Source organism: Salmo trutta, chromosome 1 (genome assembly GCF_901001165.1).
Source record: "Salmo trutta chromosome 1, fSalTru1.1, whole genome shotgun sequence".
In the NCBI taxonomy this organism is placed as follows: Eukaryota; Metazoa; Chordata; class Actinopteri; order Salmoniformes; family Salmonidae; genus Salmo; species Salmo trutta.
In genome coordinates this window covers 38,551,967-38,696,145 of record NC_042957.1, presented here as the reverse complement: position 1 = coordinate 38,696,145, position 144,179 = coordinate 38,551,967, and the positions used below count along the sequence as shown (strand labels likewise).

Genomic DNA, 144,179 nt, shown 5'->3' with positions numbered 1-144,179 from the left:
GACAGAGTCATAAACTGGATGGTCAACATGAAAGAGAGAAGGATGGCATTGGTGTTTTGTGAGTCAACATGTTTTTCTACTTGCACACACGCACACACAGAAATTAGAATAAAACCACATATTTAGCTTAAGTTGATTCGACTAAATTGTTTTTGGCATATTTGAGTTGTTACTGAATTAGACTAAGCATAGGTGATTTAATCAAATAGAATTTTATTTGTCACATGCGCCGAATACAACATGTGTAGTAGAACTTACAGTGAAATGCTTACTTACAAGCCCTTAACCAACAATGCATTTTTAGTAAAATAATTGTAAAATAAAAATAGATAAGTAAAAAATAAGATAAAAATAAAAAAGTATTAAAGAGCAGCAGTAAAATAACAGTAGCGAGGCTATATACAAGGGTTACCGGTACAGAGTCAATATGCGGGGGCACAGGTTAGTCGAGGTAATTGAGGTAATACGTACATGTAGGTAGAGTTAAAGTGACTATGCATAGATAATAAACAGAGAGTAGCAGCAGTGTAAAAGAGGGGGTGGGGCCGGGACCATTTGATTAACTGTTCGGGAGTCTTATGGCTTAGGGTTAGAAGCTGTTAAGGAGCCTTTTGGACCTAGACTTGGCACTCCGGTACCGCTTGCCGTGCGGTAGCAGAGAGAACAGTCTATAACTAGGGTGGCTGGAGTCTTAGACCATTTTTAGGGCCTTCCTCTGACACCGCCTGGTATAGAGGACCTGGATGGCAGGAAGCTTGGCACCAGTGATGTACTTGGCCGTACGCATTACCCTCTGTAGTTGCCATACCAGGCAGTGATGCAACCAGTCAGGATGCTCTCGATGTTGCAGCTGAGGAACCTTTTGAGGATCTGAGGACCCATGCCAAATCTTTTCAGTCTCCTGAGGGGGAATAGGCTTTGTTGTGCCCTCTTCACGACTGTCATGGTGTGTTTGGACCATTCTAGTTTGTTGGTGATGTGGACACCAAGGAACTTGAAGCTTTCAACCTGCTCCACTACAGCCCCGTCGATGAGAATGGGGCGTGCTCGGTCCTCTTTTTCCTGTAGTCCACTATCGTCTCCTTTGTTTTGCTGACATTGAAGGATAGGTTGTTTTCCTGGCACCACACGGCCAGGTCTCTGATCTCCTCCCCATAGACTGTCTTGTCGTTGTCGGTAATCAGGCCTATCACCATCATCGCAAACTTAATGATGGTGTTGGAGTCATGCCTGGCTGTGCAGTAGCGGAGTACAGGAGGGGACTGAGCACACACCCCTGAGGGGCCCCCGTGTTGAGGATCAGCGTGGCAGACGTGTTGTTACCTACCCTTACCACCTGGGTACGGCCCGTCAGGAAGTCCAGGATCCAGTTGCAGAGGGAGGTGTTTAGTCCCAGGGTCCTTAGCTTAGTGATGAGCTTTGAGGGCACTATGGCGTTGAACGCTGAGCTGTAGTCAATGAATAGCATTCTCATGTAGGTATTCCTTTTGTCCAGGTGGGAAAGGGCAGTGTGGAGTGCAATAGAGATTGCATCATCTGTGGATCTGTTGGGGCGGTATGCAAATTGGTGTGGGTCTAGGGCATCTGGAATAATGGTGTTGATGTGAGCCATAACCAGCCTTTCAAAGCATTTCATGGCTACAGATGTTGAGTGCTACGAGTCAGTAGTCAGTTAGGCAGGTTACCTTAGTGTTCTTGGGCACAGGAACTATGGTGGTCTGTTTAAAACATGTTGGTTTTACAGAGAGGTTGAAAATGTCAGTGAAGACACTTGCCAATTGGTCAGTGCATGCTCGCAGTACACGTCCTTGTAATCTGTCTGGCCCTGCGGCCTTGTGAATGAACAGCTGGTGCTCTCATGCATGTTTCAGTGTTATTTGCCTTAAAGCGAGCATAGAAGTAGTTTAGCTCGTCTGGTAGGCTCGTGTCACTGAGCATCTCTCGGCTGTGCTTCCCTTTGTAGTCTGTAATGGTTCGCAAGCCCTGACACATCCGACAAGCTTCAGAGCCGGTGTAGTACGATTCAATCTTAGTCCTGTATTAACGCTTTGCCTGTTTGATGGTTTGTCGGAGGGCATAGCAGGATGTCTTATAAGCTTCCGGGTTAAGAAGAGTCTCGCTCCTTGAAAGCGGCATCTCTAACATTTAGCTCAGTGTGGATGTTGCCTATAATCCATGGCTTTTCATTGGGGTATGTACATATGGTCACTGTGGGACGACGTCATCGATGAACTTACTGATGAAGCCAGTGACTGATGTGATGTACTCCTCAGTGCCATCGGAAGAATCCCGGAACATATTCTAGTCTGTGCTAGCAAAACAGTCCTGTAGCTTAGCATCTGTGTCATTTGACCACTTCTTTATTGACCGAGTCATTTGATTATGATGAAATGGTGCTGGAATAATGGAGGCAGCTCCTGTTTTCATAGTGACTTGTGGTAACTCTCCGTGGTTCTAAATCAACAGTTGTTTAGTAGTCCAAAAATGTCAGAAACTTTAGCTTGCTTGAACATGCTGTAGGTCATGTAACTGTTTTTTACATGCAAAATGCTTTGTGCACTTCACTGGACAGAGTTTGCTCATTGTGATGAAACAAAGGTGTGGTTTAATTTATTCTGCCACTGTGTCTTCTTGTCTCTGCCTTAGACCTATATATCAAGGTCGCAAGGCATGTGAACTAACAGGTTATAGAGAAAACAATGCAATTATCACAATACATTTTCTTGGCTTATCCAGTGATTTTTCCCACGCACTGCTACAGAAGCTAAGAAAGTTGTGGTGTAGCATAGGCTGTATTGTAAATCACTTACAAAAAAGATAACAGTTTTGAAACTGCAGTGATTGCAGAATTGTTTTATTTAACTAGGAAAGTCAGTTAAGAACAAATTCTTATTTACAATGATGGCCTAGGAACAGTGGGTTAACTGCCTTGTTCAGGGGCAGAATGACAGATATTTACTTTATCAGTTTGGGCATTCGATCTAGCAACCTTTCGGTTATGGGCCCAACACTCTAACCACTAGGCTGCCTGCCGCCCAAGTTGGAGTTACACTGCAAAATTAATTAATTTAAAAAAGTGTTATTTTGGACACAGTATTTGCAGAATACTGTAGTTATACTGCATTCTAACTATAGTTATACTACAGTGTACTGCAGTTATACTGCACTCTGACTGCAATATTTTTTCATAAGGAAGGCCTAGAGTAATTTCTTTGCAAGCTGTTTTTAGTCCTATATAGACAGTTTTCCATCTAGTCCATATGGTGACATGCTTTTCTAAGTTTGTTTTTAAGATTATTTCCCCTGTTCAATTAAGTCTCGAAAAATTGCAGCCTCTCCTATAGCTGACAAGTTCAATGTTCACTTGTCGGTGACAAACACAATGCATTATTTACATGTTTGTCATAGGTTCTTGGGTGGTGTGCCTTGTCTTACCTTTTGTACTCGATTGATTGATACATTGTTCCATTTCTTGATATCAGAACCCTCCTTTGTTTTAGATACAACAAAGGACCGGGTGAATTTAATATTTTATTTTTAAATTGCTTCATACGAACCTCTCACTCGTCTCAAATTGCACTATGCTTTACCATCACCACCTCTCTCCACACAGGTTGAACGCTGTTGAACACCGAAAGCTGAACGAGAGACCTCGGTTTATTGTTTTTGTAAAGCTAACATTGTTTCTATATACTTTTATTTTATTTTGGATTCTGTGTCTCTGTTGGGCTTAGTTGCGTTGAGCATTGCTGTCTGTCCCAGGATCCCTCCAGATTCCGCAGAGAGACACCGAAGCCCAGCTAGCCTAGCTGGCTCGGCGGTCTCAAATGGAGGACGCTATTGAATGTTTCCAGCCCTGCAGGAGCTGTGTTTAATTTTGCTTTGTTCTGGGACAATGTGGACCGTGCTATCTTTCAATGTAGCAACTACTTGCTTGCGGAGGACTACAGGGGCGAAGTGGCTACTCTTAGCAAGCACGTAGCAAACCTTCACAAGCTACTGGGGAATCCACGCCGCCTACTTTTTCTTTTTCTTCCACCCCAGTAGCCGGATGCTGCTCTGGTCTGGTGGAAGTGTCGCCGCTGTGTCGGCTCTCCACAGCCGACTGGCAGGTGCTCAGTAGGGTTCCATCCCTGAAGGGGTCTCCCCCTACCCTGGAGAACGGAGCTGTTCTCAACCCAACCAACCAGCCATGGAGATACGTCACTCGCTGTGGAAGTCAAAGACAGCGTCCTCTGACAATGGGAGTCTCCTTGGAGATGTTGAGCCCGGACCTGACAGAGACCAGAAACAGCTTTGCCACCCTGGATTCAGAGGTTCCAGCGCTGCCTTCCTTGCGGGCTTCCCATTCAAGATCGGATCCGGAGGTACCTGCGTCTTCGTCCTCTGTTCTGTCTCCCTCTCTGGTGGCTTCTATCTCAGGTTCAGATCCTCGGAGCTCCCACCCTCATCAGACCATGAGGCTGCCTGAGAGACCGGCCCATTTAACATCACCAGCTGTCATCATAGGCAGCTCTATGGTGAGAAACATCTCAGTTCCCGAGGCAAAAACCCTGTGCTACCCAGGAGCACGAGTACAAGACATCACAAAGCAGCTTCCGACTTTTCTACAACAGATGCCGTGAGTTGGCACTGTCGTAGTCCATTTGGGGTCAAACGACATCAGGAGGGCTAGCTCGTAACATCTGAAAATTGATTTTAAAGAACTGATTTTTGTATTACCATCGTACCATCGTTGGTACACATCTGGCACATCTGTACACATCTGGCTGAAATATTATTGTATCTCTGCTGGAGTCACTTTTATAGATAACGTTGACACCTACTGGAAACAGGAGATACTCTTGGCTCCAAGACTGCCTCAGCTAATCCCTACCATTGTGACAATGTGTCATCATAATGATGCAGCTAATGTACATTATCCTAGGGGAGTTGGCAGACACAATGTAAGTAACTTAATTTATGTCCCTCTAACTGCCCTGAATACCTTTGTTAATCCTACAGTTATTGGATGCAGTAATCATGATCCTATGAATCAGAGTCACACTGTTAGCACTGAGGTGGTGTGCCCTAGTAGGAAGACCACTTTGTGCAGCTCACCCTGAACTATCAAGTCTACTTCTGATAAGCTTCCCAGTAAAGCATTAAAAACAATCAAGCAACCCAGAAAAGTGCTAAAAATAGCCCATATTAACATATGCAGCCTGAGAAACATTCATATTCTGGCTATCTCTGAAACTCATTTAAATAATATATTTGATGATACAGTGGTAGTAATATGGGGAGAAGTCTATCCATAATAAAGCGTTGACCTGCCTTCTTAACAACACTATCAACAAGGCAGGTCCTACAGGCCCTGGTTTTGTCACACCTGAACTACTGTTCAGTCGTGTGGTCAGGTGCCACGAAGACGGACTTGGGAAAATTGCAGTTGGCTCAGAACAGGGCAGCACGGCTGACCCTTAAAAGTACACGGAGAGCTAACATTAATGACATGCATGTGATTCTCTCATGGCTCAAAGTGGAAGAGAGATTGACTTCCTCATTACTTGTTTTTGTAAGAGGTGTTGACAAGCTGCAGGTACCGAGCTGTCTGTTTAAAATACTAGCACACAGCTCGAACACCCATGCATATCCCACAAGACATGCCACCAGATGTCTCTTCACAGTCCTCAAGTCCAGAACAGACTATGGGAGGCACATAGTACTACATAGATCCATGACTACATGGAACTCTATTCCACATCAAATCAAATTTTATTGGTCACATACAGTTGGTTAGCAGATGCTAATGCGAGTGTAGCGAAATGCTTGTGTTTCTAGTCCGACCGTGCAGTAATATCTAACAAGTAATCTAACAATTTCACAACAACTACCTTATACACACAAGTGTAAAGGAATGAATAAGAATATGTACATATAAATATATGGATGAGCGATGGCCGTGCGGCATAGGTAAGCTGCAGTAGATGGTATAGAGTACAGTATATACATATGAGATGATTAATGTAGGGTATGTAAACATTATATAAAGTGTCATTGTTTAAAGTGACTAGTGATACATTTATTACATCCAATTTTTATTATTAAAATGGCTAGAGATTTGAGTCAGTATGTTGGCATCAGCAACTCAATGTTAGTGATGACTGTTTAACAGTCTGATGGTCTTGAGATGGAAGCTGATTTTCAGTCTCTCGGTCCCAGCTTTGATGCACCTGTACTGACCTCGCCTTCTGGATGTTAGCGTGGGGAACAGGCAGTGGCTCGGGTGGTTGTTGTCCTTGATGATCTTTTTGGCCTTCCTGTGACATTGGGTGGTGTAGGTGTCCTGGAGGGCAGGTAGTTTGCCCCCGGTGATGCGTGGTGCAGACCTCACTACCCTCTGGAGAGCCTTGCGGTTGTGGGCGGAGCAGTTGCCGTACCAGGCGGTGATACAGCCTGACAGGATGCACTCGATTGTGCATCTGTAAAAGTTTGTGAGTGTTTTTGGTGACAAGCCACATTTCTTCAGCCTCCTGAGGTTGAGGAGGTGCTGTTGCGCCTTCTTCACCACGCTGCCTGTGTGGGTGGACCGTTTCAGTTTGTCCGTGATGTGTATGCCGAGGAACTTAAAACTTTCCACCTTCTCCACTACTGTCCCGTCGATGTGGATAGCGGGGTGCTCCCTCTGCTGTTTCCTGAAGTCCACGATCATCTCCTTTGTTTTCTTGATGTTGTGTGTGAGGTTATGTTTCTGACACCATACTCCGAGAGCCCTCACCTCCTCCCTGTAGGCCATCTCGTCGTTGTTGGTAATCAAGCCTACCACTGTAGTGTTGTCTGCAAACTTGATGATTGAGTTGGAGGCATGCATGGCCATGCAGTCGTGGGTGAACAGGGAGTACAGGAGAGGGCTGAGAACGCACCCTTGTGGGGCCTCAGTGTTGAGGATTAGCGGAGTGGAGATGTTGTTTCCTACCCTCACCACCTGGGGGCGGCCCGTCAGAAAGTCCAGGACCCAGTTGCACAGGGCGGGGTCGAGACCCAGGGTCTCGAGTTTAATGACAATTTTGGAGGGTACTATGGTGTTAAATGCTGAGCTGTAATCGATGACTAGCATTCTTACATAGGTATTCCTCTTGTTCAGATGGGTTAGGGCAATGTGTGGTGTTATTGCGATTGCGTCGTCTATGGACCTCTTGGGGCGGTAAGCAAATTGGAGTGGGTCTAGGGTGTCAGGTAGGGTGGAGGTGATATGATCCTTGACTAGTCTCTCAAAGCACTTCATGATAACGGAAGTGAGTGCTACGGGGCGATAGACGTTTAGCTCAGTTACCTTAGCTTTCTTGGGAACAGGAACAATGCTGGCCCTCTTAAAGCATGTGGGAACAGCTGACTGGGATAGGGATTGATTGAACATGACTGTAAACACACCACCCAGCTGGTCTGCGCATGCTCTGAGGACGCGGTTAGGGATGCCGTCTGGTCCGGCAGCCTTGCGAGGGTTAACACGTTTAAAAGTTTTACTCATGTTGGCTGCGGTGAAGGAGAGCCCGCAGGTTTTGGTAGCGGGCCGTGTCAGTGGCACTGTATTGTCCTCAAAGCGAGCAAAGAAGTTGTTTAGTTTGTCTGGGAGCAAGACATTGGTGTCTGCGACGGGGCTGGTTTTCTTTTTGTAGTCCGTGATTGACTGTAGACCCTGCCACATACGTCTTGTGTCTGAGCCATTGAATTGCAACTCTACTTTGTCTCTATACTGACGCTTAGCTTGTTTGATTGCCTTGCGGAGGGAATAGCTACACTGTTTGTATTCGGTCATGTTTCCGGTCACCTTGCCATGATTAAAAGCAGTGGTTCGCGCTTTCAGTTTTGCGCGAATGTTGTCATCAATCCAAAGTTTCTGGTTGGGGAAGGTTTTAATAGTCACTGTGGGTACAACATCATCGATGCACTTGCTAATAAACTCGCTCACCGAATCAGCGTATACATCAATGTTGTTGTCTGAGGCTATCCAGAACATATCCCAGTCCACGTGATCGAAGCAATCTTGAAGCGTGGAATCAAATTGGTCGGACCAGCGTTGAACAGACCTGAGCACGGGTGTTTCCTGTTTTAGCTGTCTATAGGCTGGGAGCAACAAAATGGAGTCGTGGTCAGATTTCCCGAAAGGAGGGCAAGGGAGGGCTTTGTATGCGTCACGGAAGTTAGAGTAGTAATGGTCCAGAATTTTGGGTCGCGCATTCGATATGCTGATAAAATTTAGGGAGCCTTGTTTTCAGATTAGCCTTGTTAAAATCCCCAGCTACAATAAATGCAGCCTCAGGATATGTGTTTTCCAGTTTACATAGAATCCAATGAAGTTCTTTCAGGGTGCCTGCGTGTGGGGCGGGGGGATATACACGGCTGTGATTATAATCGAAGAGAATTCTCTTGGTAGATAATGCGGTCGGCATTTGATTGTAAGGAATTCTAGGTCAGGTGAACAAAAGGACTTGAGTTTCTGTATGTTGTTATGATCACACCACGATTCGTTAATCATAAGGCATACACCCCCGCCCTTCTTCTTACCAGAGAGATGTTTGTTTCTGTCGGCGCGATGTGTGAAGAAACCGGGTGGCTGTACCGACTCTGATAAAGTATCCCGAGTGAGCCATGTTTCCGTGAAACAGAGAATGGTAACTAATGGAAGCAGTAGAATCAGATTTAAAAAGCAGGTAAAAATACACCTTATGGAACAGCGGGGACTGTGAAGTAATACAAACACAGGCACAGACGCATTCATGCAAACACATGATAACATACACACAATTGTTTTTGTTACCAATTTTTATATTAAGAAGTTTTATATTTTAGATTCTTTAAAGTGGACACCCTTTGCCTTGATGACGGCTTTGCACACTCTTGGCATTCTCTCAAACAGCTTCACCTGGAATGCTTTTCCAACAGTCTTGAAGGAGTTTTCACATATGCTGAGCACTTGTTGGCTTCTTTTCCTTCACTCTGTGGTCCAACTCATCCCAAACCATCTCAATTTGATTGAGGTCGGGGGATTGTGGAGGCCAGGTCATCTGATGCAGCACTCCATCACTCTCCTTGGTCAAATAGCCAAATCAAATCAAATTGTATTTGTCACATACACATGTTTAGCAGATGTTATTGTGGGTGTAGTGAAATGATTGTGTTTCTAGCTCCAATAGTGCAGTAATAACTAACAATTCAATGCCCTTTCACAGCCTGGAGGTGTGTTTTGGGTCATTGTCCTGTTGAAAAACAAATGATAGTCCCACTAAGCGCAAACCAGATGGGATGGCATATCGCTGTAGAATGCTAAGGTAGCCATGCCGGTTAACTTCTATGGGCTACGTGGGACCTGCAGGACACAGCCAGTGAAATATCAGGGCAGCAAATTCAAAAACAACAAAATGTCATAATTCAACTTTCTCAAACATACAACTATTTTACACCATTTTAAAGATACACTTCTCCTTGATGTAACCACATTGTCCGATTTCAAAAAGGCTTTACAGCGAAAGCAAAATATTAGATTATGTTAGGAGAGTACATAGACAAAAATAATCACACAGCCACTTTCCAAGCAAGGACATGTGTCAATAAAACCCAAAACACAGCTAAATGAAGCACTAACCTTTGACGATCTTCATCAGATGACACTCCTAGGACATTATGTTACACAATACATGTATGTTTTGTTCGATAAAGTTCATATTTTTATCCAAAAACAGCATTTTACATTGGCGCGTGATGTTCAGAAAATGGATTCCCACCAAAACTTCCGGTGAATGTGCACATCAATTTACAAAAATACTCATCATAAACGTTGATAAAATATATAACAATTATTTAAAGAATTATAGATAGACTACTCCTGGATGCAACCGCTTTGTCAGATTTTAAAATAGCTTTACGGAGAAAGCACATTTTTCAATATTCTGAGTACATAGCTCAGCCATCACAGAGAGCTATACAGACACCCGCCAAGTTCGGGGCAACCTAAACTCAGAATTAGTATTAGAAATATTCTATTATCTTTGCTGATCTTCGTCAGAATGCACTCCCAGGACTGCTACTTCCACAAGAAATGTTGTTTTTGTTCTAAATAATCCAAATAATCCATATTTATGTACAAATATTGTTCGTGCGTTCAGATCACTTATCCAAAGGCATAGCGCGGAACCAGAGACGAAAAGTCAAAATGTTCCATTACCATACTTAGAAGCATATGAAACGCTGTTTAAAATCAATCTTTATGGTATTTTTAACGTAAAATTGCGATAATATTCCAACCGGACAATAGCATATTCATTCAAGAAGAAAAAGAAGGAACGGCGCGCTCGCGTGACTGCAAATATCCAATCCCTTTGTTGCCAGGCAGACCACTCAATAACTGAGCTCCTATTATCTGCCCAGTAACAGGAGAATGCTCAAACCACGTTCTGAAGGCTTTTGACAGCCAATGGAAGCCTTAGGAAGTGCAACGTAACCCCACAGATACTGTAGTTTCGAAAGGGACTAGAAAGAAGAACTACAATTCTCAGATCCTCCACTTCCTGGTTGACTTTTTCTCAGGTATTTGCCTGCCATATGAGTTCTGTTATACTCACAGACACCATTCAAACAGTTTTAGAAACTTCAGAGTGTTTCCTATCCAAATCTACTAATAATATGCATATTCTCGTTTCTGGGCCAGAGTAGTAACCTGTTTAAATTGGGTACGTTTTTCATCCGGCCGTGAAAATACTGCCCCCTAGCCCAGACAGGTTAAGTGTGCCTTGAATTCTAAATAAATAACAGACAGTGTCACCTGCAAAGCACCCCACATCATCACACCTCCACCTCCATGCTTCACGGTCGGAACCACACATGCTGAGATCGTCCATTCACCTACTCTGCGTCTCACAAAGACACGTCGGTTGTAAACAAAAATCTCAAATTTGGACTCATCAGACCAAAGGACAGATTTCCACTGGTCTAATGATCATTGCTCGTGTTTCTTGGCCGAATCAAGTCTTTTCTTATTATTGGTGTCCTTTAGTAGTGGTTTCTTTGCAGCAATTCGACCATGAAGGCCTGATTCACGCAGTCTCCTCTGAACAGTTGATGCTGAGATGTGTCTGTTACTTGAACTCTGTGAAGCATTTATTTGGGCTGCAGTTTGAGGTGTAGTTAACTTATCCTCTGCAGCAGACGTAACTCTGGGTCTTCCTTTCCTGTGGCGGTCCTCATGAGAGCCAGTTTCATCATAGCGCTTGATAGTTTTTGCGACTGCAAAGTTATTGAAATTTTCTGCAGTGACTGACCTTCATGTCTTAAAGTAATAATGGACTGTCATTTCTCTTTGCTTATTTGAGCTGTTCTTGGCATAATATGGACTTGGTCTTTTGCCAAATAGGGCTATATTCTGTATGTTACAGCACAACTGACTGGCTCACAACACAACTGATTGGCTTAAATGCATTACGAAGAAAATAAATTCCACAAATTAACTTTTAACAAGGCACACCCTTTAATTGAAATGCATTCCAGGTGACTACCTCATGAAGCTTGTTGAGAGAATGCCAAGAGATTGCAAAGCTGTCATTAAGGCAAAGGGTGGCTACTTTGAAGAATCTCAAATATACAATATATTTGTATTTGTTTAACACTTTTTTTCGTTACTGCAAAATTCCATATGTGTTTTTCATTCTTCACTATTATCCTACAATGTAGAACATAGTAAAAAATAAAGAAAAACCCTTGCATGTGGTGTGTCCAAACTTTTGATTCTTGGTATTTCCTAATACATTTTGGGCTATTTCTCATTTAGATCTTCTGATCTGGCATGCATCTCCCACAACAATACATTCTATTATTTTCTCACTATTCTGTAATGGGAGTAAAATATTCATGACAGAGAAAATATATGGGTGTAAAATATAGAACGGTGAGTGAAACATTATATCCCATCTCTTTGGTCAGTCCACAATTTCATGACCATCCAGGGTTGTGACGTTGATGGTGTTTTGACTAAGACGTTGTTGATATAGATGCAGTGACCATCATCCATGACTAATAGAAAATGTACTTTAAAAAACTGTAGTGTGCACTGCTAGTGCATTTCCAGGTGAATGGAGAAAAACATCTGTTTGAAAAGAAAGAAACTCCAGCACACTTGTAATCTGGCATAGTCGTCAAAAAAACTCAAGTAATCTCAGAAGAACACAAAAGGGTAGTTTTGATGTATTTGCTCTCAAAAGTTTACAGTTTCAATCACTGTAGCTTTTTCATCATTTACATAATGTTTTGCAAATTTTACATTTGAAAAGAAGTAAACGCCAAGCAACAATTCAGTCAACAGGGGTGTAATCATTAGTCCAAAAAGTTGCGTTTGCAATAAAAAATACATTTTCTATAGGACAAATTCAGGTAGATCCCTCCCCGTTTTGTTTTGTTTGCTTCCATTTAAGAAACATTTTGCAACTGAATCGGCGTAATGAACACACCGCAGATCTTCTTCAGGCTTTAAATGAATGAAGGGTCAATTGACCAAAATATTGATTGGAATTTCTTAATTTTCAAACACAAAATGTAAAAAATGTACATGTACAGATAATACTGGAAGAGCATAAACTAATTGAAACTTGGAAAGTTTTGAAGCCAAATATATGAGAACTAATCTTTGTCAGACAGAAGTCATAATAGATTGCTCCCTATCGGCCATTTTCCAAAATGGCTCCCTTCCTCTCTCCTCATCTCCTCCATCTGCCCTGATGTGAAAACAGACTAGGTAAAATCATTACAGTAGAGTTCTACTAGGCATTTGCTTCCACTTGTCCAGTTTTTTCACATCAGATTCAGTGTACATGAGATTAACAGATGAAGGCACTTTAGAATATGGCAATGCAGCCCATATCTCACGTACAGACAGTCACTTTCTATTCGTAGTGGAGGCTGCCCCCTTGTGAATGATCAGGAACAGTGACATTTTTAACTCCAAATACACCAGAGGCTGTATGTATCAAGGGTCTCAGAGTAGGAGTGCTGCTCTAGGACCCTTGATACATCTGGCCCAGACTAATAACCCTGGGTAGTGTTCATTATGCACCAAACATAAGAAAACATACTGAAACAGGGAGGGAATGTGAACTTCTCCAATAAGAAACTCTTGTTTTCCTTAGCAAAATATTTGTCTACTGTCGACCCTAATGAATATGACCCTGGTTTTACCTGGGTCTGCCTTCGGTTTATTTTGGTATTCCCCAGTTATTTTGGTATTCCCCAAATAACAAATCCACATTGTTCTACAATGATTAGTAAATATTCCAATATTATTGATAATATGATAAGGTTGTAGACCTCTTGGGTGAGGCTGGTGCTGTACTGTTTGTAAAAACTACCATTAGGTGAGCTGTGTTGTGTTTGTCCCAATCATTTTACAGTTCATACTGTAATGAATAACCAGTAGTTGCAAATGAATTACTTTTTATTAAAATGATATCATCTATCTTATCATCTTCTTTATATTTTATATTTATCAATATTATGTAGCGTACTAAAAGTCCTCAACTTCTATCCTCAAGAGGCATCTTGGTAAGAGCGTGCAGTACTGAGTTGCTCCCGGTTCCTGAGCTATGCCAGCTTGATCCTTTCATAGTGGTCTGGAGTTACCAGAGGAGAGTGAGGAGGACTCCCTGGTAAACAGTGGCAAGTATTTTCCTGAGTGGACTATCCTGGCTAAATAATTACAATGAAATTAATTAGGAGGGGACAAGGACTCACCCTGTGTCTCAGCTGCAACCAGAGCCATTGCTGTTGAGGGTGGAGGAGTCGAGGGCCTCACCGGGGCTGGAGCCCTATTAGCAGGTGGCGAGATGTTCTCCACGTGAGCCGCTGGGATGGAATAGTGGTGGGATGGCGTGGCCGCGGCAAGACTGCACACCTGGAGAAACCTGTGACGGGAGAGATGGTTGAAGTGGTCCAGAATCCAAGTAAGGCAGCAGTGCAGGAGAGGACCTCAGGTTGGATACATGCACATGGATCAACCTCTGCTCTCCATGCAGACCTGCTGGAGTGACAAGAGAGGAGAAAGAGGAAAAGGAGAAAGAGGAACGGGAGGAAAAAGGGGAAAGGAGAGGAAAAAGAGGAAAGTAGAGGAAAAATAAGAGAGGGGGGGAAAGATCAGATCAAGACCTACAGCAAACAGAAGTGGAGTAACACTTGAAAGAATCTATGATATTGTTTGCTCGCCCTTATTCTCACAAATACCTACTCGATCTCTGTCAGACTCAGAGCAGACCACGAGGTTCAGGACATATCTCTTGATACCCTCCACCCTACACTATAGTGCACTACTTTTGCCCAAAGCACGTACCATAACACCAAACATTGTAGAATACCATTATGCATTAGCAAGTTGACAAAAGTGTTGAAGTATTTGAGCAAAGTAACAAGTAGAAAGTGCCACATGATAACAGTCAGTAAGACATAATGTCTCATAAATGGTAAAAACCATGCAGCGTACTATTTTGTATTTTCCAGCTTATCTGCTATGTCCCTGTGATCAGTGTGTGTCTACTGCCCTCTGGAGTAAACTTGAAGTCAGTGTGACAAGGCCCTGATTCTCATATAGTCCATGCCAGTAACCTACAGCAGATGCCACAATCGAAGAGGAAAACACTGAAAGAAGCTATGGCATCAGTAACCTACTTCCTCATAAGCTAACTCAAGAAAAGCATTAAGTTATAAATTATTCATGTTCAGATTCCCTTCCATCTACTTTAAGATTCTACTAGAATAACACAACAAGTTGATGGTATAAGCTACGTCCCTAACTACATTTGATTTTCTTCTTTCCAGTTTTTCCCACAGATGAGCAACTTTATAGCTAAACCCTTCTCAATTGTGATCTGCATACATCTAATCATAAGTATTATTTTGGTCTTCTCAAATCGGTCTTCTCACGAAAATGTCTGTAAGAGCCCGAACGGTTTCGGTACACACTAATGGAAAGATGAGAGACTCACGAATGCTATGATGTTCTCCGTTTTGCTCTACGACCCAACTGTCACGGTTACCCGGTACCTGGCCGAAAAAGCAATGGACGTGAATAGGGCATTTCCACGTCAAAGGCACAGTATACGGGTCATTTCATGATAAAAAATGTAATACAAAATGTAGCTTTCCTATCAACTCAAATCGGGGGGGGGGGGGGGGGGGGGGGGTCAATGTAAATAGTCTGGCTGGCCATTTGATTAATTGTTCAGCAGTCTTATGGCTTGGGGGGATAGAAGCTGTTAAGGAGCCTTTTGGACCTAGACTTTGCACTCCGGTACCGCTTGCCGTGCAATAGCAGAAAGAACAGTCTATGACTTGGGTGACTAGAGTCTTTGACAATACCTCTCAGATAAAGGACACACTTCAAAACTACTTCCTTGCTTTTCCATGTATGAATATGTTATTCAATGCATTTCAATGCATTTCTATAGGCTAATAGCAGGCAAATGTTTCATCAAATAATTGTTTATATATATATATATATATACACACTACCGTTCAAAAGTTTGGGTTCACTTAGAAATGTCCTTGTTTTTTAAAAAAAGCCATTTTTGTGTCCATTGAAATAACATCAAATTGATCGGAAATACAGTGTAGGCATTGCTAAAGTTGTAAATGATTATTGTAGCTGGAAACGGCAGATTTTTAATGGAATATCTACATAGGCGTACAGAGGCCCATTATCAGCAACCATCACTCCTGTGTTCCAATGGCATGTTGTGTTAGCTAATCCAAGTTTATAATTTAAAAGGCTAATTGATAATTAGAAAACCCTTAGGCAATTATGTTAGCACAGCTGAAAACTGTTGTCCTGTTTAAAGAAGAAATAAAACTGGCCTTCTTTAGACTAGTTGAGTATCTGGAGCATCAGCATTTGTGGGTTCGATTACAGGCTCAAAATGGCCAGAAAGAAAGCACTTTCTTCTGAAACTCGTCAGTCTATTCTTGTTGGGAGAAATTAAGGCTATTCCATGCGAGAAATTGCCAAGAAACTGAAGATTTCGTACAACGCTGTGTACTACTCTCTTCACAGAACAGAGCCAGTTCACAAACTGGCTCTAACCAGAATAGAAAGAGGAGTGTGAGGCCCCAGTACACAACTGAACAAGAGGACAAACAGACGCCTCAGAAGTCCTCAACTGGCAGCTTCATTAAATAGTACCCGGAAAACACCAGTCTCAACGTCAACAGTGAAGAGGCGACTCCGGGATGCTGGCCTTCTAAACAGAGTTCCTCTGTCCAACGTCTGTGTTCTTTTGCCCATCTTAATCTTTTATTTTTATTGGCCAGCCTGAGATATGACTTTTTTTGCAACAAGGCCAGCATCTCGGAGTCGCCTCTTCATTGTTGACGTTGAGACTGTGAAATAACACATTTGGAATCATGTAGTAACCAAAAAAGTGATACGCCATCCCATCTGGTTCACACTTAGTGGGAATATCAATTGTTTTTTAACATGACAATGACCCAATACACACCTCCAGGCTGTGTAAGGGCTATTTGACCAAGGAGAGTGATGGAGCGCTGCATCAGATGACCTGGCCTCCACAATCCCTTGACCTCAACCCAATTGAGATGGTTTGGGATTAGTTAGACCGCAGAGTGAAGGAAAAGCAGCCAAAAAGTGCACAGCATATGTGGGAACTCCTTCAAGACTGTTGTAAAAGCATTCCAGGTGAAGCTAGTTGAGAAAATGCCAAGGTTACTTTTTAAGAATCTCAAATACAAAAAATATTTTTATTTGTTCAGATTTTTGATTACTACATGATTCCATGTGTGTTATTTCATAGTTTTTATGTCTTCACTACTATTCTACAATGTAGAAAACCATTGAATGAGTAGGTATTAGAATACTTTTGACCGGTAGTGTATACACTATATATACAAAAGTATGTGGACACACCTTCAAATTAGTGGATTCGGCAATTTCAGCCACAGCTGTTGTTGACAGGTGTATGAAATCGAGCACATAGACATTCAATCTCCATAGACAAACATTGGCAGTAGAATGGCCTTAGTGAAGAGCTCAGTGACTTTCAACGTGGCACCGTCATAGGATGCCACCTTTCCAACAAGTCAGTTCGTCAAATTTCTGCCCTGCTAGAACTTCCCCAGTCAACTGTAAGTGCTGTTATTGTGAAGTGGAATCATCTAGGAGAAACAATGGCTCAGCCACGAAATGGTAGTCCACATAAACTCACAGAAAGAGACCGCCGAGTGCTGAAGCGTGTAGCACGTTAAAATTGTCTGTCCTCGGAAGCAACGTCAGCACAAGAACTGTTTGTCGGGAGCTTCAAGAAATGGGTTTCTAGAATCACAGTTCACATAGTACAACGGACAAATCTGGGTTTGACGGATGCCAGGAGAACGCTACCTGCCCAAATGCATAGTGCCAACTGTAACATTTGGTGGAGGAGGAATAATGTTTGTGGCTGATTTTCATGTTTCGGGCTAGGCCCCTTAGTTTCAGTGAAGGGAAATCTTAACGCTACTGCATACAATGATATTCCAGACGATACCGCGCTTCCAACTTTGTGGCAACAGTTTGGGGAAGGCTCTTTCCTGTTTCAGCATGACAATGCCCTCGTGCACAAAGTGAGGTCCATACAGAAATGGTTTGTCTGCCTCCCAAGTGGCACAGTGGTCTAAGGCACTGCCTTGCAATGTGCCACTAGAGATCCTGGTTCGAGTCCAGTTTCTGTTGCGACTGGAAGACATATGGGGTGGTGCACAATTGGCCCAGCATCGTCTGGGTTAGTGGAGGGTTTGGCCGGCAGGGATGTCATTGCGATCTAGTGACTCCTGTGGTGGGCCAGGCCATTTTGGCAAATCTGACCACATTTTGCTTCTCCCGTCCTATAGGCAGAAACTCAAACAGGATGTGCACATGCTTTGTACTTTTCAACGCTGGTATGACCAATCGCAATTCAGGATTGTTTTGATCACGTGAACTGGGATATGTTCCGGGTAGCTTGCGGAAATAATCTAGACACATTCACGGATACGGTGACTGAGTTCATAAGTAAGTGTATAGGAGATGTAGTACCCACTGTGACTACTAAAACCTACCCTAACCAGAAACTGTGGATAGCTGGTAGCATTCGCTCAAAACTGAAAGTGCGAACAACCGCATTTAACCAGGGAAAGGCGACTGGTAATATGGCAGAATATAAACAATGTAGTTATTCACTCATCAAGGCATTTAAACAAGCTAAACGTCAGTATAGAGATAAATTGGAGTTGCAATTCAACGGATCAGACATAAGACAAATGTGGCAGGGATTACACACAATCACGGACTACAAAAGGAAAACAAGCCACGTCGCTTAAACCAATATCTTGCTTCCAGACAGGCTAAACACATTCTTCTCACGCTTTGAGGATAACACAGTGCCACCAATGCAGCCCGCTACCAAGGACTGTGGGCTCTCCTTCGCCCCATGTGGCCGACGTGAGTAAAACATTTAAACGTGTTAACCCTCACAAGGCTGCCGGCCCAGACGGCATCCCTAGCCGCGTCCTCAGAGCATGCGCAGACCAGCTGGCTGGTGTGATTACAGGCATATTAAATCTCTCCCTATCACAGTCTGCTGTCCCCACAGGTTTCAAGATGGCCACCATTGTTCTTGTACCCAAGAAGGTTAAGGTAACTGAAATTAATGACTATCGCCTTGTAGCACTAACCTCTGTCATCATGAAGTGCTGGTCAAGGATTATATCACCTCTACCTTAACTGCCACCCTAGACCCACTTCAATTTCCTTACCACCCCAATTGTTCCACATCACTGTGCACACTGCCCTATCCCATCTGGACAAGAGGAATACCTATGCAAGAATGCTGTTTATTGACTATAGCTTAGCATTCAACACCATAGTACCCTCCAAGCTCATCATTAAGCTTGAGGCCCTGGGTCTGAACCCCACCCTGTGCATCTGAGTCCTGGACTTCCTGACAGGCCACCCCCTGGTGGTGAAGGTAGGAAACATCACCTCCATTCCGCTGATCCTCAACATTGGGGCCCCACAAGGGTGCGTGCTCAGCCCCTTCCTGTACTCTCTGTTCACCCCTGATTGCGTGGCCAAGCATGCCTCCAACTCAATCATCAAGTTTCAGATGAACCAACAGTAGTAGGCTTGATTTCCAACGATGACGAGACAGCCTACAGGGAGGAGAAGAGGGCTCTGGGAGTGTGGTGCCAGGAAAACAACCTCTTACTCAACGTTAACAAAACAAAGGAGATGATTGTGGACTTCAGGAAACAGCAGAGGGTGCACCCCCCTATCTACATTGATGGGACCGCAGTGGAGAAGGTGGAAAGCTTCAAGTTCCTTGGCGTACACATCAGTGACAAACTGAAATGGACCACCCACACAGAAGGCGCAACAGAGTCTCTTCAACCTCAGGAGACTTGGCTTGTAATCTAATCTCTTCAACCTCAGGAGAAATTTGGCTTGTCATCTAAAACCCTCACTCACTTGTACATATGCACAATTGAAAGCATCCTGTCGGGCTGTAGCACCACCTGGTACGGCAACTGCACCGCCCACAACTGCAAGGCTCTCCAGAGGGTGGTGCGGTCTGCCCAACGCATTACCGGGGGCAAACTATCCGCCCTCCAGGACACCTACAGCACCGATGTCACAGGAAGGCCAAAAAGATCATCAAGAACATCAACCACCCGAGCCACTGCCTGTTCACCCCGTTATCATCTAGAAGGCGAGGTCAGTACAGATCCATCAAAGCTGGGACCAAGAGACTGAAAAACAGCTTCTATCTCAAGGCCATCAGACTGTCAAACAGCCATCACCAGCACATTAGAGGCTGCTGCCTATAGGCATAGACTAGAAATCACTGGCCTCTTTAAGGAATGGAACACTATTCACTTTAATAATGATTACATATCTGGCTTTACTCATTTCATATGTACAGTATATACTGTATTCAATACTATTCTACGGTATCTTAGTCACTTAATAATGTTTACATATCTTGCATTACTCATCTCATATGTATATACTGTATTCTATACTATTCTACACCTACAGTCTGTTCCGCTCTGACATCGCTAGTCCGTATGTATATAGTCTTAATTCACTCCTACTTAGATTTGTGTGTATTGGGTATATGTTGTGTCATTTGTTAGATATAACTTGTTAGATATTACTATACTGTCGGAGCTAGAAGCACAAGCATTTCGCTACACCCGCAATAACATCTGCTAATCGAGTATTTGTGACCAATAAAATTTGATTTGATTTGATTTGAACCCTGAATACTATATTGAAATACCTGGGTAAACGCATGGGAGTGTATCATTTTGAGTCAGTGTATTTTAATTCCAAGTGTATTTCCAAATACATTAACATTTTCAACTACTCATGTCTTTTCAAATAAAAATATATATGAATACTTACTTCAAATGTTTGTGAAAGTAATTGATATTTGAAATAGTATTTTGAACCCAGGTCTGACATGTAAAATGCTTTTTGTTAAGCTTGCCCCTCCCTTTTATTTTTGATTTAACTAGGCAAGTCAAATGTTTATTTACAATGACGGCCTACTCCGGCCAGATCTGGGCCAATTGTGCGCCACCCTATGGGACTCCCAATCACGGCCAGATGTGATACAGCCTGGATTCAAACCAGGTACTATAGTGACACCTCTGATACTGAGATGCAGTGCCTTAGACCGCTGCGCCACTCAGGAGCACTATCGCACACACAAGGGGAGTTATGGCTGATTTTAAGATTAAATCGTCCATACTATCACTTTAATTGTCACTTTTATAGTCATTTTTCTTAATTTAACCTCGAGATAGGAAAACATGTTTGTTATGAAGTTGAATGTGTGCTCCTTATAACAAAATGTTACAATTAAACTAGCCAAAAGGCACTCTATTTGTGGAATGACACATATTTATCTGTTCAGTTTTTCGATCTCTGGATATGCCGCTAATATTTTCGCCTCCGGAGAATTTAACAAACTCCCATATTTCCCGTGAGATCATTTGCATTTGTGTTTATTAGGGATCCCCATTAGCTGCTATCAAGGTCTTCATGGGGTCCAAACACATTAACGCACTTACATTACATATACAACGAAGATAAAACACTACATCATTTAACATTATTACACCACTACATATCTACAATAGAAAATGTATAATACCACCATACAACAATATTACAATGTATGTGTGTGTAGCGCTTGTGTGTGTATGCGTGTGTCTGTACTTTTTGTGTGTCTCTCTTCATAGTCCCCGCTGTTCCATTAGGTGTATTTTTATCTGTTTTTTAAATCTGATTCTACTGCTTACATCAGTTACCTGATGTGGAATAGAGTTCCATATAGTCATGGCTCTATATAGTTTGGGCACCTCCCATAGTCTGTTCTGGACTTGGGGATTGTGAAGAGACCTCTGGTGGCATCTTGTGGGGTATACATGGGTGTCTGAGCTAGTAATTTGACCACACATGACCACGTGACTGAACAGTAGTCTAGGTGCGACCAAACCAGGGCCTGTAGATCCTGCCTTGTTGGCAGTGTTGTTAAGAAGGCAGAGCAGCGCTTTATTATGGACAGACTTCTCCCTATCTTAGCTAATGTTGTATCAATATGTTTTGACCATGACAGTTTACAATCCAGGGTTACTCCAAGCAGTTTAGTCACCACAACTTTCTCAATTTCCACATTATTGATTACACAATTTAGATGAGGTTTAGGGTTTAGTGAATGCTTTGTCCCAAATCCAATGCTTTTAGTTTTTAAAATATTTAGGACTAACCTATTCCTTGCCACCCATTCTGAAGCTAACTGCAGCTCTTTGTTAAGTGTTGCAGTCATTTCAGTCACTGTAGTAGCTGACGTGTATAGTGTTGAGTCATCCGCATACATAGACACAGGCTCTACTCAAAGCCAGTGGCATGTCGTTAGGCCTGAACCAAAAGCATTTTTACTGAAGTTTGTTTATTTATAAAAAGCTAAATATCATAAATATTATCATATCATTAATCACAATGGCTAGGGAAATTGATAGGAAAACATTAAAACTTCCTTAATACATTTGATTGGAAACATTGGGCGTTTGGGAGAAGTCAGAGGATCCTAGAAGTTATTTAAGGCCATTGTTATGTCAAATGTATAATAAATCCAGGCCTTTATGTAGGCTTCATTCTAAAGCTAGAGGACTTATGATATCTCCAGGAATGATAAGTATACTTTTTGGGGACTTTATTGTTGTCTAGTACTGTATTTTTGCTACAGTAGCGAGGGCCATCAACTTTAAGTGCTGCCTGTTTTCCCTTTGGCCTGCAAACTGCTGACTGGTCACAATTTGCAGATAGTTGTTGACACATCAACCAGGATCAAGGGGCAGGGGAATTTGTGACTTGTTTTGGTAATCAGTGGCTGTATTGGAGGGGAGTTGTTTTACCTCTCCAAGGCAATCAGCAATTAGTACAGGGAGGTGTGCTCTCCACCTCTGCTAGGCATGAAAACTTTGGTCTAATTTGGTGACGAGTGAGTTCAGCGTTGGATTTTTCTGCAGACATTGAAAAAAGAGAAAGGTCAAACGCTTTCTGAGATTTAGGGAAATTAAGGACAGAGCTAAATTCCTACATGGCTGCGGGAAGTAAGGGTGCTTGGGGGGGGGTATTATTTCACAAAAGTAGTGCACTGGGCCTTTACTAACGGACTAATATAGCCCTCTGTAATGCGGCAACAACAAAAAATGTCAGTGTTGCCTTGGACTATCTACAGGTAGCCTAGTGGTTAAAGCATTGGACTAATAACCAAAAGGTTGCAAGATCAAATCCCTGAGAAGGTAAAAATCTGTTGTTCTTCCCCTGAACAAGGCAGTTAATGGTTCCTAGGCTGTCTTTGAAAATAAGAATTTGTTCTTAACTGACTTGCCTAGTCAAATAATGGTAAAGTTACAATGTGCCGTTAATTCTCTAGTGCTGCTCTGCACACACAAGCTTGTTAGCTAGCTAATTTGCTCTGGTTCAACATTAAACCAACTTGGATGTTCAAAGACAGAAGCTGATCCTCCGTGGGCCTAATTCAGATAATGCATGTCATAACAAGATGCCCAGGACTTCAAGGCCAGCTTCCTCCATTGCAGCTTCCTTCAAGGCCAGCTTCCTCCAATAGCACACTCTTGGCATTCTCTCAACCAGCTTCACCTGGAATGCTTTTCTAACAGTCTTGAAGGAGTTCCCACATATGCTGAGCACTTGTTGGCTGCTTTTCCTTCACTATATGGTCTGACTCATCCCAAACCATCTCAATTTGGTTGAGGTCGGGGGATTGTGGAGGCCAGGTCATCTGATGCAGCACTCCATCACTCTCCTTCTTTGTAAAAATATCCCTTACACAGCCTGGAGGTGTGTTGGGTTATTGACCTGTTGAAAAACAAATGATAGTCCCACTAAGCCCAAACCAGATGGGATGGCATATCGCTGCAGAATGCTGTGGTAGCCATGCTGGTTAAGTGTGCCTTGAATTCTAAATAAATCACAGATAGTGTCAACAGTGAAGCACCCCCATATTCATAACACCTCCTCCTCCATGCTTTACGGTGGGAAAATACACATGCGGAGATCATCTGTTCACCTACAACGCGTCTCACAAAGACACAGCAGTTGGAACCAAAAATCTCAAATTTGGACTCCAGACCAAAGAACACATTTCCACCTCTCTAATGTCCATTGCTCGTGTTATCCTTTAGTAGTGGTTTCTTTGCAGCAATTCGACCATGAAGGCCTGATTCACACTGTCTCCTCTGAACAGTTTATGTTGAGATGTGTCTGTTACTTGAACTCTGTGAAGCATTTACTTGGGCTACAATATCTGAGGCTGGTAACTCTAATGAACTTACCCTCTGCAGCAGAGGTAACTCTGGGTGTTCCATTCCTGTGGTGGTGCTCATGAGAGCCAGCTTCATCATAGCGTTTGATGGTTTTTGCGATTGCACTTGAAGAAACTTTCAAAGTTATTGAAATGTTCCGTATTGACTGACTTTCATGTCTTAAAGTAACTTTCTCTTGCTTATTTGAGCTGTTATTTCCATAATATGGAATTGGTCTTTTACCAAATAGGGCTAGCTTCTGTCCCCCCTGCCACAATGGATATCAGATATTTGCTTCGCCAAAGTACCCAAACAAAGGAGAAGCAGGGCGATGAGAAGCAGCCGCATCAAACCACAGAGGCCGCCGCCAAGCCCAGCAGTGACGATGCTGCCTAACTCCAGCTAGCTCCGTGTGCAGAGCCCACCCACCCTTCCAAAATGCCGCCAGGATAATGACTCAACAGCCGCTTCCACCTACGACTGTTCCTGATGATCTTGGAACAGAGGAGCCAGCCCAGACTAGCCTAGAATCGTACCCTAGCCACAAGTTTTCTGTCCAAAAATGTGAATTTGATAGCAACTGGTTCATAGGAAGAGAGTGGCTGGAATACACGTTTACTGCAGATTCTATATTTTGTTTCCCATGTCGAAAGTTCTTGTAACGGCCGTCGTAGGAAGTGGACCAAGGCGCAGCGGGTTGAGTGTTAATTTTTAACATTTATTGAACACTTAAACAAAAACATGACCGGACGACAAACAGTAATGCACGCTGACAAACAGCAATGCAAAATCAACCTCCCGCAATAACCATAACAAACACACCCCTATATATAGGACCTTCAATCAGAGGCAACGAGAAACAGCTGTCTCCAATTGAAGGCCCAATCCCAATTAACTAAATATAGAACTAAACACCCTAGATCAGACATAGAAATACACAACATAGAACCTAACCAAAAACCCCGGACTAATCTAAACAAACACCCCTCTACAAAACACATAAACCAACAAACCCTGAACCACATAAAACAAACACCCCCTGCCACGTCCTGACCAAACTATAATAACAAATAACCCCTTTACTGGTCAGGACATGACAGTTCTGTGTTGAGTTCAATGCTAACGCAGACAAGGCCTTCCCCCAAGCTGGGTATTCTAACTGGAAAAATGCTATTGATAGCACCAGATGATTTGTTCATTGTTTCAACCACCAGCTTCACTTAGTGTTGCTCGACAGTTTTTGCAGACTGAAATCACCCGTTCTGGCTCAAATGAGGACAAATGGACCCCACTTGAAATCCTGCACTGATTCTCTGGGCCTGTCTCAGCTTTGCCGACCATGCTTACTGCACTGTAACATGGACTGACTTTTGGTGCGTCCACAGCTACATGCGAGAACTCATTTTCCACTTTGACAAACGTGTTCAGTCAGCACAGGAGAAGATCTTACTAGAAGATTTCGTGGAGAATGGAATGATCGATTACCCAGGAAGTTCCACAAAGCATCAAGGAAGCTGCAACTCTTTTGAAAAGGTAAGATTGAAACAATCTGGCTTGTTGGTTTTGATCAGAATCTTGCTTTAGTGTGTAGGGCGCTGTCCACGGTGCTGATAGAGCACATCAAGATTTCCTGCCATTGCGTCTGTCAGTTCTTGGTCAAAAGCATTTTTTTTACTTTTATGTTTATTGTGGTATATTATGATATAAGCAGAATTCAATATAAATCCAATGCAAGAACCCAAATGACGCCCCTGGTTATAGCTACATATCAGTATTTTTCATCATAGAGATAGATCCATTCTAGTATGGTTTTCTTAGTAACCTAGTGGTTTTTGTTGCTGTAAATGGAACAGTACATTTTGGAAATGTGTTTATGTTAGGCTGGCATTGCTTAATTAATTACGTGGGTCGAATTTGATTCACAGAAGTGTATTGTGCCATATCACAACATTTTGCTTAACTCACGAGCGAGCAGCATTATTTTCCATGTTTGTAGCGGGCCTGTTTAGGCCACAGGAGATTGGCGGCACCTTAATTGGGGAGGACATACTCGTGGTAATGGCTGGAGCGGAGTAAGTGGAATGGTATCAAATAAATCAAACACATGGTTTGTACCACTGCATTGTGCTGTTCGCATTAGTTCGCATTCACAGTTGCTTCGTTATTATAAGCCAAACTGCTATTCAGTATTTTTGTTTGCATGCATGAATAACTAGGCTACTACTTTCAGTATTTAGTGTGCATTATTTTGGTAAGACAGCTGTGTTCATCGCTGCATTGACATAGGCTGCTTGTAATAGGTGAATTGCCCTATCTATCTTGTAGCCTATATTCATTACAGAAATGGCCTAGCTGTAGGATCCATTGTGCTGATACAGCGCAGCAGATAGGCTACAGATTTCAAAAGCAGTCTCAGCATTTGAACTTTATGTTTATTGTGGTGTAGTGTGATTATATAAGCAGAATTCAACATAATTCCAATGCAAGAACACTTAAAGGTGTAGCCCACTTGCCGATTTCAACTTCCTCCTTAGTCACTTCATCCTGGCGCCACACCACAGATCCCTCTAAGTTTCGGGCTGAACTCATCTATCCCAAGTCCCAAGGGAACACTGCAACAAAGCATGGGAGAGAAAATGAGCCACTTGCTCTTCAGCACATGCAACAGGTGAGGGGGACATGCCATTGAAAGCAAAAGGCTAGTGTTGTGCACTGGGGATCCATGGCTGGCAGAAAGCCCTGGTGGCATTTTAAACTAAACAGGACTGTTCATTTTACTTGCTTGGGAAGTGTAGCAAGCTAGTATAACAACAACACGTTTTCGGGGGAAATAGTCAGGGTTCCCGCAATTATTTAGAATGCATGTGTGCGTTCCATTATAATGGTCTATTATCTACAGGGAAGACTATAGACCTCTGCATCTGAGGCCAAACACAGTATGCAATACTAAGTATACTTAGTATTACTTGCTGTGTTAGGCATCTGAGACACAATGGCCCATGGATAAATCATCAGTATCACCACAAATTCTATTTCATCATTTTGCCCTCTTAAGCCACATCTTGGGTCCGAGCCTATATCATCATCTGATCTAGGAAGGAATTTTCTGAATGACAATCAATTGAAGAACAGCTGTTGTGATAGCACATGCAATGCAACAACAGCCCAAGTGCTGGAGAAAAGGTGTTTGTGAGGAATATCCAGAATATTTTGGTGTCTCATTCGTTACGGTGAAGACAGTTGAGTCTGTTGATTATCTGTTGTTGTCTGCTTGATTTACAGCAGGGTATCGTTAGATTTACTGGGAAAGAATCAAGGTATTGAGTTCATGCTTTCATATGTTTTTGTTCCTCGTTACGCGAGAAACAATGCAAATAGTCTGGGTAGCCATTTGATTAGGTGTTCAGGAGTTTTATGCCTTGGGGTTAGAAGTTGTTTAGAAGCCTCTTGGATCTAGACTTGGCGCTCCGGTACCGCTTGCCGTGCAGTAGCAGAGAGAACAGTCCATGACTAGGGTGGCTAGAGTATTTGACAATTTTTGGGGCTTTCCTCTGACACTGCCTGGTATAGAGGTCCTGGATGGCATGAAGCTTGGCCCCAGTGATGTACTGGGCTGCTCACACTACCCTCTGTATTGCCTTGCGGTCGGAGGCCGAGCAGTTTACATAGCAGGCAGTGATGCAACCAGTCAGGATACTCTCAATGGTGCGTTAGGGACACGTAAAGCGTCTGCCTTCTTCTCCGGCGCCATTTTATGAAAAATAACATGACAAATACATTTTGTTTACAAGGGGCTTGAAGTACTGGAAACAGGCCTTTCCTCGATTTGGTGTTTGAAAAGGCCTTGTAATTATTGTAGCCAATTTATAAGTTCTCCTGCTCCCTTAATATTATCCTTTTGATCAGTTTTTGCGAGAGACGTGAACACGCCGCTTCAATTGAAGGGTGTTGCGCTACTCTGTTGCGGTAAAACCACATGCGGTTATTATAAGGACGACAACATCTAATTTGACACACAATACCCCATAACGACAAAGTGAAAACATGTTTTTAGACAGTTTTGAAAGTGAAATACAGAAATATCTAATTTTCTTAAGTATTCACAACCCTGAGTCAATACATGTTAGAATCACCTTTGGCAGCGAAGAATCAACTTTGGCAGTGATTACAGCTTTCAGTCTTTCTGCGTAAATCTCTAAAAGCTTTGCACACCTGGATTGTACAATATTTGCACATTATTCTTTAAATAATTCTTCAAGCTTTGTGAAGTTGGCTGTTGATCGTTGCTAGACACACATTTTCAAGTCTTGCCATAGATTTTTAAGCCAAAACGGTAACTAGACCATTCAGGAACAATCAATGTTGTCTTGGAAAACAACTCCAGTGTGTATTAGGCCTTGTGTTTTCGATTATTGTCCTGCTGAAAGGTGAATTTGTCTCCCGGTGTCTGTTGGAAGCAGACTGAACAAGGTTTTTGTTTTTGCCTGTGTTTAGCTCTATTCTGTTTATTTGTATTATAAAAAAACTGTAGTCCTTGCCGATGACAAGCATACCCATAACATGATGTAGCCACCACTATGCTTGAAAATATGAAGGAGTAACTACAATGTTGTAACTGTTTTAAAGTCACCATTGACCTCATGGAGAAATCCCTGACCAGTTTCCTTCCTCTCTGGCAACTGAGTTATGAAGGACACGTATCTTTGTAGTGACTGGGTGTATTGATATATCATTTAAAGTGTAATTAATAACTTCACCATTCTCAAAGGCATATTTAATATCTGCTTTTTAAAAAGAAATCCCCATCTAACAATAGGTGCCCTTCTTTGCAAGACATTGGAAAGCCTTGCTGGTCTTTATGGTTGAATCTGTGTTTGAAATTCACTGCTCGACTGAGGGACCTTACAGATAATTTTATTTGTTGGGGGTACAGAGATGAGGTAGTCATTTAGAAATCACGTTAACTATTATTGCACACAGAGTGAGTCCATGTTACTTAAGTGACTTGTTAAGCACATTTTTACACCTGAACTTTAGGCTTCCCATAACAAAAGGGAGTGAATACTTATTGACTCAAGATATTTCAGCTTTTCATTTTGTATTAATTTGTAAAAATGTCTAAAAACATGATTCCACTTTGACAAACTGAAATGGTCCACCCACACAGACAGTGTGGTGAAGAAGGCGCAACAGTGCCTCTTCAACCTCAGGAGGCTAAAGAAATTTGGCTTAACACCTAAAACCCTCACAAACTTTTACAGATGCACAATTGAGAGCATCCTGTCGGGCTGTATCACCGCCTGGTACTGCAACTGCACCGCCCACAACCGCAAAGCTCTCCAGTGGGTTGTGCGGTCTGCCCAACGCATTACCGGGGGCAAACTTCTCACCCTCCTGGACACCTTACAGCACCCGATGCCATAGGAAGACCAAAAAGATCATCAAGGACATCAACCACCCGAGCCACTGCCTGTCCACCTCACTACCATCCAGAAGGCGAGGTCTGTACAGGTGCATCAAAGCTGGGACCGAGAGACTGGTTCTATCTCAAGGCCATCAGACTGTTAAACAGCCATCACTAACACAGAAAGGCTGCTGCCTACATACAGACTTGAAATCATTGGCCACATTAATAAATGGATCACTAGTCACTTTAATAATGCCACTTTAATGTTCACATATCTTGCATCACTTATCTCATATGTATATAATGTATTTTATAACATCTATTGCATCTTGCCTATGCCGCTCTGCTCATCCATATATCTATATGTACAGTTGAAGTCGGAAGTTTACATACACCTTAGCCAAATACATTTAAACTCAGTTTTTCACAATCCTGACATTTAATCCTACAAAAAATTCCCTGTCTTAGGTCAGTTAGGATCACCACTTTATTTTAAGAATGTGAAATGTCAGAATAATAGTAGAGAGAATGATTTATTTCAGCTTTTATTTCTTTCATCACATTCCCAGTGGGTCAGAAGTTTACATACACTCAATTAGTATTTGGTAGCTATCACCCAAAAAGTTGGGTGATAGCCTTCCCTGTGGCTCAGTTGGTAGAGCATGGTGTTTGCAATGCCAGCATGTTGTGTGCGACGCCTTGGTTGTGGGTTCAATTCCCACGGGGGGCCAGTACAAAAAAAGAATGCATGAAATAAAATGAAATGTATGCATTCACTACTGTATAGTTGCTCTGGATAAGAGTGTCTGCTAAAATGTAAAAAATGTCAAATGAATTATGGCCCATTCCTTATGACAGAGCTGGTGTAACTGAGTCAGGTTTGCAGGCCTCCTTGCTTGCCAACATGTTTTCAGTTCTGCCCACAAATTTTCTATGGGATTGAGGTCAGGGCTTTGTGATGGCCACTCCAATACCTTGGCTTTGTTGTCCATTAGCCATTTTGCCACAACTTTGGAAGAATGCTTGGGGAAATTGTCCATTTGGAAGACCCATTTGCGACCAAGCTTTAACTTCCTGACTGATGTCTTGAGATGTTGCTTCAATATATCCACATCATTTTCCGTCCTCATGATGCCATCTATTTTGTGAAGTGCACCAGTCCCTCCTGCAGCAAAGCACCCCACAACATCATGCTGCCAGCCCCGTGCTTCACGGTTGGGATGGTGTTCTTTGGCTTGCAAACCTTCCCCCTTTTTCCTCCAAACATAACGACGGTCATTATGACCAAACAGATCTATTTTTGTTTCATCAGACCAGAGGACATTTCTCCAAAAAGTACAATCTTTGTCCCCATGTGCAGTTGCAAACCATAGTCTGTTTTTTTATGGCGGTTTTGGAGCAGTGGCTTCTTCCTTGCTGAGCGGCCTTTCAGGTTATGTCGATAAGGACTCGTTTTACTGTGGATATGGATACTTTTGTACCTGTTTCCTCCAGCATCTTCACAAGGTCCTTTGCTTTTGTTCTGGGATTCATTCTCACATTTCACACCAAAGTACGTTCATCTCTAGGAGACAGAACGCGTCTCCTTCCTGAGCGGTATGACGGCTGCATGGTCCCATGGTGTTTATACTTGCGTACTATTGTTTGTACAGATGAACGTGGTACCTTTAGGAATTTGGAAATTGCTCCCAAGGATGAACCAGACTTGTGGAGGTCTACAATTTTTTTTCTGAGGTCTTGGCTTATTTCTTTTGATTTTCCCATGATGTCAAGGAGAGGCACTGAGTTTGAAGGTAGGCCTTGAAATACATCCACAGGTACACCTCAAATTGACTCAAATGATGTCAATTAGCCTATCAGAAGCTTCTAAAGTGATTACATCATTTTCTGGAATTTTCCAAGCTGCTAAATGGCACAGTCAACTTGTGTATGTAAACTTCTGACCCACTGGAATTGTGATACAGTGAATTATAAGTGAAATAATCTGTCTGTAAACAATTGTTGGAAAAATTACATGTGTCATGCACAAAGTAGATGTCCTAACCGACTTGCCAACACTATAGTTTGTTATACAAGAAATGTGTGGAGTGGTTGAAAAATTAGTTTTAATGACTCCAACCTATGTGCATGTAAACTTCCGACTTCAACTGTATATATTCTTATTCCATTCCTTTATTTAGATTTGTGTGTATTAGGTAGTTGTTGTGGAATTGTTAGATTACATGTTAGATATTGCTGCACTGTTAGAACTAGAAGCACAAGCATTTCGCTACACTGGCAATAACATCTGCTAACCATATGTATGTGACCAATAAAATTTGATTTGACATTATGGGGTATTGTGTTTAGGCCAGTGACACAAAATCTCTATTTAATCCATTTAAAATTCAAGCACACAACACAACAAAATCTGGAAAAAGTCAAGGGGTGTGAATACTTTCTGTAGGCACCAAAACAAATTACAGAAAGCATTGAGTCTTACATATGATAAGGAAAGACATACACAACTAATATAACATTATTAAAACAATACTTTTATTGAAAGATTAAGGTTAGGGGAATACATTGTCTCATTGAAACTGAAAACAAAGTGCAAGTTACATCACTGTCATAACCACAACATTATACACAACCTGTTGCCCTTGCATTTGGGTGCCAAACAAGCAAACCACATCATATTCTCTTTTCTATATTTCCTGTAACAAAGCCAAGAATTTCTACAGTAGTTCTCAAGTACATTGAGGCTTCACTCTTTCTGTTCTGACAATCAGCCAAATCTTATCTTGGACTTTCATCTGTTTGTGCTATACAAAGTACCCAATTTGCATACTTGAGTAAAAGTATATACCTTAATAGAAAGTTACTCATGTAATAGTGAAAGTCAGCCTACTTGAGTAAAAGTTTTTAAGTATTTGGTTTTAAAAATACTTAGGTATCAAAAGTAAATGTAATTGCTAAAATATACTTATGTATCAAAAGTAAAAGTATAAATCATAAAAGAATCCTTATATTAAGCAAAGCAGACAGCACCATTTTCTTGTTTTTAAAATGTACGGATAGCCAGGGGCATACTCCAACACACATTATTTACAAAATATGAATTTGTGTTTAGTGAGTCCGCCAGCCCAGAGGCAATAGGGATGACCACGTGTTCTCTTGATAAGTGCGGGAATTTTATAATTTTCCTGTCCTGCTAAGCATTCAAAATGAAATGAGTACTTTTGGTTGTCAGGGAAAATTTATGGAGGAAAAAGTACAATATTTTCTTTAGGAATGTAGTGAAGTAAAAGTTGTCAAAAATATAAATAGTAAAGTACAGATACCCCCCAAAACTACTTAAGTAGTACTTCAAAGTATTTTTATTTAAGTACTTTACACCACTGTATACAGCCAAGTCCTATGTATAGCCAAGCCAACTGCTACTATGGTAACATGGCCTGACAACTATCATACATTAGGAGTTAGCAAGACCATGTAAACAGGTCTAGGACCAGGCTATAGAATTTATACGATCTGCACCACCAGCTCGGTATGTACAGCAGCCACCACCAACATCAACCTAGGAGGTTTAGGTGGAAAACCAGTTCATCTGTCTGTGTGTCTCATACTCTTCACCAAGTATCTCCTCCAAGAAGTCCATGACCTCATGGTCCTCCTCATCCTTTAGCACATAATGGGATCATGAATGGAAGGACTGTGTAGCTAGCTACAAGTTGTCAACCTGTTGGCAAGGTGACAAAGTTACATTTTATGATTCTAAAGTTTTCCCTCGGACATTTGAGAAACATAATTTCATATCTCATAGATAAGGGTTATACATGAATTATTGCGTTCTCGGGCAGAAGGCTTACTATTTATTAGGAGTCATTACACAGATAAACATACAACTAATGAGATATCTGGCTAGCTAGGTAGCGAAAAATCATAATAGCTACCCTCTCTCTTCTGGCTGGTAGGCTAGTAGCTACAAATCCAATCACAAGCCAGTTTATTTCAGCACTAATACCTAATGACAAATACACTTCAAATTGTAAATTTGAGCAATTGATTTTGTACAGTCATCAAAGAAAACACAAACATAAAAAAGACGACAAGTTAAATCAAGTTGCAGGGTTCTCCCCAGGATTTTTTTAACACGGTGTGGGGGGGACCCTAAGTAGGCTACCTTGGTCCGTTTTGGGTGAATGACTGCAGCTTGAACAACAGTCAACAGGCTAGCTACCATTAATTAGCTCACAGACTGGTAGCTAGCAATCTAGTTAACATTATCTGAGGAGACACTATAGTGGACTGGAAATGCGATGACATTGCTGAAGCAGGCAAGCAATTAGTAGAAAACAACTTTGCCATTATTTATAATATTGTCAAATTTACTTGAGAGAAATGGCAATATCCATAGCTAGAAAAGTTTGTAAAATATTGCTAGCTAGCAATGCTAACGTTAGCTAGCTAAAATTCGGTCCTGTCCCTCAATCTTAACTAGCTAGCTAAAGTTATATTTCATCTAAAGTCAATCTTGCGACATCACAGTGATGGCAAAAGGTTGTCCTACTAATGATTTGCATCATCAGCACATGGCAGCTCAGACAATGCCATTAAGTAACTAGTAGAACGTTCATTCGGGCATCAGTCCTCAAGAGAACATTCAAAACAATATTGTGACAAAGCATGCAACCCATAGCATGTCCTTTACTTATAATAGAAAAATGACTATATTAATGTAGCAGTGTGACGTTGTTCCCCTCGATTATGCACCAAGGACCAGTTCGAATAGGCCAGGTCAACAGGGGATGTTAATAATTTGATAATAATAATAATAATTCAGTGTTTTTAAAAATGTAATTACAGCTGCATAGCTAATGTTATTTTTGTTGGTGTACAAACACTTTTTCATATCTATATTGTAAATACACTTGATTGTAAAAGTTTTGTATATTTTGGTTTGGTCCATCGCGGGTTATCTGTATTTCTATGCCCCCTTATTGTTCTCTTTTGCCTGACCTTCAGCTGGCGAGGTATTACATTTACGTCATTTAGCAGACGCTCTTATCCAGAGCGACTTACAAATTGGTGCATTCACCTTATGATATCCAGTGGAACAACTACTTTACAATAGTACATCTATATATATATATTTTTTTTGGGGGGGGGGGTTAGAAGGATTACTATATCCTATCCCAGGTATTCCTTAAAGAGGTGGTTGTGTTTCAGGTGTCTACGGAAGGTGGTGATTGACTCCGCTGTTCTGGCGTCGTGAGGGAGCTTGTTCCACTATTGGGGTGCCAGAGCAGCGAACAGTTTTGACTGGGCTGAACGGGTACTGTGCTTCCGCAGAGGTAGGGGGGCCAGCAGGCCAGAGGTGGATGAACGCAGTGCCCTTGTTTGGGTGTAGGGCCTGATCAGAGCCTGAAGGTACGGAGGTGCCGTTCCCCTCACAGCTCCGTAGGCAAGCACCATGGTCTTGTATGTTGTCGGCTCTGCAATTTTTCAATATAAAACCGTGGTAATGTTACACAATGTGCTACACAACCCGCTACACAACCATGAGTTTTGTTACAATGTGGACACTGTAAAGATTTCTGTTAACAAGTTTCACCGAGCTCGCTAACTAGGGTACCTATTGTAACTTGTGGGCACTTGGGACAGTGTTTGAGTGAGTTTCCATGTGCTCGCGCAGGTGCACAGAAAAAAAAAAAAACATGTATGAAATGTATGAAATTGTATGAAATGTATGCATTCACTACTGTAAGTCGCTCTGGATAAGAGCGTCTGCTAAATGACTAAAATGTAAAAAAATAAAAAATGTAAAAAATGTGCCTGAAAGCTGTGACTGCGCCAAGGGCTAAAATATTGTGTGTTGTCTCTTCGTGTGCAGGTATGTCTTCTTTTTTGTCCGAATTATGTTGTATATGTGGGAGATAAGCAGTTGTGCTGAAGGGGAAATAACATAAATATTTTGGCTATAGGAGGAGAAGAAGACATCTGGTTCTGATAGAGCAACAGGCCATGGTGGGAGGCATAGCGACAGACAAAGAAGTACAGAGGAAAGGATGAGCATACACTGCATGCATTATTTTTGTACCACATGAGGAGGCCCTGCTAGCATTATAATCTATACAGCTGTCAGATGTGGGCGTTAACAAGCAACAACTGATATGGAGAGATAATGGTAAAGAACGGTCAAGGGAAGCTATTTTCATATAGAGGGAGGGGACTCTATACGTTATGCAAAGACAGAATCATATAAAAAAAAGGACTCTGTAATATGAGAATTTAGTCTTTTTCATGGAGGGGCTCGGCTCTGTTGCGTGTGTGGTAGGGTCCTTCCATGGAAGGGCTCGGCTTTGCTACTCTGTATTAAAGTCTATATTGAATTCACAAGTTCTTGTAAGAGTATTATGTTCTTCAGACAATTTTCCACAACATATATAATTTTACTTGTATTGTGTGCTGTTGTGCACTGAATGTGTGCACGCAGCACCTGTTATTTCTTTTTGGTTCACTCTTTTGCCTAACCTTCAGCTAGTGAGCTGCCTGAGAGCTGTGACAGCGCCAAGGGCTAACATATTGTGTTGTCTCTTCGTGTGCAGGGCAAATAAAAATCCAATAAGCAGACCTCCAGTTGTAGCAGTGTCCTAATTAAATCACACAATGCAGAACGAACCACGCAACATTAACACTTCATGAATGGTTGCTGCTGCTGCTGCCGATTTCACGATCCATGCGATGCCTGATGGAGCTGCTGGGAAATCCCCGTGTACCTAGCCTGATTTGCAAAGTGTGCTGTACATGAGGTTCGACTGGACTTCTCTGACAGTTGATTATGATATAAAAAAAAAAAATTGCAGCCTAATCAGACAGTGATTGTTCGGAAAACACTGCAAAGGTAGCCATACTGCACAGTCTCTCCTGCACCAAAACTAGGAGGGAATATTCAAATAAACAAACATTAATTGGTCTATTATAATCAGATCGCAGGGGGACGTTATGCGGTGGGACACAATTACATCCCACCAGAAAAGGCTGAAATTCCCAGTGATTTAAAAAAAAAAACAGCTCTTACACAAAATGGGCATTAATCATAATTTTCACAATTTCTGTTTAAAAAAACAGGACGAATGCGTTTTTACCTGCACTGCACCTTAAGAGTTTATCGGCTATGTATTAGGTAACGAGAGATGCACAATGGACAAAAAAAGCACTGTTCAAAATGTTTTTTATTGAAGTTGTGGCATTTTAGTTAGTTGTTTATATCCCTTTAATTGATAAACAATCAGCACATGTCAAGAGGTAGAAATTAACATCAGTCTGAGAGGATATGTGGACACACACGGACATACACTTTCTTTCTGCATTACCCTCCTCCTGGCCACAGAACAACAAAATAACCTAAATCTAAACCCATTCACGCCAACACTGTGAAGAGTTAAAATCCTAAATGCTAAAATAATTTACCTAGTGATTTTACTGAGCAACAGCCTTCCAAATGCACTCCAAATGATAAATACATACAATTGTGTATAGGGGGTTGCACCAATTGGGGGCTGTTTCATTTTATGACCCCCTACTGATGACATTTGCAGCCTTAACCTTTGACCTTTAGGCTGATAACTAAGTGTTTTAAGTCCTACCCTGTATCACCTATCTCTCGACATTGAACAAACAAGGGTTATCCGATCAGAACCAAAATACACATGGAGTATAATACAGAGGAGGATGACAAGAGCTATGAGGGGGGTTATGTGCCGGGGCTGGAGACTGCGGGGTAGGGTACTGGGGACAGAAGGATGAGGGATGGAGACAGGGTGGTAACTATACTTCTGCTGTCCTGGTGGGCATGCCCAAAACAAGCACACGCGGGGAGAGGGGGAAAGGGAGGGGAGAGACCAGAGAAAGAGGACATAGAAAATGAGCATGTATGAAATGAGGGGTGGTTAATACATATTTGGGAAACAGAGAGCAGGAGAGAAACAGACCAGAAACACAGGTTAAAGTGTGTTGACATTGATTACTGCTCAAGTCAGAGATATACAAAGAAAGAGGATGAGAGGAGGGAAAGAGGGGACAGCTGAATAAAAACTTTGTGAAGACAACCAGTGAAATAAGAAAGATACTTTCAGAAAGAGTTCCACAAAGAAAGAGAGAAGGGGGAACTAGAACCACAGCACTCCATGGACTTAGGTCTTTCACCACCTCATTTGACCCTGGAGATGTTGAGGCAGTGGGCGATGAAGGCGTATGTGTCGGAGGTCTTCCACCACCTCATTTGACCCAGGAGATGTTGAGGCAGCGGGCGATGAATGCATATGTGTCGGCCACCTCCTGGATGACCTTGCTGGTGGGCTTGCCGGCACCGTGGCCAGACTTGGTGTCCACGTGGATGAACAGCGGGTTACTCTGGCCCACCCAGCGGCCCACCACGTGCTGCAGTGTGGCGATATACTTGAGTGAGTGCAGGGGGACAACGCGGTCATCATGGTCACCTGTGAGGAGGAGGACTGAGGGGTACTGGACACCCTCGCCCTCGGGAACGTGGATGTTGTGCAGCGGTGAGTATCTGGCGGGAGTGGAGAGAGGAGGGGGATATTAGGAGACAGAAAAAAGGATTGCGGCATTGGTCAAAGTCAATGCACATCTACATGTGGGTGAGTCACCATCATTAACAGGCAAAAAATAGGGATGTGAACAGAACAACAAATCTGAACAAAAATAAGATTGGTTTGGCTAAAGGTACATTTCAATGATGTATCATGTATGATTAGAAGGTTATGTCAGAAAAGGAGGAGTTCCAGATTAATGAGGAAAAATCATACACATAAAAAATTGTGTGCTTGATTCTATTTTTTAGCTAAAATACACCCAGATAAACTTTAACATCGAACACAAAATAACTGAGACTGCACAAACATTTTCACACTAACAAAGGACAACCCCTATTGTGAGACTATACACTGAGTATACAAAACATTAAGAACACCTGCTCTTTCCCTGACAGACTGGTGAAAACAGGTCAAACCAGTTTAAAGCTATTAAAACTTGTTAAATCCACTTCAATCAGTTTAGATGAAGGGGAGGAGACAGGTTAAAGAAGGATTTTTAAGCCGTTAGACAATTGAGACATGGATTGTGTGTGTGCCATTCAGAGGGTGAATGGGCAAGACAAAATATTTAAGTGCCTTGGAACGGGGTATGGCAGCCGGTTTGTGTCAATAACTGCAACGCTGCCAGGTTTTTCACGCTCAACAGTTTCCCGTTTGTATCAAGAACGGTCCACCACCCAAAGGACATCCAGCCAACTTGACACAACTGTGGGAATCATTGGAGTCAACATGGGACCGCATCCCTGTGGAACAATTTCGACATCTTGTAGAGTCCATGCCTAGACAAACTGAGGCTGTTCTGAGGGGGAGGGGAGGTGCAGCTCAATATTACAAAGGTGTTCCTAATGTTTGGTACACTCAGTGTATATCTGACCAATTTCTGAATGGTATAATTGCATGATATGATAGCATTTTGCAAACCTGCTTTCCCTGTCGCCCCAAGATGAATGGTTTTGAACAAGGAGGAGCACTCACTTGATGAGCCAGTCAAACTGTTCCTTGACATCGCAGCAGCCGAAGTCGGTGGTCCAGGCGTGACCAATAGTGAACTTGTGGAACTTGAGCATGTCCATGACGCCCACCTGGGCCACGGCACAGCCAAACAGCTCCGGCCTCTGGTTCACACACGCCGCTGGGGGACAGAAAGGGATTGACAGACATACACACACACACAGGTGAGAAGTTTGACATGCACCAAAAAGGTTAGCAGGCATCGACACACACACACACACACACACACACACACACACACACACACACACACACACAGAGACAGACAGACAGACAGACAGACAGACAGACAGACAGACAGACAGACAGACAGACAGACAGACAGACAGACAGACAGACAGACAGACAGGTGAGGAGGATCTCAACAGGTTAGGGCAGTGCCAGGGTTAGTCTTCAGACTGGGCATGAGCTCACTGTCTAAAAGCATCAACAACAAACAATAGTGATGACATCATTGCGGGCCCTACCTACGAGCAGGCCCCCGTTGGACCCTCCGTTGATGGTGAGTTTGGAGGGGGATGAGTAGCCCTCCTTGATGAGGTACTCTGCTGCACACTGGAAGTCTGTGAAGCAGTTCTGCTTGTTGGCCAGCATGCCCGCTGAAGAAACACACACACACACACACACACACACACACACACACACACACACACACACACACACACACACAGAGAGACAGAACGTGTGAGTGTGTTTGTGTGTAAAGTTCAGGAATCAGAATTTCAGACCTGCCAACCCTGTCCAACTTTTTAGAGTTTCAGACGCGCATGGCAAATTAGAGATTTAGCACACGGCGAATTTGGGTTTTCTTCCCCCCCGCACGCTTGTGCAGCGCTGTTTGTGAGTCTGATCGCAATTATAGAATTGTACTAAATCAAGTCTATAAAAGGTTGGAATACTTTCTTTCTTGACAGCATTCCATTTACACATATGGTAAAAGTCACTGACAAGATGTAATTAGAAAGAACACACAAAGGGCCTTTATTCTTGGAGTTTTTTAATTTTATTAAACAAACAAGTTATTTGTTTAGGCACAAAATGTACAAACGTCTTATCCACGATAACTTTTTTAAATCTCTGATATGATAAGAACAAATGTTTGAAGCAGAGCATCAGTATCAAATAAACATGTTCTCCATAATAAAAAACAAAAAAGCTATGACAGGAAACAGTGGGTGAGAAGTAATCTTCTGGACCCCTTCAAATGTTCAGGAAATCATTTCCTAGACAGATTTGCCTGGTAGTTAGCAGATTGAGCCTTACGCAGCAGGGCATCAGGGTAGACTTCTCTGTGGCAAAGTTCCTCTGGCAATCATTGAAACCTTCTTGGTAACGAGGGCACTCAGCATGTCTGTACTGAGGGAGGCTATGCACTGGGTTTTGTTCTTGGAAACGAGACTGAATATTCGTTGGCAGTCTGCATTGCAGTGGAATATGACCAATATCCCCAGAATCACAGCCAGAAGGTGGAAGTAGACCAGGCTGCCCCCCCCCTTATCATTGTGCCAATTTCTCTGCAGGCCTGATCCGTGCACATGTTGACCAGACTCTGCTCAAAGGTTGTTGCCTGATAGAGTCTAAACTCATCTTCCACCAGATCAACAGAGGTTCCCTCAGGAATAATGCAGGGAAAGCGTGCCATGAACAAGTTGAGGGATGAGAACTTAGCAGTCTGCCTGTTGGCAATGTCAGCGACCACTGCATGCTGGAGGAGCACATCTCCAAATGGAAATTTCAGCAACACGTAGTCTACTGCAGAAGAAAATAAGTTTGACATCTGCATAGAAGGTCTGCAGATCCAGCTTGCCTTTGCTTCCTATGTAGGTGCGGGTGTCCTGGCCAATGGACAGCTCCTTGTCAGGAAGCTGGTTTTGTCTCTCCAGTTAGAGTGTAGGCTTGACACCACTACTCGTTTCTGCCATCATGGTAGTGACAGTGTCTGGCTTGCAGAAGGACAACATTAGTTTCTGCAGTTGCATCTCTAAAGTTGACTTTGCTTCCAGAGGAGCCAGGTGAGGGCTTGGAGGATCCAGGTGAGGGCTCGGAGGATCCAGGTGAGGGCTCGGGGGAGCCAGGTGGGGGCTTGGGGGAGCCAGATGGGGGCTCGGAGGAGCCAAGTGGGGGCTTGGGGGAGCCAGATGGGGGCTTTGTAGAGCCAGCTGGTATTGGCAATGTGGTGGTGGAGGAGGAGGAGGAAAAACTCTTGGGCTGCCTAGCAGAGGGCTCAAGTGAGGACAAGGAGGAGGATCTGGCTGTTGTGGTGGAGCTTGGGGGCACAGTGGTCTTCTTTCCCGATACCTCAACGGCAAAGAACAGTGAGAGGATCCCATTGCTGCAGAAGGCGGTTGATACACTGGACAAGGGACAACCATCTTGTAGATACCAGCTTCAAAATCTTACTGACATCAGTAGGTCACGCAGAGAAGCCTTCCTCTTGCTACTCTTGTCAAGATAGTAAAAGATGGTTTACAAGAGAGTCTTCAGTATTAACACTGAGCTGCCTCGACGCCCTCTCTGCAGCTATGTGTATCAAATGGCAGGCACAACCAACCAAGTACACATTTCCATTTCTTGTCTTTAGAAATGCTGCCACTCCTTTTCCCAGACCTTGCATGACATTATCCACTGCAAAGCTCGCACAATTGAACCACGGAATGCTCCTCTTCTTCATTTAAGTGTCAATTATGTCAAATATAGCTCTTCCTGTAGACTCTCTCGATTCACATAGCTTAAGCAATAACACTACTATCTTGCCAATACTTGCATCGAAGAGCCGTACTACAATCGGATACATTTTGACATCCTCCATGTCGGTATTGCCATCGGTAGCCAGGCTGAAAGGACACCTCTTCACTGCCTCTGTGATTCATTGCTCAGTTTGGATTAGAGGTCAACGGATTAATCGGCATGGCCGATGCATTATATTAAGATAAAATAAAAGTGTTCATTGTTCATTCAGTATAGTTATAATTATCATTACTACAAATATATATATATATATATATATACACATAAACAAAATCTGCAGATTAATCGGCATCGGCTTTTTTTGGTCCTCCAATAATCGGTATCAGTGTTGAAAAATCATAATCGGTCGACTTCTAGTTTGGATTTCTGAACTTTAAAATCTTATTAATCATTAGTTGTAATAGAGACCTGAGGGGTGCCATAGCTGAGGTGCTACACCAGAAGTTAATGGTTAAGCTTGGAATGTACTGAGTGTAGAGAAAGCGGTCACATGTGGCAGGCATTGATAAGGGGAGAGAGCCATGGGGTTGAGGTCAGGTCACGTTAAGGCAGAAAGAAAAGTTTATGATCCGTTTCACTTAGTTTCCTGCCTAGCAATAAAGATACAATGTTTGTTCAGATGTGTAGGAGGAGACTCAGCATAGGAGAAAGGGTTAAATATCAGTGCTTGTGTGAATATGTCTTTGTCTAATGCAGCTGTATTGATCCTCTGGGAAGAATAAACTTGGTTTGAGCTTTCATATTGTCCGTTGAGTTTTTACTCTAACAGTCGGCGCTGCGAGCAGGGTTCACCGCGATTTGCAGTCAAACCAGAGAGTCCAGATCAGTGGAACAGGAGCTGGCACAACAAACAACGTAGGCATAGTTCCTACACCTGTTTCCATTCATTTTGACATCTTGGGGAGATGAGAATCGTAGGCTGAACAATTATAGGATACGGACCTAGAAAGCCTGAGTTTATTCAGTAGGAACAATAAGTAATGACAGGTCATAGCTTTGTGGTATATGGTAAGTCCCGGAAGGTAAACCCAAACAGGTTGGTACCTGTAGAGGGTAAGTCCTAGGGGGTTAATCCCGAGTGAGTTGGTTCCAGCTAGTACCATAAAGTATAGAGTAAGTCCCAAGCAGGATAGTTCCTGTAGAGGGTAAGACTCATAAAGTCCCGAGCAGGATAGTTTCTGTAGAGGGTAAGACTCATAGATAAAGTCCCGAGCAGGACAGTTCCTGTAGAGGGTAAATCTCATAGAGAGAGGGGATGTCAAAACAGGATGGTCCTGTGGAGGGTAAAACCCTACTGTAGTAATGTATTGGCCAGACACGTAAGGAGGGTGGTAGCCCAGTTGCAATGAGGCCGCAGGTTGTGTGTCTGTGTGGGTGTGTATGAAAGTTTGAACAAGATATGTCTGTAGTAACGGTAGCAAGAAGAGAAAGGTTGGTTTATGATCTCTGGGGAGGGGGAACCATGACAGATTATTTTCATTTTGGTAATGTGTATTATCAACAGCAGCGATATTTGAGGCGCAACACTGGAATGAGACATTCGGTCATCCGTATTCTCCAGTAATACATTTGCAGACAGTATTGATTCTAATACAAGGTATTAAGTGCCGGGACCTATTAATAGGCACAAATACAATAACGATTTTCTGGGGAAGTGGGTAGCGATACCTTGGAAAATAGTTATTAGAGACGGAAGTAAAGAAATCTAAACACCCTGGACACCGTCACGAGAGGTTTCGGAATAATAACTATTGAAATGTTGACAGACTGCCCCGTTTCTCTCTGTAAAGTGGAGCAAGAGAATTTTAATAAAGCTATGGAGGCGCTGAAAGAAGCGCACAATCAATCTACCAATTCAGCTCGAAAATGGGGAATTGGTAGACGTACTCAGCTACAGAAAGACTGGGTACGGGAGTGCATTGATAGAATTTGCACTGCAGGTTTGAAACCTGTGATCAAAACGGCAAATGCGGGGGTTGTGGATGAAATAGAGCAGGATGCTTCGAGAGTGGAATATAACTCCGCTCACTTCGCAGACGTGCGAGGAGTTAATACGGCCACAGTGAAAGGCACTAAGAGTGGTTTCAATGGCCAAGGTAAGACAAAGAAACGTAGTGGAAAAACATAAAAGCGTAGGGAGACAGAGTCCTATTTTAGGTGTGGGGCTATTGGTCATTGGAAAAGGGATTGTAAAGTAGGAATGGAGCCTGCTGCATTCGGAGGAAATGTTGCCATGCAAGCATTTGATTTATTTTTCTCAAAAGAGCAGCAACAAATCCTCCCAACTTTATAATAAATGCCAGGGAACAAATATTGCGGATTTCTTATAATGACATATTGGCTAAATTTGCCACAAGAAATTTTGGGTTGAAGAATCTAGGTGAAATGTCAGGGGGATGGATTCTACAGAGGTAACGAATTAAAATGATGTGGCCAAACACTCCTTGCAAACTCAGAACACCTTGGGAGGTTTTTATCTCATGAGACATTTTATGTTGTTTTATGAAATAGATTTCTAGAATAGACGAAAGGGTGGAGGGGTCACGAGGAATTAGCATAGGGGTTACCAAACCTAAAATAAACTTGACATTTTTCTTTGATCATGAACATGGTGGTGCGGTGGTTATGGAGAATCATGGGGAAAAGAGACCAGTGAATCATTGGACTCGGTGGCGAGATAAAGTCGGCGTGTCTAAGGGTAGTACAGGCTAAATAAAAGATACATAAAACAATGGGGTGGATTAAAACAAACGTTTAATGATTGGAGTAAGGACAGGGGATTTACCATTATCATGTTTGGTTTATAATTAATGCTTTTGGATTGCTGATTAAGATGTAGCATAGTGAATGCTAAAGAAATGTACACTTTCTTTTCCAGAAGAGGGGGTTTCATTATCTCACTTTGGAATGTCCCTGAAACTGTGGTATTGGGGAGAGCAGTTAGTGATATTCGGCAGTTTTAAGTATAAAAGTATCTGGATTAGGCCATAAACGGAGTTCCCAGATAAGTAAGGCATGTGTTTTTGACCTACGTTTTACCACACACACACCAGCACGCACACACAATTTACCGGTTCTGAATATGCATTAGTGGTGTTGATACTGTGGGATTTATTTTTTGGGGGTCTTTTCAAAAAGTTTTAAATTGGGTATGCAGAAGGATGGAAAAGTTTGAACGTTTTTAAAATTGTTTCTGAAGGAAAGGAAAAGAAAAGGGAGAGAAAATATTTTCCCTGTATCCAGACTTTCTGGTGAGACCTGATCAAGCTCACTAGAAATGATCGAAACAGATGGGATTTAATTATAAAATGAATGATAAACACCAGTTTCTGTTGTATTTTACCATTACTTTATGAGATACTATTATTTCCTGATAGAGTTAGCCTCTTGATAACTCCAAGTTGATTGGTTATTAAAATTAGTTTATTTTTGATTTAACATTTTGTTTTTGAATCACGATGTGAATCATGTGTTCAAAGGGAAAATGACCAGTTCCCTGGAGTCCTGGTCTTTGGGAAATGTACAAAATGTACTTTGTTCAGTCTGCATATAGAAGGAAAAATATATGTTAAGGAGGGTTGACAGTTACTCCAAATGGACTGTGATATGTGTATTGCTGATAAATATGTTGGTCTTTGTTTCGATACAAATTTCACCAGATTGGGTCTGCTGGATTGTTGGGATCCCCGATAGGTTAGAGTGCCAACTCCCTGATCTGATAACTCTTCAGATAGATCGCCAGTAAAATAAGGGAGTATGAACTAATTTTGAAAATGGTTTCAATAGTAACCGTATGTTGTTCTGCCCTTTGACATTTGTCGTAGAGATAGTGTTATTAAGAAAATTGGGAATGTAATAATTTGTCATAGTCAATGCTTGTCTGGATTTCCTGAAACAGAAATGAATTGAACTAAACTGTTGTTCTGATCTGTCCTCTCTTGAGGTTATCATGGAATGTGACGTCAGATGGTGTCTTAATGCAAGTAGGAATAATTTGGCCACAAACAGTGTGTGTGAATCACAAAACCCTCCCTAACCGGCTGAAGAAAGAGTGACAAAGGCGTTCAATGCGACAGTGACTTTTAACACTCCTATCTGAGTCCAAGCCATTAACCTGGGTACCGGCAGCAGGAGTGCACCAGAGTCCTGAGACCGCGCATGTGGAGTGAGCTTGGAGAGATAACATGCAAACTTCTCTCATGCTCCTGGGAGAAAATGGACCAGACAGATTGGTGTACGTAGATAAAATGGATGTATCTATTTGGATATTGAAATCGGGACATTATCAAGGGCCATCAAATCAAGGTAAGAGTTACATGTGCAGTTGGGAAGATTAAATCTAACGCAATCTGAAGAAGACACGGTAGAATGATAAGTGCCGGGAGAAGGGGGGGGGGTGTCTACAATTTAGACTGAGAATGCATTGAGATACCGATCTTTCATTACCATGCCACTCGAGACAGGAAAACAGGGACAAATGGGGGTTGTAAATGAGAATAATTATTACCGGCAATAAAAGGTCCCGTTTATAAATGTACATTCTAACTGTGATGATGTGTGCTAGGTTGAGAAGCTTGAATTCGAGTCATAGACTCAAAGTAAGCACTAAGGACTGTCATTCTGAATTTGGGATGGGTAATTTATAAAATGTTTTAGTTATGATTTGGATACAGCGAGAGAGAGTTGCTCTCAAACTGTGGGGGGTGGGGGGCACTGCTCGAATTCATTTGTCCTAGGGAGGCTCTAGAAACCTTATCTTTAAGTGTCCTCCGACAGGGGGGTTGTTAGAGAACTCACTGGATGATAGCTTGGGTCAACCATGACGGTTTTTCTCTTTTTCTTTTGTTTTACCATGTCAGAATTTTTGTGTTAAATCGCATCAATACATAGAGATTGCTGGATGATATGGTACAATGAGTTACATACAAGGCTCATAGTCTGTTTTGCGTTAACACTCAAGGATGAAAATGAAGGAGACGGCATGGAGACCAGCATCACGTGGGCATGGAACGTAACGGATGGACGGTTCTGTCTCCAGTCTTACTCCCATCAAGGGTGGTGTGAAATTATTAAACATACTTTTTCTCTAACCTTTTTAAGTCAATATGTTTTTAGGTGTTGTGGAACATAAGAGTGATCATTGTTCCAGATGAGGGACTGATGTATATTGACTAATTGATTTAAGAATATTTTAGTATGTTTATACCTTTAGAAGTGCATTAGGAGTAGTGACTATTGTGTTATGGGTTAGATGGAATGATATATGTACAAATGTATCTGTAGCAGGAGGTGAGGTAAACATGAAGCCTGTAGTTGAGACAGAAGGTTTACATAAGGCTGTAAAGTGGGAAGGAATGTGAATGGGGTGGACATCGGTGAGGGCTCATAAATGAAGGTCGTGGGGAAAGAGTGGTTTCATTCCCAGAGACTATGTACAGTTGAAGTCGGAAGTTTACATACACCTCAGCCAAATACATTTAAACTCAGTTTTTCACAATCCTGACATTTAATCCTTGTAAATATTTCCGGTCTTAGGTCAGTTAGGATCACCACTTTATTTTAAGACTGAAATTTCAGAATAATAGTAGAGAGTGATTTATTTCAGCTTTTATTTCTTTCATCACATTCCCAGTGGGTCAGAAGTTTACATACACTCAATTAGTATTTGGTAACATTGCCTTGCAATTGTTCCTAACGTTTCAGGTAGTCTTCCACAAGCTTCCCACAATAAGTTGGGTGAATTTTGGCCCATTCCTCCTGACAGAGCTGGTGTAACCGAGTCAAGTTTGTAGGCCTCCTTGCTCGCACACGCTTTTCCAGTTCTGCCCACAAATGTTCTATAGGATTGAGGACAGGACTTTGTTGTCCTTAAGTCATTTTGCCACAACTTCGGAAGTATGCTTGGGGTCATTGTCCATTTGGACCCATTTGCGACCAAGCTTTAACTTCCTGACTGATGTCCTGAGATGTTGCTTCAATATATCCACATAATTTTCCTGCCTCATGAAGCCATCTATTTTGTGAAGTGCATCAGACTCTAATTGCAGCAAAGCACCCCCACAACATGATGCTGCCACCCCCATACTTCACGGTTGGGATGGTATTCTTCGGCTTGCAAGCCTCCCCCTTTTTTCTCGAAACATAACGATGGACATTATGGCCAAACAGCTCTATTTTTGTTTCATCAGACCAGAGGACATTTCTCCAAAAAGTATGATCTTTGTCCCCATGTGCAGTTGCAAACCGTAGTCTGGCTTTTTTATGGCGCTTATGGAGCAGTGGCTTCTTCCTTGCTGAGCGGCCTTACAGGTTATGTCGATATAGGACTCGTTTTAAGGTGGATATAGATACTTTTGTACCCGTTTCCTCCAGCATCTTCACAAGGTCATTTTCTGTTGTTCTGGGATTGATTTGCACTTTTCGCACCAAAGTACGTTCATCTCTAGGAGACAGAACGCGTCTCCTTCCTGAGCGGTATGACGGCTGCGTGGTCCCATGGTGTTTATACTTGCTTACTATTGTTTGTACAGATGAACGTGGTACCTTCAAGCGTTTGGAAATTGCTCCCAAGGATGAACCAGACTTGTGGAGGTCTACAATTTTTTTTTCTGAGGTTTTGGCTGATTTCCCCATGATGTCAAGCAAAGAGGCACTGAGTTTGAAGGTAGGCCTTGAAATACGTCCACAGGTACACCTCCAATTGACTCAAATTATGTCAATTAGCCTATCAGAAGCTTCTAAAGCCATGACATCATTTTCCAGAATTTTCCAAGCTGTTTAAAGGCACAGTCAACTTAGTGTATGTTAACTTCTGACCCACTGAAATTGTGATACAGTGAATTATAAGTGAAATAATCTGTCTGTAAACAATTGTTGGAAAAATTACTTGTGTCATGCACAAAGTAGATGTCCTAACAGACTTGACAAAACTATAGTTTGTCAACAAGAAATTTGTGGAGTGGTTGAAAAATGATTTTTAATGACTCCACCCTAATTGTATGTAAACTTCAGACTTCAACTGTATACCTTAGGATCAAATAATTTAGCATCCTTATATGTAAGCACTTACCTGAGCTTCCTTGATGACTGATGTCAACATCATACTTGCACAAAGTACAAAATTCATGATATGATAGCATCAAGCATAACCACTTCTCCTGGTATCGAGGAAGGAACTTTGAGGCACATGCACCCTACTTTGTTGGGTTCATGGTTACTGCTGCTGCTGCTCTGTCTGTTTCTCTCAGTTCCCTCACTCTCATCGTCTGACATCGATTTACTGACTGGCTTCAATAACAATGATTTGCTAAATTAGCTGCTCATTTTGTTATTGCATGGGACCTATGCTTACTTGTTTTTCATCAGCACACGTGCTTAGACAAACATTATGGATCACACCTGGTTCAGTCCTCTGAAAAGGTATTTACAAAACATAAATAAAAGACTACAGAACATATCAAATAAATATGTTTTGTGGAATTAGCACAGATTGCCTATATGTTTATTCTATTACATGTACAGTGTAGAATGGAGATAATTATCTATAACGTTTTTCTTAGCACATGCCCCCAAGTTTAGTCTCTATAGTGTCACCTCTCAAACAGGGCCAATCACTAGGGTTAGCTCACAAGTATGGTCTTTTTAGACATGGTTCCTAATCAACACTAAAACAAAATCCTTTTGAAAACATAAAAAACAAAAAAAATGATTGCATCGACAGACAGCAAACTGGCTAAACAGAGCTTAAGTAGGCTACCGCAAAGGGAATCTGAACACTGTTCAGTTGGATACCGCAAAGGGAATCTGAACGCTGTTCACTGGAAGAGTCCGGTGTTTCAGCTTATGTAAAGGTGCCTACTGGATTTCTTTGCAGCGCATACATCATTTCAGATTTTTGAAATTGATAAAATCTCAAATCTAGTGCAAAGGTATTTTAGTGGCATTGCTTCTATAGCTAATACCGGACACTCATTCATTCTTCACCGCGCAGTCTTCTAAACTCCCAACTTATTTTTTATTATACTTTTGTAATGCTTTTTGTGACGTGGATCATAATTACAGTTACAGTCTATCAGGTTGCGTGATCCTCGTAATGTAACATGGAAAATACAACTAATGGGACGCAGAATTAAATGTATATCACACTCACACAAATGCGACCAGTTACTTTTCGTATTTGCATTTAATTTCTTTCACACGCAAATGCGAGTGAACTGCTGGCACTTTAGAGCCCACTGCATGTCCATCTTATGTTCGCTAACATTAGCTTGAAACAATTAAACAACAACCTTTCCACAACACACAAAGTCGAAAAGGGATTTGTCCATGTGTTTACGTACAGCTGACAGTCGGCAAACTCAACATCACATCAAACATGAGGCGGGGCAGACGGGGTACCTACGTCGAATAATGATGTACTAATCTCCATGTCCGTTGACACAAACTCCGTACATGTCTGTGTGTTGCAGCTCGAGAATCGGGATGTTAGATTTACTCAGTGGATTTATTTTTTATAAAAATTTAAAATAAATAAAAAAAATCAGGCCCTATTAATGTCTGCGTACTTTTAACTGGGATCTCGTACCTGCGTACATGGACAGAGAATTGCGTAGTTGGTAGGCAAAATGAGTGCATGTTGGCAGGTCTGGAATTTATAACCGGAGTCCTCTCAAGTGATTGGCAACCTGTGTCGGTGTTACCTTTGTGCCAGGTCTCTCCATACTCCCCTCCTCCTCTGATGTTGGCTACCGCCAGGACTCCTCCCATGTGTCGGACAAAGATCAGCCGTGATACACTGGAAAAAACAACATTTAACATCCTGTTACTTAATTTACACTGTCTAAACAAGTCAAGGTAGATAGAAAGCATCATGTAGAAGGGCCAAGATATGATAGTCCTTCAAAAAAGACGCTAAATGTAAACATTGCTTGCAAATAATGTTACCTCAAACAATACATCTGTAGTAGTCCGGTGCTGAACGATTAACCAAAATGTTGTATGTGGACACCCCTTCAAACTAGTGGATTCAGCTATTTCTGGTAGGCCACAGAAAGGGACCACCGAGTGATGAAGTGCGTAGCACAGATAAAATCATCTGTCATCAGTTGCAGCACTCCCTACCGAGTTTCAAACTGCCTCTGGGAGCAACGTCAGCACAAGAACTGTTCGTCGGGAGCTTCATGAAATGTGTGGCTAGCAGTGTGACTTGTGGTTGTACCTGTAGCTACCAGTATGCCAGCCAAATAGAAAAAGTAGCCAACCAGTGAGTTCTAGGGAAAAAGTTTGCAGAACAAGCTCTAATTTGGTGGCCTCTGGTTCATTCTAATGCCTTGATTCCATCCGAAATACACAGCTAAATTATTGAATTACTTTCACAACTTTAGCTCCCAGATTGGTAAAATGAGTTGCGGTATTGAACAGAAAAACATGACTTTCCAATTCAAATTACTGAACATTTATGTTTTCAGTGTGTTAGTTGTTTTGGATATCGCCTAGGCCTATACGATCAGGACTATTTTCTAAGTAAGATAACCTTTTTTTAACATTAAACCTGTTCTCTTGAGATGCAGTAAACTGTAAATATGACTTGTAAGGTATGAATTGCAACAATGTTTGTTCTTCAAATTATGTATTTTATTGGCTCTGCTGCTGTGGACACAAAGCCTGTTTATGCTTGATCTGAAAATGTGGTCGGAGGCTCACAATTGTGGAGCCTCCAGAGGCCAAATTGAGCTCTGCCACTTTCCATCTGCCGTGGAAAGTGGCAGAGCTACAGCTCTGTTTGTCAGACCACAGGAATCCCAAAAATCGGTCTTCTCACAAAAACATCTGTAATGAAGAGCGTTTTGGCCACTAAGGAAAGATGAGACTCTCACAAACAAAATGGTGTACTCTGTTTTGCTCTACAACCCTCACAACAGCCACAGAACTCGTCTGAAGGTAACCCGGTACTGGTTTTAAAAATGAATGGAAGTATGGAAGTAGTTTTCTGCCAACAACAACCAAATATTTCCTGAGCTTTATTATATGTGACCCGTTTCAAGAACCTAGGTGTATGTCGCACGTTACTACTTCACAGGAGAGGCATTTCAACTTAAACATTTTTTTATCAAAATGTGCTTTTGGACAAAAATGCCTTCTGGAACATGTGCGAATAAAATTGTTAAATTACATACCTAGTTGGTTTAGCCAACGAAAAAGTCAGGAACCTTCCCGCTAGCCATGATTGGCTGAGAGAATGGGTGGGCTGGACATGCTGAGAGATGAGTTTGGCTTGGTCTGCCATGTAGCATCTTCTGTCTTTAACATGAGCTTCTCATATGTGTAGATAATCCTTGCTAACGTGGCTTTTTTGAAAGATATGGAGAACTGCAAGTGTTGCTACTGCTCTCAACAACATTGCTGCCCTGAATTTAGCAGACGCTGTCGACAAAGGTCAGTGGGAAAAAGTTGTGATGGACTACTTTCTGGAGGACGATCGTGCCATGCTGACACTCTCTGAAAATGAATGAGACGATGAGGAAATCCCAGATTTAGGTAAAAAATATATATATTTGAACCAGACATTGTAGTCTTCTGATGACAGTAATGGGGAATAAACAATGATCAACAGTGTTGTTCTCATGGAAGAAGTAGACTGAGTTTTGAAATCTGTGGAATTTCCTACTTTCGTCAGAAACTCTTTTTCATTGCAAAGTTATCCTGTTTAGGATAGGGGGCAATATTTTCACGGCCGGATAAAAAACGTACCCGATTTAATCTGGTTATTACTCCTGCCCAGAAACTAGAATATGCATATAATTGTTTGATTTTGATAGAAAACACCCTAAAGTTTCTAAAACTGTTTGAATTGTGTCTGTGAGTATAACAGAACTCATATGGCAGGCCAAAACCTGAGAAGATTCTAAACAGGAAGTTCCCTCTCTGACCATTTATTGGCCTTCTATAGCCTCTTTATCGAAAACAGAGGATCTCTGCTGTAACGTGACATTTTCTAAGACTCCCATAGGCTCTCAGAAGGCGCCAGAACGGGGAATGATGACTCTGGGCGAAAAACAGTAGCGCATTTGGATAGTGGTTGATCTGAGAACAATGAAACGGGTTCAGTCTTTGAACGAAAACGACGTCTCCCGGTCGGAATATTATCGCTATGTTACGAGAAAAATCGCATTAAAAATTGATTTTAAACAGCGTTTGACATGCTTCGAAGTACGGTAATGGAATATTTTGACATTTTTTGTCACGATACGCGCCGGTGCGTCACCCTTCGGAGTCCTTCGGAGTCAATCACCACCTTCCGGAGACACCTGAAACCCCACATCTTTAAGGAATACCTAGGATAGGATAAAGTAATCCTTCTACCCCCCCCCTAAAAGATTTAGATGCACCATTGTAAAGTGGTTGTTCCACTGGATATCATAAGGTGAATGCACCAATTTGTAAGTCGCTCTGGATAAGAGCGTCTGCTAAATGACTTAAATGTAAATGTAAATGTGTCTTGAACGCAAGAACAAAACGCAGCTATTTGGATATAACTATGGATTATTTGGAACCAAAACAACATTGGGTGTAAACTAGAAGTCCTGGGAGTGCATTCTGACGAAGAACAGCAAAGGTAATCCAATTTTTCTTGTAGTAAATCTGAGTTTGGTGAGTGCCAAACTTGGTGGGTGTCAAAATAGCTAGCCAGGATGGCCGAGCTATCTACTCAGAATATTGCAAAATGTGCTTTCACCGAAAAGCTATTTTAAAATCGGACATAGCGATTGCATAAATGAGTTCTGTATCTATAATTCTTAAAATAATTATGTTTTTTGTGAACGTTTATCGTGAGTAATTTAGTAAATTCACCGGAAGTTTCGGTGGGTATGCTAGTTCTGAACGTCACATACTAATGTAAAAAGCTGGTTTTTGATATAAATATGAACTTGATTGAACGAAACATGTATGTATTGTATAACATAATGTCCTAGGAGTGTCATCTGATGAAGATCATCAAAGGTTAGTGCTGCATTTAGCTGTGGTTTTTGTTTTTGTGACATTATATGCTAGCTTGAAAAATGGGTGTGTGATTATTTCTGGCTGGGTACTCTCCTGACATAATCTAATGTTTTGCTTTCGTTGTAAAGCCTTTTTGAAATCGGACAATGTGGTTAGATAAAGGAGAGTCTTGTCTTTAAAATGGTGTAAAATAGTCATATGTTTTAAAAATGGAAATCTTTGGATTTTTGAGGAGTTTGTAATTCGCGCCACGCGCTATCATTGGATATTGGAGTGGTGTTCCGCTAGCGGAACATCTAGATGTGAGAGGTTAAAGCGTACTGTTAGCTGGCTAGCTAACGTTAGCTGGCTAGTTCGCTAGCTAATGTTACATGTATGACCTGTGAAATAATATTATTCGTATTGCAGAAATCCATTTGCATTGTTATTTATAGCCTAATATTAGCTAGCTAGCTAACATCGAACATAGTTGGTTAGCGTTAGCTACCTGCAGATTCATACAGCATTTCATGCATGGTGGCTGGCTATGACAATCAGTTTGTATTGCTAGTTTGTATTTATTTATTTATTTTGACCTTTATCTAGTACCGTATGGGTTGGGATTTATGGTTCATTGTTTAGCTAGCTTGCTAACTTACATGTCTAAACAAAAGACTCCATTTGAGCAGATGATTACATGGCCCATCATGTTAGCCAGGTATGTCTGGGGGTGATGACGGCCATCTATTGTATTTCATGAACATGTGAACAGGTCTAAACAACAGAGACCCATCTACTAGCTAGATGTGGCTAAGGGGTGGTTATAGCATTTCTTTCACATGACCCATCAATTTACAATGGGTCACATATCACTCCTTGATATAGGATAGAGACTCTGTTTTTACATTTATGAATGTGTTATTCAACGCATTTCTTTGGGCTATAGTAATAAAGCCCAAATTCAAAATTGTATCAAATAATTTTTTACATATTTTGGTATGACCATCTTAATGAAGTGGAAAAAGTAGCCAGCAGAGCAATGAGTCTGTTATCGTCTATTTAGCCGACGGACGGCGCTTATGGGAAACACAGGTATTACTTGTGGTTGTACCTGTAGATATCAGTGTGACTTGTGGTTTTACCTGTGGCTAACAGTATGACTTCTGGTTTCACCTGTAGCTAGCAGTGTGACTTGTGGTTGTACCTGTAGCTGGGAGTGATGGAGATGTTGAACCCTCCGTAGCCGTAGAGGAAGGCTGGGTGAGAGCCGTCCAGCTTCAGGCCCTTCTTATGGACAATAAACATGGGGATCTCTGTGCCATCCTTACTGGGGTAGAATACCTGGAGACAGATACACACTGAGTGCAGAAAACCTCCTCTTTCCATGACAGACTGACCAGGTAAATCCAGGAGAACGCTATGATCCCTTATTGGATCCCGTGAATCCACTTCAATCAGTGTAGAAGGGTAGGAGAAAGGTTAAAGAAGGATTTTAAGCTATGAAACAATTGAGACATGGATTGTGTATGTGTACCATCCAGAGGGTGAATGGGTAAGACAAAATATTTAAGTGCCTTTGAATGGGGTATGGTAGTAGGTGCCAGGCGCACCAGTTTGAGTGTGTCAAGAACTGCAACGCTGCTGGATTTTTCACACTCAACAGTTTCCCGTGCGTATCAAGAATGGTCAACCACCCAAAGGACATCTAGCTAACTTGAACGCTTTCAACACCTTGTAGTCCATGCCTTGACGAATTGAGGCTGTTCTGAGGGGGAAACGGGGTGCAATGCAATATTAGGTGTTCCTAATGTTTTGTACACTCCGTGTATACACAGAGGTTTGTTGAAGTGACAAACCACACACATCCAATCAGTCAATTCTGGTGATTTGTGTTAGTAAAGAAAAGCACAAAGTAATTAAAATAAAGAACACACCCTTTAGGTGAGGTGCTGACTAACAGAAGATACACTATACATAGGAAAAAGCTGCACACTCATCTCTCCTTCGGGTGGATATATTTGACCAACGCTTAATCTTTAGCCGAAATGTTGGTCAATTAAATCCACTTTCTTCTTCACTGGTACAGTATGTAAAGGGATACCATCCTTTGAAGGGTCATCATGTACATGTAATATGGTAGGTATCTCACCTGAGTGGTCTGGTAGTCAGAGGGGTCAAAGCCCTTGACGGTGACTTCCCGGAACACGTGGGGATGCAGGGGCTCCTTCGTCAGGTCACAGTGATAGATAACGGCTGGACGGAACAGAGTGGAGGGACAGGTCATTTTATATTTTTCAGATTCAGTTTATTTGTAGAAAAATCACATCTGAATTACATTTGTACATTACAAGAGACAAGAGAGAGGAAGGGGGTGAAATAGTAGAAAGTGTGTTTGTGTGTGTGGGGGGGGGGGTATCTGGCAAGAGGAATGAGGTGAAGTAGTAGAACATCTGTGCGCGTGTATGCATGTGTATCAGTCTCTAACTCAGAATGTGTGTAATATGATAACCTACGTGGCAGGAGGTGAAGCAGCATTTTATTTATTTATTTTATTTAACGATGCAAGGCAGTGAAGAACAAATTCTTATTTACAATGACGGCCTACCTCGGCCAAACCCTAACAACGCTGGGCCAATTGTGCGCCGCCCTATGGGACTCCCAATCACGGCCGGTTGTGATACAGTCTGGTATCGAACCAGGGTCTGTAGTGACGCCTTTAGCACTGAGATGCAGTGCCTTAGACCGCTGCGCCACTCTGTAGTAGAAGATCTCAGAGTCCTTATTGCATCCGCTGAAGCCCACCACAGTGTGTGTGTGTTTTTGTCTGTCTGTGTCTGATTCACTGGTGGCACCAACTTTTTCAGTTGACGGCACCAGCATATGATTTGGTCGCACCAATTTTGTGCCGCTGCGCAGCGATAATGTCCTGATCTGTGTCCCATAATGTGCCTGGATTCCTTCCGAACCAGGCTAAACATGACAAACCATTATTTTTTTAATTTTTTATAAAAAGGGTGTTATTGTTAGCAATTTTGAAGTCACTCTACAGTTATAGTACACTATGAAAGCAATTTTATCTTTTGGTAAATTCCGGTTTCCTGGTTTTGTTTTTCAAGGTTTCAGAGTTTTTATTCGGGGTGGGGGGGGTCTAAGCTAACATATGGAATTGTTTTAAGATGGTCATACCAAGCATCATTTAGATATTTGATTTTGAATTTTAAAAACTCTTAAGGTATCAAAACAATAGATCCAAAAAATTTGGAATGGAAATATTGAATTTGGCATTACTGGTATTAGCCAATAGAAATGCATTGAATAACAGTTTCACTACATGGAACAACATACAGTCCCCCCAAAAATCTAACGGAAGTTTGTTCTTAAGTGTCTGTCCTATATCTGAGAGATATGAAAGATCAGGAAAAGTTTACGTTTCATTTTTTTTTTTTTTACATGCATTTATCCCCTTATTTTAGCTACTAAACTATCTCCATATATATAGTGCATTCAGACCCCGTTACTTTATCCACATTTTGTTAAGTCACAGCCTTATTTTAAAATGGATTCAATTATTTCCCCCCCACATCAATCTACATGAAATTCACCATAATGACAAAGTGATAACAGGTTTTTAGAAATGTTTGCTAATTTATTAAATGTAAAAAACAGAAATAGTATTCAGACCTTTTGCCATGAGACTCAAAATCGAGAGCTCAGGTGCATCCTGTTTCCAGTGATCATCCTTGATATGAGATGACAACTTGATTGGAGTCCACCTGTGGTAAATTCAATTGATTGGACATGATTTGGAAAGGCGAACACCTGTCTATTTAAGGTCCCACAGTTGACAGTGCACGTCAGAGCAAAAACCAAACCATGATGTTGAAGGAATTGTCCGTACAGCTCCGAGACGGGATTGTGTCGAGGAAAAGAACTGGGGAAGGGTACCACAACATTTCTGCTGCATTGAAGGTTCCAAAGCATACAGTGGCCTCCATCATTCTTAAATGGAAGAAGTTTAGAAACACCAAGACTTCCTAGAGCTGGCCGCCCGTCCAAACTGAGCAATCGGGGTAGAAGGGCCTTGGTCAGGGAGGTGACCAAGAACCGGATAGTCCCTCTGACAGAGGTCCAGAGTTCCTCTGTAGAGATGGGAGAACCATCCAAAAGGACAACCATCTCTGCAGCACTCCACCAAATCAGGCCTTTATGGTAGAGTGGCCAGAGGGAAGCCACTCCTCAGTTAAAGGCACATAACAGCCTGCTTGGAGTTTGCCAAAAGGCACCTAAAGGACAATCAGACCATGAGAAACAAGATTCTCTGGTCTGATGAATCTAATATTGAACTATTTGGCCTGAATGCCAAGCGTCACGCCTGGAGTAAACCTGGCACCATCCTTACGGTGAAGCATGGTGGTGGCACCATCGTGCTGTGGGGATGTTTTTCAGTGGCAGGGACTGGGACACTAGTCAGGATCGAGGGAAAGATGATGAAAACCTGCTACAGAGCATTCATGACCTCAGACTGGGACGAAGGTTCACCTTCCAACAGGAAAACGACCCTAAGCACACAGTCAAGACAACACAGGAGTGGCTTCGGGACAAGTCTTTGAATGTCTTTGAGTGTCCCAGCCAGAGCACGGACTTGAACCCGATCTAACATCTCTGGAGAGACCTGTAAACAGCTGTGCTGCGACACTCCCCATCCAACCTGACAGAGCTTGAGAGGATCTGCAGAGAAGAATGGGAGAAACTCCCCAAATACAGGTGTGCCAAGCTTGTAGCATCATACCCAAGAAGATTCGAGACTGTAGTCGCTGCCAAAGGTCCTTCAACAAAGTACTGAGTAAAGGATCTGAATACTTATGTAAATGTAATTTCACTATTCTAAAAACCTATTTTTGCTATGCCATTATGGGGTACTGTGTGTAGATTGAGGGGGAAAAAACGATTTAATACATTTTAGAATAAGGCTGTAACGTAAAATGTGGAAAAGTCAAGGGGTCTGAATACTGTCCGAATGCACTGTAGTTCCATTCATTTTTTTAACTGGCCAGGGGACCTTCAGATGAGTCTTGTGGGCAAATGGAAAACCATTGTGTTCGTGAGTCTCAGCTTTCAATAGAGTGGTCATAATAGTTTGTCGGCCAAACCTTTCGGATGCTACTGATGTTTTTGTGAGAAGACTGATTTTCAGGATGTCTTATGGTCTGACAAAAACTACTCTAGCTCTGCCACCTTGCACTGCAGATTCGGAAGGATGATATCGGCGGATGTGGTGGATTGAGACGCAGCTCAGGTTAAACCACATCAGGAGAGCACATTTGAGGTTTGGGAACAATCAAAAGATTTTTTGGCGGGAGCGTCCAAGAACACGTTGTGTTTGGCTAGCAGTGTTTTTGTACTGTACAGTGTAGGCTACATGTGATGGCAGCGTTTCCAAAACAAATGCCCTGTCATTGAAACAAATCATCATATCATTCTGCCAGGTAGGCCTACTCTTTAGTCAACATTTAACTGAGAAGGTTTTTTAGGATGCCTTTAGAAATGTATATTCAAACAGTGCATGATGACAATTGCGCATCGCAAAGATTCAACCAAGACTTCAGATTATTTTTTTTATTTTTACATTTTTTAAATAGGCTACCTGGTCTGCATATCCATTGTGTTTGAATACATCTTGATAAGAAAAGCACATTGTGAACCAAAAACGAGCGACCAATTAAGAATAGGTGTTGCACTGCCAAGTCAAAAGGTCACAAATGTGAGTGCTTGGGTCGCAGTTTTGAGCCCTGGTTTATGATAGCCTACCTGGCGAGAGGAAGGAGGTGAAGTAGTAGAAGATCTCAGAGTCCCTCTTGCGTCCGGTGAAGCCCACCACAGAGCCCACGTCCAGGGCGAAGGTCCTGAGCTCCTCCCCCGAGCTCAGACGGTACATCTTAAGGACGTTCTTTACATCGTGCAGGAAACACACGAACAGGAGGCTGGAGTAGGTACAGGTGGCAAACACTGGGAGAGGGAGTGAATGAGAGAGCACGCAAGAAGAAGGGTTAGTCAAACAATCTAAATGTTTAAAAACCATGATCATGTAGATAACAGAATACTCCTAGACAGTTTATGGTATTTGTTATTTACTGAGGACCTGATCAAAACCAATGAAATGAAGGCTATTCCATGCGAGAAATTGCCAACAAACGGAACATCTCGTACAACGCTGTGTACTACTCCCTTCACAGAACAGCGCAAACTGGCTTTAACCAGAATAGAAAGAGTGGGAGGCCCCGGTGCACAACTGAGCAAGAGGAAAAGTACATTAGAATGTCTAGTTTGAGAAACAGACGCCTCACAAGTCCTCAACTGGCAGCTTCAATAAATAGTACCCGCAAAACACCAGTCTCAACATCAACAGTAAAGAGGTAACTCCGGGATGCTGGCCTTCTAGGCAGTTGCAAAGAAAAAGCCAGATCTCATACTGGCCAATAAAAAGAAAAGATTAAGATGGGCAAAAGAACACAGACACTGGACAGAGGAAGAAAGGAAAAAAGTTATGGACAGACAAGTCTAAGTTTGAGGTGTTCGGATCACAAAGAAGAACATTGGTGAGACGCAGAAAAAAATGAAAATATGCTGGAGGAGTGCTTGACGCCATCTGTCAAGCATGGTGGAGGCAATGTGATGGTCTGGGGGTTCTTTGGTGGTGGTAAAGTGGGAGATTTCAAATCTAATTTTATTGGTCACATACACATGGTTAATGCATATGTTAATGCGAGTGTAGTGAAATGCTCGTGCTTCTAGTTCCAACCATGCAACCGTATCAATTAATCTAACAATTTCACAACAACTACCTTATGCACACAAGCGTAAAGGAATTAATAAGAATATGTACATATAAATATATGGATGAGCGATGGCCGTGCGGCATAGGCAAGATGCAGTAGATGGTGTAGTATATACACATATGAGATGAGTAATGTAGGGTATGTAAACATATAAAGTGGCATTGTTTAAAGTGACTAGTGATAAATTGGATGTAATAAATGTTCCAGCTTGGAGGAAAATTGGAGGAAAATGTGCAGTAAAATTTGGAAAAAGCCAAGGGATCTGAATACTTTCCGAATGCACTGTATAATAGGCGCAAAACGGAGACAAGGAAGATGCCCGCTACAGGTTCACAATGGTGTATGTAGGTGCATACAGCCGAGAGAGCTATGGTGGAGTGTTAAGAGTTATTTTGGATCCAAACTGTTGCAAAGACCCTTTATTTACCACAGCCAGCTGTCCTGCTACAAACCACAATGCCAAGTCCTCAAACTTTCCTCAGGGATTAAACTTTTCCCCCTACATGAGAACCTCACTCACGAACCCTTATCCAGGTATGTTGATAATAGAATGTTGAAATAAATTTCCCTTTTCTAATTTCCTTTATTACTACATACACCTCTTTATAACAAGTGCAATTTTATCAAGGCTTTTGGTTCCGGGAAAATGGTATATTGTTTTTGTTTACCTAATACGACATTCTCTTGGACACCTCCTGAATGACAGGTAATATCTCAATAAACCTGGGCGTATCTGGAACTACCCCCTCTCTCGTTGTCGGAGAGTTAGAGTATGCATTCGGCATCATCGCTGCAAGAATGAAGATCCTTGATGGATGCACACTAAGTTCTTTGTGTGCACTGTGAACATGTAGTTTTAAATCTTGTTAATAAAATTAAACCTGATTCTGGGACGCCTCAGTGTGCAGTAATTTAGATTAGACCGAACTACACCACAAGCCTGTAAAGTCGTTGTCAGCGATTGATGTTCAAATATAATCCAATGAAACACCTTGCATTGAAATAAAAGTCAGTGCTTTTTCAGCACACAAATAAACCTTTATTCTTGCATCTGAAAATATACCACAATACTAAAGTGTCTGCTGAGAACAGACATGTAAAACAAGTGTCTATGGTATAAAATGTGTCGTTACAAATATTTCTGAACAATAGTTCAACGTCTGCTATGAACAGACATGTAAACAACAAAAGGTTCAAATATAGTGCCAAGAGTGTAGATACAAATATTTAAGAGCAATATAAATATTTCAGAACAATAGTAAAACAGACACATTTAAATAACAAAAGTGTGTATGGAATTAAATGAAAGTGTCTGACTTCTGAGATATCTGAACAACAGAACAAGTTGTTAATTTCACTGTGGTCCCAGTCGTCGTGGTCTGTATTCGTCACGCACGAACTGATGCAGCTGGTGATCGAATTCCTCCCAGAGTTTTGGCGAGAGTTCATCCATAGGTGCCAGGACCCTGTGGGGAGGATGAGAAGAGGGGGAAAATTAGGAGTGTCTGGAGAGTGTGCATGGTGAAGAGGAAAAAAGAAGAGAGGAAAGGGGATCAGAGTAAAGTCTGACATTTTTATTTATTTACCTCTGTGACAAGCTGGTGGCATGATGTTGTCCAGATGCTTGGTGCATGATGTTGTCCAGATCTTGAGATATGTTTTCAATCATTTGCAATGCCTTTGCAAGTGATGTGTCAAGGACGGAGTCTGCAGCTCTTTTCTCCCTTCTCACACCACTGCTACTACTGCTGCTCTGTGGCGTCGGTGAGGAGCAAGCCAGTGGAGTAGTTCTCGGGGGTGGGCCCAGGATAGAGCTGCCCAAGTCCTGCATGGAGATTGTTCCTAATTCTGCACTGCAACTCAGTGCAGGAGATGGGCTGGGGGCCGATCACCAGTCAGTACTGGGGACAGAGGTAGTGCTTGGGGCCGGTCATAATAATGTCATAATAATATGCAAACTGTACCGAACTGTTTCGGGTGGGAAGCATGAGGCTGCCTTAACAGTGACATGCTTGCATCACCTGATCTCTGCAAACTGTTTTTACAATTCTTTACAGAAAAGATAGAAAATATTAGAACCCCGATTGACAGTACCTGACACCATACCAGCATTTCTGGTCAGGAAGCACACAACTCCATGTACGTGAGCCCTACTAGACTACTAAAAAAAAGAGGTTATGCCTACTGTTGGCTCCAACATTCTGTTTATTGTAAATACACTGCTCAAAAAAATAAAGGGAACACTTAAACAACACAATGTAACTCCAAGTCAATCACACTTCTGTGAAATCAAACTGTCCACTTAGGAAGCAACACTGATTGACAATAAATTTCACATGCTGTTGTGCAAATGGAATAGACAACAGGTGGAAATTATAGGCAATTAGCAAGACACCCCCAATAAAGGAGTGGTTCTGCAGGTGGTGACCACAGACCACTTCTCAGTTCCTATGCTTCCTGGCTGATGTTTTGGTCACTTTTGAATGCTGGCGGTGCTTTCACTCTAGTGGTAGCATGAGACGTAGTCTACAACCCACACAATTGGCTCAGGTAGTGCAGCTCATCCAGGATGGCACATCAATGCGAGCTGTGGCAAGAAGGTTTGCTGTGTCTGTCAGCGTAGTGTCCAGAGCATGGAGGCGCTACCAGGAGACAGGCCAGTACATCAGGAGACGTGGAGGAGGCCGTAGGAGGGCAACAACCCAGCAGCAGGACCGCTACCTCCGTCTTTGTGCAAGGAGGAACAATAGGAGCACTGCCAGAGCCCTGCAAAATTACCTCCAGCAGGCCACAAATGTGCATGTGTCTGCTCAAACGGTCAGAAACAGACTCCATGAGGGTGGTATGAGGGCCCGACGTCCACAGGTGGGGGTTGTGCTTACAGCCCAACACCGTGCAGAACGTTTGGCATTTGCCAGAGAACACCAAGATTGGCAAATTCGCCACTGGCGCCCTGTGCTCTTCACAGATGAAAGCAGGTTCACACTGAGCCCGTGTGACAGAGTCTGGAGACGCCGTGGAGAACGTTCTGCTGCCTGCAACATCCTCCAGCATGACCGGTTTGGCGGTGGGTCAGTCATGGTGTGGGGTGGCATTTCTTTGGGGGGGGGCCGCACAGCCCTCCATGTGCTCGCCAGAGGTAGCCTGACTGCCATTAGGTACCGAGATGAGATCCTCAGACCCCTTGTGAGACCATATGCAGGTGCGGTTGGCCCTGGGTTCCTCCTAATGCAAGACAATGCTAGATCTCATGTGGCTGGAGTGTCAGCAGTTCCTGCAAGAGGAAGGCATTGATGCTATGGACTGGCCCGCCCGTTCCCCAGACCTGAATCCAATTGAGCACATCTGGGACATCATGTCTCGCTCCATCCACCAACGCCACGTTGCACCACAGACTGTCCAGGAGTTGGTGGATGCTTTAGTCCAGGTCTGGGAGGAGATCCCTCAGGAGACCATCCGCCACCTCATCAGGAGCATGCCCAGGCGTTGTAGGGAGGTCATACAGGCACGTGGAGGCCACACACACTACTGAGCCTCATTTTGACTTGTTTTAAGGACATTACATCAAAGTTGGATCAGCCTGTAGTGTGGTTTTCCACTTTAATTTTGAGTGTGACTCCAAATCCAGACCTCCATGGGTTGATAAATTGGATTTCCATTGATTCTTTTTGTGTGATTTTGTTGTCAGCACATTCAACTATATAAAGAAAAAAGTATTTAATAAGATTATTTCATTCATTCAGATCTAGGATGTGTTATTTTAGTGTTCCCTTTATTTTTTGAGCAGTGTAGCTTCCTGACCTCTGGCTCCTTTCCAGCCTATTTCAGCATGGCGCCGTATTGGATGGCCACCGTTTTGCAAGCTCTGACCCATCTTTGCTATTTTGTGAAAATCTTGTTTATTTTTTGTCTACTTACACGTAATGTATCCGCTATTATTTCTTACAACTGGCAAGAACTCTTTGAACATCAGATCGTTAGTTACTTACCCCAATCCTGGCTTCTACTTCGGCTAATCTGCCCTGGGCTCTCTCTGCAATTCCAATCCAATTTTCAGGCTACCGAAGAGGAAACGCTGGCATTACAGAGGCAAGAGAGGAGGGATCTTGGTGAGATCAAGGCGAAGGGAAACCCTCCATTCTACTGGCGAAAGTACAGTCACTTGATAATAAAATGGATTTGCTACCGATGAGACTCTCGGAATTACAATATTCTTTGCTTTTCAGAAACATGGCTCTAAGACAAGATACACCCCACAGCTATTCAACTCGATAAATTCTCAATTCACATGGGCCGCACTGAACAGTGGAGTTGGGGAAATCGAGGGAGGAGGGGTTTGCCTCATCAACTTCAACTGGTGTGGTAATTCCAACACGATGGAAGTGTCAACCCACTGTTCACCCGTCTTGGAAAACCTTATGGTCAAATGCCGACCCTTCTACCTCCCGAGGGAGTTTTCAGCTGTTATCGTGACTGCTGTAAACATTTCACCACAGGACAATAAAAATAATAAGCTGGCGCTTAAACTGTGCAAAGCTATCAACAAGCAGGAAACCCTACAGCCAGAGGCTGCCTGCAATTTTAATTCGGCACCAGTAAGACACTTGATGCCCAACTTTCATCAACACGTCTCCAAACTACTAGGGGCGATTAAGTCCTAGACCACTGCTATTCTACCCACAAGCAAGCATACAAGGCCCTCCCTCGTCCTGCATTCGGCAAATCATATCACGACTCCATACTTTTGCTTCCTGTGTACAAGCAAAAGCTGAAACAGGAAGTACCCCAGATTCGCTCCGTTGAGAAATGGTCACCAGAATCAGAGGGTAGGCTTCAGGACTGCTTTGCTAGCGCTGATTGGAATATGTTTAGAGACTCCACCGATAACGTCAACGAACGAACCACCTCAGTCACCGGCTTCAATAGAAAATGCATCGGCAGTGCAAGGGTCATAACACTGCATCGCAGTGCTTGAGGCGAAACTACAGACCCGGGTTTGAGCCCAGGTTGTGTCAAAGCCAGCTGTGACCGGGAGACCCATGAGGCGGCGCACAATTGTCTCAGCTTTGTACGGGTTAGGGGAGGGTTTGGCCGGCCGGGAACTCCTTATTCCATGGCGCTCGAGCGACTCGTGGCGGGCCGGGCGATTGTGGAGGCCATGTCATCTGATGCAGCACTCCATCACTCTCCTTCTTGGTCAAATAGCCCTTACACAGCCTGGAGGTGTGTAATGACCTGAGTGTGGTGCAGGAGCAAAAACTTCAAAGTCAGGAAGACAATATATTTCATCCTCCGAATTTTGGTAATGATGAGAGATGGAATGTGGAAGATTAATGTCTACTTTGTCATGTCATTTAACATTAAATGAAGACGTTACAATGAAAACATTGTAACTTGAGTTTTCATACGGTGTATATCATGTTTACATACTTGTCGTTGTGTGGAAAATATCCAGGATAAAGAGAATATTTCTGTGACGATAAAATTGTGATTTTAGTTCTCTAAATGAGGTCATAGTAAATTCTGATACCTTGCCTCGTAACTAGCTACGCCCCAGGGAACCCAAAGAGGGTGTCAGCAAGACGGAAATGCCTCCTTTTTACTCGAGGGTATAAAGCATTGGAGTTAATAATTAATATATCAGACTAGGATGACCACAAGCTGCAACTGAGGTCTACGATTAGTCTCGACCCTGAAAACGCAACACGAGGTTGAAGACAAACGAACCTCTTAACAATCAATGCTACGGTTGAGTACTGTATCTAAGAAGGTGAATTCAAGCAGGACCATCTGGTTATTCTCTTCAAGTCATCGTTTGTCTACACTGCTTTCATCCCCACGCTGGGATCATCTACGCCGCTGATTAGCCGTACTCAGAAGACCACTCTTCCAGAACGAGTACAAGGAAACTACAACTAAGAGAAAGGACATTGTGACATCTTGTGGACAATCAGATACTTTCACCTGAGAACGAAGGACACGGCCAGCCAAAGAACAAGGCCTCTGTCGAACCTTTCTCACTAAGCGAAACTCAGCCCACGAAGGCCTGGGCCCAACAAAAATACCCAACAAAGACCTTCAACACGTAAATACATGCATTACACTTCTTACCCATAAGAGCGGCAGATCGGGGCAAGGTATTAGGGCTATTATAAGTATAGCTTCCAAATGTATCCAAGTGTTGCTTTTCTCTCTTGCCCTCTCTAAATCTCCATCTTGTGTAACACGTGTCACGTTGTGTTGGTCCGCTAGGGACCTGTTGTCATTGTATTAAGTTCTAATCAATAACCTATACCGTGTGTGTGTGTGAGATTATATATAAATAATAATTTATCTTGTTAGTAAATAAATAATCAAATCAATGTGTGTGGTATGGAATGATTAGTGAGTCCCAGATTTGTGCAGAGTCTACGATGTTCAGAATGAGACTGATATGAGGAAATTGATGACTAGTATATCTATATTCTGGAGTTAATTCGGGAAATGGTGACTCATTAAACAAACTTCTCCCGTGGTGCCCCAAATTCCTAATGAGTTTATTGTATCAAGTAATAATTAAACGTAGTAGGAACTTAATTGATTAACCAGTTGGGGCTAGGGGGCAGTATTTTCACGGCTGGATAAAAAAACGTACCCGATTTAATCTGGTTACTAATCCTACCCAGTAACTAGAATATGCATATACTTATTATATATGGATAGAAAACACCCTAAAGTTTCTAAAACTGTTTGAATGGTGTCTGTGTATAACAGAACTCATTTGGCAGGCAAAACCCTGAGACAGATTCTGACAGGAAGTGGATACCTGATGTGTTGAATTACCTTTAAGCCTATGCCATTGAAACACACAGGGGCTTATTAATGTTTTGGCACTTCCCATTGCTTCCACTAGATGTCACCAGCCTTTACAAAGTGTTTTGAGTCTTCTACTGTGAGATCTGACCGAACAAGAGCCATGGAACGGTGATGGCCGATTAGACTCTGGCGCGCGAGTTCATGTTGGGTACTCTCGTTCCAATACGTTTTAAAAGAGAACGCAATCGTCCGCCTTGAATTTTATTCATGTTCTGGTTAAAAAAGGCACTAATGATTTATGCTATACAACGTTTGACATGTTTGAACGAACGTAAATATATTTTCCCCCCTCGTTCATGAAGTGAAGTCCGGCGGGCTTAGATCATGTGCTAACAACACGGAGCTTTTTGGACATAAATTATGAGCTTTTTTGAACAAAACTACATTCGTTATGGACCTGGGATTCCTGGAAGTGACATCTGATGAAGAGAATCAAAGGTAATGGATTATTTAAATAGTATTTTCGATTTTAGATCTCTCCAACATGGCGGTTAGTCTGTATCGCAAAGCGTATTTTTCTGGGCGCAGTGCTCAGATTATTGCAAAGTGTGATTTCCCAGTAAGGTTATTTTTAAATCTGGCAAGTCGATTGCGTTCAAGAGATGTAAATCTATAATTCTTTGAATGACAATATAATATTTTACCAATGTTTTCTAATATTAATTATTTAATTTGTTGTGCTGACTTGACTGCCGGTTATTGGAGGGAAACGATTTCCTGAACATCAAAACCATAGTAAAACGCTGTTTTTGGATATAAATATGAACTTGATAGAACTAAAAATGCATGTATTGTCTAACATAATGTCCTAGGAGTGTCATCTGATGGAGATTGTTAAAGGTTAGTGCATAATTTTAGCTGATTTTATGGTTTTGGTGACGCCTGTCTTTGAATTGACAAAACATTACACACAGCTATTGTCAATGTACTCTCCTAACATAATCTAACTTTATGCTTTTGCCGTAAAACCTTTTTGAAATCGGACAACGTGGTTAGATTAAGGAGATGTTTATCTGTCAAAGGGTGTAAGATAGTTGTATGTTTGAAAAATTTGAATTTTGACATTTATTTGGTTTCAAATTTGCCGCTCTTGAAATGCACCTGCTGTTGATAGGGTGCACCACGGGTGGCACGCTAGCGTCCCACATAGCCCCAAGAGGTTAAAAAGCAGTGATCACATTAATGATAGTCACATAACGACAGCACTATTGTAGTTATTTTGGATCTCAGTGCCGCGTTTGATACAATTGATCATAACATCTTTGTTGACCGGCTGGGTAGGAATCTCTCACGTTGCCCACCAGTGGTTTAGGTCATATCTATGTGGTAGATGTTGCCCAGCATGGGTGGTTCAGTACTGTCCGCAACACCTATTCACTACGGTGTCCCTCAGGGGTCAATTCTGGGCCCCATCCATTTCTCTGTACATGCTTCCCCGTATCATTCGCAATCATAACATTTAGTTTCTCTGCTATGCAGATGACTGTTACGTTCCCCAGTTTCTGTGTTGTAGTTTGTATATTAGTGAGTGTGTTTCAGGTAATGGCTTCCTGAAATTCTCCAAGCAGCTGATTGGTCGGCCCCATTGCTGATTGGAGAGCTGACCCCGCCCCCTCGTCAGGACGCAGCTGTCTCAATTAACAACCCCAATATAAGCCAGTGTGCTGTTGCTCAGGGAAAGAGAGAGACAGAGATTTTTGCTGAGAGAGGAGGTTGCTGGCAGAGGGTTATACATGTTGGTTGTTTCTCAGAAAGAGAAATTGGGTATGTACTTAGTTGTTGCCGAGTAAGCTTATTGTTCTGTGTTTAGTGCTCAGAGAGTTTTCTTTAATGTCCTGGGTTAGTGTTTTCTCAGGTTTTGTTGTAAAGTAGTTTGTACATTTGTGTTACTCTGTTTCATTTGTTCCCAGGGGGGAAGGGGAAGGCACCTAGGGAGTGCTTAGGCAAGAGGCCCGCGGGCATACATATACCCGTAGTAATTTATGCACACTAGGAAAGACCTGGGCGGACCATCCCCTGTATTTTGGTTAGTGCACCAGGTGGTGCTAGTTAGGTAAGTAGTGGGTAGGCAGGTAAGGTAGGAGAGGGGGCTTTGATATTTAGTTTCTTTGCTTTGGTTCCGTCCAGCCCCTTTTCCCCAACCTTACCGCGTGAAGGAATAAATTCCCTGTTAACGGTATTCTCTGCCTATTTATCATCCTTGCTCACACCTACACTTCCCTACCTTTTTCACAACACGGAGAGTTAAAGTGTAGCAGGGTGTTGCGTTCCCTCTTTCTAGAGGCGTGCGTAACAATGACACACAGCTGTATTTACCAATCAGACCCAATGACCAAGCTAGCGTAGCTACCCTTAAGTGTCTTGCTGACATCAAATGTTGTTTGTCTCACCATTTTCTCAAGTTCAATGATATTTGTCCCACACCTTGCTAAAACCCAGATTGTAAGTAACCTTGGTCATCAGTCAACCAATGTAAAGCCTGCGGCCAGAAACCTTGGTCTCTTCTTTGAACCTGACCTAAACCTCGAGCTGCATGTAAAGAAGTTTGTCCAGTCCTGCTTTTATCATCTAAGAGACAGCTGAAGTCAAGTATTTATTTTAGTCACTGATCTGGGGAAAGTTAAACATACAGTAATCTAGGCTTGAGGAAATAAAATGAACTCTGTATAAATGTCTGCCAGAAATCACTGCATCATTTAGTTAAGGGGTGTCAAACATTAGGCCCAAAAGGGTGTTCAATCCAGCCCGTATTGGTTTGAGTAAACATTTTTAACTGTGAGGACTACTTTTTGCACATTTTGACAGCAAGGAAATATAACCAACTTTCAGCGCGGACCTCGTTAAAGACAGAATGCGGCCACCGGGGCAAAATTCGTTTGACAACCCTGGTCTAGTTAGTTCAAAATGCTGCAGCTCAGCTTTTAACAGGCAAAAGAAAATGTACCCATATCACACCTATTTTAGCTTCTCTACACTGGCTACCAGTCACTTTGAGAATAGATTTCAATGTTTTATTAAATTATCCTATATCTCTGATCTTGAATATCCATATGAGCCAGGATGCAGCCTGAGATCCTCTGACAGGGCTCTGTAGACCACTCCAAAGTCTAGGTTGAAAACTAAAGGAGACTGGGCATTTGCCATTAGGACCCCTAGACTTTGGAATGATCTGCCAGAGGAGATCAGACTTGTAGATTCAGTGCCTCTTTAAAACCCTGCTGAAGACACACTTAAAGATGCTTTTAATGCATTATTGTAAATTCTCCTTCATCCTGACTTTGTTAGTACTTTTATTTTAATATTTTATGATGCAAAGCACTGTTACTTGTATTGAAAAGCGCTATACAAATATTTATTATTTAAAAAAAGTTATCACTGCTGGCTGCAGCCAAAGTGTTATTTTGGTAAAAACCTACAGTGCATTCGATAAGTATTCAGACCCCTTGACTTTTTCAACATTGTTACGTTAAAGCTTTATGCGACATTGGATTAATCCCCCCCCCATCCCCATCGATCCATACACAATACCCCATAATGACAAAGCAAAAACAGGTTCAGAAAAAGTTGTAAATGTATTACAAATAAAAAAACTGAAATATTTACAAAAGTATTCAGACCCTTTACTCAGTACTTTGTTGAAGCACCTTTGGCAGCGATTACAGTGTCTTCTTGGTCATGATGCTACAAGCTTGGCACATCTGTATTCGGGGAGTTTCTCCCATTCGTCTTCTCAGATCCTCTCAAGCGCTGTCAGGTTGTATGGGGAGCATTGCTGCACAGTTATTTTCAGGTCTCTCCAGAGGTGTTCGATTGGGTTCAAGTCCAGGCTGTGGTTGGGCCACTCAAGGAGACGTATCCCGAAGCCACTCCTGCGTTGTCTAGGCTGTGTGGTTAGGGTTGTTGTCCTGTTGGAAGGTGAACCGTCGCCCCAGTCTGAGGTCTTGAGCACTCTGTAGCATGTTTTCATCAAGGATCTCTTTACTTTGCTCCGTTAACAATTCCCTCGATCCTGACTAGTCTCCCATTCCCTGCAGTTGAAAAACATCCCCACAGCATTATGCTGCCACCACCATGCATCACTGTTGGGATGGTGCCAGGTTCCTCCAGACATGATGCTTGGCATTCAGGCCAAAGAGTTCAATATTAGTTTCATCAGACCAGAGAATATTGTTTCTCTTTAGTTGCCTTTTGGCAAACTCCAAGTGGGCGGTCATGTGCCTTTTACTATTCTGGCCCACGCTTGGATTGCGTCCTACCTGACAGGTCGCTCCTACCAGGTGGCGTGGCGAGAATCTGTCTCCGCACCACGCGCTCTCACCACTGGTGTCCCCCAGGGCTCTGTTCTAGGCCCTCTCCTATTCTCGCTATACACCAAGTCACTTGGCTCTGTCATATCCTCACATGGTCTCTCCTATCATTGCTATGCAGACGACACACAATTAATCTTCTCCTTTCCCCCTTCTGATAACCAGGCGGCGAATCGCATCTCTGCATGTCTGGCAGACATATCAGTGTGGATGACGGATCACCACCTCAAGCTGAACCTCGGCAAGACGGAGCTGCTCTTCCTCCCAGGGAAGGACTGCCCGTTCCATGATCTCGCCATCACGGTTGACAACTCCCTTGTGTCCTCCTCCCAGAGTGCTAAGAACCTTGGCGTGATCCTGGACAACACCCTGTCGTTCTCCACTAACATCAAGGCGGTGACCCGATCCTGTAGGTTCATGCTCTACAACATTCGCAGAGTACGACCCTGCCTCACACAGGAAGCGACGCAGGTCCTAATCCAGGCACTTGTCATCTCCCGTCTGGATTACTGCAACTCGCTGTTGGCTGGGCTCCCTGCCTGTGCCATTAAACCCCTACAACTCATCCAGAACGCCGCAGCCCGTCTGGTGTTCAACCTTCCCAAGTTCTCTCACGTCACCCCGCTCCTCCGCTCTCTCCACTGGCTTCCAGTTGAAGCTCGCATCCGCTACAAGACCATGGTGCTTGCCTACGGAGCTGTGAGGGGAACGGCACCTCCATACCTTCAGGCTCTGATCAGGCCCTACACCCAAACAAGGGCACTGCGTTCATCCACCTCTGGCCTGCTGGCCCCCCTACCTCTGAGGAAGCACAGTTCCCGCTCAGCCCAGTCCAAACTGTTCGCTGCTCTGGCACCCCAATGGTGGAACAAGCTCCCTCACGACGCCAGGACAGCGGAGTCAATCACCACCTTCCGGAGACACCTGAAACCCCACCTCTTTAAGGAATACCTGGGATAGGATAAAGTAATCCTAACCCCCCCCCCCCTTAAAAGATTTAGATGCACTATTGTAAAGTGGTTGTTCCACTGGATATCATAAGGTGAATGCACCAATTTGTAAGTCGCTCTGGATAAGAGCATCTGCTAAATGACTTAAATGTAAATGTAATGGAAGGTTCTCCCATCTCCACATTGGAACTCTAGAGCTCTGTCAGAGTGACCATCGGGTTCTTGGTCACCTCTCTGACCAAGTCCCTTCTCCCCCGATTGCTCAGTTTGGCCGGGCAGCCAGCTCTAGGATGAGTCTTGGTGGTTCCAAACTTCTTCCTTTCAAGAATGATGGAGGCCACTGTGACCTTGGGGACCTTCAATACTGCAGAAATGTTTTGGTACCCTTCACCAGATCTGTGCCACAACACAATCCTGTCTCGGAGCTCTACGGACAATTCCTTCGACCTAATCAAAATATCTTGATTAGGCTTCCTTTTAAAGATCACTTGTTGGTAGTAGCAAGCAGTGGGTGGAAATTATTTTTTCCTCTTTAGTTTATATTTTGGTCTAGCTTCTGTATAAAGTATATTATTTGCATAAAACCCTCTCTTTTCATTGTCTGTGACCTACCGATGACGTCCTTGTCGTGCTGGGGGATAAGCTCCTTCCAGTTGGCCTGGGCAGGCTGGGCAAAGTTTATGTTGATGAGGCGGTAGCGCGGGGCCTCCAGGTTGGTCTTGAAGGTGAACACCGTGCCTTCGTTGGTCACGTACTCGTACTCCGCATCAAAGTTGTCTATCAGCTTCACCCACGGCAAGAGGCCTGGAGAAGAAAAAAGATACAATGAGTGATCTAATGCGATGCACACAGAGGGCCAATGAAAATATCTACTTATGGATGGATTTTACCCATTTAACCAGGTTTTCCCATTGAGCTCAAATGAAGAAAAAAAAAATCTAAGGAGATTTGGCCAAGTGATTTTATGTCTATAGCTAAGATGGCAAAAAAAATGTAAAGATTAGGGCCAGGCCTTTATTTTTTTTTAGCATGTCGATCATCACACCACGTGTGAATTAATTGTCACGTGTCCATACCATGATGCAGGCCTGGGCAACTCTAGTCCTCGGGGGGCCTGATTAGTGTCACACTTTTGCCCTGCACCAGAAGCTAACACACCTGACTCCAATAATCAACTACACATATTCAGTTAAAAATGCAATTAGTTTAAAATCAGGTGTGTTTGCTAGGGATGGGGGAAAAGTGCGACACCAAATAAAATTAGGAATGGAATTGTCCAGGCCTGAATCTAACGTAATTAATCAATTAGTCCAAAATAAAAATTCCCAACAATGTAGATTGACAATTATTCACATCAGCAGCCTACACTTTAGCCTAATGCTCTTTTTTTTAACCAGAAAATGATCATGATCCATTGGGTAATTTGTCACTTTCAATGATAAGTAATGTTTTGAGGGTAGTCTGTATTAAAATAAACACAGTATGTCCATTTTATATGATATAATAACAGATTGCATTTTACACCGCCTCCACCCGTCGCCTCAAGATTAATGTTTTGGTTCATAGCACTAGTTGCACCACCGAAGTTTAACATGAAAAGGACATTTTAAAATCTATTTTGTTGTACTGTTACATTTGTATCGCTGTTTCATGTCCAATGGAGTTGTTACATACAGTATAATTTGAGCTGCGTGAACCACGAGGAAATTATTTGGATCATTTCATTTTCCCTGTAAGAACCATGAGGAGCATGGACATGTCTGATCAGACCTGGCCGCTTAATGGTTACAATTTAGCCAAGCTGTGTCGGTATGCAGCAAATGAGAAAGCACATGCTATTTGTATCTCCATAAAACAGATCTGCTTGCGGGCCCGGCTCCACAAGGGGGGAAAAAGGAGCTTAGCCACCTGTGTGCCATCTCAGTTTTAGTTTTATGTCCCAATATAAAAATTGCAAAAAAGTTCAAATGATTGAGTGACGGGTTGGAGCGAAATCTTTCGCTGAGCTGCATCAGCACCATTGACAGAGTGCGCTGTAAAGTGTGTGTTTGCATGTAGGGGGGCTATGGAAAACCACTGGGTGGTTAGGTATGACGCCAGTGGGTTTCCATAAAAAGCGGGGATTTAATTATTTTTTTTTGCTAGGCTCCGCGAATTACATGGTACGCCTCCGCCTGTAATAGGCCCATTTGATTTTGATTTCTAAGGGGGGGGGGGGGTCCAAATGTAGTTTAAGATGCTACACTCAACTCCAGAGTTTAGTTAGCTTCTTAGCTTGCGGTAAAAGGCATTAAGTGTTATTGGACTATTTTTCTCTAACCAGCTAATCTGCCACGGTGGGTATCATAAATCAAACCAGAGAGGCTGCCTCCAAGCCCAGCAGTAATGCTGCTGCCGAGCTCCAGCTAGCACCGTGTGACGAGCCTACACCCCCCCCCCCCCCCCTTCCACAAGTGCCTCCAGGATAATGGCTCCTCAGCCCCCTCAAGACTGTTTTTGACGATCGTGGAACAGAGGAGCCGAGCCCAGGTTAGCCTAGAATCCTACCCTAGCCACAGGTATTCTGTCCAAAAACTTTCATTTAATAGCAACTGGTTCATAGGAAGAGAGTGGCTGGAATACTCAGTTACTGCAGATGCAGCATTTTGATTCCCATGTCGAAAGTTCTGTATTGGGTCCAATGCAAACAAGGCCTTCAACCAAGGCCGGTATTCTAACTGGAAGCATGCTATGGATAGAACCAAAGGATTAGCTAGGCATGCATCAAGCAAGGAGCATTTGAAATGCGCTGCAAAAAGAAAAACTATTTCAAAATGCTACGCGAACTGAGGTGTCAACACTTAACGATAGGCAGCTGACAGGAACTCATTTTTCTGCTTTGACAAACGTGTTCAGTAAGAACAGACGAAGCATGCTACACCAAAGGAAAGCTCAACTAATCCAACTGGCATTTGAGGGAGATCTTTCAAGAAGATTTCACAGAGAATGGAATGATCGATTACTCAGAAAGTTCAACAAAGCCGCAACTCTTCTGAAAAGGTAGTAAACAATCTAGCTAGTTGGTTTTGATCAAAATTTTGGTGGTAGAGCCAGTGGCATAAAATCCAGCAAAAACCTAGAGTATGGAATAGCAAAATGACTTCTTTAGCAAGGCTATATTTTCATTGCCAAAACGGCCTTAGTGTGTAGGGTGCCGTCCATGGTGCGTGCTGATGGAGCGCAGCAGAGATTTCACGCCAACCTGTTACTTCTTGGTCAAAAGCACTCAATGGCCTCAGCATTTTAACTTATGTTTATTGTAGTATAGTGTGATAAACATAATTCAATATATACTGAACAAAGAAATTAAAAGCAACAATTTCAATGACATTACTGAGTTACAGTTCATTTAAGGAAATATATCAATTGAAATAAATAACTTAGCCCCTAATCTAAGGATTTCACATGACTGGGCAGGGGTGCAACCATGGGTGGGCCTGGGAGAGAATAGGTCCACCCACTTGGGAGCAAGGCCCACCCACCGCGGAGCCAGGCCCCACCAATCAGAATTAATTTGTCACTACAAAAGGGATTTATTACAGACAGAAATAATCCCCAGCTTCATCAAATGTCCAGGTGGCTGGTTTTACACAATCCCACAGGTAAAGAAGCCAGATGTGGAGGTCCTGGGCTGGCGTGGTTACACGAGGTCTGAGGTTGTGAGGCCAGTTAGACGTATCGCCAAATTCTCTAAAACGACGTTGGAGGCAGCTTATTGTAGAGAAATGAACATTCAATTCTCTGGTGGACATTCTTGCAGTAAGCATTCTAATTGCACACTCCATCAAAACTTGACACATCTGTGTCATTGCACTGTCCTATCCCATCTGGACAAGAGCAATACCTATGTAAGAATGCTGTTCATTGACTATAGCTCAACACCATAGCACCCTCCAAGTTCATCATTAAGCTCGAGGCCCTGGGTTTTTGGTCCTGGACTTCCTGACGGGCCACCCCCAGGTGGTGAAGCTAGGAAACAACATCTCCACTTCGCTGATCCTCAACACTGGGGCCCCACAAGGGTGCATGCTCAGCCCCCTCCTGTACTTCCTGTTCACCCATGACTGCGTGGCCATGCACACCTCCAACTCAATCAGACAACACAAAAGGAGTAGACTTGACTACCAACAACGAGACAACCTGCAGGGAGGAGTGGAGGGCTCTGGGAGTGTGGTGTCAGGAAAATAACCTCACTCACCAACAAAACTAAGAAGATGATTGTGGACTTCAGGAAACAGCAGAGGGAGCACCCCCTATCCACAGACTGGACAGCAGTGGAGAAGGTGGAAAGTTAAGTTCCTCTGCGTACATATCACTGACAAACTGAAATGGTCCACCCACACAGACAGTGTGGTGAAGGTACAACCGTTCCTCTTCAATCTCAGGAACCTGAAGAAATTTGGCTTGTCACCCAAAACCCTCAAAGTTTTACAGATGCACAATTGAGAGCATCCTGTCGGGCTGTATCACCGCCTAGTACGGCAACTACACATCCCACAACCGCAGGGCTCACCAGAGGGTGGTGAGGTCTGCACAACGCATCACCGGTGGCAAACTACCCACTCTCCAGGACACCTACAGTACCCAATGTCACAGGAAGGCCAAAAAGATCATCAAGGACAACAACCACCCGAGCCACTGACTGTTCACCCCACCATCATCCAGAAGGTGAGGTCAGTACAGGTGCATCAAAGCTGGGACCGAGATAGAAGCTGTTTTTTCAATCTCAAGGCCATCAGACTATTAAACAGTATTCACTAACACAGAGAGGCTGCTAATTAGAGACGTATACAAAGCTCGCCCTCCATTTGGCAAATCGGACCATAATTCTATCCTCCCGATTCCTGCTTACAAGCAAAAACTAAAGCAGGAAGTACCAGCGACTCCCTCAATATGGAAGTGATCAGATGATGCGGAATCTAAGCTACAGGACTGTTTTGCTAGCACAGACTTGAATATGTTCCGGGATTCATATATGTTCCGTACATATCCCAACCAGAAGCCATGGATTACAGGCAACATCTGCATTGAGCTAAAGGCTAGAGCTGCTGCTTTCAAGGAGCGGGACACTAATCCGGACGCTTTTAAGAAAACCCGCTATGCCCTCAGACAAACCATCAAACAGGCAAAGCATCAATCCTACTACATCGGCTCTGACGCTCGTCGGATGTGGCTGGGCTTGCAAAATATTACAGACTACAAAAAGGGAAGCACAGCCGCGAGCTGCCCAGTGCCGTAAGCCTATCAGACGAGCTAAACACCTTTTATGCTAGCTTCGAGGTAAGCAACACTGAAGCATGCATGAGAGCCCAAGCTGTTCTGGATGACTGCGTGATCAAGTTCTTCATAGCTGATGTGAGCAAGACCTTTAAAACAGGTCAACATTCACAAGGTCGCAGAGCCAATCGCACTCCACACTGGTCTTTCCCACCTGGACAAAAGCAACACCTACGTAAGTGTGCGGTTTATTGACTACAGCTCAGTGCTCAACACCATAGTGCCCACAAAGCTCATCACTAAGCTAAGGACCCTAGGATTAAACACTTCCCTGTGACGGGCCGCCCCCAGGCGGTAAGGGTAGGCAAGAACACATCTGCCACGTTGATCCTCAACACTGGAGACCCTCAGGGGTGCGTGCTTATTTTGTCGTCTGTACTCCCTATTTACCCACGACTATGTGGCCAAGCACGACTCCAACACCATCATTACGTTTACTGACGACACAACAGTGGTAGACCTGATCACCAACAACAATGAGACAGCCTACAGGGAGGTGGTCAGAGACCTGGTGTCAGGACAACAACTTCTCCCTCCACTTGAGTAAAACGAAGGAGCTGATCGTGGACTACAGGAAAAGGAGAGCCGAATACACCCCCATTCACATCAACGTGGAGGTAGTGGAGCGTGTCGAGAGTTAAGTTCCTTGGCGTCCACATCACCAACGAACTATAATGGTCCAAACACACACAGACTGTTGTGAAGAGGGCACGACAACACATTTTCCCCCTCAGCAGACTGAAAAGATGTGGCATGTGTCCCCAGAACCTAAAAAAGTTAAACAGCTGTACCAGAGAGCATCCTGACCGGTTGCATCACCGCCTGGTATGGTGACACTGCTCGGCATCTGACTACAAGGTGCTACAGAGGGTAGTGCGTACAGCCCAGTACGTCACTGGGGCCAAGCTTCCTGCCATCCAGGACCTATATACCAGGCGTGTCAGCGGAAGGCACAACATTTTTTGTCAAAGACTCCAGAGGCCCTAGTCATAGACTGTTCTCTCTGCTACCGCATGGAAAGCAGTACCAGAGCGCTAAGTCTAGGTTCAAAAGGCTCCTCAACAGCTTCTACCGTGATGCCATTAGACTGATAAATAATTAATCAAATTGCTACCCAGACTATTTGCATTGACCCGTTTATTTTTTTACACTGTTGCTACTCACTGTTTATTATCTATGCAGTCACTTTACCCCTACCTACATGTACAAATTACCTCAACTAACCTGTACCCCCGCACGACTCTGTACCAGTACCCCCTGTATATAGCCTCGTTGTTATTTTATTGTTGTTGTTTTTTTAAAGTACTTTCACTTATTTAGTAAATATTTTCATTACAATTTCTTGAACTGCATTATTGGTTAAGGGCTTGTAAGTAAGCATTGTGCATGTGACAAACAGAATTTGACAATATTTTAACGGAAAAGCCATGCTCTCAAACAAATATGGCGGGGGGGTCGTCATAAATTCAGGGAACTTCAGAAAGCTTCAGCTGAACCATTGTTTTGGGCGAGGGTACATGTGATTATTATAATTTATTATGAAGGCATGGGGTACCTGTGATGCCCTGAGGAGTGGTTTGGAGGTCGCAGTACCACAGCCGGTTGACCGGGTCACAGCCCTCCCTGATGGACAGCAGCACGTAGCGCCCGTCATCGGACACCTGGAGAGAGCGACACTGATCAAGCACTCTGACCACAACTCTTCCGCTAACCCTAACCCAAATAAAATACCAGAGAAATTGCTAACAGCAAAACTGTGTGTAGAGGGGAACAGGATTGGCATAGATGCTAAATGAACAGAAAATATTACTTACATTAAAGATAATGACATTACTCAAATAATGTCATTTCTGCTTCAGTGCCTATTTAAGCTTAGAACCAAGTCACCCACCTGTCTGTTGAAGAGTGTTTAAGTAATAGTGACTCCATCCTACCTCGACACCGCTCATCCACTTGGGATGGTCGGAGAACTCAGCACATAGGCAGTCCTGGGACTGGGGGGTCCCCAACACGTGAAAGTAGAGCTTCTGGTGCAGGTTGGTAGACGTCTCCGTGCCTAGAGGAGAGAGAGATGTTAATGTACCATGTCTGCCCCATTGTGGCAATGGGAGGACCCTAACATATTATAAACATGCAACGATTTTACTAAGTTACATTTCTTGTAAAGAAATCAGTCAATTGAAATGAATTAATTAGGCCCTAATCACGACTGGGAATACAGATATGCATCTGTTGTTCAGAGATTACCTTTAAAAAAAAAAAAAGTTGAGGCTTGGATCAGAAATCTAGTGTGATCATTTACTTCATGCAGCGTGACATCTTCTTCCCATAGAGTTGATCAGGCTGTTGATTGTAGCCCACTCCTCTTCAATGGCTGTGCAAAGTTGCTGGATGTTGGCGGGAACTGGAACACGCTGTCGTACACGTCGATCCAGAGCATCCCAAACATGCTCAATGGGTCACATCTGGTGAGTATGCAGCCAAAGAAAGAAATGGGACATTTTCAGCTTCCAGGAATTGTCTACAGATCCTTGCGACATGGGGCCGTGCATTATCATGCTGAAACATGGAGGTGATGACGTCAAATGAATGGTAAGACAATGAGCCTTAGGATTTCGTTGCGGTATCTGTGCATTTAAATTGTCATCAATAAAATGCAATTGTGTTCGTTGTCTGTAGCTTATGCCTGCCCATAACCCCACCGCGGGGTACTCTGTTCACAACGTTGACATCAGCAAATCGCTCACCCACACGAGGCTATACAAGTGGTCTGCGATTGTAAGGCCAGTTGGGTGTACTGCCAAACTAAAAAAAAAAAAAAAACACGTCGAGGCGACTTATGGTAGAGAAATGAACATTCAAGTCTCTGGCAACAGCTTGGGTGGACATTCCTGCAGTCAGCATACCAATCGCATGCTCCCACATTTTAGTGGCCTGTTATTGTCCCAACTCAAGGTGTTGTGTAATGAGCATGCTGTTTAATCAGCTTCTTGATATGCCACGCCTCTCAGGTGGATGGATTACCTTGGCAAAGGATAAATGTTTACTAACTGGAATGTAAACTCATTTGTGCATAACATTTTAGAGAAATTAGCTTTGTGCGTATTGAACACTTCTGGGATCTTTTATTTCAAGTCAAGATACATGGGACCCACACTTTACATGTTGCGTTTATATTTTTGTTCAGTGTGTGTCTACGTAGCCAGGATGCTCACCATCGCTCTTGCCCTCCTGCATGGGGTAAGAGTTGTAGAAGAGGCCCTTGCCGTCGTGGGTCCAGGACATGCAGCTGAACTTAACCCTCTCTAGTTTGTCCTTGAGGGCCACAGCCCCCTCCACCTGCAAGAAGTGCATCTCCACCCAGTCCGAGCCGCTGGCGCTGGTACCATACGCCAGGTATTCGCCATCCTCCGAGAACGCATAGCCTGAGGATTGACAGAACCTGATTTAAAGCCTTTATTTAACCAAGTAAGACTTTTATAGTGAAGACATAACAGGAGACAGCGGAGAGCAGGGGCACAATGAGTTAACCTATGCCAGGATTCCCCGACTTGTGGTCCACGACCAAAATTTGGCCGACAGGTGAAGTTCTCTCAAATACAGTACCTGTCAGAAGTTTGGGCACACCTACTCATTACAGGGTTTCTTTACTTCTACAATGTAGAATAATAGTGAAGATATCAACACTATGAAACAACATACGGAATCATGTAGTAAACAAAAAGTGTTAAATCAAAATATCTATATATTTTTTTAGAATCTTCAAAGTAGCCACCCTTTGCCTTGATGTCAGCTTTGCAGACTCTTGACACTCTCTCAACCAGCTTCATGAGTTAGTCACCTGGAACGCATTTCAATTAACAGTGTGCCTTGTTAAAAATACATTTGTGGAATTTCTTTCCTTCTTAATGTGTTTGAGCCAAATCAGTTGTGTTGTGACAAGGTAGGGTAGTATACAGAAGATGGTCTTTTACCAAATAGGGCTAAGTCCAAATTTAGGCAAGAACAGCTCAAATAAGCAAAGAGAAACGACAGTCAATCATTACTTTAAAACAATAAAGGTCAGTCAATCTGGAAAATTAAGAACTTTGAAAGTTTCTTCAAGTGCAGTCGCAAAAACCATCAAGCGCTATGATGAAACGGGCTTTCATGAGGACTGTCACAGGAAAGGAAGACAGAGTTACCTCTCATTAGAGTTACCAGCCTCAGAAATCACAGCCCAAATATTTGCTTCACAGAGTTCAAGTAACAGACACAACATCAACTGTTCAGAGGAGACTGCATGAAATCAGGCCTTCATGGTCGAATTGCTGCAAAGAAACCACTAAAGGACACCACCAATAAGAAGAAGAGAGTTGCTTGGGCCAAGAAACATGAGCAATGGACATTAGACTGGTGGAAATCTGTCCTTTTGTCTGATGTGTCCAAATTTGATTTTAGGTTCCAACCACCATGTCTTTCTGAGACGCAGAATAGGTGAACGGATGATCTCTGCATGTGTGGTTCCACCGTGAAGCATGGAGGTGTGATGGTGTGTTGGTGCTTTGCTGGTGGAACCGTCAGTGATTTATTTAGAATTCAAGGCACACTTAACCAGCATTGCTACCACAGCATTCTGCATCGATACGTTATCCCATCTGGTTTGCGCTTATCATTTGTTTTTCAACAACAGGACAATGACCAAACACACCTCCAGGCTGTAAGGGCTATTTGACCAAGGAGAGTGATGAAGTGCTGCATCAGATGACCTGGCCTCCACAAATCACCTGAACTCAACCCAATTGAGATGGTTTGGGATGAGTTGGACCGCAGAGAAGAAAAAGCAGCCAACAAACAGTTGGAAAAGCATTCCAGGTGAAGCTGGTTGAGAAAATGCCAAGTGTGCTAAGCTGTCATCAAGGCAAAGAGGCTATTTTGAAGAAACTTAAAATGTAAAATATTTATTAGTTTTTTGATTACTACATGATTCTGTGTGTTATTTCATAGTTGATGTCTTCACTGTTATTCTACAATGTAAAAAATAGTGTAAAAAAAAAATTAAAACCTGGAATGAGTAGGTGTCCAAACTTTTGACTGGTACTATATCTCTCTCTCACACACACACACACACACTAGTCGGGAAGTATTTAGACCCTTGGCTTTTTCCACATTTTGTTACATTATAGCCTTATTCTAAAATGAATTAAATGTTTTTCTCATCACAATACCCCATAATGGCAAAGTGAACAGGTTTAGATATTATTGCAAATGTATTAAAATAAAAAAACAGAAATAACTTATTTACATAAGTATTCACATCCTTTGCTATGAGCCTCAAAATTGAGCTCAGATGCATCCTGTTTCCATTGATCATCCTTGACATTACAACTTGGAGTCCACCTTTGGTAAATTAAATTGATAGGACATGATTTGGAAAGGCACACACCTGTCTATTTAAAAAGGTCCCAAATTTGACAGTGCATCTCAGAGCAAAAACCAAGCCATGAGGTTGAAGGAATTGTCTGAAAAGCTCAGAGACAGGATTGTGTTGAGGCACAGATCTGGGGAAGGGTACAACAAAAATTATTCTGCAGCATTGAAGGTCCCCAAGAACACAGTGGCCAGCATCATTCTTAAATTGAAGAAGTTTGGAACCAACAAGACCTCAGGGAGGTGACCAAGAACCTGATGGTCACTGACAGAGCTCCAGAGTTCCTCTGTGGAGGTGGGAGAACCTTCCAGAAGGACAACCATCTCTGCAGCACTCCCCCAATCAGGCCTTTATGTTAGAGTGTCCAGACGGAAAACACTTAGTAAAAGCCACAACAGCCCGCTTGGAGATTGCCAAAAGGTATCTGACCACGAGAAACAAGATTCTCTGGTCTGATGAAACCAAGATTGAACTCTTTGGCCTGAATGCCAAGCGTCACGTCTGGAGGAAACCTGGCACCATCCCTACGGTGAAGCATGGGTGGCAGCATCATGCTGTGGGGATGTTTTTCAGCGGAAGGGACTGGGAGACTAGTCAGGATCGAGGGAAAGATGACCGGAGCAAAGTACAGATAGAACCTTCATGAAAATCTGCACGAGAAGTTTCACCTTCCAACAGGACAACGACCCTAAGCACACAGCCAAGATAACACAGGAGTGGCTTTGGGACAAGTCTCTGAATGTCCTTGAGTGGCCCAGCCAGAACCCAGACTTGAACCGATCGAACATCTCTGGATAGACCTGAAAATGACTGTGCAGCAACGCTTCCTATCCAACCTGACAGAGCTTGAGAGGATCTTCAGAGACAAATGGGAGAAACTCCCCAAATACAGGTGTGCCTAGCTTGCAGCATCATACCCAAGAATACTCAAGGTTGTGATCACTGCCAAAGGTGCTTCAACAAAGTACTGAGTAAAAGGGTCTCACAATACATAAATGTAACTGTTTATATATTTGCAAACATTTCTAAAAACGTGTTTTTGCTTTGTCATTATGGGTTATTGTGTCTAGATTGATGAGGAATTTATTTTAGAAAAGGGCTGTAATGTAACAAAATGTGGAAAAAGTCAAGGGGTCTGAATACTTTCCAAATTACCTTCACATACATATCATTTGGCTTAAAGTATGTGGACACCTGCTCGTTTAACATCTCATCCCAAAATCATGGCTATTACTATGAAGTTGGTCCCCCTTTGCTGCTATAACAGCCTCCGCTCTTCTGGGAAGACTTTCTAATAGATGTTGGAAAATTTCTGCGGGGACTTGCTTCCATTCAGCCACAAGAGAATTAATGAGCCGGGCACTGATGTTGGGCAATTAGATATTACTGCACTGTTAGAGCTAGAAAAACAAGCATTTTGCTACACTCACAAAACCATCTGTTAAACACGTGTATGTGACAAATAAAATTAGATTATTTAAGCCTGGCTCATAGTCAGTGTTCCAATTCATCCCAAAGGTGTTCGATGGGGTTGAGGTCAGGGCTCTGTGCAGGCCAGTCAAGTTATTCCACACCAATCTGGACAAACCATTTCTGTGTGGACCTAGCTTTATGCATGGCGCCATTGTCATACTGAAACAGGAAAGGGCCTTTCTCAAACTGTTGCCACAAAGTTAGAAGCACAGAATCGTCTAAAATGTCATTGCATATTGTTGCGTTAAGATTTCCCTTCACTGGAACTAAGAGGCCCCAAACCATTATTCCTCCTCCACCCAACTTTACAGTTGGCAGGAAGCAATCTTTTGGCATCCGCCAAACCCAGATTCAGCTGTCAGACTGCCAGATGGTGAAGCGTGATTCATCACTACTGAGAACGTGTTTCCACTGCTCCAGAGTCCAATGGCAACGAGCTTTCCGCCACTCCAGCCGACGCTTGGCATTGCGCATGGTGATCCTAGGCTTGTGTGCAGCTGCTCGGCCATGGAAACCCATTTCATGAAGCTCCCGACGAACAGTTATTGTGCTGACATAGCTTCCAGAGGCAGTTTTGAACTCGGCAGTGAGTGTTGCAACTGAGGACAGGCGATTTTTACGCAAAGCGGTACCGTTCTGTGAGCTTGTGTTGCCTACCACGTCGAGGCTGAGCCGTTGTTGCTCCCAGACATTTCCGCTCACAATAACAGCCCTTACAGTTTACTGGGGCAGCTCAAGCAGGGTAGACATTTTATGAACTGACTTGTTGGTGCCACATTGAAAGTCACTGAGCTCTTCAGTGCGGGCCATTCTACTGCCGGTGTTTGTCTATGGAGATTGCATTTGAAAGGCTGTCCACACTTTTGGCCATGTAGTGTATTATTTTTTATTGTTGGACTCCTGCCACCCCCAGGATGCCTGTCCCCATTTTCTATAAGTATTGCACGTTTGCTACACTAAAAAAGGCTACTGCAGAAACTGGCTGATTTGCTTATATCCAAAGGCTTACCTGTGATACGGCAGGAGGAATGTAGTAAGGAACATAAATGCATAATGATCTGCATGTCATTGTGGCAGTAAGGGGAAAACACTATATGAAACCATCTTTAGCCTACTCTTCAGATAACTTAACGCTATAAACCGTATGTGACACACTCCCTCACACAGCCTCTCGCTTTCATTTAGTCCCTTCTATCACAGCTCCCAACTTAACCAAATATAATTTTAACGAACAGAGATTTCTGATTAAGTTATCAATTTAATTCTAAGGCATATGCATCCTACCTTTGAAGCATCTCTCTGAGTAGGCCATCTATCCCTTTTCAATTATTCCTGTGCCATCCACATTTGTGCATAGCCTATATTGGTCAAGTTAACAGGTTGTTAGCTAGCTAGCTAGGTAATGTGACTAAAGAAGTTTTACCAAACCAACAATTAGCAGGCCATGAGCAGCCAAAAACTGACAATTATATGGTTTCTGGAATGATACAAAATGAGCACTAAAATGCGGTAGAAAGGGTAAAAGGTAGCATCATGACTGTCACGGTGCTCCGTTATTCCTCTATGGCACTCCGAGGCTGCATGACTGCGACGCCTAGTCAGACTGGCCTGGGCTCTTGGTTTTAACAGGCTAAATGAAAAGACAGCGTAAGCACTTTTCTCAAGAAGAAAGCTGCTCCAACAATTAAACAAACATAACAGAAGATCAGTGTGCACACCCCAGCTGTATGTAACATTTAGATGCATTCTGTGCTGAGGCAAAGATTTTAAATGACAGACACCCCGTCCCCCCCAAAAACTTTTTTCCCCCCCTTCTGATTTACACAATTAACTTGGATGGCCTATTTTCAGATCAAAATTGAGAATATCGTTGAAAAGAGACGAGTTTGCATCCCTGTACAGCTCCTTCAGAAAGTATTCATACCCCTTGACGTATTCTACATTATGTGTTATTGCCTGAATTCAAAATGTTTTCCCCACCCATCTACAGTCATGGCCAAAAGTTGAGAATGACACAAATATTAATTTCCACAAAGTTTGCTGCTTCAGTGTCTTTAGATATTTTGGTCAGATGTTACTATGGAATACTGAAGTATAATTACAAGCATTTCATAAGTGGCAAAGGCTTTTATTGACAATTACATGAAGTTGATGCAAAGAGTCAATATTTGCAGTGTTGACCCTTCTTTTTCAAGACCGCTGCAATCCGCCCTGGCATGCTGTCAATTAACTTCTGGGCCACATCCTGACTGATGGCAGCCCATTCTTGCATAATCAATGCTTGGAGTTTGTCAGATTGTGGGTTTTGTTTGTCCACCCGCCTCTTGAGGACTGACCACAAGTTCTCAATGGGATTAAGGTCTGGGGAGTTTCCTGGCCATGGACCCCAAAAAATTTATGTTTTGTTCCCTGAGCCACTTAGTTATCACTTTTGCCTTATGGCAAGGTGCTCCATCATGCTGGAAAAGGCATTGTTCGTCACCAAACTGTTCCTGGATGGTTGGGAGAAGTTGCTCTCAGGGGGTGTGTTGGTACCATTCTTTATTCATGGCTGTGTTCTTAGGCAAAATTGTGAGTGAGCCCACTCCCTTGGCTGAGAAGCACCCCCACACATGAATGGTCTCAGGATGCTTTACTGTTGGCATGACACAGGACTAATGGTAGCGCTCTTTTTTCCCCAGATGCCCCAAACAATCGGAAAGGGGATTCATCAGAGATAATGACTTTACCTCAGTCCTCAGCAGTCTAATCCCTGTACCTTTTGCAGAATATCAGTCTGTCCATGATGTTTTTCCTGGAGAGAAGTGGCTTCTTTGCTGCCCTTCTTGACACCAGGCCATCCTCCAAAAGTCTTTGCCTCACTGTGCGTGCAGATGCAATCACACCTGCCTGCTGCCATTCCTGAGCAAGCTCTGTGCTGGTGGTGCCCAGATCCCGCAGCTGAATCAACTTTAGGAGACGGTCGTGGCGCTTGTTGGACTTTCTTGGGCGCCCTGAAGCCTTCTTCACAACAATTGAACCGCTCTCCTTGAAGTTCTTGATGATCCAATAAATGGTTGATTTAGGTGCAATCTTACTGGCAGCAATATCCTTGCCTGTGAAGCCCTTTTTGTGCAAAGCAATGATGACGGCACGTGTTTCCTTGCAGGTAACCATGGTTGACAGAGGAAGAACAATGATTCCAAGCACCACCCTCCTTTTGAAACTTCCAGTCTGTTATTCGAACTCAATCAGCATGACAGAGTGATCTCCAGCCTTGTCCTCATCAACACTCACACCTGTATTAACGAGAGAATCACTGACATGCTGTCAGCTGGTCCTTTTGTGGCAGGGCTGAAATGCAGTGGAAATGTTTTTGGGGGATTCAGTTCATTTGCATAGCAAAGAGGGACTTTGCAATTAATTGCAATTCATCTGATCACTCTTCATAACATTCTGGAGTATATGCAAATTGCCATCATACAAACTGAGGTAGCAGACTTTGAAAATTAATATTTGTGTCATTCTCAAAACTTTTGGGCACGACTGCACACACAGTACCACATAATGACGAAGTGAAAACACTTTTTTTCTCCAAATGTCACAAATGTATAAAATGAAATACAGAAATCAAATTTAAAGTAAGTATTCACACCCCTGAGTCAATACTTTGTATAAGAAACTTTGGCAGTGATTATAGCTGTTTGGCTATCATTTTTTAGCCCAAGAGACTTCCACACCTGTATTGTGCAACATTTGCCCATTATTATTTTCAAAATACTTAAAGCTCTGTCAAATTGGTTGTTGATCATTGCTAGACAACTATTTTCAGGTCATGCCATAGATTTCAGTAGATTTAAGTCAGAATTGTAACTCGGCCACTCAGGAACATTCACGGTCTTGTGGTAAGCAACTCCGGTGTAGATTTGGCCTTGTGTTTTAGGTTATTGTCCTGCTGAAAGGTGAATACATCTCCCACTGTCTGGTGAAAAGCAGACAACCAGGTTTTCCTTTAGGATTTTGCCTGTGCTTAGCTCCATTCTGAAAAATCCCCTAGTCCTTAATGATTACAAGCATACCCATAACATGATGCAGCTACCACAATGCTTGAAAATAGAGGATGGAGAGTGGTACTCAGTAACGTGTTGTATTGGATTTTCCCCAAACATAACACTTTGCATTCAGGACAAAAAGTTAATTTCTAGACCACATATTTTGCAGTATTACTTTCAGTGCCTTGTTGTAAACAGGATGAGTGCTTTGGAATATGTTTTATTCTGTACAGGCTTTCTTTTCACTGTCAATTAGGTTAGTATTGTGGAGCAACTACAATGTTGTTGCTCCATCTTCAGTTTTATCCAATAACAGCCATTAAACTCTCTTTTAAAGTCACCATTGGCCAAACTGAAATCCCTGAGCAGTTTCCTTCCTCCCTGGCAACTGAGTTAGGAAGGACGCCTGTATCTTTGTATTGACTGGGTGTATTGATACATCATCCAAAGTGTAATTAATATTTCACCATACTCAAAGGGATATTCAATATCTATTTTTTTTTCTTTTTACACACACACACACACACACACACACACACACACACACACACACACACACAATAGGTGTCCTTTGTGAGGCATTGGAAAACCTCCCTGGTCTATGTGGTTGAATATGTGTTTGAAATTCACTGCTCAAATGAGGGACCTTACATAATTTAGTGTGTTGGGTACAGAGATGAGGTAGTGATTCAAAAAAATGTTAAACACTATTACTGCACAAAGATTGAGTCCATGCAACTTGTTGACTTTAGGCAAGTTTTACTCCTGAAGTTATATAAACTGTAAGTCGCTCTGGATAAGAGCGTCTGCTAAATGACTAAAATGAAATGAAATATAAGCTGTCCATAACAAAAGGGGTTGAATACTTATTGATTCAAGACATTTCAGCTTTTCATTTTTAATTAACTTGTAAAAATGGCCAAAAACATAATTCCACATTGAAATGATGGGGTATTGTGTGTTGGCCAGTGACAAATCTCAAATGAATCATTTTAAATTCAGGCTGTAGCACAACAAAATGTGGAAAAAGTCAAGGGGTGTGAATACTTTCTGAATACGCATCATATAGCCTTGCATGTCCGGCTAGACAACATAGTATTCAGTCAGCGACACACATTGATTGTTAATAGAGAATATATCATGAAGACAACGGCCATCTGTGTAGTATTGTCAATAAAGAAAGTATTCTACACAAATGTGTTTTAAATATTAATATTGTTTGTACACATTTTAGTCCCCCACCTTGTAAAGCAACAGTCCCGTCCTCAGAGAAAGTGTTTGGGTCCAGAAAGACTGTGGGCTCTGCCTCCAGGCTCTCCTGAACATACATCACACTCTGGTTCTGGAGACCCGTGTTGTAGAAGTGGAAATACCTGTAGAGGGGGCCAGGAATGTGAGCCAGACATCAATGGAACCGCACTACCCAGTATTCCAAGAGACAAGTCCCCCTGAGCCACTCAGGGCGTTTTCACACAGTTTTGAGCTACAGTTCGAATCAGAGATCGCCTATTTGTTATTTTGTATTATTTACATTTTAGTCTGGTTGGTTTCACATTGACAAAATGTCAAACAACCTAAAATGTCTAAACAAAACCACACGTCCATGCATGTCTTTTGTTAAATCCATTTATGATTATCATGAAGCATCACTTGTGTCCCAATCTTCATATTACTTTCGCTTTGATCTTCCAACATGCAGCAGGAAACAGAAATAGATGCTCTAACTCGACGTGAATAGGCTATATTCAAAAGCCTATAACCCCTCGTCTCCCCTAATCTACATAGGATGCTCTCATAAATGTGCTGCTACTCACAGAATGTTTCAGAGATTTCAAGTTATGATGCTGTGTGCATTTCATCAAATGCTCAGTCAAACAACCAATAATAGTGCTCGACTCTGGTTATTTTTCTTTCTCACCTGCAGCGAACTGCACCAGGGTTCGAATTGAACCACTACTACCCTTTTTGAGCCAACCATGGTGGATTGTTTAGTGCATTCCTGAGTGCAGTGTTCACACCAGTCCAAACAAAGCAAAATAAGGGGGTAAGAGCTCTGAAAAAAAGTGCACCAAACCAATTTGATGGAAAGCACCCTTCAAGGGGCAGCTTGATCGTGTTCACAAGAAACCTAATTGGGGTGTAGTCATTATTTTTCTTAACGAAAAACGTTTTGAAGCAGAATCATTTTTCTATTTGACAAATGCAGCTAGGTCCCTCCGCCATTTGATAGTTTGCTTCTGTTGGGTTCCTAGTGAATAAACCTCTGGAGCTGTCCAATAAGAAATGCTAATTTTTATTTTCTGTTGCAGAACATTTAAGACATTTTCTGTTACATGCCCTAATGAACATGACCCTGTGTTTTAGGGTGCAGCAAAGCTCCTCAAAACTCCCACACCTTGACCTAGCCAGCAGACCCGACCTGCTTGCTTACAGCTGCACTAGGGTCGGAATGACTGCTGTGGACATTTTTCCAGAAAACTAACAGTCATTCAATATTCTCAGTGTAACGGTTGGGATAATGGGACAACTTTCTCATCCCTGGAATGAGGGACATTTTCTGAGCCATATCCGCAGTTTCTTAATTTACAAAGGATGGCTGTCTGACCCTAGTGCAGCTGTAAGCAAGTGGGTCAGATGTGCTCGCTAACCTTGACCCCACCCCAGCCTACTCCTCTCACCTGCTCCCCCTCTTGAAGGGACAGCTGTATTTGGGGTAGTCGTAGAGCTCCGTCATGCGCTCCTTGAACAGGTCCCGCACCTCACAGCGCTCCAAGTAGGGCAGTGTCAGCTGGTTCTGAGCATTGACAAAAGCCTGGGAAGAAACAAGACATATCAACATCAATGCAATGACCACTAATTCACAGGTGGTGGTGCTGGTTGCAACCTTACCTACTATGTCAGTAGCCTATGTCAATACTGGTTGGACATTTTAGGTAGATGTGCCGAGTTGGTGACTCAAATTTAATTTCCATTTTCCCCCCTGGATTGTGGGGAGGAGTTGGCAGTGGCACAATCTACAGTGACCAACTCTGATAACTTTATTATACCTTGATAAAAGTAATAACATACAAATTAATGTGAATTTCATCAGATGTAAAAATATTGACCCCGACTAAGGACTCCCTGACCGAAACCAACGGGTAACGTTGCGATTACATTCCTTCAACTAGTGTTGAATGAATGGCAAATGGGCGTTTACCTGCGTCTTTTCGCTGTCTGGGTCTTCCAACCAACTGTACGGGTCTGGAATCTTATTGCCATGGTAGTCATCCACCTGTGAGAAATAACATGCAGGTGAAATCCATGTGAGGCAGCATTCACCAAACAACTTTGATCATTCCTCATTTGTTGCTGGATGTTATGCGATAACATGACAGCGCTACGGTTAGCTTGCTTGCTAACTAGCCAGCCTATGAAAAAGCTTTGCTAGCAGCTAGCTAACATGAGACAAAGCCAACAAAAGGCGAACGAAGCCTAGCTAGCTGGCTGGCTGACTCATTCATTCATTCGAGGTTGGGTTATCCATGCCGGTAACATTATACTACAAGCTAACAGTTAGCTAGCTAATGTTCTATTGTTAGCTCGCGAACTCGGTTCATAGCTAGCAATGAGCATGTGTTCAAACGCCATGTTATTTTAGTAGCCTCAAACTATCCAAATAAACAAAGAGCGCTAGCTAGTTAGCCTAGTACCGGTACATGGCAAGCTAGCAAGTGGCTAGCTCCTCCCCATTCACTTGGAAGCGACATGACAAGCTAGCCTGTTACTTACAACTGCCTCGTCACGGTAAGCATTTGGGTACTGGAAAGACATTTTAGAAGTGACTGTTCTTGAATTCCGTAATAAGAAAAGTTGTGTCAAAGACTTAAATAATTGTTTGGATGTGACTTTCTGCATCCGTCCAAACATCAACTTCTTCTTAAAATGTCTTACTCTTCTTCAAGGATTTATTGACAGACTACACCCGAAAAGGTGTATTGCCGCCACCTATTGGGTGGGGTAAAAACTAAAATACTTTAACAAAAATATATACAAAATAATAATATAACAACAACAAAAAAATTATAATAATTTCCACATATTATCCTCAAAAAACTAAACAAATGTCAATGTACTCCTTCACTTAGTCAAATGTGCTCAGATCCCTACACAGGCTCTGGGGCCTGAGAGGGGGAAGTGTCTTCAAATCAAATTAAGTCAAACTTTATTTGCCTCATGCGCCGAATACAACAAGTGTACACTTCACCATGAAATGCTTACTTTACAAACCCTTAACCAACAGAGCAGTTCAAGAAGAAGAACATATTTACCAAGTAGGATAAAATAAAAATTAATAATAAAAAGTAACACAATAAGAATAACAATAACGAGGCTATATACAGGGGGCACGGGTACCGAGTCAGTGTGCAGGGGTACAGGCTAGTTGAGGTAATCTGTACATGTAGGTGAGGGCGAAGTGACTATGCATAGGTGGGGGGGTCAAAGTAAATTGTTGCCGATTTTTATGAATTGTTCAGCAGTCTGATGGCTTGGGGGTAGAAGCTGTTGAGGAGCCTTTTGGTCCTAGACTTGGCGCTCCGGTACCGCTTGCCGTGCGGTAGCAGAGAAAACAGTCTATAACTTGGGTGACTGGAGTCTGACAATTTTATGGGCTTTTCTCTGACACCGCCTATTATATAGGTCCTAGATGGCAGGAAGCTTGGCCCCAGTAATGTCCTGGGCGATTAGCACTACCCTCTGTAGCACCTTACCAGGCGAGGAGTTGCGGTGATGCAATCGGTCATCATGCTCTCGATGATGCAGCTGTAGAACCTTTTTAGGATCTGGGGGCCCATGCCAAATCTTTTCAGTCTCTTGTGAGGGAAAAGGTTGTTGTGCTCTCTTCATGACTGTCTTGGTATGTTTGGACCATATTAGTTTGTTGGTGATGTGGACACCAAGGAACTTGAAACTCTCGACTCGCTTCACTACAGCTCCGTCGATGTTAATGGGGGCCTGTTCGACCCGCCTTTTCCTGTAGTCCACGATCAGCTCCTTTGTCTTGCTCACATTGAGGGAGAGGTTGTTGTCCTGGCACCATAGTGCCAGTTCTCTGACCTCCTCCCTATTGGCTGTCTCATTGTTGTCGGTGATCAGGCCTACCACTGTTGTGTCGTCAGCAAACTTAATGATGGTGTTGGAGTCGTGTTTGGCCATGCAGTCGTGGGTGAACAGGGAATACAGGAGGGGATTAAGTACACACCCCTGAGGAGCCCCAGTGTTCAGGATCAGCGTGGCAGACGTGTTGTTGCCTAATCTTACAACCTGGGGGCGGCCCGTCAGGAAGTCCAGGATCCAGTTGCAGAGGGAGGTGTTTAGTCCCAGAGTCATTAGTTTAGTGATGAGCTTCGTGGGCACTATGGTGTTGAACACTGGTCTGTAGTCGATGAACAGCATTTTCACATAAGTGTTCCTTTTTTTCCAGGTGAGAAAGGGCGGTGTGGAGTGCGATTAAGATTACGTCATCTGTGGATCTGTTGGGGCGGTATGCAAATTGGAGTGGGTCTAAGGTGTCCGGGAGGATGCTGTTGATGTGAGCCATGACCAGCCTTTCAAAGCACTTCATGGCTACTGATGTGAGTGCCACGGGGCGGTAATCATTTAGGCAGGTTACCTTCGCTTCCTTGGGCACAGGGACTATGGTGGTCTGCTTGAAACATGTAGGTATTACAGACTCGGTCAGGGAGAGGTTGAAAATGTCAGTGAAGACACTTGACAGTTGGTCCACGCATGCTTTGAGTACACGTCCTGGTAATCTGTCAGGCTCAGCGGCTTTGTGAATGTTGACCTGTTTAAAGGTTTTGTTCACATCGGCTACCGAGAGCATTATCACACTGTCATCCAGAACAGCTGGTGCTCTCGTGCGTGCTTCAGTGTTGCTTGCCTCGAAGCGAGCATAAAAGGCTTTTAGCTTGTCTGGTTGGCTCGCGTCTCTGGTCAACTCGCGTCTGGGTTTCCCTTTGTAGTCCGTAATAGTTTTCAAGCCCTGCCACATCCAACGAGCATCACTGGTACTTCCTGCTTTAGTTTTTGCTTGTAGGCAGAAATCATGAGGATAGAATTGTGGTCAGATTTGCCAAATGGAGGACGGAGGAGAGCTTTGTATGCATCTCTGTGTGTGGAGTAAATGTGATCTAGGATGTTTTTTCCCCTGTTGCACATGTGAAATGCTGGTAAAACTGAGGTAAAACTGAATTAAGTTTGCCTGCATTAAAGTCCCCAGCTTCTGGGTGAGCGTTTTCGTCTTTGCTTATGGCCTTTTAGAGTTTGTTTAGAGTGGTCTTAGTTCCAGCTTTGTTTTGTGGTGGTAAATAGACGGCTACGAATAATACAGATGAGAACTCTCTTAGATAGTAGAGGTCAACCATTTATGATTTTTTCAATGCCGATACCGATTATTGGAGGACCAAAAAAAAAGCCAATACCGATTAATCGGCCGATCTTTTTATGCACTGCTCAAAAAAATAAAGGGAATACTTAAACAACACAATGTAACTCCAAGTCAATCACACTTCTGTGAAATCAAACTGTCCACTTAGGAAGCAACACTGATTGACAATACATTTCACATGCTGTTGTGCAAATGGAATAGACAACAGGTGGAAATTATAGGCAATAAGCAAGACACCCCCAATAAAGGAGTGGTTCTGCAGGTGGTGACCACAGACCACTCTCAGTTCCTATGCTTCCTGGCTGATGTTTTGGTCACTTTTGAATGCTGGCGGTGCTTTCACTCTAGTGGTAGCATGAGACGGAGTCTACAACCCACACAAGTGGCTCAGGTAGTGCAGCTCATCCAGGATGGCACATCAATGCGAGCTGTGGCAAGAAGGTTTGCTGTGTCTGTCAGCGTAGTGTCCAGAGCATGGAGGCGCTACCAGGAGACAGCCCAGTACATCAGGAGACGTGGAGGAGGCCGTAGGAGGGCAACAACCCAGCAGCAGGACCGCTACCTCCGCCTTTGTGCAAGGAGGAGCAGGAGGAGCACTGCCAGAGCCCTGCAAAATGACCTCCAGCAGGCCACAAATGTGCATGTGTCTGCTCAAACGGTCAGAAACAGACTCCATGAGGGTGGTATGAGGGCCCGACGTCCACAGGTGGGTGTTGTGCTTACAGCCCAACACCGTGCAGGACGTTTGGCATTTGCCAGAGAACACCAAGATTGACAAATTCGTCACTGGCGCCCTGTGCTCTTCACAGATGAAAGCAGGTTCACACTGAGCACGTGTGACAGACGTGACAGAGTCTGGAGACGCCGTGGAGAACGTTCTGCTGCCTGCAACATCCTCCAGCATGACCGGTTTGGCGGTGGGTCAGTCATGGTGTGGGGTGGCATTTCTTTGGGGGGCCGCACAGCCCTCCATGTGCTCGCCAGAGGTAGCCTGACTGCCATTAGGTACCGAGATGAGATCCTCAGACCCCTTGTGAGACCATATGCTGGTGCGGTTGGCCCTGGGTTCCTCCTAATGCAAGACAATGCTAGACCTCATGTGGCTGGAGTGTGTCAGCAGTTCCTGCAAGAGGAAGGCATTGATGCTATGGACTGGCCCGCCCGTTCCCCAGACCTGAATCCAATTGAGCACATCTGGGACATCATGTCTCGCTCCATCCACCAACGCCACGTTGCACCACAGACTGTCCAGGAGTTGGCGGATGCTTTAGTCCAGGTTTAGGAGGAGATCCCTCAGGAGACCATCCGCCACCTCATCAGGAGCATGCCCAGGCATTGTAGGGAGGTCATACAGGCACTTGGAGGCCACACACACTACTGAGCCTCATTTTGACTTGTTTTAAGGACATTACATCAAAGTTGGATCAGCCTGTAGTGTGGTTTTCCACTTTAATTTTGAGTGTGACTCCAAATCCAGACCTCCATGGGTTGATAAATTGGATTTCCATTTATTATTTTTGTGTGATTTTGTTGTCATCACATTCAACTATGTAAAGAAAAAAGTATTTAATAAGATTATTTCTTTCATTCAGATCTAGGATTTGTTGTTTAAGTGTTCCCTTTATTTTTTTGAGCAGTGTATATATATATTTGTAGTAATGACAATTACAACAATACTGAATGAACAATGAACACTTTTATTTTAACTTAATATAATACATATATAAAATCAATTTAGTCTCAAATAAATAATGAAACATGCTCAATTTGGTTTAAATAATGCAAAAACACAGTGTTGGAGAAGAAAGTAAAAGTGCAATATGTGCCATGTAAAAAAGCTAACGTTTAAGTTCCTTGCTCAGAACATATGAAAGCTGGTGGTTCAATATTCCCAGTTCTTCAATATTCCCAGTTCAGAAGTTTTAGGTTGTAGTTATTATAGGAATTATGACGCGTCGACTATTTCTCTCTATACCATTTGAATTTCATATACCTTTGACTATTCATGTTCTAATAGGCACTTTAGTATTGCCAGCCTAATCTCAGGAGTTGACAGGCTTGAAGTCATAAACAGCGCTGTGATCAAGAGCTGTTGGCTCAGAGCTGTTGGCAAACGCAGTAAAGTTTGAATGAATACTTACGAGCCTGCTGCTGCCTACCACCGCTCAGTCAGACTGCTCTATCAAATATCAAATCATAGACTTAATTATAATATAATACACACAGAAATACGAGCCTTTGGTCATTAATATGGTCATATCTGGAAACGAACATTTCGAAAACAAAACGTTTATTCTTTCAGTGAAATACGGAACCGTTTCTTATTTTATCGAACAGGTGGCAACCCTAAATCTAAATATTGCTGTTACATTGCACAACCTTCAATGTTCTGTCATAATTATGTAAAATTCTGGCAAATTAGTTCGCAATGAGCCAGGCGGCCCAAACTGTTGAATATACCCTGACTCTGCGTGCAATGAATGCAATGAAGAGAAGTGACACAATTTCCCTAGTTAATATTGCCTCCTAACATGAATTTCTTTTAACTAAATATGCTGGTTTAAAAAAAATATACTTCTGTGTATTGATTTATAAGAAATTCATTTATGTTTATGGTTAGGTACATTCGTGCAACGATTGTGCTTTTTTCGCAAAGACACTTTTGTTAAATCATCCCCCGTTTGGCGAGGTAGGCTGTGATTCAATGATAAATTAACAGACACCGCATTGATTATATGCAACGCAGGACAAGCTAGTTAACCTAGTAATATCATCAACCATGTGTAGTCAACTAGTGATTATGTGAAGATTGATTGTTTTTTATAAGATAAGTTTAATGCTAGCTAGCAACTTACCTTGGCTCCTTGCTGCACTCGCGTAACAGGTGGTCAGCCTGCCACGCAGTTTCCTCGTGGAATGCAATGTAATCGGCCATAATCGGCGTCCAAAAATACCGATTACCGATTGTCATGAAAACTTGAAATTGGCCCTAATTAATCGGCCATGCCGATTATTCGGTCAACCTCTAGTAGATAGTGTGGTCGACAGCTTACTCTACCTACCTCAGGCGAGCAATACCTCGAGACTTATTTAATATTAGACATCGCGCACCAGCTGTTATTGACAAAAAAACACACACCCCCACCCCTTGTCTTACCAGAGGTAGCGTCTCTGTTCTGCCGGTGCATGGAAAATCCCGCCAGTTCTATATTGTCCGTTTCTTCGTTCAGCCACGTCTCGGTGAAACATAAGATGTTACAGTTATTAATGTCTCGTTGGTAGGATAATATTAATAGTAGGTCATCAATTTTATTTTCTAACGATTGCACGTTAGCAAGGAGAATGGAAGGCATTGGGAGTTTACTCGCTCGCCTCCGGCTTCTCAGAGGGATCCCGATCTGCGTCCCCTTTTCCGGCGTCTTTTCTTCACACAAAAGGCGTGGATCTGGGCCTGTTCCAGTGAAAGCAGGATATCCTTCTCGTGGGACTCGTTAAAGGAAAAAGTTTCTTCCAGTCCGCGGTGAGTAATCGCTTTTCTGATGTCCAGAAGTTCTTTTCAGTCATAAGAGACGGTAGCAGCAACATTATGTACACAAAAAGTAAAAAAATAAGTTAAACAAAACGCCAAAAAATAACAAAATTGCACAATTGGTTGGGAGAATGTAAAACGTCAGCCATGTTCTTCGACGCCATCTTTGTATTGCCTGCAAAGTTTCAGCTGTGAAATCCTGGAGATACAATAACTTTTTTGCCACTTTCACAATGATGTCCAGTCTCTTACATTTTTTTGATAGTTTGTCTTGTACAATTAATCACCTGCGCAATAAATGCTACAAAATCAAGCCTTCATCAGGATTAGTATTTAAGAATCTCTCCACTGACTGACATCCACAGACTGTTGGGCATCATCCACTACCATAGCTTCATCATCTCTACTCGCTGCTTCAACAATTTTCACTGCCTCTGCATAGGAGACCTTCTCGACAGCCTCGATCCTTCCTACTTTGACCACCTTCACCCTAACAGGACACTCAGGAAAATCAGGAATGTGATTCCCATCACAATTGCAGCCCCATTCATCCTCAAACTCGTCAACAATGATATTCCATTTGCAAACACTTGACACGCCAAATGTTTCACATTTATGACATTGAAGTGGCTTTTGTACATAAGCTCACACCGCATATCTCATATATCTCAGCTTTACATGGGTCGGGAGAACTTCTTCAGCAAATATCAATAATACAGAAAGGCTTTCCTCCTCCTTTCTATTCCCAGTGAGGGTTAAGTGACGTGAATTAACTATTCCTGGCATGCTCATCTTAAACCATGAAGCCTCAATATCCATCGAGACGCCAGATATGACACCTTTTATTGGTGCCCTACTCGGATAATAGCATTCCACTTCATGTGTCGATAATTTGTACATCCACAGTTCTTTCTCCTTTTGTTCTTTTGAGACACATGAAATCAACATCATAGCACTCCTGGTCACTCTGACTCCACTTATCCCAATGCATCATTCGCCATCTTTGTGACCGCAAAACATCCTTGCTCATGAATCGCACTCCAACAAGGATTGGAGTTATTATTGTACCGAGGCTTATGTTGATTTAAAACTTTAGCCCTTTTAGCTCCATTCTTAGATGTTACAGTATTTCACTCATTTCATCTACCTTCACTCGCACCAACAGAATCAAGCATTGCTTCTGCTTTCGTCATTGCACTCCCAATCGAATTGTTGAAGCGCCCACCTTCTTAAAATATCTATTGGCCCATCGCAAACAACTGAAAGGTGCATACACCACCGCCTACTGTACTGGAGCATGAGGCCTCCCTGCTAATCAATTTCTCTTATCTAGCCCTGTGTTTTTCCACATTCTATTCTGGAGTGTGAATTCATTACATTTTGTGACACAAAAAGGGAAAAGAAAAGGACAGGGAAAAGGCCCTACCAACTAACCCTACACCAATTAAAAAACCTCACCACTATTCCAATACTTGGCCCTATCTGATCCTACACCAGGCTGAAATCCTGGGAGGACGGGACGATATCATTCAACACACCTTGTAACTCTTTTGCCGTAAAATCTTGTACACCCAAGTGCTTCTCTGCAGCTGTGACCAGAACATCTATTTTCTGTGATTTACATTCCATTTCAGCAGTACAGTTTATAACCATGTCTATGATAGCTAATAAACCAACCTTACTGAAACACATGTTATTCCTATCCCTCTCTATTGGCCTCGGCCTACTCACAGGGAGCCTCTCAGGATCCCTCGCCATGGACCTATTTTCTTCTACTACTCTCTTCACTGCCTCAGCATACGACACCTTCTGTACTACTGTGATCCTGGCAACCTCAACCTGCCTTTCTCACACACTCCTGATCTCCAGCACCATGGCTACCCCTACAGTTAACACACACAACTCTTTCTACCGATAGGGTACTACACAATACTTTGTCTCATGCCCTCCCAAACATCAACTTGAATTTTGAAGCCACTGACTGTACGGGCAAAGAAACTCTGTGGTATGGGTCTAAGCTCCAGCCTTGTTTAGCTGGACACAATCACTTCCAAGACAACCTCCAGAGTCTTGAGAGCTTTGTCTATTGGTCGATTTCTGGATGGAAGAGTGGGTTTTGGCAGGCTAAATTTCAATCTATAATGATTTGAGGCTATATATTTACATGCAAGAGTTGAAAGTAAACACAAGATCCTAACTCATTCTGAAAGCACTAATGTCATAGCAATTACTTACAGTGAGCTTCAAAAGTGTTTTGGCTCTGTACTCCAGCACTTTGGATTTTAAATGATAAAATGACTATGAGGTTAAAGTGCAGACTTAATTTTAAATTCAGGGTATTAAAATCCATGTCAGGTGACAAGTTTAGATGTGAAAGCACTTTTGTACATACAGCAGCTATAACATGTAGTGTCCTTTTCTTAGATAAAATCATTCTTTATATCCCAAAAAGTCAGTTTAGTTGGCGCCATCGATTTGAGTAATCCACTCGTTCAACTTGCAGAGAAAGGAATCTAACCCTAAACTTTGTTTCAACAAGTCAAAATACGTTTCTATTTACTCCTCAGATACCGTAAAATGTAATCAAACGATAATATTTATTTTGGAAAGAAGTATGTTCAATAGGAAACCGATTTTAGCAGGTGCGTAATGTCTTCATGGCGCATGCAAACACACATTTTCAAGACTGTGTCCTTCTACAAAAACTTGTATTACTTATTCGTTTTTGAAGTTACAAGCCTGAAACCTTGAACATAGACTGCTGACACCCTGTGGAAGCCATAGGAATTGCATCCCGGGACTTTTCTCTTGCAATTCTAAGAGGATGGTCTCTCAAAAGAAAAATTCAGGTTGGTTTTTCTTTAGATTTTCTCCTACCATATCTATTGTGTTATATTCTCCTACATTATTTTAACAATTCTACAAACTTCAAAGTGTTTTCTTTCCAATGGTACCAATTATATGCATATCCTGGCTTCAGGGCCTGAGCTACAGGCAGTTTACTTTGGGCACATCATTCAGACAGGAAGTGGAGAAAAAAGGGGCCTAGCCCTAAATAGGCCTTTTGAGCAAACATTGTTTTATGAAAGAGGTAGGCTTTTGGCACAAGCACATTGGCTATCGCCGGAAAGTGAGCTGCACATCATTGGGTGAGTCAATGAAACTAGGACTATAATTTCCTCCTCATATTGTACAGTACAGGCCAATAATATTGATGGGTTCAAGACAAGGTCGTTTTTATTGATCTCAGATTCTCAGTTTGTCAGTGTCAAAGTAGCCTGTCATTTCGATCGTTTGTATGGTATTTACTAAAGATTCTGGCAGTCTCCAGTCATGTAAAATGACATAGAATTGCATGAAATGCATTTATAAAAGGCCACATTTCTCCCAGACCGTAGGCTACAAAAAAACGGTACTCTTGTGTGTAACTTCTGCTCTATGCCACTATGCAAATACAATGATATGCATGCAATGCTTTATTATAATGTTTTTTTTATTTTATATATCATGCGTTCCGGTACCTCAGAGCTCCCAAGGTCACCCCCCCTCTAGCGCTCACTTTTTAGTCCTGCCCCTCACGATTTACAAATTAAGCACCAAGCACAGGTAGCACAGACTTTACCTAACCACCATATATATATATATACTAAAATATCCACACAAGCCATTAGCCAGCGAAACATATATGAGTTAAAAGATTATTAATATTAGGCTATATTATGAAGCTATTATTTAAGAGCATTGAAGATAAATCACAATCAATTTAAAAAAATCATTGATCATTGAGCTAGCTAACTAGCAGATTGTCACGTTCTGACCATAGAAAGCTTTTATTTTCTATGAATAGAGTAGGTCAGGGCGTGACAGGGGGTTTTGTCTAGTTTATTTATTTCTATGTTGGTTCTAGTTTTTTTTTTCTATGTTTGGGGTTTTGTCTAGTTTCTGTATTTCTATGTGAGGTTCTAGTTTCTGTATTTCTATGTTGTTGTTTTTTTGGGATGATAACAGTCCAGAGCTTCCGGCGACAGTTCCCAGTCCAGAGCTTCCGGCGATAGTTCCCAGTCTGGAACCTCCTGAGACGTCCTACAGTCCGGAACCTCCTGAGACGTCCCACAGTCCGGAACCTCATGAGACGTCCCACAGTCCGGAACCTCCTGAGACGGCCCACAGTCCGGAACCTCCTGAGACGGCCCACAGTCCGGAACCTCCTGAGACGGCCCACAGTCCGGAACCTCCTGAAACGGCCCACAGTCCGGAACCTCCTGAGACGGCCCACAGTCCGAAGCCTCCTGAGACGGCCCACAGTCCGGAGCCTCCTGAGACGGCCCACGGTCCGGAGCCTCCTGAGACGGCCCACGGTCCGGAACCTCCTGAGACGGCCCACGGTCCGGAGCCTCCTGAGACGGCCCACGGTCCGGAGCCTCCTGAGACGGCCCACGGTCCGGAGCCTCCTGAGACGGCCCACGGTCCGGAACCTCCTGAGACGGCCCACGGTCCGGAACCTCCTGAGACGGCCCACGGTCCGGAGCCTCCTGAGACGGCCCACGGTCCGGAGCCTCCTGAGACGGCCCACGGTCCGGAGCCTCCTGAGACGGCCCACGGTCCGGAGCCTCCTGAGACGGCCCACTGCCCGGAGTTTTCAGCGACGTCCCACAGTCTGGAGTCTTCAGCGACGTCCCCCAGTCCGGAGTCTTCAGCGACGGTCTGCAGTCCGGAGTCTCCAGCGGCGTTCTGCAGTCCAGAGCCCCTGGCGATGATCCATGGTCCGGTGACACGAAAGCGGAGGGATCAGCTGGCTGAGCGGGGGCTATGCCCCGAACCGGAGCCACCTCCTATGCTGGGGGATAAGCAGGATGAGAGGGTCCTTCGTCCCACACCAGAACCGCCTCCGATGCAGGAGGATCCGCGGGATGAGAAGGTTCTTCATCCTGCACCAGAGCTGCCACCGACATTAGACACCCACCCTAACCCTTCCTGTTTTTTTTGTTGTTGTTTAGGGTTTTGCGTTCGGAGTCCGCACCTTTGGGGGGGTACTGTCACGTTCTGACCATAGAAAGTTTTTATTTTCTATGGTAGAGTAGGTCAGGGCGTGACAGGGGTTTTTTGTCTAGTTTATTTATTTTTATGTTGGTTCTAGTTTCTTTTTTCTATGTTGGGGGTTTTGTCTAGTTTATTTATTTCTATGTTGGTTCTAGTTTCTTTTTTTTATTTTGGGGTTTTTGTCTAGTTTCTGTATTTCTATGTGGGGTTCTAGTTTCTGTATTTCTATGTTGTTGTTTTTTGGGATGATCTCCAATTAGAGGCAGCTGGTCATCGTTGTCTCTAATTGGGGATCATATTTAAGTTGTTGGTTTTCCCACTAGGTTTTGTGGGAGATTATTTTGAGTAAGTTTATGTTGCACCTCTTCGTCACGGTTTGTCGTTTTGTTCATTAGTTTATTTTTATGTCTTGCATAGTTTCACAGTTATAATAAATGTGGAACGATACACACGCTGAGCTTTGGTCCCATTCTTCAGACAGCCGTGACACAGATTTACATTAATCATCTACATCAATATCTTTAGGAGGCACTGTAACTAACTTGCTTACAATTTGTGATGAGTGTTTGTTGTTGCAGAAATAAATAGACCTATGCATAAACAAAAGGGGGGTGGCTTTTGTTCATTTTGAGCACCTGCCCCCTGAAAGGTCTGTGCACGGCCCTGACACACACACACACACAATGATAAAGACACTCACTGTCTGATACTCCAGTGTCCTCCTGTGCCATCCCTCCCTTCCTCCAGCTCTCCCCTGTCCAGTCAGAGGTTATCAGTGTCATCAGAGAAACTCCATCACGACCTCTTTCACATCAGGGAGGAGAGAGGGGGATCTGTCCATCCCTCATCGTCCCTTCTTTCCTGCTCCAGTCTTATTTTCCCTTCCTCTTCCTTCCTCTATCCTCCTCATCCATCGACTGGTGTGGTGTGTTGGTGTTTGTGTGTGTGCGTGTGTGTCTGTGTTTGAATAATAGTATTTGTGTCATGCAAATGATTTGCTTTATACAACTTAGATTTTTTTGTTATTTAACTGCTACACCTGTAAGAACGTGACTTTGATTCATTATTCAGAGATGGTAATAAGACACAGATACAGATTTAATTACATACTGGCGTTTTGCTCAAGGAATTATATATTTTTAGCAGAATAGCCATTTAGAAGTAAAAAAAAATAAGAAAAAAGAAGCATAAACGTCAAATGCTGAACCTCCAATTGAAAGCCTTAATTTTAATCCTGTCCCAGAGTTCCCTAATATCAGAACTGTCATGATGGACCAAGACACACATTTCAAAGTTGACAAGCAGAACAATAGACAACTTATCTTATGACATCCACTTATGGTAAAATGCACAGTGAAAGTGGAGAGATGAGGTGAACGCAAGGTGTAAAAAAACATAAACTTTTGACCTGCAGGTAATGGCCTAGGTGTCACAGGTGTTTTTGTTTATTGTCTCGGGTCGCAACATTTCTGTTCCTCTGCTATGGGGGCTGGCTATCCGAGTTGTTTGTGTTGGTCGTTTTGGGTCGTTGCGAGTTTCTTCACCTACTAAGCGGTGTTTTGCTGGTTGTTACCCCATGGGGATGTTACAACCCCTATTCCCTACTCTCTTCCACCCTACCCCCTATCTCTCTTTCCCTAAATCACCTCATGTCAGGAATACCCTCCTCCACAAAAGGGGGATCTTTTCCTGTTTGCTTATGTCAACTCTAGATACGGGTCACAGAGCTATTGTTGTTCCCTGCATCTGTATCCTAAGCAGAGTGGTGTGTGTGTGAGAGAGAGAGAGTGTGCTTGTGTAAGAAACAGTGTGAGTAGGCTTGTGTCTATGTACAAGAGAGAGTATATGATTTGTGTGTGTATGCTAGTCAGAGAAAGAGTGTGTGTATGTGTATACATGCATGCATGTGTGTGTGTGTGTGTGGGTGTGTCTATCATTCTGAATGATTAGCCACATTCTCCATTGTCCAGACCAACACAGTGACCTGTACACACCCTCACAGGAAGGACCTGTCTGTCTGTTGTGTGGCTGGATGAGGGATGACCACCTGCCTTCTTCCCTGCAGAAGGTCAGTGGGTCAGCTAGAACATACATCTCTGGTCCATTGTGGTGGGTGAGTTAACAGGTTAAGTCACCAACTTGTGTCAGAATGGGTTTTTTATTCATTGGTATCCTCTTTCCTTTTAGCTGCAACAACAGTATTGTGCATGGCTCTTAGATTCTTACCAGTTAAACTTGACCTTATACCATACATGCTTGTATACTAATACTGGTGAGTTGAGGCAAAAGGCACATTTCCGTCCTCAGATGGACAATACAATTATTCTTATGACATTAATGGCAACAGATCACAAAATAATGTAGGTTGACCAAAAGTTAATTGTAAAACTCAAATAATAATTGTAATAAAATTGTATTTGTCACGCACCGAATACAACAGGTTTAGACCTTACCGAGAAATGCTTACTTGCAAGCCCTTAACCAACGATGCAGAATATTTCAAAAAGTACTAGAATATTTGCAATTTAAAAAAATAAAAAACCGAATTAACTATTGTAAGACAAAAAACACAATAACATAACAATAAGGAGGCTATATATGGGGGTACCGGTACCGAGTCAGTGTGCGGGGGTACAAGTTATTGAGGTAAAATGTACATGTAGGTAGGGGTAAAGGGACTATGCATAGATAAAAAACAGAGAGTAGCAGCAGTGTAAAAAAAAACGGGTCAATGCAAATAGTCTGGGTAGCAATTTGATTAACTGTTGAGCAGTCTAATGGCTTCAGGGTAGAAGCTGTTAAACCTCTCTTGGGTAGGGGGCAGTATTTTCACGTCTGGATGAAAAGCGTGCCCAGAGTAAACTGTCTGCTACTCAGGCCCAGAAGCTAGGATATGCATATTATTAGTAGATTTGGATAGAAAACACTCTGAAGTTTCTAAAACTGTTTGAATGATGTCTGTGAGTATAACATTGGTCCCGTGTGGCTCAGTTGGTAGAGCATGGTGTTTGCAACGCCAGGGTTGTGGGTTTGATTCCCACGGGGGACCAGTACAGGGATTTTTTTTAATGAAATGTATGCATTCACTACTGTAAGTCGCTCTGGATAAGAGCGTCTGCTAAATGACTAAAATGTAAATGTAATAACAGACCTCATATGGCAGGCAAAAACCTGAGAAAAATCCAACCAGGAAGTGGGAAATCTGAGGTTTGTAGTTTTTCAAGTGATTGCCTATCCAATATACAGTGTCTGTGCGGTCATATTTCACTTCCTACGGCTTCCACTAGATGTCAACAGTCTTTAGAACCTTGTTTCATGCTTCTACTGTGAATGGGGAGAGAATAAGAGCTCAAGGAGTCAGGTGTCCCAAAATAAGGCATGAGCTCAGTCACGCATGCGGCCGAGAGAGCGAGCTGAGTTCCTTTTCATTTATGAAGACAATGGAATTGTCCGGTTGGAATGTTATTGCAGATTTATGATAAAAACATCCTAAAGATTGATTCTATACATCGTTTGACATGTTTCTACAAACTGTAATGCAACTTTTTGACTTTTCGTCTGGACCCAGTGCATGTGCTTACTGCATTTGGAATAGTGAACTGAACGCGCGAACAAAAAGGAGGTATTTGGACATAAATATGGACTTTATCGAAACAAAACTAACATTTATTGTGGAACTGGGATCCCTGGGAGTGCATTCCGATGAAGATCATCAAAGGTAAGTGAATATTTCTAATGCTGTTTCTGATTTTTGTTGACTCCAACATGGTGGGTATCTGTATGGCTTGTTGTTGTCGTCTGAGCGCTGTACTCAGATTATTGCAAAGTGTGCTTTCGCCGTAAAACTTTTTTTGAAATCTGACACAGCGGTTGCATTAAGGACAAGTTTATCTTTAATTCTTTGAATGACAGTTGTATATTTTATCAATGTTTATGATGAGTATTTCTGTAAAGTGATGTGCTCATTCACCGGCAGTTTTGGAGGCAAAACATTTCTGAACATTACACGCCAATGTATAATGGGGTTTTTGGATATAAATATGAACTTTATCGAGCAAAACATACATGTATTGTGTAACATGAAGTCCTATGAGTGCCATCTGATGAAGATCATCAAAGGTTAGTGATTAATTTTAGCTGTATTTCTGGTTTTTGTGACGCCTCTCCTTGCTTGGAAAATGGCTGTGTGGTTTTTCTTGTCTAGGTGCTGTCCTAACGTAATCTAATGCTATGCTTTCGCCGTAAAGCCTTTTTGAAATCGGACACTGTGGTTGGATTAACGAGAAGATTATCTTTAAAATGGTGTATAATACTTGTATGTGTGAGAAATTTGAATTATGAGATTTTTGTTGTTTTGAATTTGGCGCTCTGCTATTTCACTGGCTGTTGGCGAGTCCCACATACCCCAGAGAGGTTATTAATTAAGGAGCCTTTTGAACCTAGACTTAGCGCTCTGGTACTGCTTTCCATGCGGTAGCAGAGAGAACAGTCTATGACTAGGGCCTCTGGAGTCTTTGACAATTTTTAGGGCCTTCCTCTGACACCGCCTGGTATATAGGTCCTGGATGGCAGGAAGCTTGGTGCCAGTGACGTACTGGGCCGTACGTACTACCCTCTGTAGCGCCTTGCGGAACCATTAAATGGCAGAACCAGTGTCATCATCCCGCTGCTTCTAAAAGTAGTTGTTTGAGGGATCTCAAGCCGACAAACAATAACAACAGTGCTGTAATGAATACTCAGGGAGAAAAAGGTGTAGATTCACTCGCAGAGTGCGGCAGATGTTTATTAAGCCTTCGCAGAAGGCAGGAATCGTAATCACAGGCATGTAATGGTCAAACACAGGTAGGTAGTCAAAAACAAACAATACCTCACAACAATACAAACAATAAGAACTGAACTAAATAGAGAGCTGATGAGACCAGGTGAGAAACCAACACAGGTGAAATCAATGAACAAAAATGAAAGACAGGGCTACGTTCCAGAACACAAAGAAACAGGGCTATGTTCAAGAACACAAAGAAAAAGAACTCAAGGTTGACTAAGAAAAGAAAAGCAGAACCTTGCTGGTGCTTTTACAAAAGAGACAAAGAAATACCACAATTTCTTGCCGTTTTCCCTCCATTCAGGTGTTATTATTTCAGGACAGACTAATAGTGTCGATCTTCACTGTCCTGTGTGATGTCTCGGTCCATCAAAGAAACGTGTCCCCCTCAGATGTAGGCCTACACTCACTGACAACAGGATGTCATTGAAGAGCCTGCCAAGGATATTACAGTGCCCAAGGAAAAGGACTCGCCATGACTGGTGTGCAAATTGCAGGAAGTGTAAAGTGTGTTGTCATCATCTGTGTATGTTTGTCTCATTTTAGCCTCAATTTGAGTGATTGCTGATCTCATTGGTGCGAATGAGATATACCGACTGAGAATAATTAGATATAGGTGAAATACACAGGCATGTTGGATAATGATATGACCTAAATGTTGCTGAAAGCATCTTACACCACTCTGGGCATGAGGAATTTAGAGTGTTATTGTTTTGTGTTGACTTCACCTATTATTTTTCAGCACTACATTTTTATAGCACACAGTATTAATTTCAGACGTACATTTTTCTCAGAAGAAAGAAAGGATTAGTGCTTGCCACTCTTCCTGAGATGAGGGGAAGTTTGTCATTGTTAGAATTGAGCGTGCTGAAAGGGGTAAGAGGGTAAGAGGGGCACTCGGGTTACTTACAGTCTTACGCCATACCCACTGAAGGAGGTGAGCAGAAAAAGGACAGTATTATAGTAAACAAAACTTCACAACTACACAGGTGAAAGACTTCCTTTGAAAGGTTAACTTCTCTCGTGTTTATGGGTACTGCTTGTGAGGTCACACACATGCATGCACTCACAAACAGTACAGGTAAGGTAAGTGAAAAGAAGGAATGATGTCAGTTTGGAGAATTATCTTTTATCTTTGGTTCGAAAGACAGACAGAGAGAAAGAGAATGTACTGACTACATCATAAACTCAGCAAAAAAAGAAACATCCTCTCACTGTCAACTGTGTTTATTGTCAGCAAACTTAACATGTGTAAATATTTGTATGAACATAACAAGATTCAAAAACTGAGACATACACTTAACAAGTTCCACAGACATGTGACTAACAGAAATGGAATAATGTGTCCCTGAAAAAAGGGGGGGTCAAAATCAAAAGTAACAGTCAGTATCTGGTGTGGCCACCAGCTGCATTAAGTACTGCAGTGCATCTCCTCATGGACTGCACCAGATTTACCAGTTCTTGCTGTGAGATGTTACCCCACTCTTCCACCAAGGCACCTGCAAGTTCCCGGACATTTCTGGGGGCAATGGCCCTAGCCCTCACCCTCCGATTCAACAGGTCAGAGATGTGCTCAATGGGATTGAGATCCGGGCTCTTCGCTGGCCATGGCAGAACACTGACATTCCTGTCTTGCAGGAAATCACGCACAGAACGAGCAGTATGGCTGGTGGCATTGTCAAGCTGGAGGGTCATGTCAGGATGAGCCTGCAGGAAGGGTACCACATGAGGGAGGAGGCTGTCTTCCCTGTAACGCACAGCGTTGAGATTGCCTGCAATGACAACAAACTCAGTCCGATGATGCTGTGACACACTGCCCCAGACCATGACAGACCCTGCACCTCCAAATCGATCCCGCTCCAGAGTATAGGCCGCGGTGTAATGCTCATTCCTTCAATGATAAACGCGAATCCGACCATCACCCCTGGTGAGAGAAAACCGTGACTCGTCAGTGAAGAGCACTTTTTGCCAGTCCTGTCTGGTCCAGCAACGGTGGGTTTGTGCCCATAGGCGACGTTGTTGCCAGTGATGTCTGGTGATGACCTGCCTTACAACTAGCCTACAAGCCCTCAGTCCAGCCTCTCAGCCTATTGCGGACAGTCTGAGCACTGATGGAGGGATTGTGCGTTCCTGGTGTATCTCGGGCAGTTGTTGTTGCCATCCTGTACCTGTCCTGCAGGTGTGATGTTCGGATGTACCGATTCTGTGCAGGTGTTGTTACATGTGGTCTGCCACTGCGAGGGCGATCTGCTGTCCATCCTGTCTCCCTGTAGCGCTGTCTTAGGCATCTCACAGTATTGACGTTGCAATTTATTGCCCTGGCCACATCTGCAGTCCTCATGCCTACGGCACGTTCACACAGATGAGCAGGGACCCTGGGCATCTTTCTTTTGGTGTTTTTCAGAGTCAGTAGAAAGGCCTCTTTAGTGTCCTAAGTTTTCATAACTGTGACCTTAATTGCCTACTGTCTGTAAGCTGTTAGTGTCTTAACGACTGTTCCACAGGTGCATGTTCATTCATTGTTTATGGTTTATTGAACGAGCATGGGAACCAGTGTTTAAACCCTTTACAATGAAAATCTGTAAAGTTATTTGGATTTTTACAAGTTATCTTTGAAAGACAGGGTCCTGAAAAAGTGACGTTTCTTTTTTTGCTGAGTTTATGTACTGTTTGTGACTGACCGGGGTTCAAATCTCCTGCTTGCCACAATACTGTGTTAGCTATCTGAGTTAAAGCTCAGGCATTAGCTTGGAGAGCCAATGCGAGTTATCAGGTTTCAGACAAGGTTACTTACCATCTACGTTTCTCCTGAGCTAGCTATACGTCTTTTTAGTTGAAAAATGTATTTAATGTCTTTAAACAAATTTTGCTCACTGGTTGCCCTTCATAAGTGTGGTTCTGAACCACTTCCATTACATGTCACATGCAGTGCCTTCAGAAAGTATTCATACCCCTTGACTTACAGCCTGAATTAAAAAATGATGAAAAAAATTATAATTCTCACCCATCTACACACAATACCCCATAATGACAAAGTGAAAGCAGGTTTTTAGATATGTTTGATAATTTATAGAAAATTAAACACAGAAATGTATCATTTACATAAGTATTCAATACATGTTAGAATCCCCTTGGTTAAATACATTTTGAATTAAAAAACTAAGTCAGTTAAGAACTAATTCTTAACTGCCTTATTCAAGGGCAGAGCGACAGTTTTTTACCTTGTCAGCTCAGGGATTTGATCCAGCAACCTTTTTGTTACTGGCCCAACGCTCTAACCACTAGGCTACTTGCCACCCCTTTGGCAGCAATTACAGTTGTGAGTCTTTCTTGGTGTAAGGACCAACGCTGGAGCTGAGAAGCAGGTACGGGGAGTCAACATTTAATACGGAACAGACAGGGAACAAAACAAGAACAGTAGTCTTCCCTGTGGCTCAGTTGGTAGAGCATGGTGTGTGCAACGCCAGGGTTGTGGGTGCGATTCCCACGGGGGGCTAGTACAATTATAATTTTTTTTTAAATGCATGAAATGAAATGTATGCATTCACTACTGTAAGTTGCTCTGGATAAGAGCGTCTGCTAAATTACTAAAATGTAAATGTAAAATGTGTCAGCACATGTATACAAAGACAATTAATGCAGAAGCAGGGATCAGAGCGGGGAACCAGACAGATATAGGGAAGGTAATGACAGAGGTGATTGAGTCCAGGTGAGTCCAATAATTGCTGATGCGTGTGACGGGGGGAAGGCAGGTGTGCATAATGATGATGGCAGGAGTACGCAATGCTGGGCAGCCTGGTGCCCTTGAGTGTCAGGGGGGGAAGAGCGGGAGCAGGCGTGACAGTACCCCTTTTCTTGGGGCGCCACCTGGCAAGCCTGACTGGCCGGCCGAGGCACAGGCGCTGGACAAGCCAGCTGGGCATGAAACCCAGATGAACTGGTAGAGGCGTGAGAGCCTGACGATCTGGCTGAGGCATGAAGGCCTGTTGATCCCACTGAGGCGTGGGAGCACAATAATCTGGTGGAGGTGTAGCAGCCTGATGAGCCGGCTGGGCGTAAAAACCTGAGGCCTGATGTGGGATGGGTGCCAACCGAGGCAAGAAACCTTTCGAGCCAGCTAGTGTGTGACAGCCCGAGAAGCTGGCTTAGGCACCCCCGGTTCCATCGGTGTCGGGCCGAAGTCACCACCAACCGGAATGTCAGCACTCCCTGCCACGTCCTGACCAAACTATAATAACAAATAACCCCTTTACTGGTCAGGACGTGACAGTACCCCCCCCCCCCCCAAAGGTGCAGACCCCGGATGCACCTAACAACAAAATATATCTACAAAATTAAACCCCTTAAACTAAAGGGAGGGAAGGGAGGGTGGCTGCCGTCACCGACGGCTCCCGTGCTACACCCCCCCCTCCCCAAACCTCCTACAGTGGAGGTGGCTCAGGCTCAGGCCTTAGTCCCCCACCTGACCAGTCCACCCCTACTGAATACCTCGGCCTGAAGCATGTCACTGTAGACCCTGGACTGTACTCTGGGAGCTCCGGACTGTAGGGCGACTCTGGGAGCTCCGGACTGCAGGGCGACTCTGGGAGCTCCGGACTGCAGGGCGACTCTGGGAGCTCCGGACTGCAGGGCGACTCTGGGAGCTCCGGACTGCAGGCCGACTCTGGGAGCTCCGGACTGTAGGCCGTCTCACTCAGTTCCGGACTGTAGGCCGACTCACCCGGTTCCGGACTGTAGGCCGACTCACCCGGTTCCGGACTGTAGGCCGACTCACTCGGTTCCGGACTGTAGGCCGACTCACCCGGTTCCGGACTGTAGGCCGACTCACTCAGTTCCGGACTGTAGGCCGACTCACTCGGTTCCGGACTGTAGGCCGACTCACTCGGTTCCGGACTGTAGGCCGACTCACTCGGTTCCGGACTGTAGGCCGTCTCACTCGGTTCCGGACTGTAGGTCGTCTCACTCGGTTCCGGACTGTGGGTCGTCTCTCTTGGTTCCGGACAGTGGGCCGTCTCTCTTGGTTCTGGACAGTGGGCCGTCTCTCTTGGTTCCGGACAGTGGAACGTCTCTCTACGGGGCACTGTCGCCTGAAGCGCTGGACGAGGCACTGTTGCCGGACACTCTGGACGAGGCACTGTTGCCGGAAGTTCTGGACGAGGCACTGTTGCCGGACACTCTGGACGAGGTACTGTCGTCAGAAGCTCGGGACCGGGCTGACGCACTGGAAGCCTGATGCGTGGGGCTGGTAGTGGAGGTATCAGACTGGAGACACGCACCTCAAGGCTAGTGCGAGGAGCGGGAACAGGATACACTGGGCCGTGAAGCATTATTGGCGGTCTGGAGCATACAACCCCTACGGCCTGAGTGCTCACTCGAGCATGGCACTTGCGAGGGACTGGAATCATTTTCACCGGACTGTTCGTGCGCATAGGCGAGATCGTGCGCACTTCCGCATAGTACGGTGCTCCTCTGATCCTCAGTTCCCCATAATAATCACGGATAGTTGGCTCAGGTCTACTGCCTGACCTTGCCAAACTACCCATGTGCCCCCCCCCAAAAAAATGTTTTGGGGGCTGCCTCTCCTGCTTCCTTATCAGCGCATTTTTAGCCTCATACCGGCGCCGCTCTGCCTTGGCTGCCTCTATCTCCTCCGGTGGGCGACGGTATTCCCCAGCCTGGTGCCATGGTCGAGCCCCATCCTGAATTTCCTCCCATGTCCAAAACTCCCGATAGTCCACCTGCTGCTCCTTTCTCCGCTGCTTGGTCCGTTGGAGGTGGGAGGTTCTGTCACGTTCGTTGTAGTTAATGGACCAAGGCGCAGCGGGTTGAGTGCTCATCTTAAATTTATTAGTGAACACTTAAATAAACAAAACACGAAACAAACAAACTAACAGTCTTGCAGGCTAAAATAAAGCAGTACTAAGAACAACCTCCCACAATACCCATAACAAACATACTCCTAAATATAGGACCTTCAATCAGAGGCAACGATAACCAGCTGCCTCCAATTGAAGGCCCCAATCCCAATTACCTAAACATAGATCTAAATACCCTGGAACAGACATAGAATTATACAACATAGAACTAAACCAAAACCCCGGAATACATAAATCAAACGCCCCTCTACATAAACACACACTCAAAACCATATAAAACAAATACCCCCTGCCACGTCCTGACCAAACTATAATAACAAATAACCCCTTTACTGGTCAGGACGTGACAATGGGACTGCACAGCCGTCATACCGTTCAGGAAGGAGATGCGTTCCGGCTCCTAGAGATGAACGTACTTTGGTGCGAAAAGTGCAAATCAATCCCAGAACAACAGCAAAGGACCTTGTGAAGATGCTGGAGGAATCAGGTACAAAAGTATCTATATCCACAGTAAAACAAGTCCTATATCGACATAACCTGAAAGGCCGCTCAGCAAGGAATAAGCTACTACTCCAAAACCGCCATAAAGAAGCCAGACTACGGTTTGCAACTGCAGATGAGGACAAAGATCGTACTTTTTGGAGAAATGTCCTCTGATCTGATAAAACAAAAATAGAACTGTTTGGCCATAATGACCATCATTATGTTTGGAGGAAAAAGGGGGAAGCGTGCAAGCCGAGGAACACCATCCCAACCGTGAAGCATGGGGGTGGCAGCATCATGTTGTGGGGGTGCTTTGCTGCAGGAGGGACTGGTGCACTTCACAAAATAGATGGCATCATGAGGAAAGAAAACTATTTGTATATATTGAAGCAACATCTCAAGACATCAGTCAGGAAGTTAAAGCTTGGTCGCAAATGGGTCTTCTAAATGGACAATGAACAAAGCATACTTCCAAAGTTATGGCTTAATGACAACAAAGTCAAGGTATTGGAGTGGCCATCACAAAGCCCTGACCTCAATCCTATAGAACATTTGTGGGCAGAATTGAAAAAGTGTGAGCGAGCAAGGAGGCCTACAAACCTGACTCAGTTACACCAGCTCTGTCAGGAGGAATGGGCCAAAATTCACCCAACTTATTGTGGGAAGCTTGTGGAAGGCTATCCGAAACGTTTGACCCAAGTTAAACAATTTAAAGGCAATGCTACCAAATACTAATTCAGTGTATGTAAACTTCTGACCCACTGGGAATGTGAAATAAAGAAATAAAAGCTGAAATAAATAATTCTCTCTACTATTATTATGACATTTCAAATTTTTTAAATAAAGTGATCCTAACTGACCTAAGACAGGGAATATTTGCTAGGTTTAAATGTCAGGAATTGTGAAAAACTGAATTTAAATGTATTTGGCTAAGGTGTATGTAAACTTCCGACTTCAACTGTAAGTAACTTAACAAGAGAACAAAGCTGAACAAAGCGGACTGTCTTGGCAACAAATAATACCTCGTCCCCTGCTGGAAGTAGATTAGTGGTTCGTGATCATGTGATAATAGGGGTCTCTCAGGTACATTTGCCCAATGTCTGACCAGAGAAACAGGCCTCAAGAACAACGGCATCACTCCTCTCTCTCCTTCTGTCCTATCATTACCTCCCTCCGAGGGCATGTTCCTACCTTTCCCCTCTCTACACCTCCACCCAGATTCCACCACTCATCTTTGTCTCTATTTTCTCTCTTTTGTCTCTCAGACTCTCTCCCTTTGGGCTCTGTCAACAGAAAAGCTAGGGAGGGGAGTGAGAGAGGATGAGTGTATCAGTTGCGTGCGACGGATATCGCCCTTTTAAAGAAAAACAAACGTGTGCTGCTCTCCTGTAATTTGCACGTTGACATGTGCACTTACGGCATGGCTCAGGGACAGATGTAATGACTGGGGCAGGTTACACTGGAGACAGGTGGAAGTGATGGGCCTGGCCTGTCTGAGTGGCCCTGAGAGAGGGGGAGAAAGAGGGAGGGATAGAGGGGGGAGGGATAGAGGAGGGAGAGAGAGAGAGAGAGATGGAGTTGTACACAGAAACTCGGGCACGCACATGTGACCTCCTCTAAGCGTAATAGCTCTACTCAAGGTTTCCGAAAAAGAGAGAGAAAGAGAGAGAGAGAGAGGGGGGAGTGACAGACAAAGAGACGCAGACAGACAGTATGGCACCTGATGATGTCATTGATGTTGTCAGTAAGTTGCAGTAAAATTCCCCTTTAATTGTATACAACCATTCCTGAACAGTATACTCATCACAGAAAACCAAACTTCGGCTATCACGGGATCCTAGTCAGTTTATGGCCTCATCCTAGCCAGAAACCTACATTAAAACAAGTCCTGCTGAAACTGAGGCTGCCCCTTTAATGATCAAGAGTTATGAAGAAGAGATCCATAGCTCGATCAAATACTGTACTGTCAGGGATTGGTGACACACACACACACACACACACACACACACACACACACACACACACACACACACACACACACACACACACACACCTTTTCCCAGTAAGGTTATTTAGAGCGAAGTCTGTCTGTCTGTGACTGTAAGGGAAACTCTACCTCCGCGTCAGAGTGTGACTGCTGATCAGGTTTACTGGTGTTTGTTCAGTGGTTACCTTGAAATATGTCAGGAATCTGAGAGGTATGAGGCTGAGGCTCTGAGACGCAGAGTGAGAGAAGGAGGGAGGTAGGTAGGGAGGAAGGAAGGAAGGAAGGAAGGAAGGAAGGAAGGGGAGAGGGAATGAGAGAGAGAGAGAGAGAGAGAGAGAGAAAGAGAAAGGGTGAGACAGAGAGAGAAAGTGAGAAAGAGAGAAAGAGAAGGGGGAGGGAGGGTTAGGGACAGGGAGAGAATGATAGAGATAGAGAGAGGGGACAGAGAGAGAGAGAGAGAGAAAAATCTATTACTATTCATAGACGGTGTCAACACTGTCAACTACAGTGATCTGTTTCCATTTCAGTCTACATGAAAGAGATCTCCACAGCAGTGTGCATTTGTCAGACAGATTGCCACCTCCGATGACATCCATCTTTTTGTTCATGCACTATGGGATGTGTATAAGTGTTTTGTTTATCTTTGTGTTTGGTTGTGTGTGTGTGTGTGTATTGTATATGTGTCTGTGTACTTGTGGGTGCACTTGTGTGCCTGTACTTGTGAGTGTACTTGTATGTGTACTAATTTCAAATGTATTTTTGTTATTTTAAGTGTGTGTCCTTTCACAATTATCCGCCTCAACATTTGTCATCGTCTTAGTAATCAGGAGGAAGTCAAAACAATGAAAGGAGTGTCTTAAAGCATCTGAGACAGAGATGTGTACCACCTGAGGGTACTAAACTGCACTTCCTTAAGTGGCATTTAAAGTTTAAGAGTGTCCGTCTGGGTTATGGTGGATGGGTGGAGGGGACCTGTAGGAGATGTCTTATGTAGATTATTAACGAGATAAGGATCACACACAGGCAGACACAGACACACGCATGCACACATTGAATTTAATTGACCCCCAACCCTGGTACAGTAGCAAAGCAGTTTTCGTCAGTCAGTCCAGTCCAGTCCAGTAACAGGGTGGGTGGTATCATCAGTGCTCCTTAACAAAGCTGTTCCGTTCCCTAGTGGCATTCCTCTCAGACTGGAATAACAATAACAACCATTGTCCTGTCAACAGCAGATTAGACAGGAGGGGGGAGGACGATGACATAGAGAGAGACCTGATGAAAAAAGATGGAGGGAAGGAGAAAGAGAGAGCATTAGAGAGTTATTTCTCAACTTCTCCATTCAACCTCAGGATGAATGGGATGAGGAGAAATAAAAAAACTACGACAGACAGACAGACAGACAGACAGACAGACAGACAGACAGACAGACAGACAGACAGACAGACAGACAGACAGACAGACAGACAGACAGACAGACAGAGAAATAAGGTGAAGGAGAGAGAGAGGGAGGGGACAATGACCAATAGGGATACACAGAATGCAACATATTTTCATCAGAAGTCAGCCATAAAAATGTTAACAACTAGAAGAGTGGACAAGTGCTTCAAATATTTCACTTGAAATCAGTCGTAAAAGTGACTTTAGGATGGATCACCTAACAAACAATACCTAGGACCTTTACCACTGGGCACACACTGGTTGAATCAACTCTGTTTCCACGTTGTTTCAATTAAATTACGTTGAACCAACGTGGAATAGACGTCTGTGCCGAGTGGGTTGTCACCACTCACCAGCTGTTTAGTGACAGAAGGGGTGGTAGGTCTTTGGTCCAGCCCTGCGAGAAATGTCCAGAGGCAGGTACAGACAGATGCAACTGTGGAAATTACAGTGTTAACTCTTTAGAAAGCCAATTTGCAGAGGCCCCCCAAGGGAGTCTTTGCTTATGCATGTAATAGAGTCTCTACTGTATATAGGAACTTTCCATTGCAGCCTGGCCTCAGAGCCATACAAAACATACTATATGTATTTTGGAGCACCTCCAAGACGTATGATACCTACTAACGGTGTATACTTTAGACAGAAACGAAAGTAGGGAGGTTGGTCAGAGAGGATGGGTGGGCGTAATCCACAACCGTCTAGCAATCCAAAGATTGCGTGTTTGAGTCGCGTCGGCAACAACTGTAGCATTTTAGCTAACATAACGTAACATATCACGCTAAATGGAGTGTCACAGATTTACGCTGTTTTAAGATGGTCATATCAATGGATCATTTAGCTAATTGATTTGGAATTTTAGGACACCTGTAGGTATCATTTAAAAAAATATATATATATTGATTTGGTCTTTACTACTATAGCCCATAGAAACATATTGAATAACACTTTCATAAATGGCACAAAAAAAGACAGTAAAAAATGAATTATGAGGATTAAGGTTTTGAAGTGTATATTTTAGTTTTATTACAAATGTTTCGTGGGTGTTGGCACAAAACTACCTCCATACTTCCATTCATTTTTTAAACCGGTACTGGTTACCTTCAGACGAGTCCTGTGACACTGCTGGGGGTTGGCATAAAACTACCTCCATACCTCCATTCATTTTTTAAACCGGTACTGGTTACCTTCAGACGAGCCCTGTGACACTGGTGGGGGTTGGCACAAAACTACCTCCATACTTCCATTCATTTTTTTAAACCGGTACTGGTTACCTTCAGACGAGTCTTGTGACACAGGTGGGGGTTGTAGGAGAACACCATCCTGTTTGTGAGAATCTCCTCTTTCCATAGTTGGTTCATATAAATTTGTAGGCCAAACCATTCGGATACTATAGATGTTTTCGTGAGAAGACCAACATAGGCGATGGATTGAGATGCAGCCCATGCCAATTTGTTTATTACGTTACTTAGATTGACACACGGGTGCATCAGTAGATTTAAGGATTTTAACGTCATATTATTGAACACATTCCAATTATGTTTTGTCAAAGGAGGAGGAGACAGGAGGAGACACTTGGTCTTTCATGTCTATATCAGTCTAAGAATGTTTCAAAAACCCTTCATGTAATATTTAAATACTTCACTGTTGCTCCATCCAGCTACCTATGCACGTGCCTTCACACTCAGTCATTATGGAAAGGCGGACAGACGGTCATGTATGTCTGGCAAAGAGACAGACAGACAGAATGACAGACTGACTTAATTACTGACACTCAGACGACATGCTAACATTTATTGTAGTAATTTGTAGTATAATCTTTGTATAGATCTCAGCTATTCTTTCTGTAGTACATGGTCATTTTGTCAATAACAAAATGACTAATCTCCAATACCACGTGTTGTCTATTAGGGTTGTATCATTTGCACCTCCATACCTACCATAGTTGTGCCGCAGAGTATCATGGGTAATATGTGTCTTGAGATGATCACGTTTCAGATAAATGGTTGAACTGAATTCCTACCATTATTGAATTGTTATAAAGACGTGGTTATGAACCCCAAGAGACATAACACCACGCATATACAGATGCATGTGTGTGAATAATAGAGGACGGGTGAGCAAAAGACAGCTCACCCTCAACAGAATGTGATGAATAAGATGTCTAGGGGAGGTGGGGGGAGAGAGAGAGGAAAGAAAAGTGGACTCTAAATTATACTGCACTTCTTGTCAACGGCTCTAATTATTACCCTGGTCAGGTGTGGTGTGTAGCAAGATATGAGACAGGAATGACATGGACACCAAACAAAGAAAGGGGAGGGGGAGAGAGAGAGAGAGCTTCAAAGTTCACATATACGCATCAAAGTACCTCATCCTGATATACACACGTGCACCCATTTGCACACACACACACATTCTCTTTCTGTTGTAGGCACTTGCCATTGTTTTTCGTCGTGCGTGCCAAGCGTAAATCCTCTCATTTCGCTCTGTCAGAACTGCCTGGCTGCCTTTTACTCATTTCGCTCTGTCAGAACTGCCTGGCTGCCTGGCGTCATGCCGAATCAACAGTGGTACAAAACAACACTCCTCAAGTAGAGGCTGCAACACATGACTTTGGTTTTGTGAAACTACCTACTGGGCAAAAACACATTGTATCATGTAACAATGTCATAGAATTTGAAAACAGTTGTCAACAGTTTGTTTCTGAAGTTAAAGGGGCAGTATGCAGTTCAAACAATAACAAAGCACCACCCCACCACTGATATTGGCAAACAGCTGAAAGATGGGTCTTGAGAAATGTAACCATCTTCAAATCTACAGATGCAAGGACTGACCATCCATGAAATCAACATTATAGTTTTAACCATGTTTTGAGGCTATACTGTGATTGTTTACAATTCCATTGTTTACAAACATTGGAGTAAAACAAGCTTATATTTAGGTTTCTTGTGGGATTAGACAGTTGAACTCATTTCATGAGGCATTTATACCCCACTGGGTATAGTAGTAAAACAAACGGCATAAGAAATACAAAATATGGGCACAATAACCCGACGCGTGCCAGTCAAACAAATGTGCACAAGCACTTACAACAAACAATACCACAAAAACACATGGGGGAACAACATGTAATGAACCCCAGACGCTCCATGAACGCTCTCCAGACCCTCGAAGTGAACTGGGGACCCCGATCAGACACTATATCCTCAGGCACCCCGTAGTCCTGGAAGACGTGCGTAGGCACCCCGTAGTCCTGGGAGACTGGGCAGAGGAAGGAGACGGCAGGACTTAGAGAAACGATCCACAACAACCAGGATCGTAGTTTTTCCCTGTGATGGGGGAAGATCGGTCAGGAAATCGATCGACAGGTGCAACCCTGGCAGTTGCGGAACGGGTAAGGGGTGTAGCTTACGTCTGGGCAGGTGCCTAGGAGCCTTACACTGGGCGAACACCGGGCGCACACCGAGCAGGAGGAAACATAAACCCTCACGTCCTTAGCCAAAGTGGGCCACCAGTACTTCCCAGTCAGACAGCGCACCGTCTGACTGATGCCTGGATGACCAGAGGAGGGTGACTGTGTGGGCCCAATAAATCAACCAGTCACGGACAGCAGACGGAACATACAGACGCCCAGTGGGACACTGGAGTGGAGCGGGCTCTGCACCCAACGCCTGCTCAATGTCTGCGTCCAGCTCCCACACTACCGGCGCCACCAGGCAGGAGGCCGGGAGTATGGGGGTGGGATCCATGGGCAGCTCCTCTGTGTTATACAACTGGGACAGTGCGTCTGCCTTTACGTTCTAGGAACCTGGTCTGTAAGAAAGGGTGAACACAAAACGGGTGAAAAACATGGCCCACCATGCCCATCTGGATGTACTCCAGATTGTGGTGGTCAGTCCAGATGAGAAAAGGGTGTTTAGCCCCCTCAAGCCAATGTCTCCACGCCTTCAGAGCCTTGACGACAGCCAACAGCTCCCGGTCCCCCACATCATAGTTTCGCTCCGCCGGGCTGAGCTTCCTTGAGAAGAAGGCACAGGGGCGGAGCTTCGGTGGCGTACCCGAGTACTGAGAGAGCACAGCTCCTATCCCAGCCTCGGACGCGTCCACCTCCACTATGAATGCCAAAGAGGGATCCGGATGGGCCAGCACGGGAGCCGAGGTAAACAGAGCACTCAGGTGACCAAAAGCCCTGTCCGCCTCAGCCGACCACTGCAAACGTACCGGTCCCCTCTTCAGCAGTGAGGTAATGGGAGCCGCTACCTTACCAAAACCCCGGATAAACCTCCGGTAGTAATTGGCAAACCCTAGAAACTGCTGCACCTCCTTTACCATGATGGGAGTCGGCCAATTACGCACGGCTGAAATGCGGTCACTCTCCATCTCTACCCCTGAGGTGGAAATGCAGTACCCTAGGAAGGAGACGGACTGTTGGAAGAACAGGCATTTCTCAGCCTTGGCGTACAGGTCATGCTCCAACAGTCGACCAAGCACCTTGTGCACCAGGGACACATGCTCGGCGCGTGTAGAGGGGTATATCAGAATATCATCAATATACACCACGACACCCTGCCCATGCAGGTCCCTGAAAATCTCGTCTACAAAGGCTTGGAAGCCTGATGGAGCATTCATCAACCCGTACGGCATGACGAGGTACTCATAATGCCCTGGGGTCATACTGAACGCTGTCTTCCACTCGTCTCCCTCCCGGATACGCACCAGGTTGTAAGCACTCCTGAGATCAAGTTTGGTGAAGAAGCGCGCCCCGTGCATTGACTCAATCGCTGTGGCGATTAGAGGTAGCGGGTAACTGTACCTCACAGTTATCTGATTAAGGCCTCGATAGTCAATACACGGGCGCAAACCTCCCTCCTTCTTCTTCACAAAAAATAAACTCGAGGAGGCGGGTGAAGTGGAGGACCGAATGTACCCCTAACGCAGGGATTCAGAGACATATGTTTCCATAGCCACTGTCTCCGCCTGTGACAGGGGATACACGTGACTCCTGGGAAGTGCAGCGTCTACCAGGAGATTTATCGCACAATCCCCCCGTCGATGGGGTGGTAATTGAGTCGCCTTCTTTTTGGAGCTGGCGAGAGCCAAATCGGCATATTCGGGGGGAATGCGCACGTTAGAGACCTGGTCTGGACTTTCCACCATACTAGCACCTACGGAAACCCCTAAGCGCCTCCCCGAGCACTCTCGCGACCATCCCATGAGAGCCCTCCATTGCCATGAAACAGTGGGGTTATGACAAGCTAACCAGGGTAGACCTAGCACCACAGGAAACGCAGGAGATTCAATGAGGAAGAGACTGATTCTCTCCGTGTGACGCCCCTGCGTCACCATGCCCAGAGGAGCGGTGGCCTCCCTAATCAACCCTGACCCTAATGGTCGACTATCTAAGGCGTGAACTAAGAAGGGCATAGCCACAGGAACGATGGGGATCCCTAAACTATGGGCAAACGATCTGTCTATAAAATTACCAGCTGCGCCTGAATCAACGAGCGCCTTATGCTGGGAATGCAGGGAAAGCTCAGGAAAAGTAACAAACAAAAGCATGTGTGCAACAGAGAGCTCTGGGTGAGAATGGTGCCTTCTCACCTGGGGTGACGCCAGAGTGCCCTGCCTGCTGCCTCGACCCCCAGAGGAACCAACCCGGCACCGACCGGCAGTGTGACCTCTGTGGCCACAGATGGTGCACGAGACAGAACCCCCTCCGGTCTCCCTGAGCGCAGCACTTCCCAGCTCCATAGGCATCACAGCAGATGTCCTCGCGCAAACTGCAGCGATAGTGGTCGATCAGGGCCCTGTCGTTCCATCAAGCTCCGGCGGCCAGGGTCCGAAAGTCCAAAGCGAACTCCTGTGTGGTCCTCGCCCCCTGCCGCAGGTGGAAGAGTGAACTCCTCGAAGTCGTCCAACGCCGTATCTCCTTCTCCCCACACAGTGTTAGCCCACTCCAGAGCTCTCCCCGAGAGGCATGAAACGAGGGCGGACACCCTCTCCCTTCCCGAGGGAGCCAGGTAAACAGTGCCCAGGTATAAGTCCAGCTGTAACAGGAAACCCTGGCACCGTGCCGCCGTCCCATCATACTCCCTGGGAAGGGCGAGACGCATCCCACTGGGACCGGATACAGGAGGGACGAGTAGTGGTAACCCCGGTTGTGCTGGTGGAGGCGCTGGAGAAACTCTCTGTCCCAGCGATCCATGGTCTGAACGACGCGGTCCATTGCGACGACAAGATGGTGGATCATCGCCGCTTGCTCCTGGACGCTTTCCTCTACCCCCATACCAGGGGTACCTGCTCCTGCTGACTCCATATGGTTGGTGTGGTATTCTGTAAGGGGTGCGTAACTGGTGGCAGGGAAGTCAGACGCAGGAGAGCAAATACAAAATATGGGCACAATAACCCAACTCGCACCAGTCAAACAAATGTGTACAAGCACTTACAACAAACAATACCACACAAAGACATGGGGGGAACAGAGGGTTAAATACACAACACGTAATGAGGGAAATGAAAACCAGGTGTGTGGGAAAACAAGACAAAACAAATGGAAAATGAAAAATGGATCAGCGATGGCTAGAAGAAGACCGGCGATGTCAACCGCCGAACACCGCCCGAACAAGGACAGGCACCGACTTCGGCAGAAGTCGTGACAGAAGTTATATTCTTCAATAATCAATGGGTATGTATAATTAATTTTAAAGTCTAAAAATATATGTAGCATCACAGATTGCCCTTTTAAAATAATGACTCTTGTAATGAAGTCATTATATTAACCAACTTTCCTTGTTACTTTCCTTGAAAACGCATCTCCAATACTGGCAAATTGATCAATCTACAGCTATCTTGTTGAAGGTCTCCCTGTCACGTTCGTCGTAAGGATGGGACCAAAATGCAGCGGGAATGTGAATACTCATCTTCTTTATTACGAAGAAAACCAAAACAAACACTTAATCAAAAACAACGACGAGAAACAGTCCTGTAAGGCACACAGCTACACATGGAACAACTACCCACAAACACAGTGACAAAAACCCCTTACTTAAATATGAGCTCCAATTAAAAGCAACGAAGAACAGCTGCTTCTAATTGAAGGCCAAACCAAAAAACCCTGAACATAGAAATAGACTAAATAGACACAGACATAGAAATATACTAACATAGAACATTGCCCAAAAAAAACCCGAAACACACTAAACAAACACCCCCTGCCACGCCCTGACCAAACTACAATAACAAACAACCCCTTTTACTGGTCAGGACGTGACAGTAACCCCCCAAATGTGCAGACCCCGGATGCACCTCAAACAAAAAACACAAAAATAAACCCCAAAACAAAATGAATCCCAAACTAAAGGGAGGGAAGGGAGGGTGGCCACCGTCACCGACGGTTCTTGTGCTACACCCCCCCCTCCCCAATCCTCCTACTACGGAGGTGGCTCAGGCTCTGGCTATGGTCCATAAACTAGCCTGCCCACCCCCCTTGAAAGCTCATGCCTGAATACCCCTACAGAAGTCTCTGGGCTAAGGCGGGTCGCTGGAGACCTCGGGCTGGAAGGCGACTCTGGGAGCTCCGGACTGGAGGGCGACTCTGGCTGCGCCGGTTCCGGACTGGAGGGCGATTTGGGCTGCGCCGGTTCCGGACTGGAGGGCGACTCGGGCTGCGCCGGTTCCGGACTGGAGGGCGACTCGGGCTGCGCCGGTTCCGGACTGGAGGGCGACTCGGGCTGCGCCGGTTCCGGACTGTGGGCCGACTCGGGCTGCGCCGGTTCCGGACTGTGGGCCGACTCTGTCAGTTCCGGACTGTGGGCCGTCTCTGTCGGTTCTGGACTGTGGGCCGTCTCTGTCGGTTCCGGACTGTGGTCCGTCTCTGTCGGTTCCGGACTGTGTGCCGTCTCTGTCGGTTCCGGACTGTGGGCCGTCTCTGTCGGTTCCGGACTGTAGGATGTCGCCGGAAGCACTGGATGGGGAACTGTCGTCGGAAGCTCTAGACGGGGTACTGTCGTCGGAAGCTCTGGACGGGGACTGCGCACTGAAGGCCTGATGCATGGGGCTGGCTTTGGAGGTGCCAGACTATTTACACGCACCATAGGGCTAGTGCGAGGAGCAGGAGCAGGACGTATTGGACTGGGCTGACGCACTGGAGGCCTGGTGCGTGGGGCTGGTACTGGAGGTACCAGACTGGAGACACGCACCTCAAGGCTAGTGCGAGGAGCAGGAACTGGATACACCGGGCCATGAACAAGCACTGGAGGTCTGGAGAGCACAGCCTGCACAACCCGTCCTGGCTGGGTGGTAACAGTAGCCCTGCACGAGCGGAGTGCTGGCACAGGGCGAACTGGGCTGTGCAGAGGCCTGATGGCTGCCGTGCGTAGAGCAGGCGCAGGGTAGCCTGGGCCTAGGAGACGCACTGGTGGCCAGATGTGCTGCGCAGGCATACTCCTACCTGGCTGGATGCCCACTCTAGCACGGCACTTGCGAGGGGCTGGGATCGCTCGCACTGGACTGTGCGTGCGCATGGGCGAGATCGTGCGCACTTCCGCATAGACCGGCGCTCTCATGATCTGCTGCTCCCCATAATAAGCACGGGGAGTTGGCTTAGGTCTATTACCTGACCTAGCCACTCTTCCCGTGTGCCCCCCCCCACATTTTTTTATTGGGGCTGCCTCTCACACTTGCCAATCTGCGCGTATAATGCCTCGTAATGATGCCGCTCCGCCTTGACTGCCTCCTGCTCTTCCTTAGGTCGCCGGTACTCCCCAGCCTGGTGCCAAGGTCCTGCCCCGTCCAAAATTTCCCCCCATGTCCATGACTCCATATCCCTCTGCTGCTCCTTCCTCCGCTGCTTGGTCCGTTGGTGGTGGGTAGTTCTGTCACATTCGTCGTAAGGATGGGACCAAAACGCAGCGGGAATGTGAATACTCATCTTCTTTATTACGAAGAAAACCAAAACAAACACTTTATTAAAAACAACGACGAGAAACAGTCCTGTAAGGCACACAGCTACACAAGGAACAACTACCCACAAACACAGTGACAAAAACCCCTTACTTAAATATGGACTCCAATTAAAAGCAACGAAGAACAGCTGCTTCTAATTGAAGGCCAAACCAAAAAAAAACTGAACATAGAAATAGACTAAATAGACACAGACAGAGAAATATACTAACATAGAACATTGCCCAAAAAACCCCGAAACACACTAAACAAACACCCCCTGCCACGCTCTGACCAAACTACAATAACAAACAACCCCTTTTACTGGTCAGGACGTGACACTCCCATCCAATTTTTAACCAAGTGAAATCCTGGTTAGCTTCAAAGATAATGTGTGGCTGTTACCAATGTGTTACCATTGGCTTGGCGATGAAGGAATCTGCAGTCATATAAAATGAGAGTAACACTTTACTTGACACCTAGCTTCATAACACGGTTATAACCATGTCATAACAACTGACATAACTTGTCATAACCTGTTATAATATGGTCATAACACTGTCATGAAACCTATATTGACACCTGTTGTGACATATATTGCATTATTTTATAGCTGGTTATGACACCTACATAAGAGGGTAAAAACTCACAAAACCAACCCCGGTAATTCATTTATGGCTGGTTATGACACTTCCATAAGAGTGTCAAAACTCACAAAACCAACCCCGATAATTAATTTATGGCTTGTTATGACACCTACATAAGAGTGTCTAAATCCACAAAACCTACCACACACCATAGCCTACCTGTCAACAGTATGTTTATTTTAGATTTTGTACTGACCTTGTTAAATTATTATTGTAATTGTTCACACATTGATGTCAGACATGAATTTACCTCAATGCTCTGTTGCTGATGACTGGGATGAATGCAGGAGCAGATTTCAGGAGCAGGACAAGACACCCTCTTTTTGACTGATGTCTGATATAAGGGCATGTACGTGATAGGTCTATCTGGCTTATATGATTGTGATGGTCTAATGCTTCTTGACAGTGTCATAAAGTTTATTTTCTTAGTGCAAGTAAGGTGACACAGAATGGTCATAATGCTTCTTGACAGTGTCATAAAGTGTATTTTCTTAGTTCAAGTAAAGTGACACTGGATGGTCATAATGAGATTGTCATAAAGTGATTTAAACATTATGGGGAAAAAACTACTGTAAAGAATTCATTACAACAAGAAACAAACTTTCAAATGAAAGGAAAGTTATTGTCAGGGAATAAATTATTTGAATAAATATGGGTTTTGACACTCTTATGTAGGTGTCATAACCAGCCATAAAATAACGCAATATATGTAACAACAGCTGTAAATATATGGGCCATGACAGTGTTATGACCATATTATGACAGGTTATGACAAGTTATGTCAGCTATTATGACATGGTTATAACCTGGTTTACACGTGCTAGGGCTGAACAAGCTCTCTTGACCCTGCATTGTATGTGTATATTTTTGCCAGTCAAATGCCAAATACTGATGTCTACAATAACATTATTTCAGACCGCAGCTGTCAAGCAAGGTGGTATATCCGATTTCTAGACATTCACAAAGCCTTACATTTTGTCCTCAACTTCAGAACACTTCAGCTAAATACAAAATGTTCGCAGATACTTCAAGTGACAGCCGTGACATTTCAATTATGTGAGAGTTATAGACCTAGTCTATGCAATTTTGTCAAGGCAGAACCTGTAGGAAACATTTACATTTAAGCTCTTGAAATTATGGTTGTGGTCATGTTTTGGAAACTAACCAAAGTCTTGGTTTCAATTTGAATTCAACTCTCAGTTTCAAAGAACTGACAAGAAAAAGTTAACTTATTTGAATATTTTCAAACAAACACTGTCTCATAGCCCCTCTCTTTTCCTAAATCTTAAATTAGGCCCACAAACACAACATAGAACAACATCGCTTGACATATATGCATTCACACCCAAGGAAGACAGAAACGGGGGGTTGTGTTAGAATCTCAGAAAAAAAGAAAATGGAGAAACGTGTGTCTGAACCGGACATATCTGTGTGACTGGCGATGCACCTCCTGGAGAGAAAGCTTTTGTTGTTCTTCTTATCTTAGCACGAGCCCCCGGGGCAGAGAGTGAGAGAATGAGCGATGCATAGATGAACAGATCACTGCCCCCAAGGAGGAGTCTCACACACAGAGGAGGAAGATGAGGGAGGAAGAGAGAGGGCAGACCCACACACCCGAGAGAGAGAGAGTGAGAGAGAGAGAGAGAGACTCACACACACCACTGTCCCTCAGTTGCAACAGGTACACGCAGTATAAGAATCTCATCAGAGAGAGCGCGAGAGAGAAGGGGAAAGAGAAGGAAGGAGAGGGACCATCAATTACACAGACACTCAAGGATACAGATAACCTGCTCTATGTGTGGCTCCTCTCAAGGCTTCACAGTAAGTACTCCACCTCTCCTTTACCATCCCTCTATTCTTCTCATTCTACTATAGTGTGCTCTGTGTGTATGTATAAATTAGGACAGCACAGATTTCACCTAAAGTAATTTTTTTGTGTCATAATGTGACGTGTGACTGTGAGACAGCGATAGTGATGTATGAGTTTTCATGAAGTTTGTGAAAGTTCTGTATGTTCTCAGTCACACACTGCACAGATTTCACATCACTCCCCTTCCTAAATTTCCTTTTTTGTGTCATTTGGTGTGACAGTGTCATACAATGAAATAGATATGAGTTGTAGGCTTTCATTATTAGATATTTGAGTTGTAGGCTTTCATGAAGTTTGTGAAACTATTCGTTTTCAGTCAGTCGTGGCACAGATTTCACATCACTCCTCTTACCAAAGTTCATCTTCCTTTGTGCCGTAAGGTGTTAGGGTGTAATGGTGATATTTTTAAAAGTCAACAGTTTACAACTTCTCATGAGGCCACAGCTGTGTGCCTTTGGCTCATCATGCATTGATTTCAGAGTGTAGTTTCATAACGTCATGGTTTCAGAGTGAGCTTTCACCGTCTGTTGTGAGACTCATTTCACTCTGTGGTGATGCGTACCAAAGAAACGTGAAATGTCATCCATCAATCTTGGTCGATGAGTGTACAGTACAAGAGAAGATCAGTTTCCTCTCCTCGTATGGAGGAGTATGATGCATGTTCTAATAAGATATCATTGGTATTAAAAAATGCATAATAATTATTATAATTATTATTTTATGTGCTATGTTGTGACCATCTCAAAAGGTGTTGAGGATATGTCAAACCAGTCTACATACATTTTGGAGGACTACAATCCATTCAGAAAGGGAAAGTGAAGATAATAAAAGTTAGGAAATCTATACCATCAACTGGGATAACTTGAAAAATAAGAGCAAAACGGGTCCTCTGTAGCTCCATTGATAGAGCACGGTGATTGCAACGCTAGGATAGTGGGTTTGATTTCCAGGACCACTCATATGTAAAATGTATGCCTGCTTGACTAGTCGCTTTGGATAAAACCGTCTGCTAAATGGCATTTCAAGTTACCAGCTTCTGACCTTTCGCAACATTTACTCCACCCACACCTCTGCACTTACCACAGGTTTACACCTGCAAAGGCCCTCCAGGATTGGCATTTTTCAGACTAACTCTAGTCCTGTTCATGTCTTTGTCCCGTCTTAATTAAAGGTTTTTCCCACTACTGAGTGGATTCCGGGCTGAGCTGTAATGCACTGGCTTGGTCACGCATCCATCATAGCGGCTGGAACCGTTCTGGAAAGGACAATGTGAAAAGAGAATGTCCGGGTCGAACACCAGACAGAAAGACAGAGGAACAGACAAACAGAGAGGCAGGTAACTGGAACGAGAGCCAGGTCCCAGTTAGTGTAGAGAGGAAGTCTGGACTGATTCACGGGGAACACTGGTTTCCTACTTGTGAAAGTGGTGGTCGCCGCGCCTCGGCTGACGTGCACAGGAACCTCTTCTTGTAGCCTGGCATCGTGTTTTGGACGGTCACAGGATGTTTGGAACGGTGGGCGGCGATGGTGGAGGGAAAGTTAGTTAGGACACCCCTCTCCGACTGATTGACAACCCTCTTTCCCCTCCGCCACCTCCTTCCGTCTCCGACTGTCTCACACCTCAGCTTTCTTGCTTCTAATTTTAGCTCCATTCAAAACAGAGTAGAGCTTCCTCCTTCAGCGCACTTCATCCGCTGTCTGTGATGCTTAGAGAGAGAGAGAGAGAGAGAGAGAGAGAGAGAGAGAGAGAGAGAGAGAAGGATATAAGCAGGTACAAGAAAAAATGGAAATTGACATCCTCAATTATTTGGGCTAATGCACATCATAGTTCTCATACTCTTCTGTGGTCTTATCCCTTAGGCCTCCTCTTCCTCCCAGACCAGCACAGCCATGTTAACCTCAGATGTCTCCCCCTTTCCCCACACTAGATCGGTCTCCACCCTGGCCATGACCGACTCAAACCCCCAGGACATAGACATGACCCTCTGGAGTGAGGCCGATTTCCAGGAGAGGTGCACCTACATCTTGAAGGACCACCCGTTGGACCCGGGTAACCACCCAGAGAACCAGAACAAGACCAAGGCTGAGAGGTCTCTACCCCGAAACTTGGTCCTGAAACGCTGCCCTGACTCTGCAGAGGTAGGATATACTGAAAGCGTGAAGACCACACTGTCCTGTATATGGGGGATGTGCTTAAAAAATGAAAGTTGAGATTGAGAGAGTTAGTATTTGAATGCAGGTATGTCTGAGTGTTTGTGTTTTCATGTGTGTGTGTGGGAGAGTGAGTGGGCATGGTGTTTCTTTGTGGGGGCCTTCTAGTGTGTTTGTGTGTGCTTGTGTGTGTGTCGGTGTGTTTGCGTGCACACAGGCACGTATGCGCACATGCATGAGAATGTATGCCTATCTGTTCATAATGGGTCTGTGTAATGTGTGTGTGTGTGTTTATGCATGTGCATACGGCTGTACTATATTTGTTCTGTGTGTGCATTTTGGAAAACTCCCCTTACATCACTCCCACATCCTTCCATCCTTCCTCCGGAGGAAGAAATGCTTGTCACACTGTTGTCTTTCCAGCTTTTCCTCTCTGTGTCTTTTACGCTGTGTACATCTTAAGACAGATGGCAAGACAATAGACACTCCTTAATTTTGGAATTAATGAATTTGTTCAAAACTGTACAACTATTGTCTCTCTCTCTCTCTTTGAGTCAACTACTCACCACTGCAGTGCTAGCTAGCTGTAGCTTATGCTTTCAGTATGAGATTCATTCTCTGATCCTTTGATTGGGTGGACAACATGTCAGTTCATGCTGCAAGAGCTGATAGGTTGGAGGACATCCTCTGGAAGTTGTCATAATTACTGAGTAAGTCTATGGGGGGAGGGGGGGGGTGAGAACCATGAGCCTCCTAGGTTTTGTATTGAAGTCAATGCACTCAAAGGAAGACGGAAGCTAGCTGTCCTCCGGCTACACCATGGTGCTACCCTACAGAGTGCTGCTGAGGCTACTGTAGACCTTCTTTACAAAATAGTGTTTTAATCAATTTATTGGTGACGTGATTATATCTATAGTTTTATCTAGAAAATATAACTTTTTAAATGTTTTACATTTGTTCTTTTTATGAAATTCACTGAGGAGGATGGTCCTCCCCTTCCTCCTTCCTGTGTTGTACAGGTGCTTGGGGTGACCAGTCGGGAGCTCATTCAGAAGGGGACACGGTTCGGCCCTCTCGTGGGCCAGACCTACAGCAATGACATGGTGCCCAAAGATGCCAACAGGAAGTACTTCTGGAGAGTAAGTGAGGGGCATTGTGAGATCTCATTGAGGTCAAATTCTGTTCACTTCAACAGGGAGTATGGGGATTGCACAAATTGACACTTGTGGTCTCACATCCTGTATAATGTGTGTGTGTGTGTGTGTGTGTGTGTGCGCTTGTGTTTTTATGCCAATGTATTATTTTTGCTTTACTGTGAAGGTTGTGTGTGAAGGTGTGTGTGTGTGTGTGTGTTTTCTCGTTGGGGAGGAGGTCACACACACAGCTGTTCGGTTTCAGTGACGCAGCGCAGTTTTCCTCTCACTGCTCCTCTCGGCAGTGCCATGGTCTCACTGCTGGGAAACACACGGGCGCGCACACACACATATACACACACACACACACTGACTCTCACACTGACTAAGCAAGGAAGTGGCCTAGGGCCTGCGAGCCACGACTTCCACTTGCATACACACAGCTAACGGCTTAGGCCTGCAAACAGCATAGTCATGACACAGACCAACAGACTATACACAGTCCCGACACAATATCTAAACAACTGGGCCACTCCACAGACATGAGATTAACACAGCCATAACACAGACCACCTGGACTCTATGAAGTCATGAGTCAATCTGCAAACAACACTGCTTCCAGACAAAGACCAACAAACAAAGTGATATAAAGCAGATTAGCAGATTGAGTGGAAAACTGTGGTAGTGCACAAATCCAGAGAGAAGGATAAAAAAAAATGAAGTCTGAGGGACTCTTTTTCTTTTGCTCTCCAGGAATGTCTAGCCATTTAGGTGTGCTGTATTGCTACATACTGTAGGTATGACATTGAAATTAGAGTGATATAACACAGTCAGTTGTGAACTGACTCGAGTAGAGTTGTCTTACTGTCATTCCGGTAGAAAAAAAACACATGACCCCACCACTACCACTACCACCACCAACCAAAACCCTCCACACCTTATATGATAGATAGAACAACATCCTGAGTGACTATTTCTCACGTCATATTACTGGATTGATGCCATATCTTTGGTTTCAGAGCCGTGGGAGAAGGTTGTGTTAATGTAGTCATCTAATTCTCTCTCTCTCTCATTCTCTCCCTCTCTTCTTGTCTCTCTCCAGGTATTCTCAGAGAGTCGGTTACATCACATCCTGGATGGCTTGGACGAGGAGAAGAGTAACTGGATGCGCTACGTCAACCCGGCCCGTCGTCCAGAGGACCAGAACCTGGCGGCGTGCCAGACTGGCATGGCCATCTACTTCTACACGGTGAGAGCCGTGCCACCGGGCCAGGAGCTGCTGGTGTGGTACTGCCCGGAGTTCGCCCACCGTCTCAACTACCCGCCCCCCGGAGAGCTCTTCACGGAGAGAATTGGTACGTTTCTGAGATGGATTCTGTAATGCAGAGGTCCTAAACTTGTGGCCCGGGAGCTACATCTGGCAGCAGGTTGCTGTTTTGTGGCCTCCTCGACTAACATCAGATTCATATAGGAATCAAGCCTGGAACTAATGTACTTAATAAGTTATACTAGACCAGCCTAACGGATCCAATCCCATTTGATCCAATCTAATACAGAATGGGACAATATGGGGTCTGTTGGACTTGTATTCACTGTGGTGATGGGATGTGAAAAGCAATATGGTCAATGAGTGTTCGGCACAACGCATTGAAAGGAGTAGAGCAATTCCTAGAGTTTCCCAGAGCAATGGGTGGATGTAGGTGGTTATTCAAAGCCAAAATCGCTCAGTCAATGATCCAGTCGACTGACAAACTCTTTGTGTGGGTGTTTAACTAGTAATAAAAGTCACACCCACAGGCCTTTGTGAAGGAGTGAGACAAAGCAGGAGAGGAGAGAAAGAAAGGAGAGAAGATCTAGCTCCAGGTGTCACCAGGAGTGGTTTTGTCTCAATAAGGAGAGACCAATTTCAGGTCCCAAGGCAAAGTTAAAATTTCCCTTTTTTCAATCACTCACTCGCTCGCACGCACGCACACACACACACACACACACACACACACACACACACACACACACACACAGACACACACACATCTGGCTGCTCTTGAAGAGGAAGAGCGTGAGGAAGTGCTCTATTGACGACTTGAACTTCCTGGCGAGGCATTCCCACTGACAGATTGGTATCTCCAAGAGTGTTGGTTGTTTGTTTGCCTAAGAGCTCAACTCTCAGGAAGAGAGGGAGGGGTGGTCCTGTGGAACAAATTGGAGCTAAGGCTTATGCGTGTGTGTCTGTGTGTGTGTGTCTGTCTGTCTATCTGTCTGTCTGTCTGTCTGTCTGTCTGTCTGTCTGTCTGTCTGTCTGTCTGTCTGTCTGTCTGTCTGTCTGTCTGTCTGTCTGTCTGTCTGTCTGTCTGTCTGTGTGTTACCAATCCCTGACAGTACAGTATTTGATCTAGTTACAGATTTCTTCTTTATTGAGAGTTTTGGCTTTGTGACACCGACTCTTAAATTTGTCATGGGTTAGACTAGCGCTGATGTGACGCAATGCAATTAGTCAGACAGATATTGGTCATTTAATACGTTGATAGGCTGTCGGTAAACTTTAACCCTTTGTGGCTTTGTGTGAAGTCAGTGTGTGAGTTCTCACCACAGTGCAGTTAGTCTGATCATTAGTGGTGACATTCGGCACAAGCAATTGGCAGCGCGCAAGATATCCATAACATTTCAAAAAGGTTGAGAAGGAACATCATTCTTGTCGGATGTGGCAGGGCTTGCAAACTATTACGGATTACAAAGGGAAGCCAAGCCGCGAGCTGCCCAGTGATGCGAGCCTATCAGACAAGCTAAATAACTTCTATACACACTTCGAGGCAAGCAACACTGAAGCATGGATGAGAGCACCAGCTGTTTCGGACAACTGTGTGATCACACTCTCTGTAACCAATGTGAGTAAGGCCTTTAAACAGGTCAACATTCACAAGGCCGCAGGGCCAGAGATTATATGCGCTGACATACTGTCTTCACTGACATTTTCATCCTCTCCCTGACAGTCTGTAATATCTACATGTTTCAAGCAGACCACCATAGTCCCTGTGCCCAAGAACGCTAAGGTAACCTGCCTAACTGACTACTGACTCGTAGCACTCAACATCTGTAGCCATGAAATGCTTTGAAAGGCTGGTTATGGCTCACATCAACACCATCATTCAAGAAACCCTAGACCTCCTCCAATTTGCATACCGCCCCAACAGATCACGCAATCTCTATTGCACGCCATACTGCCCTTTCCCACCTGGACAAAAGGAACACCTACGTGAGAATGCAGTTCATTAACTATAGCTCAGTGTTCAACACCATAGTGCCTTCAAAGCTCAACACTAAGCTAAGGAACCTGGAACTAAACACCTCCCTGGATCCTGGACTTCCTGATGGACTACCCCCAGGTGGTAAGTTTAGGCAACAACACATCTACCATGTTGATCCTCAACACGTGTGCCCCTCAGGGGTGCGTGCTTAGTCCAATCTTGTACTCCTTGTTCACCCATGACTGTGTGGCCAAGCACAGGAAGCATCATTAAGTTTGCAGTAAACAAAACGATGGTAGGCCTGATCACCAACAATGATGAGACAGCCTATAGGGAGGAGGTCAGTGACCGGGCACTGTGGTGCCAGGACAACAACCTATCCCTCAATGTGAGCAAGACTACGGAGCTGATTGTGTATTACAGGTTAAGGGGAGCCGAGCACGCCCCAATTCACATCGACGGGGCCGTAGTGGAGTGTGTCGAGAGCTGCAAGTTCACGAACAAACTAACAAACTATCATGGTCCAAACACACAAAGGCAGTCGTAAAGAGGGCATGACAACACCTATTCCCCCTCAGGAGACTGAAAATATTTGGTGTGGGTCCTTAGATTCTCAAAACATTCTACAGCTACACTATTGAGAGCATCCTGACTGGTTGCATCACCGCCTGGTATGGCAACTGGTCGGTCTCCGACTGCAAGGAACTACAGAGGGTATGTAATGTGTACGCTAGGAGTCAGGAAGCAAGTACCGGGAGTGCATTTAATAATAAATGGCGTACAGACATAAAACCCATAAAAATAATCAATAACGCCTGGGGAAAGAACCAAAGGGAGTGACAGATATAGGGGAGGTAATCAGGAAGGTGATGGAGTCCAGGTAAGTCTCATGAAGCACAGGTGTGCATAATAGTGAATAAACTGGTGACGTCGAACGCCGGAGAGGGAGAGCGGGAGTAGATGCGACAGGGTTGTGCGTACAGCCCAGTACATCACCGGGGCCAAGCTTCCTGCCATCCAGGACCTCTATACCAAGCGATCAGAGTAAGGCCCTAAAAATTGTCAGTCTCCAGCCACCCAAGTCATAGACTGTTCTCTCTGCACCGCACAGCAAGCAGCTCCTTAACAGCTTCTACCCCCAAGCCGTAAGACTGCTGAACAATTGATCAAACGGCTACCCAGACTATTTGCATTGACCCCCATTTTTACACTGGTCCTACTTGCTGTTTATTATCTATGCATAGTCACTTTACCCCTACCCCCGCACATTGACTCGGTACCGGTACCCCCTGTATGTAGCCTCGTTATTGTTATTTTATTGTGTTACTTTTTTAACTTTTGTTTATTTACCAAATATTTTCTTACTCTGCATTGAAGGTTAAGGGCATGTAAGTAAGGTCTGCTATATTCTGTGCATGTGACAAATAAAATTAGATTTGATTTGATTATTTTGTGTGACAAAACTTTACCCTAAGTATGTGTGTCTGTGTCTTTTTTTTGTCCCACAGAGAAAAACAATGTTTGTGGAAAGAGTTCAGGGAAGACGGGGCACAGCATGTCCGAAATCCTGAGGATGGAGCCCACCAAGCCCGATCCCACTTGCCCCCGACTGCCCGAATCGGCACTGTCCCCAACTTGCAGCCCTGTCCTACCCCTGTGCCCCTCTGTGGTCTACTCTAGCTACCCACCCATCCCGTACTGTAGCCCCCCCATCCCCAAAAGGTCCCTCAGCAGCCGTGTCAGCCCCCACATGCACTTCCCTGTCAAGCCCAGCCTGGGCAGCCCCGTCACAGCCAAACATTACACTGTGTCGTCATTGCCAGGTCGCATGTACCCCAGTTCGCTGTGCAGTCCCTACCTCATACCTCACTTCCCGCTTGGCATTAACAGCCTACTACCTCACACATACCCCCTGTACAGTGACAGAATAGCTCCTCATATGCCATTTCCACCTCACATGCTGCCTTTTGAGGGGTACCCGCACTTTCTGCGCCCATCTGCCAATGCACACAAAGAGCTCCTGCTTGCACTGACCACTACCCAAAAAAAACTCTCACTGCCCAATGGCAGCAGAGATCATCCCCTCGCACTGACCAAAAGCAAAAAAGACCTCAATTGTATGCCGACCAATGGGTGCAAACACCTTGGGGACCATGTGCCTTCACCAAAGAATTACCTCAAAAACCTACCTTTGACACCAACAGACAACTTCAGGGACCCCAAGCATTCACCTGCCAGCAGCACCTTCGATGACCAGCCTCTACCAGCCACCTCCAGGGCCTCTTCCATGGCAACCTGCCTCGCACCCAGGGCAGGCTCACCGCTGGCGGGCCTGGCTGCCTCTTCTGACTACCTCCCCTCCAAGGGCACATCCACCCTGCTGAGCTCCAGCCACAGTGCAGAGGAAGGGGCAGTGGACCTGTGGAAGGCCAGGCATGGTGGACAGGTCATCGGGTACAAGACCCTGTCCTACCCGCTCACACGGAAGAATGGGAAGATCCGATACGAGTGCAACATCTGCAGCAAGATCTTTGGCCAGCTGTCCAACCTCAAGGTCAGTCAGTCCCTGATCATATGGCCCATGTCTGAGATTACAAGTACTTTATGTTTAGATGATAGTTTATGCTAACATGATATCATTATTGAAATAGTTTTGCTTATGGAAGTTTGTGGTCATACGAAGAACCTGAAAAAGGCTAACAAAGTATGAAAAGAAGAGTATATACTCCCAATTACACTGCACGCTCCTAATTACCACCTTTATTGGATCGATAGACAACCTGGACTCATGGATAGACGTAACAAAGTAAATACAAATCTGGGACACTGAAATGTATATGGTATGTTACGTTTGTTATGGTATATATTAATTTGTGGATGTCCATCTTCCATTTCCTATGATACACTATACATACAAAAGTATGTGGACACCCCTTCAAATTCATGGATTTGACTATTTCAGCCACACCCGTTGCTGACAAGTGTATAAAATTGAGCACACAGCCATGCAATCTCCATAGACAAAAACTTGCAGTCCGACGGACGAATCCGGGTTTGACGAATGCTACTTGCTCGAATGCATAGTGCCAACTGTAAATTTTGGTGGAGGAGGAATAAGGATCTGGGGCTGTTTTAAATTTTTTGGGCTCGGCCCCTTAGTTCCAGTGAAGGAAAATCTTTCCTGTTTGAGCATGACAATGCCCCCGTGCACAAAGCGAGGCCCATACAGAAATGGTTTGTCGAGATCGGTGTGGAAGAACTTGATTGGCCTGCACAGAGCCCTGACCTCAACCTCATTGAACACCTTTGGGATGATTTGGAACGCCAACTGCGAGCCAAGCCTAATCACCCAACATCAGTGCCCGACATCACTAATGCTGTTCTGGCTTAATGGAAGCAAGTCCCCGCAGCAACGTTCCAACATCTACTAGAAAGCCTTCCCAGAAGAGTAGAGGCTGTTATAGCAGCAAAAGGGGGACCAACTTCATATTAATGGCCATGATTTTGGAATGAGATGTTCAAAGAGTAGGTGTTCACATACTTTTGGTCATCTAGTGTATGTTACAAATTACAATTTGTATGATATGTTATGAATTACAGTTTGTATGATATGTTATGAATTGCAATTTGTACAGTATGTTACAAATTTGCAGTAAGTATGATTTGCTACAAATTATAATTTGTTGTGGCTAACGTTAGTTGGGGCTAACGTTAGCTAGGCTATGGGTTAGGGGTTAAGGTTAGTGTTGGAATTAAGGTTAGGAGTTTGGTTAAAGGGTTAGGGGAAGGGTTAGCTAACTCAACAAGTAGTAAATAGTTAAAAAGTTACTAATAAGCTAAAATGCTAAAGTTGTCCATGATGAGATTCGAACACACAACTTTTGGGTTGCTAGACGTTCATGTTACACACCAACCTTTGCTTTAGGTAACCTTCTGTCTTATGTAACCATACGAAACCATAACATATCATACTAATTTGAGTGTCCTGGATTTTTTTTTACTATGTTACGGCTAGTGTATGAGACCAGGCTGCAACAAAGGTGGTAATTGGGTATATAGGGGCTTCTGTTCTTTTCATGAAATAGATTTGTCTCATCCTCTGTTTTTTGTCTTTCCAATTCTTTCATTTCCTTTTTATTTCCTTTTTCTTTCTATGTCTCTTTCTGTTTCCTTCCTTTCTGCTATTATGTTTCCTGTCTCCAGGTCCACCTGCGCGTCCACAGTGGAGAGCGGCCCTTCAGGTGTCAGACCTGCAGTAAGGACTTCACCCAGCTGGCCCACCTGCAGAAACACTTCCTGGTTCACACTGGGGAGAAGCCACACGAATGCCAGGTATACTGACACTTCACTGATATGTCATGCTTCACTGATACCATCATTCTTCACTATGGTATGCTGCACTAAGTTGCCAATGGGAGCACAAAATAACACATCATAATATTCCCAAGCAAGCCTGCGTAAAATCTCAAACTAATCTTACTCTACTGCTAAAGGAACACCATTAATGAAATTATTACTCTCATCCTTTCTCCCCCCATCTCTCTCTCTTTCGCTTCAGGTGTGCCGCAAGCGTTTTAGCAGCACCAGCAACCTCAAGACCCACCTGCGTCTCCACTCAGGTGAGAAGCCCTACCAGTGTAAGCTGTGCTTGGCCCGCTTCACCCAGTATGCCCACCTCAAGCTCCACAAGCGCCTGCACACTGGCGAGCGCCCCTACCACTGCCCCCACTGTCATTGCGCCTACCTCAATTACTGCAGCCTCCAGGTGCACCTCCAGGGTTTCTGCCCCTCCGGACCCGACCCCTCGGGCCCTGTTCCCTCTGTTGAGGAGCTCCACCGTGTCAATGCCGTGATCGAGCAGTTTGACCTGAGCAAGGCTGCGGAACGCTTGGAGGCAATGGCAGCGGGAGCTGAGGAGGAGAAGGGGAACAGCAGCACTAGCGTCCTGCTGCAGGAGATAGAGTTGGAGCGGAAGAGCTCCAACCATTTTAACGGCACCAGTGAGAATATGTCACTAGTCGAGCGTGGCCTACAATGCAGCAGCGAGGGAATCCTCTGTCCTTAGGTTGCATTATCACAGCCGCCCTCTACCTCTGCATTCTGGCTATGTCAAACAGGAGTCAGGTCATGTGACAGCCCACTAATACCCTTTTCAAACTACTGAGCCGAGGTAAGCCATGGCAAAACGAGTTGTACTGCACTGACCTGGTTATGCATCCACATACAGTGTATAGTGTTTGCAATGTACTGGAAAGGACAATGTGAAAATGAAATATCCAAGCCAACACAGTACAGCTTGGTTCGGTAATGATAGTGTGGAAAGAGTACAAGAGACAGCGTACTAATAATCCATCAGGGTGACAGTGGCCTGATAGTGACCTTTACTGTTTGAAGCAAGGCTTTGTCTCTATTACAGGGATCTTTACTCTCAGGGCAATGTGAAGAACAGTGGAGGCTGCCGAGGGGAGGACTGCTCATACAAATGACTGCAACAGAGCGAATGGAATAGCATCAAACACATGGAACCATATGTTTGATGTATTTGATACCATTCTACAAATTCCGCTCCAGCCATTACCACAAGACCGTCCTCCCCAATTAAGCTTCCACCAACCTCCTGTGGTGAATAAGTGAGATTTTACCAGGAGAACATTATTATCAGAGAATATAAACATTGTATTGTACCTATGATATCCTCAGCCTTATTATTAATTTATTATGCCATTTTTTGTAACCTGAGGAAGCCACAAAGACAGAGACTTGTGATCAAATGTTTATAACAGAGTTTTATTTCCTACTATCTGTTTTTGTCATTTCTTATTTCTTGATGATGTGGGGCAATAATTGAAAATAAACTATTCATGCATAAAGAAATAATGTGCCTTACTTTACATTTGAATTTGTTTATTCACATTTGTGTGTATGTGTGAGTGTGTATGTGTGTGTGTGCAGGCTTGGATAGGTTACTTTCTTAATGTCATCCGTTACAGTTACTAGTAGTAGTAGGTAGTCCAAAATTGTCATCAGTAATGTAACTTTTGGATTACCCCAAACTCAGTAATGTAATCTGATTACTTTCCATTCATTTTAGATTACTTTCCACTTAAGAAGCATTAGAAGAAGACAAAAAGGATCCATCAAATGCATTTGGTGTGTCATACTGGTCTCTGATTTGTGGTCAGACTCGCTCAGGTGGAACAAACTTAAACGTGTGCCTTTTTTCAATGCTGAATTGAATGTCATTGAGAAAACACAAAGATGTTATTTTACATTTATATTGGAGTCATTTAGCTGATGCTCTTATCCAGAGCTACTTACAGGAGCAGTTAGGGTTAAGTGCCTTTCAAGGGCACATTGACAGGTTTTTCACCTAGTCGGCTCGGGGATTTGAACCAGCAACCTTTCGGTTCCAGCTACCACGCTTAATTACAAACATCCTTTCTGAATTTAAAAGTAACCCAAGAAGTAATCATCTCGTTTTTCAAAAGTATCTGTAAACTGATTTACAATATTTTTGATAAATTCCGTTTTTTTGCCATCAGATTACATTTAATGTAATCAGTTACTCCCCAACCTTGTGTGTGTGCATGTGTTCATGTGTGCGCGTGTGTGTAAGAGAGCTGATTTAATGTGCCCCATTAGGGAAGTTGTTATCTTGATTACCTCTCCTTCCTACCGCTGTTACCCACATTGTATTTCAGAGCCCCGGTAAGGAAAGACATCGCTGGCACACACTCACACAGACAGTCTCCCTCTCTCTCTTTCACTCACGCGCTGGCCTCTCTCTTGCACAGGCTCATGATCTCTCTCTCTCTCTCTTTCTCTCCCTTCAGGACACCATGGCACTTTGGGAAAATCAGCTCTTCATATAATAATTCACAATCGTATGTTGATCAGGATTCAGTGTTTGAAATGGGATAAGCAGAGTGTGTGTGTGTTTGTGTGTGTGTGTGACCGTGTATATATTTTCTCTTAAATGTATCACTTCCAGTTGCCAGCAGTAGTTGAACTCATTGAGACGGGAAATTGCTCACACCCACACACTCTATCGCCCACACACAACTAATGAGACCAATCTACGGACTCCCCAGAGGTGTGAATGATGCAATATCACTCCGTATGTGAACTGAAACAGAGTATTACACATGGGTAAATGATTCAGTTAGTTTCCTCCAACAATCCAGTAAATTGCTACAGGGTATGGATTTAGTTCTGTCCCCACTTTCCCCTTTTGACTCAACCCCTCTCTCATCACATTTTCATTATATTTTACATGCTGACATTTTTGCATATTTTCACTGTTTAATGTCTTTTCATCCTACTCAATATAGTATATTCAATATGGTTTAAATTATGTTGAATTTCATATTTCATTAGACATATTTCATTAGTAAGCTAACATATGGAAATGTTTTAAGATGGTCATAGAATGGATCATTTAGCTATTTGATATTGAATTTTAGGACCCTCCAAAATATATTTAGGTTTCTCCTAAATATATTTTTTTATTATTTGATAAAATATAGAATTTGGCCTTTACAACTATAGCCCATAGAAACGCATTGAATAACACATTTAGAAATGGCAAAAGACAGTAACAAAATAACTCATAAGGATTTAAAGTGCTTGTCCTATATCTAGGAGATGTATGAAAGCTCAGGAAAAAAAATATATATAACACAGTACTTGTCAAAAGTTTGGACAGACCTACTCACTCAAGGGATTTACTTAATTTTTAGTATTTTATACATTGTAGAATTGTCACGCCCTGGCCTGAGAGAGAGGGTTTGTT

At 43.7% G+C, this 144,179-nt stretch overlaps 2 protein-coding genes and 2 long non-coding RNA genes across 4 annotated transcripts; 2 read left to right on the top strand and 2 right to left on the bottom strand.

Annotated features, from left to right (window-relative positions):
* Positions 1–34,584: 34,584 nt before the first annotated feature.
* Positions 34,585–35,668, top strand: LOC115202481 (uncharacterized). Its single transcript, XR_003880009.1, has 2 exons — positions 34,585–34,623; positions 35,254–35,668. It is a non-coding gene; the product is annotated as an uncharacterized LOC115202481 (long non-coding RNA).
* An 818-nt stretch (positions 35,669–36,486) lies between these two features.
* Positions 36,487–92,741, bottom strand: LOC115195591 (prolyl endopeptidase). The gene is made up of 15 exons (XM_029755626.1): positions 92,575–92,741; positions 92,003–92,077; positions 91,482–91,615; positions 90,046–90,176; positions 81,105–81,314; positions 79,824–79,945; positions 79,445–79,550; positions 73,186–73,377; positions 59,434–59,631; positions 55,775–55,878; positions 54,830–54,966; positions 50,346–50,440; positions 39,366–39,497; positions 38,863–39,019; positions 36,487–37,844 (listed from the first exon to the last, which is right to left on the bottom strand). Exons 1-15 carry the CDS (start codon positions 92,710–92,712, stop codon positions 37,550–37,552), a joined length of 2,226 nt encoding a protein of 741 aa, XP_029611486.1. The 5' UTR covers positions 92,713–92,741; the 3' UTR covers positions 36,487–37,549.
* On the bottom strand, positions 61,459–62,359 carry LOC115195601 (uncharacterized). Its single transcript, XR_003878717.1, has 2 exons — positions 62,048–62,359; positions 61,459–61,927 (listed from the first exon to the last, which is right to left on the bottom strand). It is a non-coding gene; the product is annotated as an uncharacterized LOC115195601 (long non-coding RNA).
* A 36,864-nt stretch (positions 92,742–129,605) lies between the features above and the next one.
* LOC115195588 (PR domain zinc finger protein 1-like) lies at positions 129,606–142,261 on the top strand. Its single transcript, XM_029755613.1, has 7 exons — positions 129,606–129,812; positions 131,722–132,000; positions 133,032–133,151; positions 134,248–134,500; positions 137,896–138,941; positions 140,591–140,719; positions 140,946–142,261. Exons 1-7 carry the CDS (start codon positions 129,786–129,788, stop codon positions 141,450–141,452), a joined length of 2,361 nt encoding a protein of 786 aa, XP_029611473.1. The 5' UTR covers positions 129,606–129,785; the 3' UTR covers positions 141,453–142,261.
* The last annotated feature ends 1,918 nt before the right edge of the window (positions 142,262–144,179 follow it).

Coding starts and splice junctions, on each gene's coding strand:
- LOC115195591 (XM_029755626.1), bottom strand. CDS start 92,712: ATGTTTGGACGGATGCAGAAAGTCACATCCAAACAATTATTTAAGTCT. Junction 90,177..91,481: donor CCCTTCAAGAGGGGGAGCAG/GTGAGAGGAGTA, acceptor CCCCCTCTACAG/GTATTTCCACTTCTACAACA. Junction 81,315..90,045: donor CGGGACTGTTGCTTTACAAG/GTGGGGGACTAA, acceptor GTCAATCCTCAG/GCTATGCGTTCTCGGAGGAT.
- LOC115195588 (XM_029755613.1), top strand. CDS start 129,786: ATGTGTGGCTCCTCTCAAGGCTTCACA. Junction 132,001..133,031: donor GCTGCCCTGACTCTGCAGAG/GTAGGATATACT, acceptor TGTGTTGTACAG/GTGCTTGGGGTGACCAGTCG. Junction 140,720..140,945: donor AGAAGCCACACGAATGCCAG/GTATACTGACAC, acceptor CTTTCGCTTCAG/GTGTGCCGCAAGCGTTTTAG.